The sequence below is a fragment of the Chelmon rostratus genome, chromosome 12 (assembly GCF_017976325.1).
Source record: "Chelmon rostratus isolate fCheRos1 chromosome 12, fCheRos1.pri, whole genome shotgun sequence".
NCBI lineage: Eukaryota > Metazoa > Chordata > Actinopteri > Chaetodontiformes > Chaetodontidae > Chelmon > Chelmon rostratus.
Genome location: NC_055669.1, coordinates 5,352,891 through 5,486,284, shown reverse-complemented (window position 1 = coordinate 5,486,284; position 133,394 = coordinate 5,352,891). Strand labels below are relative to the sequence as shown.

Genomic DNA, 133,394 nt, shown 5'->3' with positions numbered 1-133,394 from the left:
GAACCTTGCTCCATCCTTGCTTGTGAGTGACTGAGAAACTTTTTCGGAATCATGGTTGCATAATAAACATTTATGAACATTTGAAATACATTCATCTTCAAAAGGTTAGTTATTGTTAATATTTTTCTCTTCTTATACCAAATGCAGAATAGACGTTTTATATCCAGTTGCAAATAGTTGTCATTTGTTGTGATGTATTTTCATTAAGCATCACTTGTTCCAGAAAACTTTTTTGCACTTACTGGCTGCAGTAACGTTTGGAAGACCAAAGCCATGTTTTGATACAGTACTATACTAGCATGCAACCCAACTGTACTGGAAATATGTCTTTGACTACACCTTTGCAGAATGCAATATTAAGACATTGAGTGTTAAAAATACATACTGTGTAATGTAGAACGACATACAAATGTTATCCTGGTGTATCACTGTGAAGTAAAAGTTAATCTAAGCATAGGAGCAAGCAAAGATAATATAAATAAAATAACGGAAAAACTACAGTTTCCTGGTTGAAGTTGCACTGGGAGTGAAAGACCTTTGTCGATATTCTCTCTTGTCCGAGGCGTCTTGAAATGCCTCCCTGAATAACCTGCCTGTTTTTGGCCTTCAGAGAGTTTTGTGCCTTTCCATTATTGTATCAGCCATTTTTTGAGTTGCGCCTCTTCCAGATATTGATTTGAGCATGCTGTTCGTTCAGGTTTGTACTGGCTCACTAATGAAAGTTTCTCCTGCTCATGTGTATCCATCTCAGGGTTTCCAGGCTCTAACCATGTGGCAGAAATTGCAGTTATTCTACAGAGGGATTCTGGAAAATGGAGGTGAGCCATTATTTTCATTTTATTAGTGTGATTACTCACATATATCTCTGATGTATAGATTTATGTCAGACACTAGCACAATCTTCGCTTGACCTGTGCTTTTGTCTTGCTTTTCTCTGTCTAGACAAGAGGACTGACAATTGGCCGCTGGTCTACTCTCCCGTGCCAATCAGCTGTATCTTCCTGTGCTACCTGGTCATTATATGGGTTGGACCAAAGCTGATGGCGAACAGACAGCCAGTCAACCTTAAACCCGCCCTGATAGTTTACAACTTTGCCATGGTCTGCCTGTCTGCATACATGTTCTATGAGGTACGACTGTGCTGTATGTGTAAGGGATGTACTGCATGTAGATGGGAAGCTGGATGTTGTTTGCATGCCCGCAACCTCCAAACGCCTGTTGATCTTTAAAACCTAAATCATCCAAGCTTGAAGTTTGAGAAGCTGTGGTGCAAAAAGATATCAAGTCTGCAGAGTTCAAATCTCGCTCTGAAGCTGCTCTAATCAACATCTTTTTTAAAGAGCGATGGATAAAATGACTCTGTGTGATGTGGAAGGGGTTGCTCATAGTGACAAACCCGCTGAGAATAATAACATGACTCTGCAGTTCACCTCAGCTCTACGGAGCTTTATGGCATCTTCCAGCATATTCTTTCCTTTGCAGCCCTCAGAAACAGGAAGTGATTTCACAAATAGATATTCGCAGCCAATCTGTGTTTGACAGAATGGGATGAAAGGTCCCTGTGTTGACCGAGAGAAACCAAAGCAGAGATGAAGGCAGCTTTTGTCTTTCCAGTTCACAGCCTCTTCCTGGTTGGCCAGATACAGTCTGCTGTGCCAGCCAGTCGACTACAGTAGCAGCCCGCTGGCCATGAGGGTAAATCTTTTTTTTACTACACTGTACTTTGTGCAACAATTTCTAGCACACAGTTTTGTCTTATGCACCCAGACACACAGACTTACCTCACAAAATGTCTATGTATGCCAAAATTATAGTTTAAATAAAGCCTGTTATAGCAACAAATGATCCACAGTAGAAGTTTCTAAAATAAAAAGAATAATAACTCACTTTTCTTTTGCACAGATGGCTAGAGTGTGCTGGTGGTTCTACTTCTCCAAAGTTATAGAGCTCAGTGACACAGTGAGTATGAAAGGAGTGAAAAGAAGTTGTGAGGAGTTATGTTCATTTCTCAGAGTTGCATTTGTTATTCACAGCATTTACAGGAACCTTTTCTTTTTTACTTTTCGCACATGCTTATCTGTGCATGTGTCTCCTCACCTGCCGTGCTTCCACAAATAAAAACACGTCACTGCTAAATCTTACCGTGTGCCTGCCTTTAGATGTTTTTCATCCTGAGGAAGAAGAACAGTCAGCTGACCTTCCTCCATGTCTACCACCACGCCACCATGATCTTCAACTGGTGGGCCGGGGTGAAGTATGTGGCCGGTGGACAGTGTGAGTACACACCAGAACACACACTGTGACACATGTGCGCATGTCGACGCAGTGTGTGATACTCATCCTGTGTATCTGTCCGCAGCTTTCCTGATTGGTCTGATCAACTCCCTGGTCCATGTAGTGATGTATCTGTACTACGGCCTGGCGGCTCTGGGACCGAGCATGTCCAAATACCTGTGGTGGAAACGTTACCTCACCTCCCTGCAGCTGGTCAGTATTTGCCTGTGTGTGTGTGTGTGCGTGTGTGTGTGTGTGTGTGTGTACCTCAGTGACGTTAGTTCCCACATTCACTTAGTCTCTGTTTTCCTTTCCTTCTCCTTTCTATTTTAATTCTAGGACTTTTCACATTAGCACATTCTGGTCGCCGTCTCTATAAATGAGCCACTTCACTATGTTAATGTGGCGAAACGCATGTCGTATCACCTCTTCGGGCAATTTTAACGATCGGTTCTCGTTTATGTTTTTGCATAATTCAGTCAGATCATTTTGGGTGCTGGTCTATTTGTAGCTCCACCTGCAACATGAAGTCAGCCAACTTCCTCTGATTAGACATCTTTAAATAGAATATATCTTAGCATCCTGTGAAACGATGGTGTTGCCAGCATTGAAGTATATTGGCAAGTCCTTCCCTCCTAGGACTGTTCAGGTATTCGTCCAACAGCCTGAATTTTGAAAAAACTCTGAGTATTTAACTCTGACGAGGCTAACATGAGGCCTCCTGCTTCCTTTGTCATTGTTCTGACCAGCTGTTGGTGTAACTAGACGGATTAGCAGCACTGATGCTCCTTAACTACTGGGCCATCTGTTTTCTACCTCTAGCTTGATGAGGAGACAATGCATCCCGATGGGTTTTTTCCCTCTGTATGGTTGCAACATATATAGGTCAGTATGGTGGCCGACTGCCATTATGTAACAGTAATGGTCCTGACCTCAGACGTGACCCCCAAGCCTTCATAAACAGTTAGCTTTACAGTTTGGTGAACTGGAGCTGTGATAGTTCAGCTGATTAGGGAGATTGTCTGTGTGTATGAGGGGGCCTCTTTTGTATTTTTGAGAGGTAATTATTAAATACACTGAAAGGGGAGGTGTGTGTGGGGTGGGATGGATAGATGCTCAACGTCCATTATGCTCATTCATACACATAATCCCGTCCTTGGCCCTGAATGCTAGCGACTCTGTGAAACATATGGATACAGACCAGGTCACAGCACATGTTTGGACAATTACTTGCAGAATCACAATGCTTGTCTTTTTTCAACTGAATTAGCTCGCCACTCTGCGTCTCTGCATTCAGCTGTGGTGATTGTTAGCAACAGAATCACTCTCAGGTAGTGCTCAAAACGTGATGAGATTTATTATTCTATGTGCTACTTTAACACAAGTACTGACATAAATGCCTCTCTCTCTGTCTCTTTGGGAGAGGAGCAGCAACAGCCTGCAAGGCGAGGGCCGCGTGGCAGTTAGCACTGACGCAACAGCACGCTAACTGTCCAGCATATTAACTGCCAGCTGTCCAGCAGTGGCTCTGGAAACTATTATTAGATTACTGCAATTACATTGGGTGTGTACTTCTTTCATTATAAGGTATTTCTACAGCCAGTCTTTTGCTGGGCATCTCGCATACAAGCAAATTTGAAGGGGAAATTCTGCAATAGGAAAGAAACACAGCTTGGGTTGGTGACTGAAAGCATTGTTAGTGTTGGTTTAAAGCCATGACCATTGTCTTGTCAAGGTGTTGCAGAGGCTCCTGGAGAATCTCTCCTCTTTCTCTTGGTCTCACACTCAAAATCCATTTACTGTACTGGCACGACTGTAATTAAGTTCAGCTGCATGTTGTGCAAGATTTACGATGTAAGTATAAATATTCAGAATTTTCAAAAAGGGCCACAAGTTGGGCCGCTGTGTGAAACAGAAATAAGAACAAGCGACCTGTGTTTCCTGTGTTTTCCAGTCTCTTGTTGCTCCTGTCCCAACTTGTCTGTAACATGTTGCTGCATCTGATTCAGAATAAGCAGATATTTACAACAATCAATGAAGCTGATGAGGTCAAACACTGAATATATTGTCTTTATACTGTTTTTAATTGAGTATACTTCATAAAGGATTGGCAAATGATCACAATCTGTTTTATTTATTTTTTACACAGCGTCCCACCTTTTTAGTTGTAAACAGTTGCAAAAATGAAAATGTTGCAAATAATTCAGAAAGAGACAATATGAATATAAATATGATGATGACGATCGATCGATGACGATGATGATCAGTGTAGTTGAATAATCAAATGAACCACAGGAGAAAGAAGAAAAGAGATAAATAACCATGAAGAAGCGTTTTGGGGAGCTGAGAACTGTTTCATGTGTTGTTTGGCTGGATTTATGCTCACACATATTTTGCTGCTTCCATGGCAAGATCCGCTTTTCCCAAAGCAAATACTGACTTTTGTTTTGATCTCATCGTGTGTCGACTTCTCTGCCTTTGAGTTTGAGAATTTAGTTGTGCTGTCTTTATATCTCCTGTCTGTCTGTCTGTCTGTCTGTCAGCTCCAGTTCTTTATCGTAACCATCCACACCGCCTACAACCTGTTTGCTGACTGTGACTTCCCCGACTCCATGAACGTGGTTGTGTTGGCCTACTCTCTCAGCCTCATCGCTCTCTTCAGTAACTTCTACTACCACAGCTACCTCTCCAAGAAGAAGAGCAAGAAGACGTAGAGAGACAGAGACAGAGAAAGACATCAGGTCCACGTGATTGCTATGAAGAAAGACAGAAGAGAGATAAAAAAGCTTTGGAAACAGGAAGACAGAACAGAGAGAGCAAAGGAAAGATGACAGGGGGATATAAAAAGCCATGTCTGCTTGCTTGTTATGTTAAACATGTCGTGTTAATTATGTTATGGACTTCTTATATGTACAAATACATTAATATATACATGATAGTGCAGCACATTCATCCTTTCTTATGTACTGTGAATGATTAATTTGTGGCTTAAACACACACACACACACACGTTAAAATGTTTAGTTTATCTATGAGGGTCTTTCATTTACTACATTCAGTCATTCATTGTGTTCATTCATGCGGTATGAAGCTGCAAACACACTCAGTACACATTAACCCTTGTTTCATCACTCCCTTCCCCCAGCTGCTAATAGATGAGACTCTCTAATCACTATCCCAGTCGCTTTATTCTTCCCCTCCACCCATTGGCTGGCAGTCCAGCCAATCAACTGTTGGCTGCCATTAGCTCTGTATCCCGCTATCTCCGTCTATTCCTCCCCTTTTTTAGATCAGGTGTCCCCTCCCCAGTTTAATCCCTCTTACCAATGGGGAAACCCCAGCCCACCCCACAAACCCCCCCGGCTCCATCTGTCATGATGTATAATTGTCTGAGCCCAACGATCCCACCCGCTCCCCCTTGTGGACAGAAATGAGAGAATCATGAGGAGTGACTGAACCATATCTGCTTCCCTTGCATTATATTTCCCCTGCCGTCATCACTTATTCCCATTCTGTTCGCTATCTATTTCTCTGCTTTTATCTGCAGCAGCATATTGGTTTTGACTGTCCTCTGTTCCAAAACTCAACAGGGGGCAGACAAAATAACAGGACACCACATGAAAAAGCACTTTGAAGTGACTAAATCAAAGTTCCAGAGGCAGCTACTCAGGCGAGCCGTTTTAATACCCATCAGCACAATGTGGCCATGCCTCTCTCCAAAAAGTTCAGAGAATCACTGCTTCATGTGTGAGCCTTTCAAAGCAACGTGAAACCACTTGCAAAGAAAACAGAAGCCAAACTAGCGTCTGCAGAAAAGGGACATTTTAACGCGGAGAGGTCATCACTTGGTAAAAAGGGAAACACTGTAGCAGAGTAGGAAGAGTTGCACTCAAAAGTGACCACAGGATTAAATCACGAATGCTTTGAGACTCGAAAAGGTGCCGCAAAACTTTTTCCCAGTGGGCATTTTTAAATGTTACAGCAGGGAAAACACAGGTGTAACATTCATGTGCATCAGTCGCAGGGATGTGCATGCTTACGCAAAGGCCTGGCTTACTGAACACTTCACATGACATGAAAAAAGGCTCTATTGTGAGCTTTAAGTAGGACTGCTGTAACAAGACTGTAATTAAAAACCCATTCGCATCAAAGTAACACAGAAAAACTGTCACATGGAGCGCAGAATGACCAGCGAATCAGATGTCACGGTCTGATGCTCTTCACCTTTCCTACGCTCGGGTCAGTTTGTGTTTGGAGAAAGCCAAATGAACTCTTAACTGTAACGTGGTGGCGCATCTGGAGCAAGCTGGGACGCCGTCTTCTGTGAGTAATTATAACAGCTGATTTCTTAGATGTACAGTGTTGAAGGAACACGAGACTGTTTCAAAGCCCCCGTTGAGCAAGACGAACATCAGAGAAGCAGCATGAAGTAAATCACTTCTGAAGCTTCTGTGAGTTTTGAACTGCTGGGTCGTGGGCCACATTCGGCCCACCGAAACTTCCAATCCGGCTCGCAGAACATTCACAACACCAGAATATTACAAACCACTGGAAAAGGCCCAGTCTGCCATGAGAGTCATCATAGGCAATAAGACAAAAAATCTATATTTCTACAGGACTGGATTATTCTCCAACACCATCCCGTTAGATCAGTTTGTAATATGAATTCCACATTTCTACTCTTTACCTTGCGATTGCATGGTGCTGAAAGATAAAATATTCTGGAAAATGACCACAGTGGCGTGTTTGTGACCACTTGCAGTGCTATGAGGCAATGTTTGTGTGAGTAGGGTCCAGTATGTTTGTATCCATGCACCCACGTGATCCATGATCTTATCATTTAAAATAAGACTGGATGTTAGCAAGCATGGATTTAAACAATATCTGACTGTGCATTATTTCATTTGTTGGATTTGTTAGCCGTCAAAACGCTTCCGTCACTGGAAAGGAGTTCCAAAATGTGAACATTAGCAGTCAGACAGGTAGCCTAAATCAACGCCTAATAACTTCAGCCAGCCAGCAGAATCTGACAAACGAGTGGCCTGACTCAGCTCATCAAGCTTCACGCTCGATAATAATAACAAGTGCTGGTTATGTGTTCATTTCACCAACTGCTATTCACCATCTGCACCTGAAAAACTGCATGGCGAGTGCGCACACATGCCGCAGCACTTTGGTCTCATCGGCCTGCGATCGCCGCTACGGAGAGGGCGAGAGGAGGGGGCAAGTCTGACTATCTTGTTTTATAAAAGGTATGTGAACAGCATTTCTGTGTGTTCACCCCCCACCACAGTCCTGGTAAGGCCTCAAGCATAAACACACTGCGCTTTGGTGAGAAAATGACTGCAGATTTTGCCGACTTTCTTCATTGGTAGATGAAAAGCTCTTCTGAAGGCTGTGTGATGTCTGACACTTGGCTGACATCAGACAGTAAGCATTTTGCAGGCAGTGTGTGTGTGTGTGTGTGTGTGTGTGTGTGTGTGTACAGCACTCTATGGCCAGCACTAAAATAACACAGAGCACACTTGTGTAGCATTATAAGCCATATTTTGCTGCTGGCGAGTACTTAATCTGCTCTCCATCTCGACACAAGTGTGATAGAAGCACACACACACACATATGCAGCTGATTGCCAGAAGCCAATTTAAAGAGTGATGTCCCTCAGCCTCACTGCAGGCACAGCTCCAGGTTGATTACTGCTGAGTGCCGTGCAGCTCAGGTATGACTGACTTCCTGGCACGCGGTCGCTTTGATCAACTTACAATTTTACAACCAGACGATGGGCTTCATCTTGAGTGTTCCAGTGAGTTGCGCTTTTGAGACGATGCCAAGCTAGTTACAGGTGTCACCAAAGCATTAACGCTTTTCACTTAAATTTGACGTGATTGAAAAACGTTTGATCGGCACGCGTGTTAATTAAAGCACTTTGAACGCCACGGCTGACACAGGCATGAACAGACAAAAAAAAGAGAGAGCAGCCGTTGTGCTGAACGTGCTTTAGTCTGCGTTTCATGAATCTTGTTTGTGAATAACCTTGTGTCGGTCTCCTTGGTAACAGTGTCAGCCCGTGTTTGGGCTGCGGTCAGCTAGAGGCAGAGTGTAATTAATAATCAGGTTAGAGAGAGAGGATATTGAAGCGCTCTAAAGGCTGCTGCTGCTAACTTCCTAGCTAGTGAGAGGGGCAGGGATACACGCTCACACTCTCTCACACACACACACACACACACACATAATTGTTGATAGTGAGAGAGGTTTGAGAATAAGAGGCTGATAAGTGTGCTTGAAGGTGAGCCACTGGGTTGTTTCATACAATGAGGGTTAACAAGAGGCTGCAGCAATCTCACTTTGATGGGAGCACACTCAACCACAGACAAGCTAGTGTTAATCAGCCAACCAGACAGCTAGTAGCTCCCTGTCAAGTGTGCGTGTGTGTGTGTAATTAAGCATGAAACCCTAAGTAGTCGCCAATACAGACTCTTGGAGAAGAGACAGCCTTATCCCCCTCTCTCACTATTTTCAACCCCAAGTATAAATCACGTCAGTTACAAAACACCTATCAGTCACTTTGTCATCACCCGAGTCTGCGTGTGTGTCTGCGTGTCGGCTTGCTTCTTTGTTTTCACCAAGAGAAGCCCCATCTGTTGGTAACACCGTCCCCATTTGTGGACAATGGGATGAACCCAGTGCCACCTGTATCTGTGGTATCAAACTTATATGGGGGATGTGCCATTTATCTTGACAGGCAGATAGCTTGATTTATAGCTTTTATTGTTTGCTGTGGGCCTGGCAATCTTGGGTAAAAAGAGGTTTGTTTCAAAGGGGCTCAGGCCCACTGGGTATTATTTGATTTGATTCATATTTGCATGAACCCGAGTCTAATTTGCCCTGTTAGCCCTGATCTCTGGTACAGCTGTCACTTCTTTAGCCGCGCCAGCGGCGTGACTCTAGGGATGGCACTGTGGGTCAGTCAGTCTCAGTTTTGTCCACAAATCTATGGTTCACAGATGGTTAATCCGACTGGTTTTGTAGTGCCATCACAAGGTTGACATTTTTGGTTTTGAGTGAAATAACTCAACAGCCATTGAATGGATTGTCTAAAATGTGGTACGTTCAAAGGAGGATGGATTGTGAGTGATCAGTGATCTACACTTTTCACCATGTCTTGCTATCAACACATTGTTTTATGACTAAATAAAATTCCCATCAGCCTCAGCTATTGTTGCTAAAATGTTAACATGCTGACATTGTCGTGGACTTTTTATACTCCGGCAGCAGTGACTCATTGCATGCCGTCGCCCTCAGTAAAGGAGGCTGTTGTTGCTCTCTTTGCAAGCACAAAATGGAGGAACTAGCAAGCCATGCTGAACAGATAATCAAGATGTGACTGAGAAGCAGAGCGAGGAAGCGTTCCCGATGAAGAGTGGATGAAGACAAGGCTACGAGTGAGGCAGCGGAGGCAGTGCAAATGAACAGAGCGTTCTTTCTACTATGGTAATATCGTATATAATAATTCATATATGAGCTACGTGGGTTGCGGTCGAATCATAAACCTCTCCCTGGCGCTGGTGGTTGCTGATGTAGCTACTTCATGTACCGTAAAAAAATTTTGATTTCATTGTTTAAGAACGAAACTTTTTGCGTTGACGCCAGTCGCCAGAATAAAAGCGCTGTAAGATGTTTCTTGCATAATTACACATCTTTGGCACGACAAACTCAACATTACAAGATACATGAAAGCCTTCAAGGAATCACTAAACTGATCACTGTGCTCAAACTGTGATCCCTTTGTCTAATCACATCTATTCACATTCACAGCTGTAAAGCACATGGTTTCCTCCTGTTTTCACTCTCTAAACATTTAGCAGATATTTAAGGCTACAGCACTTGAGAGTCACAGATCTGCCACATATCAACAAATCCAGACGCAGACTTTTGACTGACTCTATTTGACAACTGTCAGGTGAAACAACACGGTTTATCTTGCCTCTAAAGTTACAGTGAACTTAATTTAGACTGATCCAGCCAATCGAAATTCTGCTGTTAAGAAATGAACGATGCTCTCAACTGTATCATGAGCTGCTACAGAGCAGACGAGGCACATCAACTTTTCTGTTTGCATGTTCACAGCAGTGAAGTTTGTAGTTTAGATTAAGATGTTTTGCACACAAAGAATAATCTGTCTTTATATAGCATGCAGTGGAAAAGACCAGTGCAGTCTATCTACAGTACAGCACAGTCAGAGCTTTGAAGGTCTCTTCCAGGCCATTTTATGGTCAGTGCAACAACTTCATGACCCCTTTTTCACTTGTGCACCAGTGTTGTCAGGTGACCTTATTCTCAGGCTTCAGTGAGACTTCGAAGGTCTCATTGACAAAGTCCAAAACATAGAAATTGTCTGGGACAGACTGGAACACAGTAGACGAGTCAATGACCTAAAAGAAGGAGAAGAATATGGAGCCCCAAAGGGTCATCAGTGGGGATTTTTTTTTTAACTACTTTTGTGGTCTCTCGCAATCAACAAAAGTAAACACAAAAGTTTTGCTAGGGAATGGAAAAAATGAAAAAAAAAAAATCCAGCATGACCCTTGGAGAAGACAAAGACTTCTGTGCAGACAAAGGGAGAGAAGCAGGTGGTGTAGCATTTGTTAGCATCAATGTGGCATGAGAGAAGTGAAAATATCAGACTTAGTTCTTCTTTCTCTTTATGTTGTGACACTTCAGCTCTGTTTGCTGACCATCAAGAGATGGGCACAGTGACAGCATGCATTGACACTGAAGTCCTGTCTGTACTGTGAAGTTTCAAGTTCTTTTGTGTGTCTTTTCAAAAACCAAGGTAATTCTTGCATTACCCTACTTCCACTATTTAAGATAAACTTGTTAAAACATGTCCAGAGTGAACCCGTCCAGGGGAATGACCGTACAGGTCGACTGGGACAAGGAGGTTATTACGTTCAATATTTACGTTCATTGTTGGGCAGCGACCTCTAGTGGTCAAAGGAGGAAGTCAGGTGATGTAGTACACACAAAGAAAATCCACGTTTGGGTGGATGCATGGGTCAAAAAAAACACAAGACTTTCACCTAGGAGACTGTGTCTCACGTGAGACACTGACCAATTAAAGCTACGTAACAGTAACGTGATCTCTTCCTAAACCCAGCCAAGTCGTTTTGTTGCCTAAACCTGAAACTGCTGATACATTTAGCGCCTTAAACTGTGATTCTCTGTCGCACTTTATTGTCTCTTGAAAGTAAAATATGTAGATCAGCTGACAATTAAAAACTAAGTATAAATATTACAACCTCTGCTCGCCGGCTTGCTCTCAAATGCATCACAAACCTCTTTGTCCTCCGTTCAGCCCAGCCTGTCACCTCCTTACATTATTGAAAGCACAAAGGTATTTCTCCACACCCCCTTTCTTCTCCTCCCTTCTCCTCTTCCCCTTTACTTTTTGCTTTGCTCTGCTTGCCTTTCATCTGCTCTGCTGATCTCGTCTCTTTACCTTCCTCCTTATCTCCCCACTCCTCTCCTCTTCATGCCTCAGCTCTCCCCCTGTCCCATGTCCCTTCACTCGTCCCAGCTGGTCTTTCCTCTTCTTTCCCCTAAACTCTCCGCTCTTTGTCCTGGCTTCACTTCTTATCCTTATCCTCCGTCTCCTCCCGTGCCTCCTTCACGCCATCCTTTCCTCTCATCTCCCTCCACCCCTTCCTTCCTCCTCCTCCCCTCCTGCCGTCACCCCTCCTCTCGCCGCCTCGGCTCACCCTGTGATGATTGCCGAGCACATTTCATTTGACATGAAGACAAAGGGCTGAGTACACATGTGGTTTCTCTGCAAGTCCTGTGTAATATGAAATATTAATGCAGGCATAATTTGGCTCCCCGGATGACGGGTGGAGGTGGAGACGGTGGGGGCTTTATAATCACCAGTGACTGCCATTTCCTTCCCCAAATGATGGTAAAGCTGTCAGGATGGATTGAGAAACAGTAAAGATAACAACAACAGAATGCTTACTGTCGGCGGCTACAGTGGCCTATTTCTGTCTCAGGGTTTAATGGTTAAATTGGCTCATGGCCGAGTTACTGAGGCATCTCTCCCCGTCAGCCTTTTCAAAGTTAAAGGTGCTATGTGCAGCATTTTTCAACCATCAACAGTCATGGTCAAATTGGTTGTGATAGACTGGCAAAATTACCATAAACAATTGGAAGCCTCTCTTGCATACCAGTGATTTTTCTAGTCCTGTGTGTTATATTTGTGCGACATTTTTACTCGCTCCCTCCTCTCTCTTTGCTCCGTCTCTTTCTCTTTACTTTCCTCAGTCATATAGGCTGCTATAAAACACTCACCTTGACTAACTGCAGCATTAAAACGCTACTTAAAACGCTTTTGTGGTAAAAATGTTGCTATTATTTACACGTTTAGCAGGCACGGAGGAACATTAGCGTTCATTTAGAGTCATATCTCTGGCGACCTCCAAAGTCCAATATTCACTCTCTTTTAACGCTGTCTCCACCGACTCCCGCGCAAAATATCTGGCTCTTCAGCCGCTAAGTGCTCCACTATGCTCACCAGCCAGTGGCTAGCTTTTCTCGTCTGTCATTGGTGCAAGAGCGTACGGTAGGTCGTAACTGAGAACAGCGTCCTGCAGCTGGAAGCGCCGTTAATAAGAGCTGTGAGAGTGAACCCAAAAGAAGTAAAGTTGTGGGCCATGCAACCAAAACAATGAGCCAAAAGACCCTGAGGGACGTTGCAGATGGTGTGGGTTTGTTATTATGTGTGCCGTCAAGTTAAAAATTAGTGATTTGTGCAGCTGTAAAGCAGGATTTTGCCATGCTGCCTTTTGTCGACTGCTGCTGAAAATATTTCACAAAAGGAGCAAAACCGACGTAGCTTCTGCTGCTCGATGAACAAGGACACTCTGCAAGCTGCTTCATATGAGACTGGCACAAAGTCAGTCAGGTGCTGGAATGTGTGCTTGTCAAACCCTTTGTATGTGCTGCGGTCCTCTCGGCGTCACCTGCAGTCGCTTCGGTCTGTCCAGCTCCATGTCGCGCTCTCGGGAATTAATTTGAAGAATTATAACGTAGCTAATCAACTGACCCATGTGTTCACCTCTCTACACCGCATAGCGCAGAACTTTTGCATCAAAGGCAAGCATGTTCACACACACACACACACACATTTTCTCATGGGAACCAGCTTTTCCTCTCACACACACACACACACACACACACGCTGAGTGGCGCCCTGCACACACACAAGGTCACAATTTGTCTTTCACATGTTCAATTCTCTCTCTCGGTATATTTTTTGTCTTTTCACACTCACTCACACAGAGCCTGCACATCTCTCTCTCTCACACACACACACACACACCCTCACATAGGCTACAGTTGCATCACTGGTGAATTACCATGCCGTTCCGCGTTATTAAACATGACACTCGGCCTAGATAATGGAGCCTTTCTTCATCTCAATTTGGAAGGCTAATCTTATTGCTTTGATTAGCAGCAGCTGCATTTGCATATCAAGGCCTCCCCTCCTTTAATTCCTCCATCGCAAATCCCCTCTTTATAGCTGTAGATAAAAGGAATCTATCTATATGTATCTTTCTTTAGAATCTTTTATTCCTCCCCCCTTCCCCTCTCTTGTTCTTCGTTAACTCCTTGTTCATTTCTTCATATTCCTGTTTTCTTGTGTTCTGTAGTCATCAGCTCGGCTTAGTCATCTTTATTTCTCTCCTTCTTCACAGGGACGGAAAGATGCCGATCATAAAATAAGAAGCGAGGCAAAAGTAAAGCATGACTTCACCGAGCTGCGATTGGACAGGCGATGGCCAGTAATCCTGGTTACTTATTGTCCAGTAGGATTCCAACTCAATGAACTAAGATCGGAAAGAAAGGGAATGTTTCAGCAAAAGTTGAAGTTACAGCCTACTATTAAAATGTAACCACGAGGTTACAGCTTTGACAATAAACTTCAGCAGCTGCACTTTGCTCACTATTCACTGCTGTGAATGGTTGGATTTGATTTAACCTTGAGACACTTAAAGCAAAAATAAAGCGACAGAATGATTGCTAGTCTTTTTAGATCAGGACACTCTGCATAAAATCAAACTCTGGTTGCAGGAAGTGCAAATATTCGATTTTTATTCCATTATTTGATCATATGGACGCTGCCAAGATAAAGCCGCTCACTAAATCTGATCACGCTTAACTTTCTACTTACTCGCCATATACTTCTCAGCACACCACTCCATAAACCACTGAGACGACTCTGACTTCACAAAGGAGATTCATGCATGTGATTTATTGGTCTGGTACGGTGTGTTGCTCTACACATGCGGCAGATCCAGTATGATCTAGATGAGGCGGCGCTCATCTTACTGTCAGACCAGCAATCACTGCAAATTAAAAGTCAGCTGCGCTCTTGGAGAAGCATTAATGCTTCCTCTTATTATGTGTAGTGTATAATATATGTCATGAGGGTTTATTTCTGCATTGCCAGCTCTATAAATTGCGTTTAAGTGCTTTCGTGTTGAAACACATGCATAAAGACAGGCAAGAGATGTGGCTATCTGATGAAAACTAACCAGATTTCCTCTAAACCGAAGCACTCAAGATTCATCTCAACAATATCTATAATATACTGTAGTTGTGAGGCCATACAACATACGTAAAAACTTCAAAGCTACAAACTGAGAAAGAGAAAATGTGAATATTATATTTTATATAGAGAGTCAAGTGTCTTTTATGAGGTGAATGCATAATCATTAGGTTAGATATTTTCATTACCAGTGAATAATATGCCAGATAAGCTGAGGCATCAAACACAATACAGTGTTTCATGGTAATTAACAAACTCTTAAAACAAAACTGTATATATATATATATATATATATATATATATATATATATATATATATATATATATATATATATATATATATATATGTGTGTGTGTGTGTGTGTGTGTGTAGATAGATAGATAGATAGATAGATAGATAGATAGATAGATAGATAGATATAGTTTTACATTGCATAATCTGAATCTGCAAACTATTAACAAAGAGACAAGTATCACAATAGCAAGAAAATAAATGCTGCATCATCAAGTGTGTTCTGAAAGGTCAAATGCAAGTGAGCTAAAGGTCAGCCTGAGCATGATGTCATGTCATGTTGTAGAACACATCCACCCAGCTGATGATGTGAAAAATATAAAGATGCTGTCTTGGGGACATACCCTCTTAAATCTGATGAGAAATGTTTTTTTTAAAACTGCATTTGTGCACTTCTGTACACTGACCTTTAGTGTCTGTGTGTTTGTGAGGGTGTGTGTGTGTGTGTGTGTGTGTGTGAGGGACAAAGAGAGACACAGTAAAAACAGAGAGAGATAGTGGGTGTCTTTTATAGGATGTTGGCCAATATGATGTTTTATGTATCTATAAAGAGCTCCAAGGCCATGCTGACTTTTCATGCTTTAGAAACACTGTCAGTGGTCTGTGAATACGGCTGTATTGTGTGAGATCGAAGTTAAGTGCAGCATCAAAAGCTTTTACCTATTCACAGTTCATCAGAATTGAAAGCCTGAGCTGCTTCATGTAGTCACCTTAATAATGGACAATTTTAGAGCCACCAATGTGTACAAGCAGCGTTATACTGTAATTCTGTGAACGCTGTGACCATGAACTTTGTTTTTCTTAAAGAGTGATTTAAGAGGTGCCTGTTTTTGTCACTAGTTGGGTGTTTTTATTCAATTCACTGCAGCACATCTACTGCCAGGACACTTTCAGTTGTCTTATGGGAATAATGTATTTTGTGGTATCAATTTATGTCAGTCATATACTTTACTAGATTTAGCTTGATCACTTTAAGGCAGACACCCTTTTTAGATTGATAGCTGGAAATCAAGCATTCATCACAATTCGCCCAAAGAAATGAAACCAATCAGTACACCTTCAATGCAGTGGCATGACCCGGCAGCTGGTTTCCTGCGTCAGTTTTTGGTCAACAAGTGAAAAGCCCAAAGCCAACAATGAAACAATCCCAGCAAGTACTGTGTGTCTTTACACCATTATCCTCTTCCTCTGTGATATTAGAGCTGCACTGTTGTCCAAAAACAGAAACACTGCAGTGAGACACACTCTTGCGCTGGCTGACATGTTCCTTTATTACCTTGAACACACACGCAGACATATTTTGACTCAACGCACCATCACAGTGCCCGAAGAGCTCGCTAGTGTGCCAAATACACACCTGCAACTAGTCCCCAACATATGTGTTTTTTAATGAAATGACATGGTCATGAGTTTTTAAGGATTAATGTCTTCAGTAGGAACCAGTTCAGGAAAGAGTAGCAGAGATTGTTGAATTTGGTCTTTTTATGCAGGATTTGATGGCAATGATAAGAATATAGAATACCACTAGCCTAATCCTTTAAACACAGCTTTATTTAGGAAAATGTAGTCAGCACAACATGCACCGTTTCACCTCACTTGTAATAATAAAACAATAGTTATTTGTATCGCCTTAGACAAATATAAAAATGATAAAAATAGAGACATAAATGACTCATGTCAGGTTTCATCATAGTTTTTTCAATGCCGTCCTCTGAGTAAACCTTGGATGAGTATATGATCATCTTTTTACAGATCCGACCATTCATAATGTAAGATAACAAACAACTTCAAATAGATTTTAAAACAAAGCTTTTTATTAGATTTTTCGGCTCAGCGGCAGTAAAAGTGGAGGGTGCGACCATAAAGCCGTTGCAGGAGAGTTCATTGACCTGGAGGTGAGCTACCAGCGTGCCCTGATCAGCAGTCAGCATTTTAGTCACTGCTCGGGAAGTCCATAAACGCCCGTTTAGGTAGGTTATTGCCCTCTCCCTCGTAGCCTATTGTAGTCATCATCTTCAGCTGTAATCGCTCTCTTGTGTCATCACATGCAGATGAGGGCGAGGTGGCGAGAGGTGCACAGTATATAAGCAGGGAACAGTCTCTGTCTCAGTACCTTGATTTTCCCTCAGCTTGCCTCAGCATCTCTGCTCTTACGCCTCCATCCACCAACACCACCAAAATGGCCTTCGCTGGAAAATGGGAACTTGAGAGCCAGGAGGGATACGATGAGTTCTGCAAGCTGCTCGGTGAGATAGACTCAATCTAAAACCCTTCACAGCCAAAACAACACGTGCATTTTACTGCGTCATCCTCGCTGATTTTCTGGTCTAATTCGGGCTTTTGTAGCTTCACACTCCTACTCTTCTCCCGCTCTAGGTATCCCTGGCGACATCATTGAGAAGGGCCGCGATTACAAGATGATCACAGAGGTCACCCAGGACGGTGGAGACTTCAGCTGGACCCAGGTCTACCCCACGAACGCCAAGGTCACCAACAAGTTCACCATCGGCAAGGAGTGCGACATGGAGACCATCGGAGGAAAGAAATTCAAGGTAGGAAGCAAAGAATCCAGAGAGCTGCAGCTGTGCAGGGCAGAAATATGAAGGTAGGATGAACGCACCCCTCCTTGGCTGATCTTAACCTGTGTGTTTTCAGGCCACTGTGCAGATGGAGGGAGGCAAGATCAGCGTGACCTTCCCCAACTACTACCACACCTCTGAGATCTGCGGAGGCAAGCTCGTTGAGGTGAGCACACTCACGTAGGCTTTTAGTGCTGGGATCCTAACGCGGTGACAGCGGTTATTATACCAAACACCCTGCAGGGATTATTAGAGTCATTAATGTTAGATTTCTGCAGGCGGGGACAGGCATTTGCTAAGGAGAAAAACAGTCTCAAACACAGAGTAGTGCAAATGAGTGTGTCTTAAGGAGCAATTCCACAGTCACATTTACCTGTTGAAGCCTGCACCTGGTGAGATAACTCTCCAAATGTTTCCTATCCGCAGTTAACGTGTGTTTCCGTTCCTGTTTCTGCTTTGGAGAAACTTCCAAGAAATTATTGGAAAATTAGGAAGGAATCACAGCATTTAAAGGAAGCTGATTTGGATTTTAAAATGTAGAATAATGTATTTTAGATTTTAAGACTAAAACAAATACAAATAGCATTTGACTGTGATTTTGTGACATTTTGTGAGTAAAGGCTGAAAACGTGTATTTCAGTATGTTTAATAGGTCTTTTACTATAGAGGTATCAGTCACAAGCTAAAATGCATATTTACCAGTGAAATAGCTTTGGGAACTATTAGAGCCACCATTTACGTTACACTGTTGTGATCAGGAAGCATCAAGGCACTGGAATAACAACTTCCTCGCCTTAATAATTCATTGTTTTTTCTGTCTCTCTCTAGACCTCCAAAGCCGGCTCTGTAGTGCTGAAGAGAACCAGCAGGAAGCTGTAAATGCTGACTGACCTTACACCTCTCACAACTACAGCACTGCAATTAATAAACTAAGAATATGATACCAACATGAACCTGTGTGTCCGTCTACGCTTTCTGGTGTGTGCGTTTGAGTGTATCGTCGTACTTTTAAGGATAATGTGTGATCTTTAGACAAGAAAACGTCAGCCACTGCTTCTTTTGAAATATAAGATTAGTTTATGCAAGAATCAGGGAAAGGCTTTTGAATAATACCGCAGCTTAAAAGGAGTCGGCGGATCCAGCTTTGCAGGGTTTGGCAGCAGAAGTAGCAGCAAAAGACTTCGATCAAAATGCTTCTAACTCTTAGAAATATGCTTAACTTAAATTAGTTAACCTCTGAGTCCTATAACGAGGGTTGCAAAGGTTAAACACATTGAGGAAAGAAAACACATCATTAAAAAACATGGATTAATACATGTTGATAATCAACAGATAAAAAACTAAGTAAAAATGCTGTGCTACACACATTTACTCCTGTGAAAAAGGGGAAAAACAACATAAGTTTAAGTGTTTTTATTAACTGATAGCTTTTATGCTGCCTGATTTTACACATACATGTCTCTGCTGAATGGCCATAAAAGACATTCAGTTACTGAAGGCCAATGAAGTCATTTCAAATGAATATAAACTATGTAAAATCAAATGATGCAGGACCTGTTCCTCAGTTTGACTGCTGCTCTGCTGCAGTGTGCTCAGTGCTGCCACAGGTGGATGGAAGCCATATTGCGGCAGTACTGTTGATTAAAATATGCATATAATATCGTACGACTATGAGACGTGCTAATTCCTGATCTTTATGTACTTTTTTTTGGCAATTACTGAGAGCACAGAGTTGATCCTGGCCACGCTGGATACTGGTTTTCCTCTTTTTATTTGTCTCTCGCCTTTCTCACTGATGTACTTGGCGTCCACCTGCCCACCGTTCCTCGTCTGTGGTCTCTTTCTCTTTTAGCGTCTGTACTCCTACCATCCTCTTCTGTCCTCTCCCCTCATGTCCTCTCTTTTCCTCCCCTTCTTGTCTCTCTCCACATCTATTTCTCCGTGGCTTCCAGCCAAGCAAATAATCAGTTAATTAACCAGCTCAGTCCCAGGATCATTGTATCAGCTCTCAGAGGAGCACTGTAAAGGCTCTCACGTCTCTAAATTTACAGCTTCATTAAGTGGACTGGAGTAAGGTACAAATCTTTTGAATAAAATTGCCAGACAAGAGCCTCAGTGCAAATGTGTGTGTGTGTGTATGTGCGTGTGTGCGCATGTGTGCTGGCCTTGACTTGAGAGCTGGTGACTCAATAGCTCCCTAATGAAAACAAAACCTCGTTTTTTGCCTCTGAGGTGGCGATTGTTTTGGTGTAATAATGAGATGTCCTCTCTTGCCGGCACCGATGCAATCAAGATCTTACAATCCTGGAAAATTAGGGTTGGAAGGCAACGAGAAAGGTGTCATTTGAGCATGTTTGTGCAGCTCAGCGCTGGTGCAATCACTCCGCAATATCACTTCCTTTGTCCTAACAGACAAACAGGCCTAATTGGCTATTTCCAAGGCTACAGTTTCTGATTGGCCATTCTGCCTCTTTCTGATTGGTCTCCATCTAGGCAACCAGAAGTGGAGAGAAAATGGCTTGTTATCATCTCCATGTTGTTTCTTTCTGTTTTTGTGAGAGTGTACCTTCAAGCACAGTTGGAGTCCATCTACAAGATGAATTTGCATTCCCCAGAAACTACTTCTGAAGTCACAGTGTGTGTCTGTAGTGGAGCTATTTTGGCAACTTTTTGTGTGTTAGTAATTTAACTTCAGTAATACTGTCAAATATTGTCAAACAAACCTTTAAAAAGCTAACCACCTCACCTGGATCGGATCCACTGAGCGTCTCTGTCTAAACAAAATACTGTCAGAATTGTGTTGGTGTTGTGTCGTCCTCTTGTGCCCAAGTTATGTTGCTATTCTGTTTGCGTGGAAGGTGCACAAATATCCAGTCTTAGTAACAATACAGCAGTGTAGAACAGCCAATTACAAGTAAAAAAAAGTGTAAATTAAAACTACATACATCAAATCAACAAAATGTAACTAATTATTTATGCTAGTGCATTGTTCAATCATCTGACAAGCACTTCAGAGCAGTGAACATACCAATGCCACGCCTGTGGTCACTGAATTAACACCCTGAATCATTATTCTACTCTTGTGCAACACAGTGTTGGTTGGTGTTTCATGACATTGCAGGAAAGTTTGTGTCACACTCTGTCACCCCCAGCCCCTTGCATTGCCGCCCCCTTCTGTCTCCACCCCCTGCTCACTTCTCCCTGGCCTTGTACTTTCCTTTACCTCCCCAAACCTGCCGCCCTCGAGCCCGCCACCGGACGCCCTTTGACTTTTTCTTCTTTCCACCTCCCACTTCCAGCCACACCCTGCAGTCACCTGACCGCTACGCCCACTGAGACACCACTTTTCTCATCAGCCCTGCACCACCAACCAGCCTTTTACCCCCTCACTGTCAGATAGCTTCTATAGCCTCTTTGTTGCCATGTGTATTTGCCTTTTCGAGCCACCTAACTGCCTACCTGTCTCTCTATAAGCTTTTGCATGTTAACTGCTGCAAAAAACCGCTGAAGTCCCCTGCTGCCTACCCACCTTGACACAACCTCACTCACTTTCACCGGGCTCTTGGCTCTGAATCGTGCTCTACAGACTCATTCACACTGAAGTTGTTCATCAAACTTATCCTAGAGCAGTTCTACTAACAGTAGGAATAAATTGCCCATCAGTGCTTTTACACAACTCCACATTACTCCACTGTCTTGACAGTTTAACCTCTGATTCATCTACTTCTTCGATGGTAGGGTCAACAATTCTGACCCACAATCCTCAGCACAGCGGAAATACATCATATCGACGGCTGCCGAGAGCGGGGTTCAAGTCTTAAATTTTATCTGTTATGTTTTCAAGGTCAGGAATGTGTTTGATTTTGAATATACTATTGATTTTCAACATAATCCAATGTTTCATCTACACATCTACACTATCACTCACGTAAACCAAAAATCTTATAATATTTGAAATTAAACAGTCTCGCTGTCGTATTTGTGTGTTGTCTCCTGGCACGTTCATTTGTCATTCAGCTCGATAAGTCCCCTGTTGATGCAGTGCTCTGAAAATTAGGAAACAGTAAATAATCATTATGAAAACAGAGAATTCAAGTTAATATAAGCTGGTGAAATAAACAAAGTAATTCACATTGATTGCCGTGGCTATGAAGGAAATCTGTGAACTTTCTTTTTCCTCATCACATTTATTGTACAATTAGATGTGATGATAAAAGTTTGGAGAGTGTAGAAGTCTTTGTTTTAGGTTCCTTGAAAGTGACAGAAAAGTGCTTGAATTTTACTCTTAAAGCCGTACGAACCCTGAGAGAGAGCACACAGATGGCAGCTCACTGACAGATAACAGAAGCCGCATTGACACAAGTCAGTGCGTTCAAGTCTAAGTGCTACATATTTTTTGTAACTTGTGTATAATTAAATATAAAATACGTTAATACACTATTAACTATAACTTTACCTCAGTATCTAGCCACAATGTAGTTTACTGAAGGTATCTCTCATACACTTCAGGAGAACTTTGACATACATGTCAAATATTCAGTGCTAGGGTCTGATAAACATACTGAGAAGCAAGACAGATAGCACTTTGAATGAGTGACACTTGAGTGTGTCTGAAATGTAATAAAAGGAGCATTTGTTGTTGTTGAGTATGCCAGCTAATTGTTGGGTACCTGTCACTGTATGAAGTTTGCAGTGGATAACAGGCTGATGGTCAAAGTGCAACCAGTCTGTGCCATGGGCTCACCAGGACCTCCCACAGTGGCATCCACGTGGAAAACGCAGAAGACAGAGCCCTGGTTTAGACATGTGGATGACACATGGGTCAAAATCAAAACCCAGGAGGTGCACGCTTCAACAGGAGCCTCCACACTGGAGTATACAGAGAACCCACACACAGATCAATACTTACCCTTTGACTCTCTGCACCCACTGGAGCAGAAATCAGTTGTCAGAACTCAGCAACACCGAGCTGAGAGTGTGCCCAGGCCCAAGTGAAGGAGCACAGACATCTGAGGGATGCACTTAAAGCGGGTGGATACCTTAACTGGACTTTTGTGATAACAGCCACAAGATCCAGGAAGAACACCAACACTGCAGGTGCTGAAGAGAAGAAGAACAAACACAACAACATTGTCATTCTGTATGTGTCTGGTGTATCTGAGAAACTCAGGAAGATTTTCAACAAGCGCTGCATCCCTGTGTTTTCAAATGCAGGACACACTAAGACTAAGACCTCACACCCAAACACGAGGAAAGCAGTCTGGTGTATGCAGTGAGGAATGCATAGACTTATGCAAGTGAAACAACCATTAAACAAACACATGGCTCAACACAAGATGGCCAGCTCCTCAGGTCAAGACTCAGCAGATTACCTACACCTGAAGGATAAGGGACACTCATCCAAGAACAACGTGCATACCTGAGACGTGCCGCCAGCCACTTAGAACTGAAGGAGCCTGTTGGATGAGAGGTTTTTGAGTTTTTACAAACAAGTCCAGTTGCCCTTGATTCAACCCTCCTTTGATAACCATGACCCGGATGACTGAAAATCTACAACTCGCCTGGGTAAAAGAAGTGGGAGAACATAAAGCAGACATACAAGGTCAGTTACAGTAGTTTTGTTCAGACCACTGATTAGCCATTTGCTATGTTTTAGTGACACGAGCTTCTCTTGGTCTCTCATTTTCAGGATCTGAAGCATCCCAGATGAGTGGTCAGCAGGAGCTGAACAGCAGGCAAAAAAGCAATGGTATGAGGAGGCCAGGAGGAGAGAGGAAGAATTTAGGTCAAGAGAGGAGAGGCAGGAAGAAGGATTTTGGCATTTCTGGATGCTCTAGTTAAAAAATAATGTCTGTTTTTGTTTTATTTAACAGTACTGGTACTTCGAAACTTGTTGTCTAATCAACTCACCTGATCTGTCATGCCCTCCACCTCTGGCTCCACCTAGCGGAGTTTCTCCCTCTCTTCTCCTTCTCCATCTTTTTCCATACAGGTGACGGCAGACAGGGAGAGTGGCTGAGTGTGGGCAGGTGCAGCAGATGATCAGTGATCATTGAGTGTCTCCAGCTGCGGCGGGGAGTGGTTCTGCCTCTGTCATTGTTTCAGCCTCCCTTAAAAGACGCCAGCAGACCACTACACGACGCCAGACCGTAAACTTACCTCGTGTCAGTAGTATTGGCTCTTAGTGTTTAATCTCAGTCACAGTCGTAGCTTTTGTAACTCCGTGTTTGTTTCTCCCACAGTTCCGACCCTCCTCGCTGCCTTGGTTTTCCTGCCTCATACCATCATCATCCTCCTGCTCATTGACTGGCTTTCCTCCACCACCGACATCCACGCCTCTGCTCCTGCCCGGCCGGCTCACCACTCTCCCCGGTCATACCACGCCTGCTGTCTGCCTACCTCCCCTCTACAGTAATCCCTCTGCTGGTTCACCCTCTCTTGCTTTGTCCATTTAATGTCCTTAGTCTTAGTCTTGTGTAGTTATTAGTACCTTCTCTGTTGTGTAATTTGAATCCTGGTTAGTTTTAGTTTCTCTCTCCCTTGTTGTAATTTCTCCCCTCCTTAAGAGGGTGACTTGCCTACATTCAGTTATTCCTGTATTTTGCTTCCCCTCCTTATGAGGGCGACCTTAGTTTACATTCAGTTCCCTTCCTGCATTTCATTGTATCCCTGTGTAAGTAAAATAAATTGTTATCTTGTGAACGTTTGGTCTGCTGAGTATTGTGTCTGCACCTGAGCCTCTGAACCTGATTCGTAACATGATCTTTTTATATGTGCTACATTATAGCTCAATCAAATACTGTACACTATGTACTGAGTGTTGAATAAGTGATGGCAGGGGTAGCTTGGTCCCCGCTGGACTTGAAATGGTCTTTCAGGCATCCACACGTTTTCCTTGTCTGACCATCTTTTCAGCTCCATGATTATCTGTCTCCCCTTTGTCTGTTCGGACATTCCCCTCTGATGCCAAGAGACAGAACATGAAACTTTGATGTCCTCCATTGTGTTCATGTTAGCATAGCTCAGCGCACAATATGTGTGCGTAGCAAGCGTATGCATTTGAGCAAGTGAGGAAGAGGTTTGCAGCAATCTGGCAGGAAATGTGCAGTATTGGTTATAGAGTGTCAGTTAATAAATCCAACAGCTTCGTTCGTTCGTTCCAGCTGCTGGAAAAGAGAAGGGGATTAGCCCCAATGCTCAGGTAACAACCCCGCCTACAGAGCACTGTCTGCAGTGGAAATGCAAACCAGATCTGGAGTTTAGGTACATGTACAGTAGGTACAGGTAAGGTATGGGTTTCAAGGGTGCTATAAGCGTTTGGAGGAAATGAAGCTTATGATGCACCTGGCCCTGGATAGCCTTTTGACGTACCTAACCTGCACGGCCTTCAGGACAGGTGCACAATAGGGCGTCATCAGACGGATGCGTGCAGTCAGACAGGGGTCACCACCATCACCCAGAATGCATTTTCCCTCTGGTGGGCATAGACAGGACTGTTTTTCAGCATGTGGGCATCATGGACAGACCCACGGAAACCAGATGGCCTGAAGCTGAATGGATCTGAATAGCAACCTATTAAGATAAGAGCAAGCATCCTCTGCATGGGGCTTAATCCATATGCCGTGCCATCAATGGCACCGACTGCCACATGAACTGTTGGAGAGCTTGTCAAGTGGGCACAGCCAGCACTCATGTCTCTGATCCAGTCTGGTTGAGGATACCAAACAATCCTCTTCAGCAGCCCAAGTACTGATGATCTTATGTGGACCATAGGGCCTTAACCATATGTGATGACCTGTGGACCTTAGTCTTGGGGATATCAAAAGTCCTTGAGACTAGTCTGCAAGAAGATGGAATGGGCATGGGCAAGCCAGTGTAGGAATACAGTCCCAGATCAGCTTCATGTGTCAGAGCATGTCTTAGTGCTGTTAAAGACTCTGCTGTCAGGCAAGGCTCAGGGCTGAGGACGGACGTCGTATCAAAATGTTCAGGTTCAGGTGACAGTGTGCTGTAGGGTGGACGTGCTATGAACATGAGAAATAAAGGGATCCAATGTTGTGCAAAAGCCTCATTTGAATTCCTGTAAAATCCGATTCTGTCTGTTAGCTGTTTTACATTGGAACAACTGTTTTATATTCCATAACTATTCTCAATCCCGCCAACACTGTTAGGGTGGTGCTGGAGCAGCTACACTTCATTTCATGCATGGTTTATTTACAGTTTGAGAGACAAAGACACCACGTCTTAGGAATGCGATGATCTGATTATATACTGTCACATATCATAAAGTTTTTGCAAAAATGTATACAGTCACACAACAGAATTGGCAAGCACAGATCGGTAACACTAAAAACAAAATGAAGCTTCACATGCAGGCAGAACATATCGACAGCAGCTGCATGAAAAAAAGAACAAAGGGAAGGAATTGTTATAATGATAAATATAACCAATGACAACAAGGACATAACTATGACAATAACAATGACAGTGGAATGCATATGTCGCTTTACTGAATATAATACATGCATGATGCGTACTGTATTACAAATACTAAAGTAACAACAGCAGAGCTCCCTGCGTTGACCTCTATCTCCGGTGAGCTCGGCAGATGGCGTTTTGTTATATCTCCATTCAGTCAACAGAAAGCTTGTGGTCTTGGTTAGACTTGTATGCACAGCCATCCACCTCAGCTTCCTCTTAAAGGCTTGTCACTACTCTGTATGAACATCGCACCACTTCCTGTTTTGGCACTGAATATAAACACAGGTCTCTTTAAGCTGCTTCAACAAAAAGCAATGCTGTTTGCTTTTGGAGAGGACAGTCTCTCTGGTGATATGAGGCGCTTCAGGCAGCCATTAAGTACAGACATTTCTTTTTAATACTAAAAGCTCACTGTCCACACAACGTTTAACAAGCTACTGGGCATTGGGGTATAAAACTGGGCAATTTTCCTGCCATTGGCCATTATGAAATTGTTTATGAGATACAGCTCAAAAGCCTTAACATTAGCTTGCATGATAATAGAGAAAGAGGATATTTCATGTATTTCTGGTCGGTCTGACTTCATGCTTGCTTTTGTGGCTGAAAATTATGTAACTCTCTGTTAATTTAAACACAAGATACTTGTGCTCAAAAAGAGGATTCATTCTCAGTGAAGAACCTTGGAGCTCTAATCTGCCTCTATACCTGCCAAAGAGCAGTGATTCCTAGCACGTCTCTGGGGGTCATCAGGTGGAAACCTCCCTTCAACAGTGTTTCGCCTACTTAGTCCCACTACACCTCGAGTAGGTTAGGCAGTGAACTCCGGCGTCCCAGAGTCACCCCCCCTAGTGCCAGTTCACACTGCGCCTACCCAATCCAAACAGCACCGCCACGTTCAACTGACCCAGAGATGCTCCAGGTAGTGGCCAGTACCGATGCTACCATTTAACTATTGCTAATGCTAATGCTAACCGCTAAGAAGAACAGAAGAAGACAATACAGTTCCGATGCTACCATTTAGCTAATGTTACGTGCTAACCGCTACCTGCTAAAAGGAACAGAAGAAGACATTAAAGCTAGATTCAAAAGATGAAAGTAGGGATTGGATACAGACCCTTGTTCGGGTAGGGGGTGGAAAATTTAGAGGGTGAAGGTGGAGGCCTAAACCACAGAGTAGATTTTACAGCCTCTTCTAACATTTCCTTCAAGAAGCAACAAACCCTACCATTTCCTTCAAAAAGCAAACAGAGCAGGAAAACAAACCCTAACATTTCCTTCAAGAAGCAAACAAAACAGGAAAACAACCAAAAAGATCAAAAAACAAGCCAACTCTGTATCTTACAACGCAAACTCACCTGAACAGGCCGCATGGTCCCAAAGAGAGACTCTAGCTGGCCACACCCCCACCTTATCTAAACTTCCTCTTCCTGGTTCTCTTCCTATTGGCAGAGCGAGAAGATGGGGCGGGGAAAGCAGAGCAGAGGAGAGGTGTCTTGTTCAGACTTTAACCTCTTCTCTTGCCGGGTTAGGCATGCACGTCCTCTGCCCCCCCCCTCCCTTACTGTCCCTATTTCACCCCCCAACTACTATTATTTCTCCTGATCCATATCCACTGACTAGACCTAGCAGCCTCATCTGACATCTCCCTCACTGTCTTCCTTAAATTTTGCCCATGCACTCCCAGCTCCCTCAACAGTGAAACAGCTGACCCTGCAACAAAACCTCTACACCCCACTTCAACCGGACAGACCCTGGTCTTCCATCCCCTCTGCTCAGATTCTGTCTTTAAATCTGCATACTTAGTCTTCTTCCTTTCATAAGCTGCCTCCACTGAATTTTCCCAAGGGACTGTTAACTCAGTAAAAAACACAGTCTTTTTACTCATGGACCATAAGACAATGTCCGGCCTCAGATTACTATAAACTATTTCCTGGGGCACAACTAGCTTTCCTCCCAAGTCGACCTGCATTTGCCAATCATCAGCCCCTACCAGGCAGCCACCTACCTGCCTTCTCCCTGACTTAGCAGCTCTATTGTTCTCCCCCTCTCGAACAAACTGCACATCTAACCTCTCCTTTCTAGAACTTCCAGAATTCACCTGCTTCCTTCTCTCTTCAATGCCTGCGGCTAAGCTTCTCAGCACCTGATTATGCCGCCATGTATACCGGCCTTGTGATAAGCTAATTCTACAACCTGACAAAATGTGCTTTAAACTTACTGTACCTGAGCAGAGTGGGCACGATTGATCGCCCTGTACCCAGAGACTTAGGTTCTGCGGGGTTGGCAACACATCGTATGTCGCCCCTATCAGAAATTTAATACGGCCTTCTTCCATATTCCACAGGTCCCTCCAACTAAGTTTCCTCTTCTCAACACCTTCCCAATTCAACCATTGTCCCTGTTTGGCTTGACCAACTGCTTTTGCCCCCCTTAACAACTCCTCCTGTCTACGCACCTGTTCCACTACAAGCTTTCTTTTCTCCTTTAGACCTGCTTTATTCCACACTGGTTTGCCTGGGCCAAGCCCCAAGCCTCCCCGGCCAAATTGAACATTTCCTACTATTTCTGCATGCCTAAGAGCTGCCTCTGCCTCCTGCACTGCTGCCCTTGGGTTCCATTTCCTCCCCCCAGAAGGATTCGGAACCACATTGCTAACAAACATGTCCTTACTCCCAGATAATAAAAGTTCTGTCCTAACCTTAGTGCATTTAAACTCCTCTGTTAGACTGGATACTGGCAGCTGAAGCATTCCTTTCCCATACAAAGCTACATTGCTTAAGCACCTGGGAGCACCCAACCATTTTCTAATATAAGAGCTAACTAGCCTTTCCATTCTCTCTGCTTAAAATAGTCGACTGTGTCTGGACCCAGTGCAGGCAAAATATCGACAGCTTTCACCCTGTAACAACATGTAACTTGACCACGGAGTTTCTGTTCATTTCACCGAATGTTTGGACACTGGCATACAGAAATCCCATCCTGTGCTGGCAGCAGTTTCCTCTGTATTCAAGTGCAACTTGTCAGCTTGAACAGACTTTATGAAATGGACACAAAGCTGCTTGTTTGTTTGTTTTTTTCCAATTTCTTAAAAAAAAGAAAACCTGATTTTCAATCTGCCGTCATTGAAGAACCTCTTTCTTCCCCCAGCTCCAATTTCAATCACAGCAGCTCAAATGACGGTGAAGAAGGCTTTGAATAAAGAGATACAAAGAGACAAAGAGGATGGTGATTCAGCACGGATGAGTGAAGGATTGAGACAATAAAAACAACTAGAAACAGCAAGGGAGAGAAAATACTCTGGGTAGGATAATGAAGGGGTGACATACCACAATGTGATTGACACATTAGGCATTAATAACCTGGAATTACCTGTAATAACCATGGTAACACTGGCAATTTGCTTAAAGTTCTCCTGTCTTGGTGAAAGGTGGTCTGTCCAACTGGATGGAGACGAAAACCAAGGAGTTGTGAGTGCACAAAGCTCAATTTAGGATTAATTGCATGCATTTTCAGCCTATAGCTCTAGTCTGTGACAAAGAACCCCTGCTTTCCTCTCACTTTGCTTCCATTGTTCAGTTTTGGCTGTTCTGTCAGAGTGAACTCCACCACAAACGGGATTATTTATGTCAGCTTTTAAAACCCATCTTTGCAACTTACCCATTTGTATACACTTTGCAAAATGGATTGTATCTGAGCAAAGCAAACATGGAAGTGCTGCATGTCATTCAGCTCATTATCCACACAATTGAGGATCAATCTTAAAAGTGAAAATACCCACTAGTACTTTTAGAACCAGTTAGTTGAAGTGTTTTTTTCTCCACCAGCAACCGGAAGGGGTGATAATAAAGAAGGTTTTCACTAAAAAACAAACGACAAGTGACAAAAAGGTGAGTTTATGTTTTATTGGACGTGTTCTGAAACCGGATTGTTTAGTTTTACAGAAGAAAAGAATTCAAGGATGGAGGCTAACTGGGTGGTTTGCCCCCACAGCTTTTCTGTAGAACCTTCCATGGGTTACCTAAAGAGCTGGTACCTTGGAAAAGCTTTCAAGGTAAAGACTTGAAAACAAGCTTATTTTCTTGTGCGACCTAGTGTTGGTTTCATAACACTGCAGGAAAGCAGACATCAGTCAACAAAGTTTGAGCAAAGTCTTTCACAAGTCAATAAGATTTTATGTGTGTTTTTGAAAGGCCCTTTTATTCTGATAAACACCTCGGCACATCGAGACATCGAGAATTTGTGAAAAGATCCATTTTGGCTGTATGGATGCAGGGCCAAAGTGGAAAAAAGAGAGGATTTTTCAGGTTTAGCCACATATCTGTGAACATGGGTCAGGACAAACCCACAATCTACGCACCCACCCTCTACACCACTGCTTTTAACCCAAGGCCTCCGCCACATATGTGAGATGATCCGACCCAGAGCTCTTTGCAGCAAGGAGCAGAGAGCCCAAGCTGTCCGGCCCCTGGACCGTGGAATAACCTCTCCCCAGTGATAGAGGAGCCCCCATAATTGATATTGCGTTGAAAAGCCCTTACTCAATTCTTTTATTTTTAGGTTTTGGAGCTCAACAGTTTCCTTATACTGTATGTGCATGTGGTATTATAACCTTTCCCTGGAAATTGGTAAAGCACTTTGTTGCAGCTTGTGTTGCTTTTAAATTGACCTTTTAAGACTTGACTTCACATGAGCAGTGACTGATTGCTGACCTGTACAGACTGAAGCCTGCCTTCCTTTAACCCAGTGTGCCTTTTGGATAAGATCCAGCCCAGTGCAACCCTGAACAGGGTAAGCATTTTAGTGGATGAATGGACAGATGGATTAAAGGCAGGTGAAACAAATGGGCCATTTCCATTTGATTTTACAATTTTCTAAAAATTTTAATGCCCCTTTCAGCCATTAAGTGCAGCAGTAATAGATGTGAGGGGTGTTTCTAGAATAAAGAACTGTATTGTCAAAATGACTGCAATTTGCTTGCATAACTGTGTCGTTCAGTCTGTCATACATTATTTCTTACAATGAGTTGTACATTCACTCAGGCTTTCAGTCCTGCAATGAGTCCTGCAGTCAGTCCGACATACAGCATAGCCCTACATTAATCTTTTGCCTTTCTGAGCTGCATTCAGTCTGTCACACAGCTCACAGAGGGGAGGTAAATGCAAGAAGTTAGAGGTAGTAGTAGGTAGTAGTACTGTTGCCTTAAACTTTCTGTGTATTTGGGTTTGTATGTGTCCACAATAAACTTTTTCTTTGAATGTGTAACAATCACAATCTTTTTAAGTATCATAATGATAAATTGATTCTTTCCATAGCAATTCATCTTTGGCCATGCCTGCAGACACCAGGGTGTGACGCACATGTACGAGAAAACAGCAAACAATTTTACTACCCTTGGTTTTATGAGAACATTTGGTTGCAGTGAGGTTGCAGTGACAGAACATTTTTGGTTTTAAGGGGGTCACTGTTGCAGAGGCGAGTCCGGATCAAACCCTGGATCTGATTTTAGCACGTCCAGCGATCTGTACACGTTACAGATTAAGATATTAATTCGTTTGCAGTTAAGATTCTGTGAGGTTTGAGTAGAAGAGTCCCTGCTGTGTGTTCACTTAAACTATTGGTCGACTTTCTTGTCAGTCAGCGAGCTTGAAAGTGATCTATTCATCCATCTATCCATCCATCCAGAGGGGCTGACTCCTCGTGCCCTGTAGCCCAGGACAGGACCTCTCTCCGGGGGACAGTAGTCAGCTTTGTTCCCCTATCATGCCTCACATTCCCCAGGCCTGCCCTGGTTCCCTTACATGCCTACTCTGTGGGCAAGCAGGCCAGCCAGCCTGCCAGACAGGGAACCAGCATCCACCCAGACAGTCAGTCAGTCATCCATCCATCCATTCATACATTTAAGCGGCTGACTTCTTGTACCCCCCTGGGCCAGAACAAGGCCTCTCTCTGGGGGACAGTAGTCCGCTTTGTTCCCCCCTCATGCCTCACATTCCCCAGACCTTCCCTCGGCCCCCCCCTCAAGGCACAGGGCACTGGGAGGAGCACAGGCCTCTCTACGCCCCCATTTCCCCTTTCTCTTTCTGATATTATCGCTCTTTTAGACCCCCACCACCACACCATCACCACCACCACATCTCTTTTTTTCTGAAGGGTTCTGAAGCCGTTATGGATGTCCTTTCTTTTTTCGCCGAGCCATAAAACTGACAGTTAACAACCTTTTCTCCCCTCTCTCAATCTCTTACATCCATCCTCTCTGTGTCACTCCCACACACTCTGTATCACTCTCCTGTCCCTCAGATCTTCTCTTTCCTGATTCAGCTTTGTTGCTTGGATCCCTATAATGAGAGTGCACGTATCCCACATTTATATACCGTATATCATACCTATAATTATACTATCTTCCCTATATTCTCTCTGACCCCTTTTCAATGGATTCACTTTCTCTAAATCAATCCAATTTGCAAGTTTTCAACCTGTGATCAGCTATTCAAACCATTCTGCAGTGCAACCTCAGCACCATCCACCAGCTCACCTCCTTTTAGCCACTTGCTCAACACAAAACACAAAAACCTGATCCAGTGCCAGTGGCTGTCTGTACCTACGGCCCACTTCTATTCAGTGAGGAGAAGGGTGGGGGCGTAGGCCATAATTAAAAATGGCGGCATTGCCGTCACACAATAGCTCTGCACAGCGAAGGCTTTTATTGCATGTATTTTTCTCAACAGGAGAATGGGCAGTCTACCCTCTGTGAGCATTTAATTGGTTTAACAGCTGGAGAGGATGAGGAGGAGGAGAGGTGAGGGAGGGGGTAAGACTCCAGTGGAGGAGAGGAAACAAAGACAAGGGAGAAAAGTGCGACTCGCCAGAATTTTAAATTTGTGGTGTCTGATGTTGATAAATTTATCAGTGGCAGACTGACTTTAGATATTGTGCATCAGAGTGGAAATTAATAATTTGCAGCCCCGTCACCTCCCATCTGCACACCGTGTTCATTAGCATGTATCCAAATGCTGATTAGGAACGTGTTGCACTTGCCTGAGCAAAAACGTGGGCTCGTTGGCAGGTAGCATTTTCCCTGCAGCATCATCACGGATATTAATATTATTTTTAAAAACACTGAGATTGAGAGGACAGAGGCAGTTCCTTTTTGTTTTGGGATTTTTAAAAACACGCAGTATCTTCCACCCACTTGTGAAGCTGTGTGTGTGTGTGTGTGTGTGTGTGTGTGTGTGTGTGTGTGTGTGTGTGTTTTGACTGGCTCTGTGTCATGTGTGTGCTTGGGTGAATGTGGATGTTGACAAGTGTCTTTGTCTGTCCTCTGCCAATAAATGAAAACTGGAGCAGAGCCTTGGGGCAAGGTGAAGCCACGACGTTCCTCTGGAGGTTTCGACTAATGGAGATCCAGTGTTGGGTTGGAGGACTGGCCCTCAGGGACACGATTGGGGATTAAAAATGTAATCCACTGCGCACATTACCACATGCAGGTTGGAAATTGCAATCTGGGGTGTAAGTGGCCTCAGTTCTGTACATCTACCATTGATTTTGCATACACCCCAATGTTGTTATTGGAGTATTCTTTCAAATTTGATTTGATTTTGCTATTCCTGTCACTGGAGAAACAGCAAGATCATATTGTTGAACTGCTGCTGTTTAAATCTAAAGATTAAGAATCATAGTCAACTTTGAGCAACTCACAGTTTAAAACTACATGATTTAAACATGTTGGACAACATGATGGATTATTCGAAAATGGCCATTTAAACACTAACTGTGGACTTGCATGATTCCAATTTGAATGATACAGAAGAGTCATGTTAACTGTTTGTTACCAAAACAGAATTACCTGGTACAACTTTTACTGTTTGGAATTCTCACATGTAAAACTCAAAATGTGAAGTTTTTATACACATGAAAGTTTTTTCCAAACAAGAGATAATTAGTCTGCACAACTTTCACATTTCCTCCCGACAGATGACACCCTGGAAGGAAACGGTTGCGTCAATGTTTAAAGCCTAATAAGTGACGGTGGAATTAATAATGTGGCACTCATTATGCTTAAAGTCTGCACATACACATGCCTTTGGTGAACTTTAGTCAGTGTGGGGTCTTACTCTCAGTTAATCTCATTTACTTTCATTTGAGTGCCAAGTGCTTTTTTACCATCCCTGGTGTGACTTAACAGAGGAGCAAACACTAAACCTCACAACGCACTTTAACAGCTCGGAACTGAATCAGAAATAGTTACAGTAAATCTTATTCAGGGCCCGAGTAAAATGACAAGCATACAACAGACAACTCAGGTAGGCGGAACTGGACTTTTCAAGGTGAATCATGCTACAGATGTCATGACCCGTGCTTGCCACGTCTGATTTATGTTTAAGGGTTTTTTTTTTTTTTGTTTTACCATGATTCGTGTTTGTCACGCCTGTTTTATTTTTAAAACATTTAAGTTTTTTATTTAAGTTTCTCCTTTTGTGTTATCATAGTCTGTTTTTGTCACGTCCTGTTTTATTTTGAAGGTTCATGTTATGTGTCTTTGTTTGCTTTACTTCCTGTGTTTTCCCGCCCTTGTGATTGTCTGATGTGTTTCACCTGTGTGTCAATAGTGTTACTGCCCTTAGTCTTTGTTGGGTCGTTGTCTGTGTCACCTTGCTGTCTATGTGAACCTCCATTGCTTTAGAAACCTTGTTTTTGCCATATGCCCATTAGTAAGTGTATTCCTTGGTTTGTCTTTGTTCATGTCTTTGCTGCATCTTTGCCATGCCAGAGTCCATGTTACTGTGTCTTTGTCTTCAGCCATGTACAGTCCTAGTAACACTTTAACAATGTGGATTTATCACTAATTTATTCAAATTTAGACTGTACTCTGTGATTGCTGCTGTTTAAAGCAACTCACAATAAGAAATACCTAAACCGCAATAAAAAAATTAAAGGATGTTAATCTTAAACCACTCTGGAGCAACACACACATCACACAAACATTTGACTTATAATCTTATAAGGACAAGGCTTTTAGCAAGCACATGCCTACGTACTCATCCAGCAGACAGGCAGCAGCATTAGCATTCATCTGGAGTCATGTTTCTGGCAACTTAACAAATGTAAGTCACTCTGCCTATAACTTTGGTTTGTCCTTCACCAACTCCTGGAGGAAATATCTGGTTCTTTAGCTGCTAAATGCTTCACTATGTTCATCAGCTAAAAGCTAACTTTATTTGTCTGTAGTTTGGTGCTGGGACAGACATCGTCCAGTAAGTTTATTAGAGCATTTTTGCTGGAAACAGCTGCCTCCTGCTGAAAACAAGGTTGATGAGAGCAGTGACACCGAACCAAAGCACTGACGTTGCAGGCCTGAGGACCAAAAGAACGAGCTGAGAGACACTTACTGTAAATGCTCCGTAAAGCTGACGAGAACTGCGGCGAGGTCATTTGACCAACTGTCTATATAAAGATGTTGGTTAGTGCATACAGTTGAAAACACAACTGTCATTACCACTGCTGAGGCTCATGATATGGAGTGTAGCTACTGTAGCTCGGGAGGTAGAGCAGTAGAGGTCGGCAGTGGATCCCCGGCCTCGGCAGCCTATATGTCGAAGTATCGTTGGGCAAGACACTGAACCCCAAACTGCTCCTATCAGTGTCTGAGTGTGTTCGTAATGAGCAGGTGGCTAAGCTACCATTGTGTGAATGTAGGCTGTAAAAGTGCTTTGAGTATTAGTACTAGAAGAGTACTAATATAAGTGCAGTCCATTTACCTGTTTATCTTAAACAATAACTACTTTTTGTATCACATAGTCTGCAGGAAGAAAATCCTAAACAGTGACCAATCTGCACTATTCACTGAAGACTAAATGTGAGCTACAGAGCTACAATAAAGGTCCGGTGCAGTTTCTTCATGGTTTCCTTCATCATTCAACAGTTTCGGAGTTTGAACATTCATCAGTCAGGCAAGTTCCAGGGGACATGCTGTATCTGCTACACGCAGCCACCTGCCACTGTGTGCAGCATTGAATACAGTTGGCCATATATTGCAACTGTCATAACGAGTGAGTTTGCAGGAAGGTAGGCAGAGATCAGTGCAAGCAGTTTATTAGCAACAGTACAAATGTTCAGAATGCAGTACAACAGAGCTGATTTGACGATCAGGCAAAGTCTGCAGTGAAGGACCAGGGTTTATTTACTGTGAGTGTTAAATGCACGATGAGCCTAGGGTGTACAGGTGGGCTGGCAGCAGGAGGGGAGCAGGTGAACCACGCCCAGTTCAGCTCAGGCACGGGGTTAGTGAACACACAAGAAACAAAAAGGGAGGGGAAACAAGAGAGACACAAGGAAAACAGGCAGGAGGACACTGCCAGTCCTGACAGCAACAATAGGAAGGTTACTGCCTAGCTGAATGAAAAGAATTGAATACCTTTGAGGGAAAGTGCTAAGACGTCATTCCTGAGGGCAGCGTTGCATAAAATAGAACGTGTTATGAGTGGGAGCTCATGGTACGAAGCTGCTGAGGTCTTTACAGAAGGTAAAGTGCTGGATCAGCATTATCCTTTCTGTTGTCTTCTTCATCTCTCTACAACTTCTGAGGCATCAACAGCCAGTGTTGCGATTTAAATAAATTGGTTATTATTTTTGGTATCTCACATTCACACTGTTTCTTCTTTTTGACATAAAGTAGTTGAGTATTCATTATTCTTTCTTTCAGTATATAGACTTTGCTTATACACAGGTGCCCTATGGATATATGTCATTTCTAATTAAGGTCCTTGATATTGACTTAAAAGTAGATTACCAAAAAACAAAAGGGTTTATGGAATCTATAATACCCCCATGTTGTGGGGGTATTATAGACTGATAGCTGTGGCATTCAGCGGAGGCCTGATGGGCAAGGTGGGGGGGGCGTATAGATGGAGGGATAGATGGTAAACATATGTGATGTGGTAAGGAGGGACTTCCCACAGCTGCACTCCAGAGACAGAAAAGCTTATTTCACACTTCATTTCATTCTAATACCTAGAACAACAGCACGGGAAAACACACACACACACACACACACACACACACACACACACACACACAAACAAACAAACGTCTCCTTAATATATTCCAAATGTGGGCAAACACACACAAGCACATGAACCTATAAACACCATAAGTTTCCATGTATGAACATGGATTTATCCACATATTTGTCTGTCACCCACACACTTAATAAGGTTTGAGGGATTAGGAAGAAGGGAACGCTAAAGGAAAAAAAAGAAAAAAGAATTTGTGATAAAATATGGAAAAACCAGAGGCATGATTGCATTCTAGCTTGCAGTCCTGTGTTCAGTTAATCTTTAAATAAAAGTATTGTTCGTGTGGGCTAACAAAAATCAATACAGCACAGCTCAAGCACTGTAAATGTATTCTTTTGAAATTCTATTAAAGATTTCTCTGAGGTATTACAATTGTGCTAGACTTTATCATTTTACCTTTCTCATTAGCTACTGTGATAGATGGTGGCAGGGAATAAAAAATTTCAGAGAATCACGAAGGGCAGAGGCGACCTGTTTGCTCCTCGATGTAGTCGCTTGCATCTCTTCAGTGGTCGTGCCTCTTCGCACCGGGTTTGAGCATGCAGTTCTCTTGGTAGTTTGAGAGCAGGCGGGTGGATGAGGCAGTTCAGGTGGAGCTGGTTAGTCCGTTGACGCACAGCGCTCACAGGCTGCAACACGTCAGATTGTCGATTGAGAGACGACCTATAGATATGACATCATCTCAAGATATGAGACAGAAACCCTGTGCTTGCTTCTATTGCTAGCAGTTCATGCATATATAATGATGTGATCATCAGTCAATACTTGTGGGTGCATGTGCTTTAGTGAACCAATCCTGTAATTGCATTGAGCGATTGAAGCTGACACCTTGCACTTTTCATGTTATCAGTCATTAATGAGAGAGGAGAGTTTTATGAGTATTTAAACCCCACCACCACCACCCTGCACACACACACAGACACACGCACACAATCCATCCCTGTCACTTTTCATTCATTCATCCTTTGTTGACAAGAGAAAGTGAAACACTTAAAACACAATTTCACAGCTGGGCCTGATTGGATATCGTTTGTTTATTAGTTGGGTTATGCAAATCACTTGGCTGTAAACAGACAGCCAAGCATAAACTCAAGTGTATGTGCAAACACACACACACAAAAACAGAAACTATTGTATAAAAAACTGGGGGGCAAGTTTTTTCCCTATTGCGATATTTAGTGAAACCATTGGCCTGATGGTGGCATGAAGGGGAAAGTCACCAACATCCTGCCTGTAATTGTGCTCCAGAGAGATGGACTGAGTGTCTGTGGGTTCATTCTTAGTCGACTGGTAAACCCCACACTGTAAAAAAATGTCTGTGAAATTTGTGAAAGTGCTGTAAAATCATGGCAAAAAAAAAAAAAAAAACATTTATAAAATACTGAACACAATTTTCAGGAAGTAAGAATATATCAAAAGAATCATACTTCTCTGTAGGACTTACAGATTACTGTAGTTTAAACCCAGAAAACCTGTAATACAAAAAGAACTATCATGGGAGGAGCCACTTGGCGAAGTTCACATTTCGCGGCTTGTGTGCGCCCGGCCTGCCGGCACATGGAGTGGTGTTACAAGGAAGGCACGGACGGTCGCCATCCGTAGCACTGGTATGCTAACAACTTACTGGCTCGAAACTTGAAACACCTGATCTTTGGCGGCAGAGAAGTATTGGCTTCTGTTTGTAACCGAGGGTGTATTTTACAGTCATAATGCTGTCTGACCAGGGTTAATTAGTCGGGTGTGTTCCATGCTTAATGCTGAACTAAATCTGTTCGTGTTCTCCATGGTGTTGTGGGGCAGCGTCAACCGAGGAGGGTAAAAAGTTTAAAAAATGAGCAGTTTTGTTAGCTTGCTAAAATGATTACCTGCAGTTTTGCAGCAAAACGCCAGAGACATTGAGGGGTTACGTGCTGCATTGCAGGCTTCATAGGAACAAACCTTATGTATGTCCAGGGAAACTAGTCCTCAGTCTTCTGCTGTCATTGCATGTGAAGATGCTTCCCAGGACTCAAAGATGCAACAACAAACAAAAGCACTGAACTGCCACAGAATTTCAATGAGACACATCTTGCATGTTTATTCGTCCTGAAATTGCCAGGGCACCCCCTTCCTCCAGCTTCAACGACACAGACAATGGTAGAAGAAAGGCAAAATGTGCAAGAGTTGGGACAGGATCGCACAGATGTTCAACTACATAGAGCCTAAAAAAGTATCATGAGGAAATGTTTTGGGTGAATTGCTCACCAGTCAAAAAGTTGAAAATCCAAGATGGCCGAAGCTAGTTGTGTACCTGGATGCTTTAGAAGTTGTCAGTACTCCTGGCTCTTCTAACCAGAAACACAAAGTTGTTGCAGCCTGTCTCTCTGTGGCAAACTGACCTGCTCATGTGCAGTCCAACACTGATCACATGCCACTTGTCTTATTGTGTGGAGGGAATGACATGAAGCTATTTGGAAGTGTGAAGGTGTTCTCAGAGCTGTTGGTGGATTTTAAAGATTTGCAGAAAAACGTAATAACTGCGGGCGGGGAACCCGTCAAAGGGGCTCTGTACTGCATTGCTGCTGATAATTTAGGTCCACACGGCATTGCTGGATATACTGAAAACTTGAGTCGAACGTTTGCAAGTACTGTGAAATGACTCAAAGTGAGTTTGAGAGTGATGATTCAAATGTGTGTGGTGCACAGCGCAGCCCTGAAAGCTGGAAAGCTTCTGCTGCTGGTGGTCTACAAACTGGACACAGTCAAGACAACAAAGGCATGAAGGTCTGTTCTCAGTGCTCTGTTTGCCAGCCTGGCCTCCCACCTTCTACTTCCCATGCCATATCTGAGGGTTTCTTGTCCTATGATGTTGCCCTGTACTTGAAGCACAGTCTTTAAGAAAAAGAAGTGGCTGTCATATTCACTGTTGAAACGGCACATCAAGCAGTTCAAGTTCAAGCACAAAGGATCTGATGCTCTGACAAAGCCACGTGCTGTCAATGCTGAGGCATTCAAGCTTTAGAATAAAAGCCATAAAGAACCGGAATGTCTGAAGGTTGCTGCCAGTATTCATTGTTAACAAAGTGCTAACTAGTTCATCTTAAAGATATTGTTGATATGATATGTGCGCAAAAAGCTTCTTTGTCACAGGTAGCCTGTCTAGACATTATAATCCAAGAATATTTGCAATCAAGAGAGAGTTTATTTCCTGAAAGTCTACTAAAAACAGCACACTATCTGGCACTAATTTTGAAATTTGCATCCTTAATCAGAGATATATCTGTGTTTACTTTCAAACTGGACTAAGAGATGTGCCAGGCATTTAAAAAACTTTAGAAACCTCTGCCTGACTTTACTGGAAAGATGTCAGATGTTTCAGGCATATGTTCCAGCTGGGCCGGGATGCAGTCAGCTTCAGCAAGTCAAAGCCAACACAACCCTTTTACCCCAACCTGAACAGTGATGCATTTAAACATGCAGTGAGTGTTTGGCTTTTCAGAACACAACACCAGTGTTTCCACACACATGCAGCACAAACGTACATCATATAAAAAGGAAATTTCCTTGTGTCAAAAAGTGTCCATGGACTTCACTTTATATATCCCGCTCCTTGGACAGCCCACTTCAAGGAAGGCACTGGAATTGGGCTTTAAGAAACCTTCACACAGAATGTGGCTCTGAAGGGGAGACGCCTCCTGATTAAAGGATAACTTTTGTTTTTTACAACCTGGACTTTATTTCTAGCATTAAATACGACCATTTAGACACCCAGACAACTTTGGTGGCATTTGGAGTCGTTTTGAAGAAATTAGCCCCAGAAGAGCGGCGCGTATATCCGTATAATGCGAGTTATCGGGGCACCCGTGCGTAGCCTCTATAAACGCATAATCTGCGGCGAAACTTGTTCATATTCCAATATTTTGTTATGATATGCTGGCGCTATTCCCCTCTGAGCCCGTGGTGGCATGTTATCAACATCCAGTGTCTCTAGACAACTACTTCTGACGTGGATGACGTCATTTTCAAGCGCCGCGCGCTGCGAGCAACCAGCCACAACACGGCTAACTCTGCGGCGGTCGGCTAGTTTAGCTGTAGTTCGCGACTGTTATTTTTCACAAAATGGATGAATATTTTTCCGACTCTGAGGTGGTGGACGATGACTTTGTTTACGATGGACGTCCTTACCGTTTTGAGCCAGAGTACACGGACGCAGAGAGAGGAACAGCTGGCCAAACAACAACAAACGGCTGCGCGTCAACGAGTAGACGGTAACTGATGGTGTTCTTGTGGACAATGTTCATCGATGTCAACAGAGGAGGAATGCCTCTGTTGCTCAGAGTGGGACTTGCGGCCAGGAGATACGCGTCTGGATGTGTCAATAAACGTCTGTATCACAACACTGGAGGATTTCCGCGCAATGATAAACTTCTGGCAAACAAAACCAAGGCAAATAAACAATCTATACATGTGTGTAAGCTACTTACTCAATCGAAAGTTGCCCATTTGGTCCTGCAGGCTTTGGCTGGGTCTTCCAGTTCACTTTAGGGACACGAAAAAACGTCTCCACCACAGCCCGCTTTATCATTGCGTGGAAATCCTCCAGTGTTGTGATACAGACGTTTATTGACATATCCTCCTCTGTTGTCATCGATGAACATTGTCCACAAGAACACCACCAGTTACCGTCTACTCGTGGACGCGCAGCCGTTTGTTGTTGTTTGGCCAGCTGTTCCTCTCTCTGCCGCCGCGTCCTCCTTTCAACGAGCTCCTCGTCCGTGCACTCTGGCTCAAAACGGTAAGGACGACCATCGTAAACAAAGTCATCGTCCACCACCTCAGAGTCGGAAAAATATTCATCCATTTTGTGAAAAATAACAGTCGCGAACTACAGCTAAACTAGCCGACCGCCGCAGAGTTAGCCGTGTTGTGGCTGGTTGCTCGCAGCACGCGGCGCTAGAAAATGACGTCATCCACGACAGAAGTAGTTGTCTAGAGACATGTTGATAACATGTCACCACGGGCTCAGAGGGGAATAGCGCCAGCATACCATAACAAAATATTGGAATATGAACAAGTTTCGCCGCAGATTATGCGTTTATAGAGGCTACGCACGGGTGCCCCAATTACTCGCATTAAACGGATATACGCGCCGCTCCTCTGGGGCTAATTTCTTCAAAACGACTCCAAATGCCACCAAAGTTGTCTGGGTGTCTAAATGGTCGTATTTAATGCTAGAAATAAAGTCCAGGTTGTGAAAAACGAAAGTTATCCTTTAACATGAATACAGTTTGTGTGAACAAGAAAAAAAGTTCCCACAGGCTCTAATAAAGTTTAAAAAGATGAGGGGAGAGCAGAGTTCGAGCTCTGAAGACGTCAAAGGGATGCTGCTGCTTCTGCTGACCTACTGTGACAAGAAGGAAGACGCCATGTTCTTCTCAGAGGAGGACACGCGCCTGACAAGGGAAGTTCAGATACATTTCTCTTTTTTTTGGATTTATGTTTTTTTTATTCCTTTTCATTCTCTCTTTTCTATTTGGACACAAATTCATGTTGCATTTATGTTTTGTGAGCTCTGACTGTCAGTAGTGACCTTAAAAAGCCTTAAACTTCTCTCCCCTCAACCTGCACATACACTGATTTCTGTGTTGATGGTAAGCAACCGAGCCGACCTTGAAAATTTGAAAACATAAATGCTGAAATAGTTTTGTGAAATGTTTCAGGAACACCAGTCATGTTTAGTTTTGTTAGAATTTTTGTTGCTGTTTAGTCTTTTTAGGACGATGCTGCCATTCTTCCAGACGGTTCATGCTGAGTGTGGATGGAAACATCGTCCACAACGTGTGATGTTTGGCAGCTGTTGCTTCAACATCCATATGCAGTTTGTGCAGAGGTGTGTCTTCTTGGACTGGCTTTATCCAACGTTTTCACTTCATTGAACTGAAAGAAATCCAAAGCAGCTGCTGCTGTGACATGGGGGTTCGGGGACTTTGACATTTTACCTTTTTACTCTTACAAGTGGCTTTGAAATAAAAGCTTGAATTTAAAAAATGATAATCGATGTTCATGCTTTGGTGTTAATGAAGCTATTTTTTTTTGTTAATGCAGGCATCTGCTTTCTTTTAGCTCATTAGCTGCTCTGTTCTTTACGCTTCAGAAGCAGGAAAAGGTTTCAGATGAAATTGTTAATTGTAAATTGTATTGCCCATGTATTTCCTAATTTGCACACCTATATCTCAGTTTGAGGGGCACGACTGATGATGTTGGTACATCTTGATTGTTTGATTGTTCATTAAAAAGTAACCCTGTAATTGTCCTTAAGACATTTTAATAAGACAGTCTTTTAGCTCTTTCTTTCCCTCTCTTTATCTCCATCTTTCCTCTTTAAATCCAAATGAGATGTTCTCAAATCTTCATATTCTCTATGCTGATGTTTCTCAAGTACATGTTACAACTATGTGTCTTGAGAAAGGACAGAGGGCATTATTCAAATGTATTTGAGGTGAATACATTTTTGGAAAGACAAATTATTTTGAGATTTTTCAAAATAATAGTAAAAAAATTCAGTATAGTAACTAGTAAGGTATCTAACTTGCTTTTCAATTTTTAAAAGCTTATTTGTGTACACTGGGTTACAGAAGCAGTTCATATTTTTCACTAACCATGAACCTTAACAGATGATGGAAATTACTTTTAGACAGTTTTATAGTTTATATTTGAGAGTGATATTAGAGAGGAGGAACATGATTTTATTTATTTATTTGCTTAAACTTTCACAATTTTGAATGAAACACAACTTGTGGGGCTGTTGATTTTTTTTTAAATACACTCACACACTACACACACAATCTGTCAAAGGGCTGAATAAGACATGAGCTACTTCAATACTTGTTTGATTGTGTGGTTTTCCACATGACAGGGGAACAAGAATTTGAGTCAAACGAGAGTGGATATTAGGGTCAAGGTGGGACATCAGGTAACTGAGTTGATGAACTCTATAACAACAAACAGATCTTTGAGCACAAAAACACAGAGACGAACTTTTGAAATATGAAATGTCTGTCATGGGAGGACCAGTGAGTGTGGGGGGAAACAGAGGGCAACTGCTGCGTTTCCATTGCCCCTAGAAATGCGCAAATCCTAAATATCGCAATTAAAAAACGGCAATGGAAACACATAAATTTCGAAAATCCTCTCAAATATCGCAAAAACATTTTTACGCTCTCATGAGGTGGTTTTTCAGACGTGTCGATATTTAGGTGTAATGGAAAAACTTTTCTGGCATTTACAAGTCACCGAGGTCAGCGGACTCCCCGTTTCGGGCCGGCCGCATGCAGTCAGATATAACGTCTTGTTAATTTTGTATTGTATGACTTATAATTGTTTAATTATTGTTTTCTGGATCTCAATAAGTAGCAGGCAAAAACACTACAGCTGTTCCAGCTGTCATGCTGGCTGATCTGTTAAAGACAATCTGACAGCTGTGATCTCGTCCTGTGCGAACTTTGCAAAATCTAATCATTCCGTTTTCATTAATAGTGAGATGAACTTTAAAGACACACGTGCGCACAGATGTGCAGCACGGTGTTTGCGATTGTGATGAGTGTGTGCACCTCGGCTATGTGGGAGACACGCGTGCACGCCATGAACTTTAATATTTACACATAATTGCTGACAGAAAACATGTTCAAAGGACACTTCAGTAATTCACAGTCCTGTATTCTGCTGCTGCTCCGCCGGCGCGAGCTGACGCTGTCAGAGCGAACCTCGCGTTATAACAAAGTGATAAATAATAGGGCATTAAAATCAGTGGTAAATCCAAGTCAACAGATAATTTCTTTATTTCATCTTCAGCCTTTGGGCATTAGAGGATACGTAATCCTACAAGGGCAGGAGCATGCGTGTGCTTTTTTAATTATAGGGCTTTGTGTTACGTTTTACCGACGCACAGCACGCACACACATCTCGCGAGACCACCGAGAATTTACGAGAATTTCGGCTGGTTCGCAAAACACTGTTCAGTGGATACACCTGCAAGTCGCATTTGAACTTTGCCGAAATTTCAGAAATATCGCTTTTATTTTGCGAACAACTGTAATGGAAACACTGTGGAAGGAGGCAAAACATCACACACTCCACACAGGATGAGCTGAATCACATGATCTCATCCAGAAGAACAAAAAAACAAACAAAAACAAAACAACACAAAAAACAAAACAACTCAAAAATTTGAAAAAAAATGGGTGGGGCTTAGAATGCTAATTTGCATATTTTGTGCCTTGATGTGTGACATCATCATGCAAGAGTCTGTCTCACCTATGAATACACACTCACTGTATGACTACAGACTCTTCAGGTATCTGCAGGTGTTTGTATGTTCAGAAATTTTGTTGGAAAGTTGGACTTTGTTTTTGTGTTTTGTAGAGAGAGAGAGACAGAGACAGAGAGAGATAGATAGATAGATAGATAGATAGATAGATAGATAGATAGATAGATAGATAGACAGATAGATAGATAGATAGATAGATAGATAGATATTTTATTCATCTCCGAGGAGAAATTTGCAGAGAGCGACATGCCGAGACATTTAAAGATGGAGGGAGGACAACGGAAGGTCGCTGATGGTTCAGGATCACCCAGGACAAAGTTCGAGGGTAGAGTCAACACCACCCGCTCCACTGGCAGCTGCAACAATGTGCAGGAGCATGTCAGTGTGAGGAAGAGGAGGACGGGTGATGATGGAGAGGTGCCCCCCAAAAGGAGGAGGTGTAGTAACCTCACCAAGCTCGCTGAACACAGTGAGGTGTCAGCGGAGGACTCAAGGATCCGGCAGGGCAAGAGGAAGGCCAGTGCTGATGCCGGAGCACCTGAAAAAAGATCAAGGTGTAGCATCGACAACAGCGACAGCACTGACCCCAGTGAGCTGTCAGTGGAGGATGGAAGGATCCGTCCTGGCAAGAGGAAGGCCAGTGCTGACAGTGACGCACCCGAGAAGAAGATGAGGTGCAGCTCTGAGTCCTTCAGCCGTCCCACTAGCACCACTGAATCCAGTGCTAAGCTGGAGAATGTCAGTTGTGATGACGACGGAGGGGACGTCAGTCAGGAGAGACTCTATGAGATGTCCTCCTTAGAAAACATTAGCAGAGGTAAGCTAATAGAGACAAAATGACTTTGTGAGCAAGTCGATTTACACGGCTTGTTATTTCATGCTTATCTCAGGAATAAAATCAGGATTACTCACAACATAAATGAGACCGCTTTGACTTTTTCAAGAAGTTAAAAATTAACCTTGTGTTTGTGTTTTTAGCTGATTTTGAGGACAAGTACCGTCAGCTCGGTCCGTTGGGCGCAGGAGGCTTCGGCTCAGTGTTCACTGGCCTCCGGAAATCAGACAATTTACTAGTAAGTTTGACTAACACAGGCTCTCACACACACAAACAAACACACACACACACACACACACACACATTATAACACTGACTGATGCTCAGGAAGTACCAACTAAATGATGTGTGTTTCTGTCTTGCAGGTGGCCATCAAGCACATTCCCAGAGGGTCTGTGAGATGTGAAAGAGTGGTAAGTAATTTAATCTGATATTGAAGAGTAACTGTTGAAATTCAAAGTAAAACCTGAATGTTAAATATTTCTTTCACTCCTCCACTTTGGATGAGCAAACACGTGCTGCTCACATATTAACCCTGTCTAAAAATGAACATGTGGAACTTTAGGTAATAACCAGTTGGTATCTATGCATTGTTTTTCTTCAGATGTGCAATGGGAAGGAATTTGACATCGTCCTCGAGGTGTTCTTCATGCTCAAAATCGCAGGTCTGCCAGGATCCACTCGAGAATCTGCTGCTGTGTCCCTGCTGGACTGGTACCTTCGGGACCAGGAGCTGATCCTGGTAATGGAGAAACCAAAGGCCTCCATGGACCTTCACAAATATGTGAAATCCTGCGGAGGATCCCTGGATGAACAGGAGGCAAAGGTAAGACAGCTGGAGGGAGAATGTTTCTGTGTTTCGTTTTGTTCAAGCACAGCTGAAAAACTGTATTTATCACAGTTTTTATTGGTGTGTTCAGATTTCACTGCACTGTAAAAAGGCCTGGTCACACAACAAAGTGTTCATCCACCGCTCCTTGAAAAAACAGGCGGTGGTAGAAATTGTGTGACGGAGGAAATACTTCGTAGTTAATGAAGTACTGTAGCTAGAAAGCTAACGGTTCACACAACAGTGAGCCAAGAACACGTGGCAGTCAGTCACAATCATGGCTGCAGTAGCTCTGTGTTCGCTAGATGCTGAACGTCAGTTGGAAAGCGTGTTAGCTCAGTTGCTAACAGGACAGAGAGTTTTTCAAAAGAGGTCACAGCTGTCAAATAACTGGTGTGGAAACCACTTTGACTCTCCACCTCTCTGTTCTCTGCTATTTAGTCCACAGCACCAACGTTCACCAAAGCTCAACTTGACCCAAAAGATCAGTGTGCATTTACTTTACCACCACTGACAAATCCATGAATTGCATCTATTCTATTGAAATGGATCCATTTTCCTTAAAAACATTGTGTTTTAAATGCTGGTGTGACTGGACCTTTGCAGGAAAACCTGAGTTCATGGATGAAAATCACATGGAGCTCATTTATTGGTATATTATTGTCATATTGAACACTGTCATGTCATCGTCATCATGTTGTTTCAGAGACTTTTCCACCCTGTGGAGAATCAGGAGAAAATACTTCCTTACAATCGCTCTAACTCTTTCTCTCTCTGGGTTTCAGATGATCCTGAGACAGCTGGTGGACGCGGCCGTGGACATGCACTCCAAGGGCGTCTTTCACCGGGACATCAAGTTACAAAATGTCCTGGTTCAGTTGGACTCGGACGTACCGAGAGTGCGAATCATCGACTTTGGCTGTAGCAGCTTCTCGACGGAGGACACTTACACTTCTATTTGTGGTATGATATCTGGCTCTCTGCTCCTCATCTCTGAAATAATGACTCATGTTTAAATTAAGCTTCATCTCATCCTTTGTCTTTCTTTTCTCTCCGTATCTCTAACCGTCTCCTTCCATTCCTCTGTTGATGTGTGCGTTAGGTACCCGTGTATACTTCCCTCCAGAGTGGTTTAATTATCAGGCCCACTGGGCCCGTCCCACCACTGTGTACCAGCTGGGGGCGCTCTTCTATTCTTTGCTGAGAGGACACAAGTTTTTCACCACCTGGACCTACCACAGCGGCCGCATTAGGATCAACCCTGAACTGTCTACAGGTAAGACACACGCAGGCGTGCACACAAATGTACTCTTCAGATTTTTGGCGTATCGTTGCAACCGCCCACTTAAACCTTTGATTTCTTCTGACTCCTGATTTCTGTCTTGATTTTCAGATGTGAAGCTCTTGCTACTTAGGTGTCTGGCCAGTGACCCGATGGAGCGAGCCACGCTGGAGGAGCTACAGATGAACTCCGCCCTCAGAGAGCTCAGCCCTCCACCCGTCCTGAGGCCTCCATCATAAATAGGACCCTCAGAGAGGCTCCTCCCGCCAGCCCTCGTCTGACAGTGCCGTGATGTACAGCATCAACAGCAAAGCTTTTCTCCTTTGGATACTGTTGAACCCCCAGCCGTCCATGTAGAGGGGATCTCTCTTCGAATTGCCTCTTCCGAGGTTTCTTCCCAATTTCCTTACAGGCTCAGGATTTTGGGAAGTTTTTCCTCGTCAGAGAGCTTGGGCTGGGTCGGGAACCAACGCTAAGGCTGGATTCAAATCAACCAGTGGCGTGCAGGAGGGGGGTGACCGCCCTCTTGGACTCGAAAACGCATGCTAAAGTGCCCCCTGGGAGCCAAAACGCGTGCTAAAGTGCCCTCTTCAGTGGCGAGGACACGCTATATGTGCCCTTTTTTTCCTTTTCGCCCCTGCCCTTCAACAAGTCTGTGCACGCCACTGAAATCAACGACACTCCACCTAATATTATACTGGACAAATAAATTGATCTTCCTTTGATCAGCTGCTTCTGGTGTGAATTTTAGGTCACATCATATAAATGTATAATGTCAATAATGGCATTGCCTTGTTTATGTCACTACTGTTATTTAATAAATTATTTCATTTTGGACTTCAAACCACAATCAAACTTTCTCATTTCTACAAACAGGCTTTGTTAGCTTGTATATTCATCTATAAATAAAACTTCTCACTTCACATCTACAGTTGGAATGATTGCAGTATTTTATTGAAAAACAAATCCTTTTATCATGAACAATCATTTTAGTTCCTCAGTTGTTTAAATGTTTCAAACGTCTCTGACTTTCTCTCAGGAAGTCAGTGAATTGCAACCTGAAACTGTTTCTCACTTATTTTGTAGCTGAGTTATTTATAATGAGTTAGTCATAATATTGTGCTAAACCGTCCCCTTTCCTTCAAATCTAATATTTTTTTTTAGTTTCCACATGAAAAAAGGGGATGCCTCTTTTTTTTCCCTTCTTCAATCAGCTTTAATTCTGTCTAATAATTGGACATTCACAAAAAAGAGACAACATACCAAATGTTAAAACTGCTTGTGGAAGATCTCACAGTCAATTAGGTTCACTGGCAACAGGTGAGTCACATGATCGGGTATAAAAAGAGCCTCCAGAGAGGCTGAGTGTTCTGAAGTAAAGATGGGGAGGGCTTCACCACTCTGTGACACACTGCGCTGGAAAATAGTGCAACAATTTAAGAATAGGTGCAAAGAATGTGTGGATTTCACTGTCTACAGTAGAAAATGTCATTAAAAGGTTCAGAGAATCTGAGGAAACCTCTGTACACAAGGGACAAGGCTGACAAGGCAGCCGCAGATACAAGCTGAAACTCTACCATGCAAAGAGGAAACTGTATATAAACCAGATCCAGGGACGCTGCCGCCTTCTCTAGTCCTGAGCTCATTTAAGATGGACTGAGGCCACGTGGGAAACTGTTCTGTGGTCTGACGAGTCAAAGTTTGGAAATCATGGATCCTCCGGGCTAAAGAGGAGGGAAACCATCCGGCTTGTTATCAGCACACAGTTCAAATGCCAGCATCCATGATGTAGAAAATGTCATTAAAAGATGAAGAAGATGAAGAAATCTCTGTCCACAAGGGACAAGGCTAAAAACCAGTATTTGGACCAATATATATATATATATATATATATATATATATATATATATATATATATATATATATATATATATATATACACATTGATTGGACAATATATATATATATATATATATTGTCCAATCAATGTACCACTTGACTGTTTTGTAAAGAATCTGCTGTAAATATTCGTGATGAGTCTAAGAGAACCATGAACATTTTAGTCGACTTTTCGTTGATTAAATCTTCTGCACTTTAGTCAAACTTGTTGGCATATTATTGTCATATTGAACACTGTCATGTAGTCAGCATTATGTAGTTTCAGAGACTTTTCCACCCTGTGGAGATTCAGGAGAAAATGCTTCCTTACAATCGCTCTTTTCTCTCTGGGTTTCAGATGATCCTGAGACAGCTGGTGGACGCGGCCGTGGACATGCACTCCAAGGGCGTCTTTCACCGGGACATCAAGTTACAAAATGTCCTGGTTCAGTTGGACTCGGACGTACCGAGAGTGCGAATCGTCGACTTTGCTTTACTTACTTTACTTGCTTTACACCTGATATATTAGCCTGGTTTCAGTCACTAATAAATCACTTGACAAACAGTCTTAGCATTTTAGTCAAACTTCTGCAAACATCTTCCATTGTCAGAATAAAAATCATGGGATGATCACAGTGATTGTAACACATTCTGAGGGGGGCATGAATGTCTGAACAAATTTTGTAGTCAATCCAAAAATCCAGTCCAAAATGTCTCCAGACTTGAAGCCACAAAGATGACCCTCGTGGTAGTGCTTTAGAATGATTGTGGGGATCATCAAAACATTAGGGTTCACCCTCTTGGGGCCATGAATATCAGTGCCAAACTTCATGGTAATCCATCCAACAGTTGATGAGATATTACAGTCTAAACAAAGTGGAGGGCCCACAGAAACTGCCAGCCCCAAGCCATCCGAACAGTGTCGCTACGATAATGTATTAGTATAAGGTTAGAACAACTCATGGTGTTATTTAAGATTGCATTTTCTTTCTGAACATACTCTTGCCCAGCATTTTTTTCTTTTGATTCCACCTTTCAACTCAAAGAAACATCCGGCCGTTCCAACCATTCCCGGCTAAAATGCTCACAGACACTCCAGTGGTGCTTTAGTGCCACACTGAATTTTCTGCTTTACTGCACGCCACTCGTTTTCTATGGTGACACTGTTGTCCAGTCCACCCACACACCCACACACACACACACACACACACACACACACACACACACACACATACACACACACACACAAAACCTTCCACTTGGGTTTGTTTAGGGTCACAGAGATACCTCCTCTGATGAAGTGCGAGCCATCTGGTTCACATTCACCACGCTGTGGACTCATGGAGTGTCTGTTCCTGCATGAGTTTGTTTAGTTGGGGGGCCGTAGAGCACGTGGCCCCACACAGGGTACCTTCACTGCATGCAGTAGTCTGGAACCTATGGATGCAATGCCCCCACCGGCAACACACACACACACACACACACACAAAGGGCACAAACCCGTTTTTTGAATGCGTGATGGTTAGCTGCGTTCAGAGGATGGTGAGGGGAGTGGCGGGTGGATGGGAGGATGATGGGTGGAGATGATAGAGTGCAGTGGAGAGAGCAGGGAGGGGAGGGTAACCGAGGGTAAGATGATAGCTCAGGGCAATGAAGATGGAAATGGTGACTGAGGTGAAGAGGAGAGTGCAGTGAGGCGGTGACACAGAGTTTAAAGCTGGATTTTCTCTTGTGCGACCTTATGACATGCTCAATAACCTCTGAAACGTGAGCTGCGTTCTACCAGCTAAAATCATTTTTTGCTCCCTGCTGCTTATGATGGCTTACTCTTTATAAAAGTCCTAAAAGTGGGTAAACTGAGAGCAGACAGCCAGTTTTTTCTGTATATGTAGTTTTGTTTGGCATAGTCTTCGGTCAGGCTCATAAGGGGCAGATAGTATAAAGGTGTAAACATTGTTTGTGGTGTGTTTTTTCAAATCCATTCATAAACCTAGAATAATCTACGAGCCCATGGAGCGAGTGTGACAAGAGAAAATAAAAATGAATAGGGAAAAAACTGCTCCTGACAGCTGTGGGTATGAACAGAGCAGGACAACCCACCCCTGGGATACTTTCAACGGTGCATTAAAAGCTGCATTAATTAATATTTTTACATGGCTGATGTAAATGAACCCACAGAGAATCATAACCAGACTCTATTACACTCCCTGAGGTGTTTTAGCATCTTTCAGCTCATTGTTTTGGTTTTCCAGCTCACATGATCCACTCTTCATGGCCTTGTTTGCAGGGGACGGCTGTTTTCAGTGAAAACACTCTCTCAACTAAATTGTAAATGGCAGACAAACACGGTTAGCAACTACCTGGTGAACACAGTGGAGCGCTGGTTGAGAGTTGGTGGAAAACTCATGAGGGAATATTGCATTTAGCAATCATCAAGAAACATGACTCAGCATAAATGTCGACGCTGCTCTGTATCTGCTGGATTTTTAAATAAGAAAGTGCCTGCTGACTCATTTGTCATAATGATTTAACAAGGTGATAATATGTTGAGCCCTGTCTCTTAGAAATGACTTTTATATAGATCTAATTAGCAACAGCCAATACGTTGTCAAGGAAACGTAATGCTGCCGAATTACCCTGTTTCCAAAAGAGTTGGGACACTGAAAAATGTAAATAGAAGCAGAATGTGATGATTTGCAAAACACTGAAACCCCATATTTTAATTGAAAATAGCACAAAGACAACACATCAAATGCTGAATCTCTGAATTGTGTGTTTTTGAAAATGTTCTCCTCATTTAGAATTTGTTAGCAGCAACATGTTTGAATAAAGTTCATGTTCAGCTCTCTGCTGCATCACCTCTTCTCTGAACAACACTCTGTAAGTGTTTGGGAGCTGAGGAGACCAGCTGCTGTCATGTACGAGTTCAGTTTCTCAACAGTTTGAGGTCTCCTTTGTTGTATTTTACATTTTACTATATACCAAACATTCTCAATGGGTGACAAGTTGGGACTGCAGGCAGGTCAGTTTCACAGCTGGACCCTTTCACTTCCGTGATTTCCGAAAATAACTTCAAACTTTGACTCGTCAGACCACAGAACAGTTTCCCACGTGGCCTCAGTCCATCTTAAATGAGCTCAGGACCAGAGAAGGCGGCGGCGTCTCTGGATCTGGTTTATATACGGTTTCCTCTTTGCATGGTAGAGTTTCAGCTTGTATCTGCGGCTGCAGCGATGAACTGTGTTCACAGACGACGGTTTGTGGAAGTGTTCCTTAGGCCATGCAGTGACATCCACTACAGAGTCCTGTCTGTTTTCACTGCAGCGCCGTCTGAGGCCTGAAGATCACAGCCATCAAATGTACCTGGCATGTCACAAACATGTTGACACTAAACGTACATTATGTTTGTGTATTTAATTTTTGTTTTGTGCCAAAGTAGACATCCTCGCAGTGCACTGTAGTTCATCTTCATTCATCTTTTTATGGTTATCTTACAGCACTGGGTTAATGTTAGGGAATGTTAGGGAAGATCGGGTCCATTTTAATACAGAGAAAATCTTTCTCTAACCTTAATCAAAGTTCTTTTGTTGACTAAACCTGACCACAGTCTGGACGCAAGATTTGGATTCTGATATCACAGTCCTGCCGGACTTCAGCAGGTAAAATACAAACTACTGTTTCATGCGCGGTACATAAAATGTTGTGTTTTATTCACTCAAACAAATGTTGACCCTGAACATAATCCAGGCAGTGATTTTGTTTGTCAGCACTGCAAATTATGAATGCAAGTTAGCGGTATAGAAATAATTTTTTGGAGACATCGCTGATATGTTAGATGCTGCATGTACAGCTTGTTCCACATCCACCAGGCAGCTGAACAGAAGTCAGGCGTTGACATGTAAAACCATTTACACACACACAAAGACACACCAAGCACATAAAACGTTACATGCACATTACCTCCAGAAAAAGCATTGCTACACCTTCAGCAATTTGAAATCTAATGTTCAGAGGCCATTTAGTCCAGCCACAAAGGCCCTGTCCCTGATTCAGACTGCATTCACACAGGGCGTAGGCAGTCTGGCCTCTCACGAGTCTGTAGCTCTGAGTCTGTGTTGTGTTGACCACATAATTGACATACTCTGCTCCGATGGGACTGTTCTTTTCTGACAGCTGCAGTATTAAAAAGTTATTCATTTCCTGTTGCAGAATTTATGTTCGGCGCCTGCGGGAATCAGAGGAAGTGTGACTGGCTCTCATCTGGTCATCGCTCACATTGCACCAGAGGACGTTTTCGTAATGTGACCTTGACTCAACCTTCCCCTGTACTGTCGCCGAGCACCTTTTAATTCCCTGTAGCTCGGCGGGTGGCGCCGGGATGCAGTGCAAGGTCCAATTCACAATGATTAGCAGCCTTTCGTTGTCCCAGATTTTGAGTCTGTCTGTGTGAACAGTCCGTCACAAATCATTATTCAAAGGGCTCAGTTTGCATTTTACCTGCTGAAGGGGAAAAAAACAACTCTTGGTGTGTGAAGTAAACGTTCCATTGATATAGATCAAATATTTTTCATTTTGGATTGTGGATTACAGTCATTTCCCCTGTGCTTTAAAATGTTATTTATGTCATTTTTGTGTGTTTATTGGCTGTAGGCATTATGGAATGTTATCTATATGGTTTTAGTAAGGCACAAGGGTACAAGGTTCATTCATGTACCAAGCGACAACACAGGGTAGTATAATGAATATTGCAGTCCCTTTATGCTACTCGATAAAAAAAAACAAAAAAAGATATAAATGGATGAATAAATATTAAGTCATAAAAATGAATCATTTTTCAAGGACTATTGGCTTAATGTTACAATCAATTCATGGAGAGGAGGTGTCGAGCATTTCGAAGAGCTTTAATACCAGGATGTTCTCTCAGCTGCTGAATGTCAAAATGTGTTTTCGACAAACACGGAGTAGTGTATTAAAGCCAGACGACAGGAAGTAAAAGGTGTGTGCAGGGCGCCACAGACTGGCGAACCTGCTCTGTTAATGAATGCTGTATGATGAGTGTGATCATTTACAGCAGGTGCATCCATGATGATGAAACACGCAGGTTCCCACACGTAAACACACAAACACTGAGGCATTTGTGCACACATGCATTTGTATACAGTACACACAGGAGCACACACACACACAGAGACACATACACACAATTTCCCTGCTTGTCAGATTTCATTTGCCAGATGACCAAACAGAGAAAATAAATTTCACAGGTCTGATTGGCTAATTGCTCTTTGTTTGAATGTGTTTGTGTGTCTGTCTTGAGAAACCCCTCGTTATCTTGTGGCAGGGTGGTTTATAGACTCACAATGCTACTTCTGCCAGTTTCAACATTATGTGATTGAAAGGGCACTCAACTGATTTTACACATGAAGTTTACTGGTCTGGAGGAGGACTGCCCTGCCTGTGAAAGCAGCTCTACGGCGTACAGGCCCACTTTACCGCAGATTTGATTTGCATTACAAACTATCTTTGCAGAGTTTGAAAGATGTGGAGTTTGAGCCATACTAGGGGCCAAAAATCAAGACATGTTGCATTGATTTTTTTTTTTTCTATTCTTCTTTCAGTACTGTTCCGAGCTTTATCTGGTTGCCAAACTTCAGGGAGAACACACTGAACAATTTTAGATCGACTGGGAACACACTTACAGGCTAATTATGAGCAATTAACCTAAATAAATTGACAGATTGTGTGCTGTCAAAGTCTGGACTAGTCAATCTGAACCCAGACCATTACTCATTGATCATAAACTGAGAGCATTTTCTAGTTCGGCATCTAGTTATCAGTTTGGATTTTCCATGTTGTTTAGGAGTCACACCACCCAACTGTCCTCTTGTACAAATGCAGGACCCCTGCCACACTTCATGTTATGAATAGGCTACAATATGTTACGAAGTCTAACGTTTTCTATTTCAAAATAAACTTACAAATGATCAATAAATTGTTGGTGATGTTGAATATACTGTGTAGCTGGAGATCATTCGCCCTGATCTTGTCCCCAGATGAATGTGGTTTTAATGTGGCTCATCGTTAACATCGATGTCATGGCGACGTTAATTGCTGTTAAGAGTGTTGAGTGTTGTTGCTGCTTAATATGGACTAACTGTCTGAGCCTCGTCCGCTTCAGTTTCATGCTGACCCAATCACAAGAGATGTGACGTTAATCAATTGATTTGTTGAGTTTGAACCCCTGCTCAAGCTGACCAATCACAGTTCGACTGGACTCCAGATTTTTGAGAAACTTTACATCTCCTCCACTGACCTTCACAGCCACAAAGGTTCCACAGTACCTTGACACAGAAGCAACACTTCAGCTTCACTTTGGTCACACACACACACACACACACACACACACACACACACACACACACACACACAACAAAGACATTAACAGGGTGACAGCTACCTTCCCTTCTTCACGTTATCTGATCTGCAATGCTAATCAGCTTTATTTGTCTCCTGTCAAAGAACTGTTTATTGCTGATTCTCTCAATGCACTTAATCCTGTTTGAACATGCAAATGAGGGAGTGAGGAACAACACACAAACACACACACACACACAGAATATAGGCATCCAAATACTAACAAACACACACAGACAGTAGGATGCATTCAAGCAAGCACCAGGTCGGCTAATGTGAGCACTGTAGCGCACACACACACACACACACACACACACCGGACGAACAATGTCTTCAACTCACACAAGCCATTTGGCTGATATGGTGGCTGATGAGACCATAAGGCTGCTGGGTGTGAAATCACATCCTACCACACACACACACACACACACACACACTCCAATCAGGGCCCAATGAGCCCATACAGAGAGAGAAATGGGAGAGAGAGGGGGGGGGGGGGGGGGGGGGGGGGTGCAGGATAGAAGACAGACTGTTTGATTTCTGTAGCTTTGAAGTAATGTCCGCAATTTCAAATGTATCTCCCTCTCATTTAATGGGAGTCTATTTTGTTGGAGTGAAAGGAACTGAGTGAAGGGCTGAAATCAGAGGTAAAGAACATGTTTGGTGTGGAATTTTATGTTCTTTCAGCTTTTACATTTAGTTCCACTTTTCCTTTTTGTCTTCACAGTGTTGCCTCCAATCAGTTGACTTATCCTGACTCTCTATCACTGGCCCTCCTCTGTTATCTCTGCTACTCTACCCATCATATTATTCGTCAGCTGAAGAGAATGAAACTACAAGCGGACAAAATGGGTTTCCTGCACAGGCTGTCTGGGCTGGGTGAGGAGCTCAGAGTTCAAAGCGAAACTGCTGCTCCGTCACTTTTTCTGTCCGTCACTCCTTTGGGCGTCCAGACGTTACTATGCACGTCCAACGGAGAGAAGACCTGGGGTCCTTACGCGATGAGACCATCAGGACATGGCAAATTAAATCATCTGATGTTATACGACAGAATTAAAGGAAGCAATTTGAAAACTCCAAAAAAGAAAATCAAGTTAGTTAAAGTCAAAAAAATTGCTCTTCAAATCTTGTCTTGTCATCAGTTGGACTCCACAAGGTCAAAGCACCTTCCCTCCCTGACTAGAACAAGGGATGTTGTAGCTCATGGTGTCAAAGACGTCTATGTATTGTGTGGTGCAGAGATATCTACTGAATTTGCGTGTTAACTGCTAACACTTCCTGTCTTGTAATAGCCAACAACTTTGTACCTCAGGAGGGGATAGTCCGACAGTCCAGCCCCATGCAGTTTCAGCTTGGTGATGCATGCAAGCAGTGGGTTTGCGACATTTAGCCTTTTTAATCTAATAAATAAACAAATTAAACTGACAAAATGTCAAGACATGAAATACTCTTACTCCTATTTTTCTTATTAAATTGAAAAATACAACTGCACACCTTCAGAATTCAAGTTTCGCTCTTTCACCAAACTACGATGAGCTTCATTGCCTTGTTAACTCATCACAAATCACACTTCATTCAAACTCAGCAGAAACAAAATAAAACTCACTGAAACTGTCTTGGTTTGTCTTTCTGCGGTGATAATAATAACCAACTCTGGTTTGGTCGAAACAAACCCGTAATCACCAAGTTGGATGTGAAAATCCCCACCTTCCTGTCGCTCCTCTTCCTCTTCACGCCTCTCTTGTCCCAGCCTGCTGTGTCTTCATCGTCCCCGGAGCCAGAGTCCTGGTCTGAGCCGCTGCAAATCACCTTGGCACTGTTTTCCCTGTCTTGAAACTGGCCTCCTTAGGTCTCTGAGACTATGCTCGGTCCAGGTGCCCGTGGTCACTGGGAGGCTGTTGAGCCTGGTTCCGCTGCCTGCGGTGTAAACACCAACAATCCCTCACTGCTCTGAGCTACCTTTTCAGCGCTGTGATGAGACAGACTGCTCCGAATCGATCCACTCTGATGTCTCATGTATTTATTGTTGTCTGATTTATTTTTCTTTTTGCACATATAGAAAACCATACTTTAACTCGCTCTCTGTGGGGGCGTTTGTATTGTGCATTGCACGTATTTTATTTAAAGTCTGTATTTTCGTATGACAGAATTAAACCAAACCAAATGTGTCCACACTTGGCACATTTCCAGCCAACATGTTGGGCCCTCCAAGGGGTAAATGAGGCCTCGGAATGGGCTAAAACTGGATTCACAGTGTGGTGTCCACATGGATCCAACAATATGGGTCCCACATGGCATTTCAGTGCAGGCTAACTATATGGCCCCCTTATGGGTTTCTTATGGCAAAGGAAAATTTAATTGGGCTAATCACCAATAGATTATCTGACACTAAGTTTAAAAAGGGCTGAAATTATCAAGCATATAATTGAATAAATTCCATTGAACTGGTGCTGAAATAGGCTAACAAATTGAATGACGTCCTGAAGTCAATCAAAATTACAATTTCTGTAAAACAACGTTCAAACGCTGGGTTTTCCATTATTTCTTTCCCTCCCTTCACGGCCCCACAGTTTGCTATTGAGCTCTTTCTCCCACTGGATGTCCCACTGGGGGCTGAGAGCCTCCACAAAGCCCTGACACCCAGAGTGAAGGAGAAAAGGGCTGCGAAAAGAGAAAAGGGGAGAGAGAAAGGCTCGGGGAAAATAGAAGGTGAGAGGTCGCAGAGGAGGAGAGCAGAAGAAGAAGAGAGGAAGCAGAGAAGAGAGCCGCAAAGAGAGCAGAGAATAGAGGAGGGAGAAAGAGTGAGGAAGAGGGATACTGAGAAAAGCAGGCAAATAGAAGGCGAAAGGGAGCGATAGCTGTGAAAGAGAGGAGGAGAAAAGAGGCAGGAGAGAGGATAATGGAAATGAGACAAAGATGCGAGGAGGAGCAGAGGGAGAGAGATAGAAGCCGTGAGGGATGCAGGGATTGGATTTGACACAAACAAGAGCATCCAGCAGAGTAGAAAGGTGGAGATGAGAAAAGGGGAAGAGACAGACTTGATGAAAAGAAATCAAGCTTTGAATAAAGAGGGAGGGAAAGAGTTGGTTGCCAGGAGGCTGCATGTGAGTGTGTATTGTAGGGGATAGAGGGTCATAAGTAGCTGCTAAAAGGCTTGTGCCACCTCTGCTGAGGACGAGCCCTACACAAAACATCTCATCAGCTGAATGTGTGTGTGTGTGTGAGTGTGAGTGTCAGTGTGCAATTTGGGGAGGAAGTATTTTCAGGCACAAACGGCGCACTGGTGAGTTCACCACGGGTTAGGTGATTGCACGCTTCCCCTCCCCCTTGACACAGTCCCACACGCTGTCCACACATACGCTGTCTGGCCAATCCGCAGCCTGTTGACACCTCAGTCTTAATCATCACCTCTGTGTCAGGCTGACAAAATGTTCTGCTCTGATCTGAGTCTGTCACACATTCGCTGCGTTTACATGCACTTAAGAAATCCGATTATTCTCAGCTTTCGGCTGTAACCTAATTTCTGACATGTTGTGTAAATTAGAAACCGGGTTTCTTTAACAAGGTTAAAGGATTAAGAAAAACCTGATTAACAGAGGTTGATTTTTGCTGGAAAAACCTGGTTATTTGCCCATATATATGCTTCTAAAGGATTTTTTTTACACATCTGCATGTACAGAGCCTGGCAGGTAGCAAAGGCAGTATGTCTGATCATTATCTACTCAAAAAAATCACCTGCACATGCAAATTATTAATAATTTGTATTTGTACCCTCGCACTATTTAATTTGTGTGCATGGCTTAAAATAGCATTAAGTTACACAGCAAGCAGTTTTTGTGGCTCGTTTGGTCAGTTAGGAAGGAGCACCAGCAGCCGGCTAGCAGCTATGTAGCAGCCTGACCCACAAATCACTAGATGTGGTGCAATTGTTAGCAAACAGCTGCCTGTTAACACATCCAGCAGACACGGAGCAACATAAGCACTTCTCTGGAGTCACTTAGATGTTTCACCTGGAAAATGCAAGTCCAATATTTGCTTTCTTTAAGCTATGTTTTGGTCTCCACCAAATCCTGAGAGAAATATCTGGCTCTTTGCTAACAGCTCTATTATTAGGGCTTTTCTGTTGGCATTTTTGACATCATGGAATCAAACCATGCCCGGCTGATTCTCCAGAGTCAGGCCAAAGGGTGCCTGACCTCCTCTAAGCAGGCTGCAGTGACGTCAGCTGAACTGCGTCATCATTCATGCTTAAATAACCTCTGCTGATGCCAGACATAGCAGACACTTCAGACTTTGGTAGATGCCAAACAACATGGTAACAGCCTGAAAATCTGTGATGAGAAATAGCTGGCTACCGACACCTGGTGTACAGTGCGATGGTAAACAGCGCTAAAGAGGCCGCTGCTTTTAAGCATCCCTGCCTTAAGTCAAGAGTCAGTTAGTAGTCAGTAAGACACAGCTTCAAGGGGCAGGCCTGTTGTAATGGACGTGTAAATCCCTGCTGCACTGGGCTGATGCGCAAAGTCAAAGTCAGTTATTTTTACATATCCTTTAAATATATTTCACAGTTTGTGCCTGTTCTGGTACATGTATGTGGGATCCTACTGCAGTGGAACTTAAAATTCCACTGTTATTAGTCTGAGGACAAAATCTTTCTAAAGGTTTACCTGTGATACCGGTCGGGCCCTGTTCCAGAGATTCAGGGAACGTGGCAGCAGTGTAACAGGAATGATTATTTGCCAAAGCACTGTGCTTGTGTCCGCGATAACAAAATCCCTGATTGTTTCACTAATCTGGTTTCTTGTGTGCATGTAAACATGCTCATTGTCTTGTCAGCATGTTGACAATCCCGAGGTCAGTTTGGCTCCAATTAGAAGCAGAAGAAGATGGATTTTACTGTGATTATAGAATGATTTATGAGCTAGGCTCACACACACCTGTAAGAAAGGTGTACTCTGATCATCGTGTATTCAGGCACCCACTAGACACTGTTTTCAGGAACACGGCAGAGTCATTAAACAGGGGCGGGGTGAGACCCTCACAAGAAGAGGCAGCAAATAATGACCAAGCTGTCAGCTGATTCTGAAAACTTTGTGTGGGGCGTTTGAATTTGTTGTCCTGTCATGTGGTTTCATGGTTACAATTATTTTGTCATGGTTTTGTCAACCCATTCAGTACTTTGCTCCTTCGCTCCAAACAAGAAGTCTATTGTGGATAAACCCTGGTAAAATTAACCATTCTGTGCTTTAGTCTTTACACCGGAGAACAGCAAACAGTAACTTTGTGGCTTAAAGTCATGGATCTTTCACTAGATATCTGTTAAATGTGGTGGCCTTGCAATCAGCTCCCAAAAATGTCAGCATTGGTTTTCTTTACTTGTTTTTTTTTTTTTTTGTATCTTTGCTTCATGTGTTCACTTTCCAAGTATGGAATACTTTCTCATGTATCACATCTGATGTGTGATTGACAGAGATGAAACCACCAGTGCACATTTCAAACCATTAGCATTGAAAGTGCTGAACGGTACATATTTACCAAAGACACACATTAAGGAGGCAGAACAGGTATTTTGCTCATATTTTTTTGAAGCAATAACAGCATAAAACTTTTTGAAGCCTTTGTCCACTTCAAGGAGATGGACAAAAGCAGTGCTGACTTCATCAGGGAGGTGTTGAAAGAAATCAATGCCAATAACACAGAGGGATGCAAGGAACCAAGGTGACGTGAAAAAGGAACCTTGATGGGAATTGCTGACAAAATTGGATGTCAGGAAAACCTGTGTATTGTTGTTTTCTCTGAAAAACTACAGACAACACAACGTTGTTCACTCATGTGCACACTTCACTTCATTTAGTGACAGCAAATCTCCACCAAAGGAGAAACAGATTTTTAAAGTTGAGGGATATAATATGACAATATTACAATATCTGACACTGGTCAATCCAACACATCCTCATACCTAAACAACCAAATGGAGAGCCCCAGCGACCAGCTCGTATGATGAAGGCGGACTTTCGCGAAGGAAGACCTTCATTCTCGTGGTGTTGATGTTGTGAAATGGTCGCAGTTTGCTTAGGTTTAGGCATCAAAACTACTTGGTTAGGTTTAGGTAAAGGTCACGGATATGTTACTGTTGTGTAAGAGATGTCATGTCAGTATGTTATGTATTTTAAAATGGGTAAGCGATGACTTTAGGTTTCACATGGGGCAGAAACAGCTGTCTCCCACACTGTCTATCCACCCCAGCTTTCTCCAAATGTGAACTTTCTTGCTCTTATTGCTATGCACCTAACTTCCTCCTTTGCTGTTGTCATAATTACTACAGCCACTAGGGGCCTAACAATACACGTAAATATGGTTCGTAACAACCGAAGTGCAAAGTCAGCCTATGCGATTGTTACTCTGGTGACTACGGGCTCGGTCAATCATGCAGCCTGCTGGTACTATGGATGACGTCCCTGACAACAGAGTCATTAAAACCTTTTGCAAAATGAGAATGAATTGGAATGGGGAGAAATACTCATCCATACAAACCCTACAATGACTAGTTGTTAAACATAGGTCCAGCCAACACAGTCTCATGGTTGTTTATGAATAGTTCACTAATAATGGGCTGGTCTGTGGGAATTATTGAGATTGTGTCATTCTATTTACGGTTAAATGGGCTGGGTCAAATCCAACTCTGTGCAGAAATTCATTAAATGATTGAAAAAAAGTGGTCGACAATCCAAAGTAGTTCATAGGACATATATATATAGGGGTTCATTGAGTTCACTCACTATTTCATCTGGCCAGGTGTAAAAACAAAGGTGTGCAGGGGGAGAGCCTGCTATCATAGCCTCCTCGGAAATAGTTGTGTGAAGCAAGTAGTTGTGTGAAGGAGTGCTTGACAAAGTTATTTCCAACCCTGCCTCCACACCCATCTACACCTGGCCTACAACTACTACATGAAGTGGACATGCTTTATGGATTCATTTTTGCAAAGTGGCCCTCCAATTCTGACACTTGAAAGGTCTGGGCCGAGTTTGAGACCCTATTCCGGATCCAAGAAGCATACTTTAAAGTGTACTGACCCCTTAAGGCATCAGACAATGGAAAATGGTTGACAGTAGAAGCCCTGGACTGGCCATCAGCACTGGGAAAAATGCTAAATGAAATGTGCAAATCAAAGAGAAAACAACATGGAGCAGCTACATTCAGAATTGTGGAGCGGCTGCTCCTCCACCTGCATTTAGTTTGCTGCAAAGTGATGTTAAATGCTGCAAAATTACAAATATGTTCACGAACAAAGGATGTGGTGTTAAAAAAAAATAGATGTTAGCGGGGCCGCCCTCAATACATCATCACACCTTCCTTTTCAGAGTTAAGTCTATGTTCCAAATAAACTAATAAACAGCATCAACACATGCTGAAGGAAGGAGCTGCGTGTACATGGAAATTATCTAGAAAACAAAGAGATGTAGAAAAAATAAAAATGGAAATAATATATATGTGTATTTGTGCGCACACAGTATGTGTATATGTATGTATATACACATGTAGGTATATGTATACAGTGTATATACAGTATATGATTTATTCCTGTAGCTGTAACTATAGAAGTGCAACTGTCTCTTGAAAACTGAAGACACTTGGATCTTTGTAACTATTTTTGAAGTTTTTTGAAGCAGTTATAAAAGTAAAAGATATTTCTGTTCCTGGCCTGGGCTGACTTTAGATTCATAACTTGAATTATTGTCCAAATGCAGCATTTCCACTGTGAATGGTGGTTAACGGTTTGGGTGAGGACACCGAATTAAGTACAGATATTATGTTGATAAGATTCAAAGTTCACTCAAATCCATTCAAATGCTTTATTTTCCACATCATCATCCTTCCATCATCAACAGTGGTCTGTTATAAGCAAAATATCACAGTGACATTTGGGTGACGTCAGCTTTGCCACAAGGTCCTTATGTTTCAATGCAATATTATGACACCGCTGTCTTTTGATGTGTCACTGGGAGAATCCACATTACAAAGCCAAGATCCACAGGAGTCCAGAGCCCACCAAGGGGTTTTACTGGAGCCTTGAATCTACATTTTCTGCGTTGCCATGAGGGATCCTTACCGTTGGCATCCTAACATACCGCGTGCAGAATTGACTTCATACAAGAGGAGAGTAATAATGGGATTGTTCACAATGTCTGGTAATTGTTTTGATGCAGGTCAAAAATCAACCCTCCTCGACCTCCATTCACAGAGCGTTAATTTAAAATCAGGTCAGCTTTTTATGACAATTTGCATGTGACCAAACAAAGTAACATGCAGACAGATCTATTCTTCCTCCTGCCTCTTATTCCGCAGCCTATATCAGTGTAAAATGAAGCAGTGGAGCTCAAAAGGACTGAACTGCAATAGAAAATAAATTGAAACAGCCGTCAATACAGAGAGGGGAAGAAAAGAGGGACAGAGGCAGGGAGGGAAAGGTAGATATTTTTGCTCTATTGTCCACCAGTGATGAACCGCTCAAGTGGAGTGTTTATGGTGAGGAAAGCATGTTGCATAGCTGTCAGCACCTTGTTTGGCAAGACGCTGGGAGACAAAAAGTGTGTGTGGATGTGATTGTGTGTCAAGGCCAACAAGTACACACACACTGTGTATTGAATGTCTTCACACTGTGGTGAAGCGATGTTTTCCTCCCTCTCTCACCAGTTACACAGAGATAGATGCTTTTCTATTTTTCTCTCTCTTCTCTTCAGGACATGACTCTTGTCCCCAGAGGAGTGTGTGTGTGTGTGTGTATGTGAATATTTGTGCATGTTTGTGTGTGTTTGTACCACTGGACTCCTTGTAATACACAGAGCAGAAGACGCCCGCTGGAGCTGTGTATGAAAACAAAGCATGCAAACATATTATTTACTAATATGAGAACATGTGTGGATATGTGTGTGGGTGGTTGGATTACTGCATGTGTGTGTGTGTGTGTGTGTGTGTGTGTGTGTGTGTGTGTGAATGGTTCATGGATATGGTGGTTATGTAAGTTTTTTAAACATGCTACCTGCATGTTTTTATATTATTTTCAGATGCTTCAAGATTTCAAGATGCTTCTTACTATGCAGCAGTTCAAGCAGCTAAATCGTCTGAATAAGAGATATTCGGGCAGTGGAGGAAACTGTTAACTGTTTAATATATTCACACTTCATAACTTCACATCCAGGAATATGAGTTCAGTGTGCATATGAGCTCAGCCATGTATTTTGCATTGATTCGGTTCTCCTTGTTTCTTCTGTGAGCTGCTCAGCACTCACACGGTGCACACTGAGCTGACTCACTGCAGCACCGGGACTTCGTTGCCTTGCTCAAGGGCAGGATAATAGCAGTGGCTGAAAGTGTGCTGAAAGAATCACATTTTCAGCCCCCCTCACCTCGATTTTGTAATCTGGTGTGCGGACCCTCACCAGTCACCTTCTCATCATAAAACCAGCCTCTCCACTTTTCTCTTTGGAGGCAGAGCAGAGAAATAGTGAGAAGGAGGAGACAGAGAGAAAACAGGATATGGGAACAAAAAAAAGAAGGGCTAATGCAGGGGGAAGAAAGAGAGCAGAGGGAGTGACTGCAAGAGCCAGAAAGAGTGATTGCCTATTGACTTGATGAGAGAGAGAGGATGCATCATTATATAATTGTAAATCCCAGAAAGATAGGGTGTAATAGGGCTGTCTCTCCTCCCACCACTGCTTTGGTAATTTATCCCTCTCTCTTTCCGTCCCTTTCTATCTCTCTCCTTCACCCTGTCACCCATCAATCTTTTTCCAATTACCTGCTCTGTCTATCCACAAATCCATCATAATCATTTCCATGGTAACGGGTTGCATCCTCCGTTGGCTTTGGCTATTGTTCAATATAACTGCACGCCAAAAAGCAGTCTTTAGAAGAGGGAAGGGGATACACAGAGAGACACAGATCTGGATATTGTCTCTGTGCTCAGCCACTAATGTCTCCCCCCACATCTCCAAAGACTTCAAAAAGAGACTTCAGAGGAGATAGTCTGCTTAATTTCAACCATGACGTCCATTCAACAGACATTTTATTAGCCATTATGTGTAGATTGGCTTTATTACAGGCTGATGAAACATTGTCTCTGCCTGTGCAATTGGCAATTATTGTGAAAACGAGATGGTAGAACTGTCCATACAGGGTCAGTGAAGACTGAAAATAATATTTATTTGTTAGCAACGAATGGGAGCCAGCGCTCTCCAAAAATCTATTAAGGTGGTTTTTTTTTAGATTTGGTTAGTTATAATTTTAAGTTAATGCGCGCAGATTTCAAGAATGCCTCAGGTCTCTCTTTCAGTCCACATAGTAACCAAATATCGCTTTTTAACTCAAAACCCACCCAGCTTTAAAGGCAAAATGATTGGTCAAAATGACATTTGCACCAAAACAATCCGCGTGCCTCCTGTCCTCATTTTGTGCACATATTTATTCAAAAGTTCATGTGAAACAATATCTTCCAAAGTTAGTCCTTTTTAGTATGATTTTTGGTATATCCCGGTTCGTATGTCTGTGCAAAAGAGAGGAACTGTGATTGGTCAGCTTGGTCTGTTTCTCCTGTAAGTTTCCACTGCAAGTGGAGACTGTTGATAGTGAACACAACATTAGCCGAGCTGAAGAAAGCCTCAGTGATCTTCTCCTCAACAACACCAGACACATATTTCAAACTAGCAATGCAATTTGTAATGCTAGCTGCAACCATCAGTGTCCGTCTTTGTCAAGTCAATTGAAGGATGCAAACTTGATTACTTTGGCTCTTAAGGATTACATGGAAATCACTACATTTTTTGTGGTTAGTTAGACAGGTCAAACCTTCCCACTGATGCTTTATGTCAAAAATAATGTAAATATGTTACTGTGCGACTGTGAAGCCCAAATGTGTGGCCTTAGGAATTGTACCATTATAATATATTTTGTGAGCAGCACACTCTGCAGTCTATTGTCTAAAATCATCTGCAGCCCTTGAGTTGGTAGAGTAGTGCAGAGTCTGTAAAAAGTTTATTGTTCAACTGCCTCCTGAATCAATCTTTGCTACAATGTTTATTTCTAGAATGTGACATGGAAACATAAAACATAATGTATGTGTAATGTGTTTAAAAAGTTGACCACTTGGATAGTTAAAAGAAAAAAAAAAACAGTGTATCTACCGTTAGAGGCAAAGCAGCACAAATGTCTGTATTTGAAAGCTACTACTGCATGTATGTATGTAGATATATGTCTTGAATTTATACAGACGCTTAGAAAGAGGTCTGTCTAAACACATCCACTATGGAAAAGATTATTGCTCATAAAGAGCAATAATTTTACTAATAACTGCTACAGATGACAGTAGCATTGTGTTCCTTTGTGTAACTACTTCTTCTTTTTTGCAGAGATAAATGAGCAGCAGGCGCCATTTTCTTGTATTAGGTTTGTGGTGGGCTCCAAGCCTTCTGTGTCCTGCTGTGGGAAATAGCCAGCCAACTGCATGCTGCACCCATTCAAATGAATGTGTATTCAATGACCTGTGGTAATTGATATGTATAGGACACATAATGGTGTGAATTCAATTAGCAAAACAGTAACTTTGTTATTCATTAGGAGGAGTTGGGGTCGTTATCTGCTCCAGTGTGAAATGTGCACATGTAAAGGCCTTTACTGTCATGTCAGAGGATAAGATAAGATAAAATAAGATAAAACTTTAGCAGCACCACTTGAGCAGGAGCGATAAAGTGTTTTTATTGGTTTTAAACTGAGTGATATTAAAATATACTTTACAGCAATAGAAAACAGAAAAAACACAAGGGGGTATTTATATGTTATTGGACTTATTGGTGATATTGATTATTTATATATTATTATAACTGTTGTTTGGTTTAAGTATATTATTTTAGAATCACCCACTTGTTTACATTGTCTCAGATGCTTGCTCTTGCATCAATGGTTTACACCCATTCATGTAAATAATAAAGCGTATTTGACTGTGAGAGAGCAGATCGGAAGCTGTAGCTGCACACTGGACTGTTTTGTTGTTGTGTTGGTTAGTGATGTGCAACACCCTCCACATCCTATCAATCTACTGCCCCCCTCCCCTTCTCTCTCCTCTCTCTCTCTCTCTCTCTCTCTGCCTGCTCAGCTGCATCAAGTCACACAGACATATAGCATAAGAGACAGGAAATTAAGAGATCTGACTTTTAAAATAAAAGACTCACTGCTACCAAAAGACTTTAATTGAACAAACTGATTGCATACTGTGAAATAACGTTGCTGCACATTTTAGACAATGTGTATCTATATACTGTTATATACTCTCTGAGATATATCAATAGTTAAGTATGAATGGGACAACAATTTGCCTTTAAACACATTTATACAAATGTCATATTGCATGTAGGGGGATATCACATTTCTCCAGCATTAGACATTAATGCAATATTCTTCTTGGCCCAACAAGATTTTGAGAAGGAAATGGCAGCTGTACTGCAGTTTCTGCAGCTGTGGGGAAGCAGGAGGATGAAGCCAGAAGGAGATGAGTCAGAGTCGGTCCACACTGTAGGAGGGTGAAGTAGCTGCACCAGTGAGAGCTTACAGGCCGCAGTAACAACTGGTAGCAGCACTAAGACCCAAAGTAGCCACAGAAGCTGAAGAGGATCAAGACGCACCTGAGTCAGACCTTGTTGTTCACATTTCAGCTTTAAAACATGATCCTGTAATTGTTTGGCATCTACAGCACTTGGAAAGAGAAAACCACAGGGAAAAGGAGCCCAACTGAGTTAAAGCTAAAAATGAATCCTAGACAATAGGGCGAGAGAGCAATTTAACAAATTAAAATTTAGAGCATAGGTCAAACATTAGGCCAAATGTTTGTGCTTTTCCTCCTTTGGGGAGAAATGACAAAGATTCAGGGAAGTGTTCATGTTCATCAGCTCTCAGGAGGTTGTAAGCTCTGGAAAGGGACAGGCATACCACTAAATTATCATTTATTCTTGTTTTACTGACTTTTTTTTTTTTTTTACATTTCCGTTGTATTCATTCAAGCATTTGTAGCTTGAGTGAATTTCCAGCATCATCACATAAGAAGTTATTATTGAATGAAGTGGTATTAGTTTGCATCTTTACATTATTCTGGCCAGAGCACAGGTAGAAAACTCTGTTTCGCCTCTCTGCTGCAGCCGATTCTGATTAGGATCCCGCACTACAAAAAGGTAGACTAGTCTTAGCCAACCATGCCACACCTATTCACTCGCTTTCATGGGTTAATTGTATTCTTCATATTTAGCGTGCACGTATGAGAAAAATCATGCAAATTGGGAGAGAGAGTGAATGGGTCAATAAAGGATTTGTAAACGTGGTCACAAGAGGTGCAATAAAAATGAAAATTGTTTATTGATTGGTCACAGTGATATTGAAATAGGATCTTGAGACTATACCTGAAAGTGTAGCACGGTTGATACTACAAATAACATAACCAACACTTGTAATTCATCAAATGTAAGATAAAACAGCAAAATGTCAACAAAATGTTCACATGCAGTGTTGTCTCCCAAGAGAGCCACTTCACATTGTTTTTGAGAAATGGGACTCTGGGCCATGACTGAAGCTTTGTGTCATTCGTATTGTGGCGAGTACCCTAATTAAAGTAAGATGTTGCTAAATCTGTGATTGATGTTTTTGTTTGTGTTGTTGAACTGTCCAGCCCCTTCTTAAATGCCGAATTTTATTTTGAAAGTTGTGAGCGGAAGTGTTGTCTGAGATCCTGTGTGATTTGACACTGACTGCTGAGTGTGTGTGTGTGAGTGTGTGTGAGAGTGTGTATGTGTGTGTACTCGGCTTCCTGCTGCTGCTCGGTGTCCGCACACCGTCCGCCTCGTCAGTGTTGATCGGCTCGCCATGGCGGAAGGACGTAGAGAACAGCCCCATCCTCTCCTCTCCTTACCACCGGCCAGCAAGCGACCCTGCCTGCGCCCCGCTCCCCGAGGTCCTGGCCCAGGGCCCGGCCACGGCAGCGGCTTGACCAGCTCCCGGTACCGCTCCCCGGAGTCCCTTCTGGACTGCGCCGCGAAGGCAGTAGCGGAAAAGTGGGCCTTCGAGAGAGTGGAGGAGCGCTTCGAGCGGATCCCTGAGCCCGTCCAGCGCCGCATCGTCTACTGGTCTTTTCCCCGCAACGAAAAGGAGATATGCATGTACTCTTCGTTTCAGTGCCGAGTCGCTGGCGAGGAGGGACCGTCGGCGGCTACCGGTGGGGCTGGGGGCGCTGGGTCCGGAGCTACTACCGCCGGTGGCGGCGGAGGATCTACCGCCGGTACGACGGCTACCGTGGGGGCAGCCGGAGTCGTGGGAACGGGAGACGGACTGCCTTTCCGCCGGGGTATCAGGCTGCTAGAGACCGGCTGTGTGGAAAACGTTTTACAAGTCGGTAAGTGGAATATCTCAGTGTAACCGAGGCGAAGCTTTTTGGCACAAACAGTGTGGACCGTCTCCAAGCGTGAGCCGCTGCCGCCGCTGCTGGAGCTGTACGGGGGATGATTGATGGAAGTTTTCCCTGCTATCGTGGAAAGTATGCAGAGCGTCTCTTTTCCTCGCGTTTATCGGCACACGCGGCTCTGCGTGTGTTGTTACTTTACTGGGCGCACAGGGGAACATTTGTTGTCACATTTCGAGCTTTTCTCGACCTCTCCGCGAAAAGGGAAGCGGAGACGAGGTCGCCTGCTAGCTTAGCCGACCAGCCGCTGTTAAAAAATTAAAGGGCTTCCTATTGTGGCTTTTCGTTGCTCCGCGCTGTACCGCGGGCGACTGCGGCTCTGCCCCGGTTCGCCTCCGCGTTGAAGCGGTGCCTTTTTAGGCGAGACAAGCCGCGTTTTAGCACTTTCTCTCAGCACTTTTCTACCCCTCCGGGACTCCTCGTCGACGGTCGGCTCTGGCTGGAGCCGTAACCCCGGCAGAGAGGCAGGGGGAGGCGGGCTGACAGACGCGGATACAAAAGGACCCAGCGTTGAGGCGTCGGGGCTTTATTTTTGTTTGCGCGAATTCCCCTTCGCAAAAGTCGTTTTTTTCCTCAACTCGCCATCGGTTGAGGGTGGCTTAGGCAAGGAACAAAGGCGGTTATTGGGTCTCTTATTATGATTAATCCAACGTTAATCCGAAAAAATCCCCCCACAGTTTTCTGTTTATTTGCTGCTGCTGGTCGGACCGGACAAAGAGCGCAGTCGCCACCAACGTGGAAAATACACGCTGCGACTGTTTGTGTTGTTTTTATTATTATTATTACTAAAGTTAACCCACAAGTAGCTGATTTATACCGTCAAACTGGCTTTCATCGGTGCGTTCGGACGCAGCCTCTCAGCCGCTCGCAACACAAAAGGCTTCCAGTTGAAATGATCGATAAGCGTCTCGCATTTCCAGCGCTGCAGAGAGGCTGTTTCCAAACAAAGGGCCATTCCGCAAAGCTCCAGCTCCACTCACACTCTCATTAGCCTCAGACCTCCGGCTCTACACGGCCACAAAATGAGCTCAGACATCAGGGAAACGGATGAGATGAAACCGATGGATAGTCAAAAAAAAGGCAGTTTTTTTATGGTTTCCGGGAGGCTTTTTCTTAGGCCATATGGTGTGAGAGCCACTGGAGCCTTGTCTGGGGTTTCATGTTGCTCCAAGGTATCTGGGGGTGGGGGGTGGCTGCTGCGTTTCTCTGTGACTGCTGGATCTAATTGCATCTTATAAATGCTCATCGATTCCACCCCGTAAGTAAATGAAATTTGAGTCTCATGAATATGAAAGTGATATTTGCTCTCGGGGAGATTTGTTGCCGTCTGGCTTGATAAGTTTTGCAAGTTTGAGTCTGAGAGAGTTGCTGTATTAAAACATGTTTGTACAATCACGCTTGCTCTGGCTTTAGTTTTGTTGATTGCCTCAAGGCTTGACATTCGTGCTGTATGCAAAGTCTGTTTAGTAAACCATAATTTGAGGGAGGGGTGTTTGAGCAAGTTTGAAGTGATGGCCTGTTTCTAACACTTCCTGTCATTACCAACCCCTCATCTTGGCTCTCCCACACAGGTGAAGCCATGTGTCCGAGTGGAAGGAGGGGATTCGTCTCCTGGGGCGTGCATGCACATTTAAAATCAGTCTAAAGTTTGCAGCACATAAGCCCAAATGTATATTTTAAAATTAAAGACGCCATATCCCATTGGGTACAAACTTCAGATGACATTCAAACGCTCAAAACAAAGCATACACCCGTAAGCAAACACTTCCAGTCTTACCTGCCTCACCGGCCAATCGGTACCTATCTCCCCGAAGGTCAGTCATAGCAGGCAGGCAGGCAGCCAGGCAGGCAGCCAGGCACATGGTTTTGTCTTTCTGTCAACAAAACAGAAGACGGCGAAATAGCTGTGTGACATCAAGATTAGATTTGGCTCTTCAGACCATGGGAACCAGTCCTGTGGAAGGTTTACTAACCGACTTAACAGGAGAACAATTGTTTTGGGGGTTTTTTTTCACGGCTGGATTTAGAGAGGTTGGGCAACTGAACGCTCATACACAATGCACTCATTAGATCAGATCGCGTTACACACCTGTAAATGACAGCCTTAAGGTTGCTTTCACCTGACATGGCACAATATAATCGGCACTTAAAATAGTGGCAGTACTTGTTTTTGAAAAAAGCGAGGTGGACTTGCCTCGTGTGCTTTGTAGTATGAACTTGCTGCGGAGCGATTAGGAATGAGACGTGGCTGCGTGCTGACACATGCATGTCGGCTGTCATGAATTGCAGTCTGGAAAACTGGTATTAAACTTTTGAGCCACATGATGTGCATGATTGTTTAGATAGGGCTTCAGACTGCAGTGCTACACCAAAACCTTATTTAGTTGAGTTTGCATGTAGTCATCACCTTCGATGTGACTTTCCACTGGCCTCCTAAAGGTTTAAAGGCCACCAATCTACCAATGTTGGGCCAATCAGGCACTCTTGTAGTAATTCCCCTCACATTTCATTCAATGAAAATATGATACAGTCACGGCGGATCAAACAACCAGACAGGGCTGGGTACCGACTGAATTGCATTGATACTAGCAAGTATGGAAAAATGCCTTGTCGTTCAGCACCAAGTTTCGATACCTAAGCAGTAAATCTGTGTGCCATGCTTGTGCTAAGTTAAAAAAATGCTGGTGATTGGCTGCTCGCTGGCTAGCCGGCGCAGCCGACCCGAATCTGCTCGTCGGCGGGTCTGTTCACCACGTTGTCCACCGGGACGGAAGTCCTGGTGCAGCCTCTGCTCGCCACCGCTGGGATGGAAAACCTGGCGCGGAGGCGGCGAACATTTCTGATGGCAAACATGGTGTTGCTACAGAGCGACAAGGAGAGAAAGGAGAGAAACACACCTGAATAAAAGTATCCCTCAGGAAGTTTTTGAACGACACGCAGCCCTGCAGTCAGGAACACTGCAAACTCAGACGCGACGAGTTCACAAGCTAAGCTATCATGAGATATGTTTTTTTTTTTGCTATTCCTCACAGCTATCACAAGGTCAGCAAGAGCTCCTGTTCCTATAAACTCATGCTCGTCCTCAGACTTGTTTTTGTCACGGTTTCTCAGTATCTGTATGCCTAGAGCCAGATTTTGAATTTGCATGAGTTTTTTTTTTTCAGGTAGTTACTAATGGGATCTGGTGCTGGGGGATCTGTGATGTGCTTCTCTGCCACGCAGGACAAATTCAGTGGCTCGGTCACGGAAAAGTTTAAGACCAGAGTGGGAGTGAGTGAGAAGAGGAGGACAACTTTTGCCTGCTGTTTCCACAGTGGGACGCAAAAGTTTAGTCAACACAAAATCTCACTTTTTTCTATCATATTTTATGTACAGGACACACTAGAACACAGGCTGGACATGATGTCTCACTTCTCGTTTGCCTCGTGTTGCGAATCTTTAGTGCCCTAACAGTTTGCGTGTATAAGAAGACCTCCAGCAAGCCGAGTAGCAATGAAATGTTTTGGAAACAGTCATTTCAGCACAAAATGATAAAGTGCGCCATTAAAGACATCTGTGTATGGATCATCAGTTCTAATATGAGTTCACTGGTGTGTCCCTGAGATGCCCTCCACCCCCGGACATTACGAGTAAAGGCCTTTGTCTGTCAGCCTCCTTTAACGGTAATACTGATGGATTGAAGAGACGTGAGCTCATCAACAACTCATCGGCCCATGTGTTCATAATAATCTACTCCTTGCTCCAAGTCATAATTAGAATAATCAAAGCTAAGCGTGCTTGTGTTTGTACCCCCCCCCCCAACACACACACGCATATGCACCCAGCAGCCCCCTTGCCAGAGCCTTATAAAGTCCTCAGAGAGCGGGAGGAAGGGATATTAGAGGAGGGAGGGAAGGGGGGTTTCTTAAGCTTTGAGTCAAGCTTTGGGATTATTGGGTCATGCTTTGTTACCCAGCTGTAGAAAAACCCCTTGTTCACAGAAAGGGGGTGTGGGGGGTGTGGGGGGTGGGAGGGATCTGTGTGTGTATGTGTGTGCACGTCCCCGTCTCTGCAGCGTTACATAAAGCTGTAATGGGTCCCTGACGCCTTTTGAAGCACCGGTGACTCTGACAAAGCGAGGCAGCGGAGTTGAACAGGATTAAACTGTATGGGACAGTCAGTCAGGGGGCTGGAAACACTGTGGGGCTTCTTAACTCCCAATATTTAAGCTCTTGAAATGTCGAAAAGCTCCTAAAACTGGTCCTTGAATTAGGTATCGAAACATCAGAACTTTTTTTGGTACAGACTGAAATGTGTCTCAGCACTGAAAGCTGTTAAGTTGCAAAGTTGGCACATCAGACGTCTGGTCAGTTTCATACCTGGCTTTGGATTTTAATCAGAAATTCTTCACATGTAGATGATTTTATTCAGGCAAACTTCTCATGCATCTGTTTTTGTTTGGTGCTGGGAAGAGCCCAACCAGATCATTTCATTTAATGTCTGCTAGGACTGTGACTAATGATGATTTCATTGTCCATCACATTTTGGATCCCATGTTAAGTCTATAAAATGAGGGGAAAAAAGCAGTTTGAAGTTCCCAAAGGTGACACCTTTGAATTGTCTGTCCAACCAATAGTTGCACCCCCCTAAAAAACAAGAAGAAAGAACAGTTTGCAATGATAAATGATAAAACAGAGAAAAGCAGCAGATCTTCCAGTTTAAGAGGCTGAAAGCACTGACTGTTGGCTTTGATATGAAAATGAAACAAGTGGCAAAGTTGTTGCCGATAAATATTCTGTGTGATTAATCATAATACCTGTGTGTACTCGGTGCTACCTGCCACGTATAACTTATTTTGAAGAATGCATCAGTGATGGTTAATGTGGGCGAGTCGGATCGCCTGTGGGGACATTAAACACACACACACATTAAAGTGTGTGAAAAAAGCAGCTATTTCCATCTGATTGTTTTTGTTTCCATCACTCACAGTCTTTTTTAGAGCGGGGCGCCTATGCAGCTCTTACTTGATCTCACTGTATTTAGTCAGTTCACGTATGGTTTTCAGTTTGCTGAATGTGTGTGTGTGTGTGTGTGTAGAGGGAGGTGTGGGTGGTTGGTCTTGCCAGTATTTCCTCAGATGTAATTTCCTGGCAGAATGGCCGCGGGGTTCCTTGTTGTGGAAAAGCTTGCGAACCTCTGGTGTAAATCCACTCTTTGGTTGCTCAAGAGCGTTGTGATAAAAGACAGAAGGAGGAGGTGAGTTCATCCTCGCTTGCCTCATCTCCCATCTTTCCTCCTGACTCGACTCTCAGGACCGAGTCCACTGACGCAGCTCAGTTTTCATCTTTCCGTCCGTGTCTCCGCCTCTATCCTGTCTTTAAGTTTCTGTTTTCGTTTCTAATTTATTTCTCTGCTCCTCGCTATCTGCAACTCCACGTCTGCTGTCTGTTTTTCATGCTCCTTTGTGTTCTTCTCACACTCTCCCTCTCTGTTTCTGTAACTTACATCAGTAAAGGATGACTCGCACTTCAATCGTATTCTGTCTGTCGGCTCCGGCTTAGTAAAAGGCTGTTAGTCAGCCGAGCTGGGATCTCAAAGTTTTTTTTCTTCACCTCTCCGTCTCCTCCGCTGTTCATGCGTGGGGCTGCTGCCGGTTGAGGAAGTGTTCGTGGTTTTGGCAGGGGGACTGGGAGAAGCTGGAAAGACTCAGTCATGACTCTGTCGATTTGACTCTCTGGGTGCATGCCTTTACGGTGTTTCCACACCTGAGGGATGTTGGCTCATGTTCTTGTGGGTAACCATGAGTAACTTAAGGGGTCAGACCCCGGTATCACTTGGCTGATGGTGTATACGTGCATATAGGTGGAGGGAACGCATGTCTATGTGCTGGAGGGTTAGCTCTTTGGTCCCGTCTGTAGGCTGGAAACTTCATGTCTTATTTTAATGTTCACTCATAATAATGTAATTTAATGTCCTAAGTAATATATCAGACATTTTTATTCAAACTGGCTGTTGCTCTTTAGCTTTATTGTATAAACAATAGATGATCTTTCAAATGGTTTGAAGTTAGACAGCAACAATTCTGATAATTGATTCAACCTTTTGAGTCGTTTATCACGCAAAATTGCAAAAAAAAAAAAAAAATAAACTATTTTCTTTGGAGTGGCTATTTTTCATATGTTTCTGGCATTTTCTAGACTAAACAGTCAGTTGATAAATTGGTACAATAATTGGTGTGTTATTCATAATGAAACTTATTGTAAGTTGCAGCGCTCATGTTATAGGCTACATATTATTTGACCTAATGTATCGTTTAGAATTTATAGCTCCACTTACAAATATTTTTACATTAACCATGGATCATATTTGTAATGTAAAAGCTGTGGCTCCAAGTGACTAACTCAGAGAATTATCTGTGAACCCCGCAGACCTGCTCAGAAGTCGTTTGTGTCCTTCAGCTCATTGTTTTGGTTTTGTGGTCCACAGCTGTACAGTTTTGGCTAACTACTCTAACTGCTCTCATCAGCATTGTTTCCCGCCTCAGCCAGCAGCCTTTTCCAGCTAAAAATCTCTTAAAACCCCACTGAACACCAGCTGCTCAACACCAAACAGCAGACAGACAGAGTTAGCAAGTAGCCGGTGAACACAGTGGAGCACTTGGCAGCTAAGATGTCAGGTATTTCCCTCAGGAGCTGGTGGAAAGCAAGAAATGATCATGAACATTATACATACGTTGTGTGTCAGGTGCGCAGACATGTCAGCCATCGACTTGGTGAAGTGAGATGTCAGCGCTGTGTTTACAGCTTGTCACACTTCAGTCACAAAAAATGTTTAGTTACTGCATCTTTAAATTTTGCATCTTGCTCCTTATTCACATGAATTTCCTACTTTTACTTTGCTGTGTTTTGCATGTCTTAGGCGTTTTCTATCATCTGTGATCCTGTTTATGCATATCAGTGTAATTTAATTCTCGCGTCTTGTTGTTTTTGAGGCAAAGCCCTTTGTAATTATGTTAAGAAAAGTGCTTATAAAAAACTGCTGTTATTATTTAAATGCTCATCATCACTTTCATACAAATAAATTTTTAACTTGTAAGTGCTTCAGCCTTCGCTGCCATAGTAATTGTAGCTTGATGCTGGATGCTTGAACATTAATTTTCAAAAGCACATCTTGTTTTTTTTCTCCTTAAGTGCTCGTCCATGTATATCTATTTATCCATGTATATTCACAGCAGAGCCCATTCTGAGCCACAACTTTAGCCACTTAGCGCACACACACGCACACACACACACACACTCAGCACTCAATCACATAGTCTGTCTTCAGCCCTTCCCAGCACACAACACAGACAGACAATATTTAATCAGCGTAATTAATTCCATGCCCGCCACACTCGAAAAGAGAAAATCGGTAAAACAAATCGTCCCCGCACTCTTATTAGCTCTCGGAGAGGCTCGTGAAAGATGAGGCCATTAGGAAGATGCTCTGTTGTTGTATTCATCAAAGGGGAGAGGCACCTGTACACCCCCATGTGTGAGAGCGCATAAGGGCTGATTATATAAACTCAGTAATCAGAGGTTGTTGTTTGAGGGCTTCCTCCACCAGACAGCGAGGCGACCATCTGTACGTTACATTTGAGACACGAAAAGCACGATGGAATGGGAAAATGCTAATCCACAGATTGTTCTTTTGTCTCAGTCGTGTTGCTCACCATTAGTGTGTCGATTCCGGCCCTCTCATCCTCACAGGCTGCAGTGACGTACACATTCACATCAGACACACAGGAAGGCTGCTCTGAAGTCAGTGGACGCAGTAAAAGCTGTTTACTTTGCACAGCACTCGTGCTGTGGTTTTCTTGTCCCGGCGTCCTCGCTCTTCTTGTCTTTAACACAGTAGCTTCATGGTTGCTGGCGTGTTTTGACGGCCTCGGAAGAGGGAGCGATTGGCTTGAGGGTTCCACAGACAGACAAACCAGTCATCAGCAAAGAGTGGGATGCAGTCAGCGTGGCCACAGGCCGTAATGTTTCACATTTCAAAAGGCTCGTGCCGGCTGCAGTTGCATTAATGCGGACGTTTGTGAGTGCGCAATAATGTGAAGACGTGCAGCAAGCCTAATAGTTTCACTTAGCTTCAGATAAAGAGCCCGCTGGATCGTCGAGCAGTGTCTGAAACCCTCCCTGTCCACACCCCTCTGACCTCGCAATCAGATTGGGGACATCTGGCACTTTTTTTTTTGTGGAGGTGAGAAAGGCGGCAGGTTCTCTTTCTTCACACGACTGTTTCCACAGCTTTTTCATTTGTGCAGCTGAGTGCTATACCATGAATGCCTCGGCGGAAAGCTCGTCCGAAAGTGTGCACTTCTGTCCCCATTTGATCAATTGTTGCGTCTGGTCCCTCTCGTCCCTGCGATGGCAGGCCCCACCCCCTTTGAGCGTGGCGATTTCACAGCTAGTTCGTATCAAGCGGGCTGCAACTCTTCCTCTGTGAACCTTTGAGTTAAATAGCAACACTTCCTCGCAAGAGAAAATGTCTCCAGGGAAAGCAGACATTCCTGCCACTCGTAGAGGAGCAAATGGAAAAGCTTTCATTAGCCGGGTCGATATTATCAGCACTGTTAAATCAAGTCATTTTTATTTATACAGCCCGATATCACAAATCACAGTTTGCCTCAGGAGCTTTCCAGTCTGTGCAGCAAACTGTGTCACTGAAGCCACTACAAGTATGAAAAACAACAATAAATGAATGGAAAACTACCCGGATTATTATTTCAAAGCCAAGAACCTCTAAAATGGAAGTATTACCCTCATACCACCCACTTCTTTCCAGTGAACCAAATCTCCCGTCCTGCTGCACCCTTCAGTATTTCCAGCTTTGCTTCCGTTTCTTCTGTGCGTGTTCGCTTCGTGTGCTCTTTGTTTAAACCTGGCCTCAGGTGTTTCAGCCACATTTTTGCTGCGATTTCCAGCGATGCCATTTCCACTCCAGACTTGTTTTCAGTAGCAGGCAAAAATGGCATTCTTTGCCTTTGGTACTGTTTGCTCAGCTCCGTCCCTCAACAACAGCCCTTTTCTTACAGTTGTGTAACCGTACAGCGTGTGTGTGGATGGAGGTTGTGTGTATCTCCACCTGTGATGAGGTTAAAAAAAACACAGCAAACACATTTTTTACTACCTCTGTCCTGTTTTCATACCTCTCCATCCTGTGCGTTAGTCTGTGTGTTTTCCTCCACCTTTAGTGCTTTTACCTTGTGGAGTGGGTGTGCAATTATCAGCCAAGATCAATGGTGGCCTTGTCCTTTTAGCTTTTGAAGCCGACAGACTGTCGTATTCCGTTATTGCGCTGTTCCACACCTGTCTTTTATTGGCTTTCTGTGTGTGTGTTTTTTTTTTTACCATGGTTGTCGTACACATTTGGCCCCTGTCCATGTCCCAGGGAGAGGCTGGACTTGAAAGAGAAGGCTGAGAGTTGCAGATTGGACTATTATGTCCTCGTTTGGTTGTAATTGCCTAACAAATGTCTGGGAGAAAGGAGAGGAATAGACAGACATGGAGGAGAAGGGGGTGTTTAAAATTCAAAACAGACCCAAATCAGACTGTGTCCATGATGAGGTTGTTAACTTCATATGCACCAGAATTCTTTGATTTTTTTTTTTTTTCATGAAACATAAGCTCATAACTCATCCCACATGATTAAGTGAGGCATTTCCATAAAAAGTAAAGCGGTGCCTGTGGCACGGAACACGGCAGGAGGGGAAATCCTGGATGATTTAAGTGGGGGAGGAAAGAAGTGACAGGTAGCATTGTTAATAAAAAACAACAAGGTAAATCTCATGGGGGTAGACCTATTTGTAGCGGCTGTGATCCTTCCTGTGTCTTTTTTTTTTTTTTTTTTGGACCCTTCACTAGTCATGTGAAAAAAATGAAGAAGTTGTCTTGAACTTGAAGAAGCTGCGGCCTCAGCACTCTCGCCTATTGAATACTTTTACTCCAGATTAAAACTTCAAACCTGTCTTCACTTCATCGACCCCAGGCCTATTTTCCTTCCTCCTTTCTTTAACTTTGTGAGGGGGAAAGCAGCATTACTCTGTTCATCTCTGTGCTGCTATTGATTACTTGATGGTTGGATAGAACTTATTCAAGCAGAACCTCTATTCGAGGTGTGTGTCTTCTATGCCCTTTTTTTATTAGCTGCAGGCAATTTTGAAGGAGCCCTGAAAGCTTAAAGGGGGAGTTCAAGATTTGACATATGGCGGTGTGACCCGAGGAGTACGTTTGCAGCTTTTCAGACAGAAATGAACAGCAGCACATGATGCCAACCAACAAACAACACGTCCGAACGGTCTAATCGGACCACAGATCCCAATACTGTTAAATCAGTGATACTGTATCAGTACAAAAGATTAATTCCCTAAATCCAACATCATTTGTCTCTTTGTTAAACATGACTTTGTATTCAAATAGTTCTGCTCATGTTAGATTAGAAGATTGATGCCGCTTTCACGAGTGTACATCAAAATAGCATAAGGTCAGCAGCCAGTTAGCTTAGCCTAGCATAAAGACTGGAAACATGGCTCTGCACAAAGCCGGCTTACCAGCAACTCTAAATTTTATGAACAAGATACAACATGTTGATAAGAGACATTTGTAGGTGCTGGTAGGTGCATTTTTTTAAAACCGTGGACAGAGCCATCTTAGCTGTTTCCAGTCTTAATGCTAAGCTAACCAGCTACTGACTGAGAGTGGTGTCAGTCTTCTCATCAAACTTTTGGTAAGACAGCAAAATGTCAACCTGTGGGTGTGTATGATATTTCTTTCTTTATATGCTAAAAGAGCAGATGCAGAGACCAAACCATAACACTGAAAAGATCTGGGATCTTCTCAGCCAGATAGATCAGATTTGACCTTTGGCGCTGTACGTGATCATCTGCCGTGGGTTTCTGGGTTAGATCTGTGTGGCTGATGGAGCCAGTTTTGGGGATACTGCGGCCGTGTACACATTACAGACACACACAGCATCAATACAATGCATAATAATTGTATGGCAACAAAATGGAAAGCAAGTGCTTTAAAGAACCTTAAAAGTAATGTGATTATATTTTTTGAACTCCACTTCTGTAGCATTCAGGACACAGCACCACAGCACTTTCCCCGTAATGCCCCCCTTTGTGTTAGCCAGTCCTGGTCGTTTCATGGTCTCAGTGCTGATGCGTTCCATCTTTCCTTTGAATGCAGCGAGTTTGGCGCTTTATTGTGTTGCCCATCTCCACTTGAAACGGCCAGTCGTAGATCACAGATATCAGGCACTGATAGTCATCACTCCTCTTTTGAATACACACACAGTTGTGTATTGCAGCGAGTGCCTGTATCCTATGTGCTTTTCCAATCTCAGCAGCACTAAGAGCCCCTCTCAACAACAGTGCTATTACTGCCAACAAGACAGACGAGGGCCCATAGGAGTCCATTGTGTGTGAGACATGCATTATAGTTGGATTAGAAACTATTTCCATACATTTGCACGCTTTGATCTGAGGAAATTGGAGTCAACAACCATGATGCATGTCTTTTTTTTTTCTTCTTTTTGCATGTGTGCGTCTTATTATTATCATCATGGCTCGCAGATGTGCTCTCTCTCTTCATATCTCTGTCACGTTCCCTTCAGATGAAAACATTTTCTGTCCGCCATATTTTAACAGTTAATATGTGATTCATCAGCGGCGACCTCTTCAAGTGATTTGATCTTTTCTGATTGTTAAGGTTTGTCTCCCCCTGGTCATCTTGTGCATTTCGTTTCTCTCTTTCTCCCCCTCCCCAAATGTGTGTGTGGGTAAGGTTTTAAAGGAAGGCACTTAATGCTAAAACTCCGAATAATTATATCACTTAGAGACCAAGTCCCCTATTATGGTGATTCACACTGTCAGTGTGCATTAGCAAATGGGCCAGGGCCTCCTGTGTGGCTGAATTATTCGGAGTGAGTTTGCTGTTTGAATATGAAATGTGACCAGCACACCACTCTTTAACCCCCCAAAGGTCCTAAAAAGTCTAAACTGCTTCCATTTTCGTTTGTGCCAGGAGTCAGTCCCATTTCACCACATCTATCTCTGTAGCTATGTTTAGATACAACTGCAAATGTTCCACAAAGCTTTGAAATATGGGAAGAATTACATTCAAATCAAACCACCTAAAAACATGACAGAAACACAGAGTATCAACTCCTGTATGACAATTCAGAGATGTTTTTGTGTCTGGCCTTTCCCCCACTGTGACTGTGACGTATCTGATGTGTAAGAGGTGGTGTTGCCGTGTTGATGGCCTCTTTCTCAATGATCAAGCAGGACAGATATGTCCTTGTTTCAGGTCTTGTTAATTGAATGCTGCGTTAATGTGAATGACCCCAGTTTGCCTTTTTCTCCCTCTCCACTCCTTTTATCTTGTCTCTTCTGTACAATATTCTGCTGAATTTTCCACAGTTTCCTTCCTTCTTTTTCTGCCGGTCCGCCCGTCTGCCTCTCTGCTTTATCTCCCTGCCTGCTAATAACAGCACTCTGTGTGGGTTTCTTTAGTGGAAGGCCTGCTATGGCCCATTAGGCCACAGCCTCACCGACAAATGAATGGTGAGACTGACTGCAGAGAGAGGAGGAGGAGGACAGGAGGCGAGGATGAAAAAGGGCAGAGGCAGGGATGGGATGGGTGGGAAAAGACAGGAAGGTGGGGGGAGAGGGACAGGGACAGAAGAGAGGGGGAAGAGGGTGTGAAGGAAGGAGGGAGGGAGAGGAAGGAGGAAGATAGGAGCTGAAAGGCAAATGTAGAAGTACATAACCAACCTGTCACCTCTGGCTCTCCCTTCCCCCTTAACACACACACACACACACACACATACACACACACACACACACACACTCACACACACTCACACTCAGCAGTCACAAAAAAAGCCAAAGGGGAGGGAGGGACCTCATTAGGCTCTCAGCAGTCCATCACACACAGGGAGAGGGAGAGAGGGCGAGAGACTACTGAGCTCTATGGAGGGGGAGGGGAATGCCCTGAGAAAAGAAGGGAGCAGAGGGAGGAATGAAATTGAATTGATAGAAGCAGTCAAGTGCAGCAACACACACACACACACACACACACACACACACACACACACACACACACACACACACACAAGGGGACACAAGACAAGAAGAGGACAGGACAAGCTCCCACCACACACACACACACACACACACAGGGTCTCTCTATGCAACATGATTAATGTGGTCAACAGCCGTGAGGATCAGTCTGGTCGAGACCTCTCACCCTTTTTACGCTCATGCCCACACACACACACACACACACACACACACACACACACACACACACAAATGTTGCCCTCCTCCTCTTAAAGTGTCTCCATGCCCTTTTCTCACCCGTCTGTTCACACACCCTCCTCACCCCTTTTCCCTCTTCGCACCCAAACAAAGATGGAGGAGACAGACACACTTTTTTTTTGTTCAACGTTCCAGTAGATATAAGCCTGACATCCACTGCATTCTGTTTTGAAGGCCCTATTATGCGTGAAATTAGAAAAAGTAAGTGGGCACGTCAGGTGTTGATTGCTTAGTTAAGTGACGATCAGCTGAGGAGGAATGTGCTTTGTCCAACAGTTGTCCTGAGATAAATTGCAGTGGAGATGAACTGGTCAAGAGCATAATGCAAAAGGATTATTTGTAAAACGGGTTCACGGAAGAATTTGTTGTCGTTTTCCTGTTTTTTTCAGGGGAACAACACTGTGCTCAGTCGCTACTACAGTAAGAACAGATACATAAGAAATAAACCAGAAAACTAGCGCAAAGACAGTAAAGTGCAAGTTGTATTAAAGTTGAGTAAAGTTTACTGAACTTGTGAACACACCCATTGACAAGCAGTTTAGCTAAGTGTGGGCAGTGCTTGTAGCAATGTGAGCACTGTTAACTGCTGATTGGGAAAAGCAGAGTTTGATCACAGACGTCTGCAGAGCAGTGGAAATACTGCAGCATGTCCTCTGACCTGCCTGCAAACAGCTTTAAATAATGACTTCACTGGCTTCTACCTCCTATCAGGGAAGGCAGATCACGAAACTTCGGCCTGGGCCTGAATAGTTTATGAAGTTGCACTTACCAGTTCGGAGAGCAATGGGAACATGACTAGTATTTCTTTTTTTTTGTTGTTGGGGGTTGTACATCTATTGGAATTTGACCTATTTTGACATGTGTTGTTATGGGGAATAAATTACTCATAGAAAGATATACTTTAGTGGACAGTCATGTTATCCAGCTGCTGGTCAGAGTGACAGCTTAAGAGTTCCAAACACAAATGTTCAGCTTAACTCATGAAACATGAGGTCTTTCATAAAAAGTACTGGAGTTTTACAATTTAAAATTATTTGTTCATTATTTGGATCCCCATTAGCTTCCACAAAGGGGTCGTTAGCCTTCCTGGGCTCCACATAAAAACAAACAACAATAAAAAAATAATGCAATTTAAAATCACACAGTATCAGTCAGAGCAGAAAATGCGATATGAGCCAAATATGAAATGACTCTGCAGATACCTACGAGGAAAACTAAAACAAAATTGTCACAAACACATGGCGCCAAAAAATAATTCCAACTGTTCCAAAGCAGCAATAACAAGACAACATCTTTTCTAAAATTAGGATTTTAGAAAAAGTAGGTGAACTGACCCACAATTGCACTCGTGTATTATTGTTGAGAGCACAGGAGTTCTTCATTGAACTTAATTGACAGAGCCCCTTGCCGAACATCAGTCCCTGCACTCTACTGTAGACTGAGCAGACACATTAGTACAGAGACAAAATCAGAGCTGTGTACAGCTGTAAATACATTTCTACAGATATATAATGAACAAATGGATCCTGGTAAAAACCCTCCTGCTAATGCAGCTGTTTGAAACATTACCTTTGTAAGATGGCCTCAAGACGCTTGAACCCAAACCACTTAAACTGTCAGTTCAGATGAGGCCAGTAAGCTGTCCATCACTGCAAGCACATAATAGGTTACTAAATGTCCACTTTAAGGCTGTGAATTATTTCCTGTTCCTTTGCTGTCTGATTCACCGTGTGTGTGTGTGTGTGTGTGTGTGACTGTGTGTGTGTCTGTGTGAGTGTGTGTGTCCAAGCGTGGGCATATATCAGTGAAAACAGGGTTTCCAGTAGTTGTCATGCTATAATAGGATTAGGTGCTTTACACCATAGGACCATTGTAGTGTGTGTGTGTGTGTGTGTGTGTTGTCCATTGGTGGATTTGTCTCTGGGGGCGTGCAGGCAGTGTGTGTGTGTGTGTTAAGTGTGTTCAGAAATGCTTGACATAGAATGCTGATTTGATTGCAGAAATCAGTTGTTATGCATATTGTTTGTTGTGTTGCATGCACTGGAAGGGAAGGCTGTTAAGTTACAGTTGTCTTTTCTTTATGCTCATTTTCTTTGACTTGTTTGTGTCTGGCTTCACTTTGTCTTGACCTTGATGGAAATGGTGTTGAATGCAGAAAAAGATCCAGCATCCCATCTGAAATTGTCCTCCCCTTTGCCTTCCCCCTCTTTAACTCTCTGTTCCTGTCTCAAACACACACACACACACACACACACACACACACACACACACACACACACACACACACACACCATGTATGTTCCATTCTTTTTTGATTTTAAAGTCTAATTTTCACCTAGTTAAATTTTGCCTCAAAAAAGGGAGCATGTGGCACGCTAAGCACTTTTTCTGCCATGGCAGCAGAAACAGAATGTGTGTGTGTATGTGTGTGTATATATATATATATATTGTGTGTGTGTGTATGCGTGTGTAAATCAGCGTTCAAAGTGTTGTGAGTTATCAGTGGGATGAAACAGCATTGCTGTAACAATAGGATTAAAGCTGCGCTTATGAAAGAAGCAATTAAATGGTATCTTATCTCATCTGCTTCTAACACCAAAAAGCACTTTCATATTTTCAAGTTTTTCCTCTTCCTCTTCTCTGGAGGCATCTGCAGATTCCCAGCAGACTGCCGATTGGTGGACGACTCGACCATCCTTTCATCCGATTGGTTGGTTGAATTTGTCAAAGGTGAATGTGCTGCACAACTTTTTACCCATTTCATTCCTTAATGTGCATTTTGCAGCATTGCTCTAATCTGGTTCTGCTGTTTGTGCTTCCTGGCGTTTGTGAAGCTGTCCAATGAGAACAATGTCAGCCATCATTACAAAGGGGCCAGTTTGCTCCTGCTGGTGTCACAGCATTCATATTCATTACTGTATGTACCGATGATGAGGTAACAAATGGGCTGATTTCAGGGCCACGTTATGCAACAAGAAACGGTCAATACTCTTCACCATGTTCACTTTTGCCTCTCCTCGCCTCCGCCTTTCCCACTTTTGCAATGAAAAAAAGTCGCTAACAGGCATATTCACGGCTATTACCTTTAATCATCTTTCATCTCTTCATTGAGAGTGGTCGGGTGGAGAAGAGGAAGGATGAGAGGAAAGCAAAGAGATGTAGCGGCGGGGGGGGGGATGGCTGTGTGATTGAAGAAGGTTTGTCAGGACAATTCTCTCTGATTGGAGTCTCTGTCTCCTCGCTCTCTTGTCGTGAGCATCAGAGCCGCTACTTAACCTTGACTTGGCCTCTTTGTCCTCTGTGCTGTCCCCTCTCCTTCCCTCCTCTCCTTCTCCTGTCCATCGATTCCCGAGTCTGACTTAAAAGAGCCGGCAGGAATGTAGCTTCCCCAGGACGGCGGTGATGAATTTGATGGTGTGAATTGGCGAGAAAGGAGGCATCACTTCAGCTGTCAACATTTTGGCCACTCTTTGCTTCTTATGATTTAAGATTTGATATGGAATAAGTTCAGGTGAGGCGGTGAATCATTTTTAATCAGTGAAACTCATCACAGGGATAATAAAGTGTGTGTTGGAGAGCGTGTTCCATCAGGCTGAATGTGATGACGGAGCTTACTGGAGAAGCTGCGTGCATCCAGCAGCTGATTGCAGTCTGTTTTCAGCACAAGCCTTTTTGCAGTTGGAGCGTCTCCCGGGGGCTGTGCAGATTGTGTTTCACTGACCCGACCTGGCTGCTCTGCAGCTGATGGGCTTTTGGTGAAAGAAGTTGCTAAATTGAATTTGAATCCAGCTGTTTTGGTCTTTGAATATGGGGCCGTTTGAGCTTCGGCACTGAGGCTGAACCAAGACAGTGAAAGTCGTGGGCCAGAAAACCAAAACGGTGAGTTGAAGAACGCTTAAGAAAAGCTCTCTGTGCAGCTGCAGAGCTTTACAGTTGGGTTCTCTCTAATACTCCCTGGGTTCAACACTGCCAGCGGCCTCTTTCACATTACTCATAGTCATTTGATCCATTGTTAATATAAAGATACCATTTAGTGCAGCTTTAATGCAGTGTGGGCATTAAAAAGAAAATGCACGTGACAAACAATAACTTTGCACCCAAATTTGCAATCATTTTGAATAGATGTATACAGTTTGGTTCATCATTTATTACAGGATCCATTACCGTGAGCAGTGGCTGTTCTGGGTGCAGCGAGCAGGCGTTCCCTTGCTTTTAGGGTCATGAGACAGAAAGCAGCAGAGGCCCCACAGTAACAGATGCCTGCTCACATTCATGACTATTCGCTGCTCCCCCTGTGGCTGCCACACAATCCAGATATCAGCTCGTACATGCAGCACACAACGTGCACTCACCAACACACACCGCCCTGTGGCTTTAATACAGTCCCGATACTGTTCCCATACACATTACACATGCAGTATTTAACTACACGCACACACACACACACGCATACACTTACTGACCCTGGCCTACATCCCTAGGGGGGTTGCCATGCTATTTAACCACTGCTTTTGTTGCAGGGGTCTATAGCCGAGCCAGGCACACCTTTTAACTTACAAAGACCATTTCAGTTGGAAGCCAGTGGTTACCGAGGCCTGGGGCCACTGTGTGTGTGTGTTTCATGGTGGGAAAACCAAAAGACTATGATCAGACCCTCCTCAATTATCCAGTTCCTGCTCTTTTCTTTTCTTTTTCTCCTCCTTCTCTCCACCTTCCTATTCAACCTAAGCTAATTCCAGTCAAACCCCTTTAGCTTTGCCTCTTGCAGTGTCCAGCTCGTCTCCCTCAGAGCTGAGGTTTTACTGTTGCCTGAAGAATTGTGTGAATCAACAAATAAAAGCAAAAGCAACCCGCTGTGGTATTTGTAATGGGGTTGCTATGCATGGCAGTTAGGAGAACCTTTGGTAGTTTGACTCGCTGTATTGAATCTCCGAGGTGAAACCGGGCTCTAGTTTTAGTGTGTTGCCAGGTGACCGATTCAGCCGGCTCAGTAGACTGCACGTAACGGTAGATGAGTGGTAAGCAGAAAGCTGAAGAATGCTTTTGATATCAAATACCACAAAGCCAAGAAAGAGTCATTTTTCCAAAAGCCAAGGAAGGCCAGGCTTGCCAGGACCGGCTCTAAACGCTGCTGGCACTCACTGAAAACCTGTTAATTTATTATTATGAGAAGCTCTATTTCCCATGGCAACAAGATCCAGAGATTGAATCTCGCATGTGATGTAAAATCTTTTGAAATCCGGAGGTGCAGCCCTCCTGAACACTCAGGTTGAAGACCAAAGGCTGACATCATCTTGTGTGAGGATCTGAGTCTAGAAGAACTCCAACTTAAAACACTGGTCTAATTTATTTTGAGTCTGATTACTTGTATATTTGATCGTTCATGCTTTTTGTGAACTCTTCTTGGGGGGGAAAAAACAAAAGTGCTCTACTAAAGAAACTATAAGTTTAATACATTTCCATGCACTTGATGCAAATACTGAAAATCTGGTTAATGTATACATTTAAAAAAAACTTTGCAAAATTGCATCTAAATAAAAGTCACCCAGATTGCTAAACTACATGTAATAGTCATGAATATTTTCTTTCTTCCTTTTGGCTTCTTTCTGTCTTTGTAGTCCCGTCTGTCTCTCTCTGCTCCCTGCAGCATTGTGTCATGGCTGTCTGCTAACTTAAGGGGGAGTTCCCCCATTCGTCTGTCTCTTCTCCCTCAGGTCCTCGCACTGAAAGGAACTCTTCTTTTGTCATAAATAGTGTGTGTGTATGTGTGTGTATGTGTGTGTGTGTGTGCGTGCGTGGATGGGTTGCTGTGACATTTCTATTGAGCTCAAAGCAAAGAGAGGGAGTGTTTAGGACACTAGAAGATCTCAGTGTCTGAATCTGTCACTCCTCCACACACCACACACTCCATGAACCTGCCTCACCCCCGAGCTTGAAAACTTAGAGCTTCTCTTTGTGCTACTTCTTGCTGGTCCATCATTGTATGGTATTTCATTCCTAGCTAATGATCACTGCACTGACTTCCTATCATAGAAACACAGTCAATGGGCTTTTTGCTATAAAAAATACGACATAAGATATTTGAGCTGCGAACAGGGCTAGGTTTGCACCCATGCACACACACACACACACACACACACAAACAAACAACCCTGAGAATGTATTCTCGGCACTGATCGGACGTTTGTTCCCTGTGGGTTTAAAGTGAGACCTGACTGGTTTTGTGTCAAAGGAAAGGTATTTTCATTCAGACAGGGGCAAGAGAAGGTCTGGAGTGTTGTGGTGAAAACAGCCATGCACAAACACTCACTGAAGCCTGGCCAGTCAATGCGTGTCTGAGTCTTCTTAGTTAACAGTTGACAGGCCTGAAAGGAAAGATGTTTGCACCTCTTGGTTCATCACTAGAATACTTTGGTATATATGTGTGTGTCAGTCTATTAGCGTGTGTGTAGAACTGTGTGCAGTTTAGTTTTCAGTTATGTTGCTTTTAAGTGTATCTGTCTAAATGTGTGGGGGTCTCATACAGTCTTTAAATGACGGTACCAACAAAAGGCCCATAGTGTTGGTGTGTGTTGCCACAAAGTACTGGTGAGTAAAGAAAATATGTAGCAGGAATACCAGTTTGAAGGGTTTTCAGACACAGCGACACCACTCTGGTTTGAAATGCACAGAGGAAGGACTTAATAACAATAAAAATTGTGGTGGCAATAGTTGCGCACGTAGCACAATGCTACAAGTCATGTGCTAAGAGGCAGTCTGCCTGGTACTTGCGCTTCCATGTATTTTATTGCTTAATGACTTTGCACTGTAGTATGGCAGCAGTTGAGTCTGCATCAACCTTTTGCGGATGACACTGTATTTTCTTACTGTGACTACGATAACACCGCTGCAATCTCACTGAATCTGTTAAGGAGTTTTTTTTTTCCCCACTGTGCTAGTGTTGGTCAAAACACAACCTAAGCAGAAGCCGACACAGGTTGCATTAGGCCTGTCAATCAGTTAATCTGAGTAAAGTAGCCAGTCCCTCGATCCAGCTGTCTTATTTTCAATAAAATGATAAAACTCTGATGAAATGCACAGAATCCATATAAAGAAGTCCTTGCTCTCTTCTACCATAATTTCCACTGGGAGTCTGAAACTTTAATGGCCCCTGAGGGAAAGTAGGTCTTATCACAGATTTATCCGACGCATCACCATACATACATAACATCTAGCACTTCGTTTAGGCCGTTACCCGGGGAGACCTATTATGGCGTTTCTAGTTTGTCACTTTAAAATAAAGTGTTGCATTTTTCAGTTTTTAAAAGTCCCAGCATTTCCACGGCCTTATTTCCTTTTGAAATGAGGAGAGGAAAGTGTATATTTCGAGAATCCTCCCAGTGTTTTCTGCTAATTTAGGCGAGAGCAGGCAGTGCCTGTGAGCTCGCTGGCCGCCATGCAGGGCTGTCGCCGAGCACTCTGCACTGTCTTTCCAAGCTCTATTCATTAATTCATTTCTTATTGGGACAGAGATAACAGGATTAGTGCTCCAAGCATCCAGGAGTCAGCAGGGAGGGAGGGGGACCCTTTAACCCTCTTCCCTCCTGCAGACAATGGCTGTGTGTGCGCGTGTGTGTGAGTGTGTGACTGTGATTGTGTGGGTGTGTGTTTGTGTCCTTGCCAGATGGGACCAGTGCTTCTTCCAACTAAGAAAATCAGCAACACACACACACATAGAAACACACACACACGCCACATTCTCAAGCTCTCATCCTCCTTCTGGTTTGTGTCCAATCATCCACTTCTCTCTATTGTCGACTGGCTTCCAGCAGGGCCGTGTTGACAAAGCCCAATATCAGTGTTTTTGACCAAATACTCTCCTTAATATTGATTACTGTTGATACTGTAAAGATATTTTGTGGATAGATGATATTTTAGATGCAGAAATTAATTTACTTCTCGTGGATATGATGTATCATAGTTGATTTCGTTTTACTAGAACAGTCAAGTAGCTCAGAAATCAGTCTTTGTAATGTGGTCTTTACGGCCAGGAACTAGGCCAGAACATCTGAAATCTGGGCTTACATCTTGATATCAGCGTTGTTTGGTAGTTATGTATCATTAAGCTTGAGCTTCCAGTAACAGGTTCCTGTAACAACATTAAACAATGTACGTCATGTAATTACTTTCAGTATTCACATTTCAGCGCATGGTGCTCGCTGAAAATAGAGTTGCAAAGTGGTTGACGGTTGGACGGAAACTCTCGTGGTTAAATCATCAGTACAAAGATGAGCAACTGCGTAAGAACATACGTGTTTCTTTAGTAACAAAAGTGTCAAAGTCTTTGCATAAAAACACGAGAAGAGAAGTTAATTATGACTCCCGAGATGCATTGTGTTGAGAATAATCAAGTCACCAACGGCTATTCTCAAAAGAAAGCATTTGACTGGAAATTTACAGCAACGGCTCCTTCCACAACCTAACTTTATCACCCAAATGCATTGCAAGTACCAATTTAAAGGCATCGTAGTGAATTCCTTCCTAGGGTTGGTCTGATATTGATGCCATAATGTTGTTGTCCCATGATCATTCATATGGGAAGCAGTTGTAGAAAATGAATGGATGACTGGAGGCTGAAGCTGCTTTCACACAAACTACAGACATACAGCAGCGGCGCTAAAAAAAACTGAGTTATCAATGAAACTAATCCTAATGTCTCAGCACCTTTTCAGAAATGCTGTGTAAGAGCAGGTCGTTACAGCGCTGCTCTGTCTCCCGTTTTGATCTTCGGCTCGCTCTCCATCGCTCCTCTTTTACAGCAGCGCCTCCTCCCCTTCTTACTCGCCCTCCTCCTCCTCCTCCTCCCTCTCACCCTCCCTCTGCTGAGACAGAGTCTATTGCCTCCTCTCACTGTTACTGTGGAGAAACCGGCAGCATGCGTCCCAGGAATGCATACATACACACATTCCTACGCGCACACACACACACACACACACACACACACACACACTCTCGCTCTCAACCACCCGGTGCCCTGCCAGCTTTGCGGGTCATTGTATTTGGCACGTGGCCACTATTTCTCCTACGTTGCGCATACACACACACACACACACACTCGCCCCTTGCCTGACTCCTGCTTTGGCAGACAGCTCCTGCTGAGTAAGGAGGCCCTCGCTCTCTTTCTTTCTTCCTCACTTGCTCTCTCTTTTTGTACCTCCTCTTTCTTTTTCAGACCAGCCTTCTCTCCTTCTGTACTCACTTTATGTCCACACTGTGGTCTCATTTCATCCCTTCCCACACATTTAACACGTCCTCAACCTGCAGAGGAGTAAGTAAACCAAAGGCACTCCCGTTTCCCTGACGCCAGCGCCCGTCCTATCAAATCCTTCAAAAGGTTTTACTGTCAGCCGTATTGCAGCATCGCTAAGCCGCACTGCATGCTTTTGAACTGACACGTTGTAACTGGATGTGAAGATTTAACTTTGGCCATTAGTCATGTCTTTTTTCTCCTGCTGGCAGTAATGTCTCAACAGCTAAGAATTAGAGGTGGGGCATCGGGGATTCACGCAGCTACATTTAGCCTTAAGGTATAGACAATGTTTGACAATGGTGGGTAGTGTATGGCCAGGCTTGCCCAATCCCCCTCAAAGTGACTCATATTCATTACAGATGCTGGTTGCTGCAAAAACAAGAAAATAACTTAACACGAACTAGGGTGAAACCTTGAATAGACAGTGACTGCTTATGCATAGATTTAGCAACACTTTGGTTAATGTGTCACTGCTCTGACCATTGTTCGAACTCATGCACACCAAGCATGCTGGCTGTTGATTATGGGATATGTACATTGACTGACGTCTGAGGCTTTGGGACAAGCGTTAAGCTGTTTGCTTACTGTAAACCATGCAATGACTACTGCTCCGTAAGCCGTATAGATAATAACAGTATTTAGAGCCTAGTAAAAAAAAAAAAAAAAAAAAACGTGGCAGGCTGTGTGTTCTTTACAGCCACGCTGTCCTGTCTGAGATGACTGCATTTACACTCTGAGAGGTTGGTCCTGGTCTGAGAAATACGGTCAAACTCCCTCCAGCTCATTCTTTAGCACATTTAGAGTGAAGGAGGACGAATATTTTAGGGGCTAATTAATGCTTTTTGCTTAGCACTCCATGCTTAGAGGTGATTTTTCTATTGAGAGGATGCTAACAAAGCCAATTGATAGCATACAGATGCTACCTCCCTACCATCCCTTATCAGTCCCCGGACTGGACATCTGTAAGTCTGATGATTGAGGCCAGTTTTTTCCAGTAAACACATCAGTATACCTGCAAATCTGGTGTTTGTTTGCTGAGATGTTTGTTTGTGTTTTCTGTGATGGATGACCACAGATGCTGCAGGTAAAGCCTCTTAATCAAACTGTTTCTGAACACTCAGCCAAACTTGGTTGTGTAATACTTAACACCTGATAGTGGTTTTGGTCTTATTTCTAGCATCACTTACTGCTTCCTTCACAGAGATTTAGACTAGAGATCAGTGGTGTTTGCACTGGTCTGTGTGCTCTTCCACACCAAGCCATAAACATCTGCAACTGCACAAAATGCAGCTGGTACCACTGCTGAGAGTCTGCAGTAGCACTGATTGTCCGTGGCTCCTCGCTGGTGATTGGCTTGTGAGCTGTGTGGTCAACAGTTTTAATCAGCAGCTGATCACACAACAATGTTCTTTTGTTTAGGAACAATGTCTTTGATAGTGCTTTATCTGCTTCTCAGTGGGTGGCAGTTCCAGGAAATATGTAAAACAAACATTGTACATGTACAGTGTGCTGATTAAGCCGCGGCAACCGTGTCTCACTGATCCTTTCCCGGGGACTGCCATACTGTCACAATATATGCAGCCTGCATTTCAAAATAAAGATACTGTTACGGACTGACTGCACAGTGTGCACGTGGCCACGGTGGAGTTACTGAGACCACACTGAACCCTGAACGCTGACACACAGCCCGGAGTCAGGAAGCTGTAAGAAATGATAATAGCAAGTGAAAGTGACGTGGGTCCTCATAGTTACACACTCATTAGTAAATCCATTTTCACAGGGAGCACATGAGACAAGGATTTGTCAGGAGATGGATTGCGATAATAGAAAGTGTTTGCATTATTGAGTGGCGTTCATCCTTCATTAAGCTAGAACTTGTCCGGCCTTGACTCGCAAGTTCGCGTTAGTTTTCTGAGCCCGTAAACACTTACTACCCGGCACTGCACTTGAGGTAAAAGCCTGTCCCAAATATTCGTCCAGCTCGCTCCTCAGCCGCCAGCTGAGTCTCGTTCAAGTTCCTCTGTGTTTCTTTTCCCACTCTAGTCTCCAAGATGAAAAGAGGATCCTGTTGTGTTTCTGTGGTGTAGCCTGGCACTGCCTCTTTTCACTGGGATCTCATGAACAGAACTTGTTTTCAGTGTCTAGCCTCTCTAGAGCTACACTTTTCTTTATACATACCTGAGAAGAGAGGGGAAAAAAGTGTGTGTGTGTGTGTGTACATCTGTGTGTCTTTACCTCTGCATGTGTATGTGTGTGTTTCATTGTCATACCAAGGACAAGCAGGCTTGTCCCGTGCCAAGTGGTGCCAAGCCAGCTGGCTGTCGCTCATGCTTTTGTTTTGTGCTGTGCTCTGTATTCAGCCCACGACACACATTGTTGTGAAGAGCCTTTCGCTCGCTCTCCCTCCCTCTTCCCCTTTTGTGTGTGTGTGTATGTGTGTGTGTTTGTCTTTATGGCGCTGACCTTGATGTGGGGAGAAAACTAGGAACGTGAGTGGGCCAATAGAGAGCATTAGAGAGAATTAGAAATTAAATGCTGCTACATGTAATTACCCACTTTATATTCACTGATGTTTGACTTTGGACATACAGTGACCCTGGTTTTCGTCTGTTGTTGCACCAAAGAGGTGAAGGGGCGCAGCTTGGCCTCGTGCTGAGAAACCTGTTCATGACCACTGTTGCCTCACATCTCACGTTGGGCTCTGCACTTACTGCTGTGTCGCAATTGAGAAAGAAGCCCCTCAAAATGCTCAGTTAACATGCATCCACAATTTTCTGCATTTTTCCAGTTTTTCTGTATTGGGGAAATCGTAGACGCCTGGTGAGGTAAGGGCGACTTGCAGGGCTGGTTGGTAAGCTGCTGTTGCTGGTGAGTTGACAGCCAACTCGCTGGCCAGCGGGGAACGAGCTGGCGCCCGTCAGTCACAAGAGCTCTCTGAGCTAACTGCTAACTGAGAGCAAGCTGCTAACAGAACAAGTTTAAAAACTGTACCCTTTAAACGCTGGTGTGACCAGCCCATGAGGCCGCCAGGCTTGAGAAAGTCAGGAGTGAGTATCAATTTTTGTTGCGTGTGACAGAGGTAGTTTATGATCACGTGTCCTTTGTGAACCTTTGTGTGTGACAGACAGGTAGATCCTCGTCGTTATGTAAGTGTCATATTTTCTGAAAGGCTTTGGCAGCCCTGTTTCAACACTCGTGCCAGAGACACAGACCGACTTGACTGACTTGAAGTCAGTGGCCGATGGTGTCTCAAAAGAAGTTGATTGGCTGGTTCTCCCCCCTGTGGTGACCCATCAGAGGATATTTTTTAAGTGTCTATTCATGAATATTCACAAACAGAGTCCGACCCCTCATCCCCCCTCGCCCCTCCCCGCCTCCCGCTGCCTTGTGTGTCCAAAGCTGTTTTAAAATCTACATAATTTGGGTTGAAGTGCCTTTCAAATGGCCTTCCCTGTTCTGACACTTTCCGGAAACAAGGGAGGGACACACTTATTAATCAGGCTCTCATTGTGTGTGGGATAGTGTGTGTGTGTGTGTGTGTGTGTGTCAGAGACAGACCAGCAGAGATGTGTGGCTGCAGAGGAAAACCCACAGTGGTGAGGAGACAGGAATAGAGAGAATTTAGAAGAAGAGAAAGAAGAGAGAGAGAGAGATGAGGAGTCATGCTGCATTCACATTGTGGTTTACAAAAGCTAAACCAGTTGGCATGGCGAGATGCTGATCAACCGCAACAGCAGCCATGGCGGTTTTGAAGAACAAGATGTTCAGCTATTTAATTCACATCCATGCAATTAAAGGCATTCTCAGTCATGTCTAACTGCTGCCAGAGAGACAGTTTGAGTGCTTTATCTTCACTGGATTAGACAGTAAGGAGAACAGGATACTTTGTGCCATAGAATTCATCCCATCACATCTTCTATCACATGTCCTGTCTGACAACCAACCTTGCCAGAGTTAAGCATCGTTCTCCAGTTGAAAACCATTAACATTGCCACATACTCAACACTGGCACAATGTGAATGTGCACCATCTGGCATTAAATGAGTCTTCTCTGTGCTCATTGGGATGGACTCGCTCTTTCCTTGCCAAAAAGAAGAATCTTGAGCATATGACTCCCTGTCATGATGTTTCCTTTGTCGTCCCGTTCTTCTGGTCCCCGTCGCTCCTTCACTGTCAAATTTGTTCTTTTGCTGATCGGGTCCTAACCGTGCCAAAATTGTATTCACGTCGGGTTTTGATCCTTTTGTTGCGACCCAATCAATAGAAACGCGTTAACGCCAGAGACGAACAAAAAAAAAGGTCTGGATGGACGTCAGCCAACGTTTCCGCTGGAAGCCTCCACAGGATCTGAATACACCCTCATCAGACTCCATTCACCGACAGTAGTGACTTAAATGAGGTGCGTTGAAGTCAAATAGACATAATGTCCAATCAAATCAAACTTTATTATCATGCCTTTTGTGTAATCAAGCGCGTATTAACAACATGGAGACCAATGGGTCAGCCACTTCATGTTGGGGCATAAAGGTTCTCTTTCTGGGATTTCCCTCCAGTAATTAGAATACCTGAATAGTCTTTGTTCAATTCAAAAAGTGGAGCCGCCATGATCTGCGTACTCCAGAAGTGAACAACTGAATATCATCACGCAGCTATCAAAATAAAAGCCCCGTGTTCAGCACGTGAAGGCAAAAGGCCAAGGTCTGCTCGAAACAAACTAATTCATGAGACGCCTCGTTCCATTATGTCTGAAAAGTGCCACACCAAAGGCACAAAGGCAATTTCGCTGAAAGAAATCACTGAAGTGTAAAAGAATGCTGGTCTAGGTTGCTTTTCTTTAAGTGACGTTTCACAATAGCAGTTTTCAGTGCCAGGGGGAGAAAAACCAGGAAGTAGGGAGTGACTGACGAATACGGGCCCTTCACTCTTTTGACAACTGAACACTTTCAAACAGGAGGCTTCAGATTCTGTCAACAACTGCAAAGAGGTTCATCCTAGTTTGAAGCTAAGAGAAACTTGTTTGGATGTAATTTTCTTAAGTTTGCTTGGTTCTGTAATATTATAGTATAAACCCGCATGAGCTGATCCCATGATGGACCACTTTCATGTTACACATTTTTGCCATTGCTAGTATGAAAATGTTGATTTGTGAGCTTTAATTGTCCTGTTACAAAGGTTTAATTAAAAAAAGTCATTTCAGAGAAGCACGAATGGGATAATCATTTGGTAGAGCTCTGCATTTGGATGAAAATCCCAGCACACCAGCAGCGCACATATACTGTATATACAGTGCACTCACACACATACCCACACACATCCATACTGTAGCCCCAGGGTTGTTGTTACTAGCCCTTCATTGTCCATACAGAGGGGATTGGAAGGCTTACTGTTGGTTCAACCTCAAGCCGTCCATGCACTGTGTGAATCCAGCCTATTGTGATGGGATGTGACGTGTGTGCAAGTGTGTGTGTGTGTTCGGTGCTGTGCCGAGCCAGGCCAACGAGTGCAGCCCAGTCCCTGCTATCTGTCCTATATTACCAACTCAGTAATTAAATAAATAAATGGCTGAAATCCTCATCATGAGTAAAAATACATCCAGAAAAAAGTTTTTTTTCAAAGTGCATTAAAGTTGAGAGGGAGAGCGAGAAAAAGAGCAATTGAATGACTGAATAGAGAAAGTGAGAGAATGGTCTGTCTGGTATTGTGTGTCCCCTCGTGTGTGTCGTAAAGGTGTCTCTCCCCCTCTCTCACCCCAGCCGTGTGTGTGTGTGAGAGAGAGAGAGAGAGAGAGAGAGAGAGAGAGAGACTGACTGAATGAATGTCTAGCGATTGGAAACCTTTTCTTTTGTAATCTCAAGTCTGTGCCAGAGAGCATTGTGGAGCATTGTTTACCAGCCTCCCCCTCCTTTGTTCTGTGTGCATGTGTGTGTGTGTGTGTGTGTGCGTGCGTGTGCGTGTGCGTGTGCGTGTGCGTGTGCGTGTGCGTGTGTGTGTGACAGTTGACATTATCAGATGATTGCTCCCACAAATTGTCTTGGACTTGTGTGTGTGTGTGTGTGTGTGTGTGTTCGTGCACACACACGCGTGTCTGTGTGTGGTTATGTACATGACAGCTGACATTATTGGATCATCATTTGTGTGTTTGTGTGTGTGTGTGTGAGAGAGAGAGAGTGTGTGAGTGTGTGTGTGTGTGTGTGTGACAGTTGACATTATTGGATGACTGTGTGTGTATGTGTGTGTACACTTGATTATTTTTCCATTCAGACGTGGCCTGTGGTTTGACAGCAAGATGCTCTTAATGTGTTTAAACCAAAATGGCAGTTTGGCCTGTAAGAGTTGACCCTGGTGTGGCACGTCTTCATACAACACATCGACGGAACTAAACAAACTCTGTCTGTCTCTGTCATCGCTCATTTCTCCCCATTTCTCCTCCAGGTGGCTGTCATGAAAACATCATATTTCTGCTTAACTATTCACCAGAATCCACCTCTGAATGGATTAGAAGTGAGAAAAAGGCAGAACCATGCCCAATTCAACAACCACCTCTCTAATCGCTTCAATCCCATCTCCCACCGGCAGGAAAAGTCTGGACAAACTCATGCTGTGCAGCCAAACTTTATTAAAACTCAACTTAAGCTTCAACTGCATTTTAAAATGTAGTTGAGATCCCCGAGTTCACAAATATTCCAAATCTGCCAAGCCAAACTTTGGGACTCGGCAGGGGTGTCGATGGTGTGCGCATGTCGCTACAGGTAGCAGAAAATGAAATGAGAAAATTACATCCCATCCAGAAGTGCAGTTTGAGTAACACATCTATAAGTTTGAAGTGTCATCAGAAGCTAGAAGGATTCTACAGCTCTTAAAAGTGATCATGTTTCATCCCCCATAAAACAGTGAAGCACACCATTCATGTTCCAAAGTGATTTGTCAGAAATGTGGCCTTGGACGTGTCTGACTGGTCAGCTCAGTGCACGCCGGATGATGTCTCATGGAGCTGTGCAACTGGTTTGAACGCGGCCGTGCACTAAGTCGGGCTTGCGGTGCAGTCTGGCTGCAGTGACAGGTGCTCTCATGAGAGATAAATAAATGAACCTCCACTGGAGAATAAAGCTAAAGATTGATCCCAGCTTCAGATGGCAGAGTCGTCCGGTATAATGCTATAGTGGCTTTGTGAATGTAGCTAGCATCATTCTCGGCCTGTTTGAGTTTGTTGAACTTTCCCCCTTTCACTCTGTTTTACTGCACTTTGCAGGCGGGTTCACTTAATGGCACTGAGTCTCCGCTCTCGTCTTTTGTCTTCTCATCTCATGTTCTAGGTTTCTCATGCGTGGTTCGCCTGTGCAAGGATACCACACCCCCTCCATCCATCCATCCATCTATCCTCCCCCTCTGGTAGCTGCTCTCCTCCCTCTCCCATGGCTTCCTCCACAAGGCCTCCTGGCTGCTGCCTGCCTGCCAGCCGCCTCTCACCCATTGTGGGCTAACAATGGCAGGCGAGGCCCCAGCCTCGAGGCCTACAGCCTGGGCCTTAGAGGGGGTGTTGTGGGTGGGCGGGGCTTGCAGGGGAGGGGTGTGCTTGGTACTTACCCCTGAAAGGCTGACTCTGTGGGGGCAGCCAGAAGGGTGGCGGGAGGGGGCAAGAAAAAGCAGGTCACGCCCAGATTAAAATTCAATGTATGTCCCATGTAATGACTGTCTGCCTACGTCAGCAAGCTGGCCTTGGTACATGGTGTGTGTGTGTGTGTGTGTGTGTGTGTGTGTGTGTGTGTGTGTGTGTGTGTGTGTGTGTGTGTGAGGAGGCGGGCGAGGGGTGATCGGAGTGGGGATTTTCAGGGTGCCGTGCCGGTTTGTCAGTTAACATGGCGAGTGAGAGGAAGGGGTGGAAACTAAAGCTAGAAATTGGAGAGACAGGAATAAAGACACAATGGGGGGAGTGAGGAGAAATGTGTGTGTGGATAGGAAGAAGGAGGAGGTAGTAATCAGACTGTCTGGCCCTCTTCATTGCTTTGCTTCAGCTGTTTTGAGCTCAGCACACCTTCAGGGGGTGTATGCATGTGTGTGTGTCTGTGTGTTGGGGGGGGCTTCTTAATGGGGCAGCAGTAGCGTCATAATGCATGCAAGACAAAGCTGATTTGGTGATGCATGCTTCCTTTGTGTTGGTGTTGCATTTTGGGGGGGGGGGTCTCTATAATACACACACATGCACATACACACAATCCAATCCCCCTCTGTTTTGGGCCCCATCCCCATATGGTGGCTTGGCTTGATGAGAGCTTGATGAAGTCAACCAAAAGTCCCCCACCCCTCTGTGTGTGTGTGTGTGTGTGTGTGTGTGTGTGTGTGTGTGTGTGTGTGTGTGTGTGTGTGTGTGTGTGTGTGTGTGTGTGTGTGTGTGTTTCTGTGCAAATCTGTGATTGCTTTTCAGCTAATGGATAAATGAGAGTTTCACCCTTGCAGAGCTATTGTGCGTGCATGTGTGAGAGAGCGAGGGGCATGTGTGGATCGTCAGCTTGTATATTGGCTTGCAAGCTGTTTTCATTATATTTCATTATTCATGTTTCATGCATGATTGTGCAAGGAGAGCAGTGATCAGCTCCGTAGGGGTGGAGGCTAATCAGGGGGTGGAAAGGTTTCTAAACTCAGACATGCAGACGGTCCAACAAAACCACAAATGTCACGACCTTTCCAGTAGACGAAATATTTCCCAGAAAGAATTGAAGAAAATTTCTATGGAAGTGGAACCAAAGCATCACACAAAACCTACAGGCAGTATTTATTTTCAGATTTGCAGGAACCTACAGTGCCAGCAGGGATTGAACTGAGTCCACGTCTGAAATTTCTGCTTCTTTTGTTTAATTCGAACCCCGGTGAGACTAGCTGTTACTATGGTAAATGGGGCAGCCAGATTAACCGGGAAGCCGCGTTTATTTTCATTTCCCTGGGTGTGCTGAGAATCCAAACAGTGATTCACCTTTAACAAATCTTAACATCTAAAATTAACTCAGTTAACTCAGAGTTCATTGTCTGTCTGAGTTGGAAGTCAGAAAGTATTTTTGCTGCTTTCTTTGGCAGAATAAAGCTGAAGCACACCAGCTGACATCATGAGATATTGTTGACATGCTGTACTGAGGCCACTTTGAACCACTGCAGAAACATCAGAAAGTTGCTTAATTATTCATATTGAGTATTTTTTGCTAATTTTGTGTGCTCGTGCAGCCTGTCTGCCTTCAGAGGCTCCGCGATAGTGTGTCATCTGCTTGACAAGCCGAAGTCAGTTTTCACTTATTCGAAAATGTCCCTGAAGTTACTTTTATTCATTCTTCAGACGTTGATTCGGCCCTTTCATCAGATATGTGCTTTTAGCTGTACAGTAAACAAAAACTTTGATTAATAAAGCTCGATTTCATTCCAAATGTTCGGCTTTGTGCTCGACTGTGTTTGTGCGCAAACTACAAATGCCCGGCTTTGTGCCTCTGTCGTCCGTGCGAGTACACAAATGGCGTCGGAGCGAGCTTTTGCTTTCCTTTATGTTTTTGTTGCTACCTCGCCATTCCTTGTGTTGTGTCCGCCAACTCAGAATGGAGCCATTTTGTCTCCTTCAGTTCCTGAAATGAAATATAAGCCTCTTAAATGCATACTTATCTTGCCCTGCAGACTGCGCTTGAAGAACAGACATGCACATGCCTGCACGCACGCACACACACACACACACTAACTAAAGAGGCATTGTGATGCCAGCCCTTGTTGTTCTTAAGACGGCGGCTGCATGCATGTGGCAGATGGTTGTTCCTTTGCTTCGCATGCCGCCATATTAAACAAAAACCATGGCTAAGGCCACGGCTGGTTTAGGAAAAGGGCAAAGTGCGAGAGAGACAGAGAAAGACGAGACAAAGGAGCAGCAGAGGGAGAGACGCAGACAACGGGCCTGGCATACGTAAACACAAGCAGGAAATCCATGTGTGGAAATGTGCATGTGTGTGTGCATAACCACATTAGCGTTGCATGCATTGCTTACACAGATGCATATGGACAGGCACACACACATTCTGCTAAATTAACACACAAAGATAAGCAGAATGCATTCCAGATGAACGGTTTGCTGCAGGGAAGGATCTGTACATGTATCAGATATCATGATGTGTGTATGTGTGTTTGTGTGTGTTTTCATGTGTATGCGTGGTTATGCTAACAAAAAAAAATGCTATTGCATGTGTAAATGCGTGTGCATGTCTTCGGTGAGATGATGTATTGGTAATTGGTGGTTAAATCCAGCGTATTGACCTTTTACAGCTGTCGGCTCCTTTCATATGCTCACATGTTGGTGTGTGCCTTGTTAGTGTGTCGGTGCCCGTGTCGTATTATGGCTTTGTCTTCTTCAGCGAGGAGGGAAGGTAGTGAGACACTGACATTTGGGGGTAATTTTAGGTTTGTCTTCTGCACTTGTCCCAGTTTTAGTCCCAGTTAGGCTTCCAGCTCAGACAGCAACACTTAAATTAATCTCCATAAAAGCTTTACAAAAAATATATAATTAAAAAAAAGTGCATTAAATGGTAAACGAGAAATCACATACAGCTGCCAGCAAATGTTCGAGATGATGATCATACAAAGTCCTGCAGCTTTTAGCTTAATTGTACGGTTTTAGCCAAAAATTATGCCTTTGCTAACATCAAATGTGCGTTAACTGCTATGGCAACCAATTCCCACGACATGTTTCAGTCAGCTGTAGACGTAGAGGCAGAGAGAAAGGAGACAACGCATCCCAAACTATCAGACGTCCATGTAAAGACCGTAGAACAGCATAGATTCACATCAACATTCACCCGCTCTAGAACTCTTCAGATGCTACGGTGTGGTTCGATCGTACCGCGCTGTGTTGTGTCTGCATTTTCCGCATTAGCTGCGAGGAAACGACAAATGCAAACAACACGACACCATTTGATTCCATAGCTTCAGTCAGTGTGTTCACACACACAGATACAAAGAGGAAGGCTGTTTCTTGCCTCTCACTCATTTTGCAGCCTTCAGGCATATTTGCACTCTGGTTTGCGCTAAGCGTCTTATTTACATATCCATGTTTGATTGGGCGTTAGGACACCTTTGTGCATTCGTTTTCGGCGGGAGTTAACACAAGTGCGATTGTTTCGTATGAGGTGTGACCCCACCTCAGGTACACCGTAGGGCTTTTGCATAAAGTCAAACCTTTCTCCACTAACTATCGGCGCGCCTGTTGCTGCTTTGCCATCTCTGCAACACAAGTGCCTGTGTGTGTGTAGCCGGTTGCTTCATATTTGGATTCACTGTTGCATTGTCTTTGTCTTCACCACAGTAAACAAACAAGAGGGGAAAAGTCAAAGCTGGTCCAAGTTGTCTAGCAGACAATTAATGTAGGCTTTATCACCTGCAGGGGATTGACATGGGTCTCTCTCCGAGTGTTTGCAGCTTGATAAATTGCTTCTGCGTGTCTCTTTGTAAGTGTGGCCAGACAAGGCTGCAGCACAATAATGCCTCTGCACTGCAAACAACGGGCCGGAACAAAAAACACGGCCTTCTTATCTCTAATTTAGCCTTGGGTGAAAAGGGTTTACACACAGTGGAGAAAGGACAGCGTCTGTGCATGACACACACATACCAAGGCCCTTTAACTCGGCTTCACTTCAACCCGGCTTCAGCTTTGTGTTCCGTATAATGCGTTTCTCATTTTCGCGAGCGAGCATTTCTGCTCTCAGCGCTCTCAGATTTTTGGTCCTGTATTCTCCGGCAAAGCTGAAAAGCAGCATTTATGGCTTTTCTCCTCACCAAATAACCTTCATTCTAGTGTCGCACATGCTCACAATGGCATGAATCCACCAAGTGACTCTCTATTAACAGCAGAATGTATGCACGTCTTGAATTGGACCACTTTGGCTTTCAGGTTGTATAGCTTGCTTTCAGATTAGACAGATGAAGTTCTTGATTGAATTTCAGACGGCATCAAGCAACGGGTGCCATCCCTTCCTCCTTCCATCCCTCGCTGCTATTCAGAGGCTGCAGCTTTTATCTCGAGTGCGATGCCTGTGTGTGTGTGTATGTGCGTCAAAAACAGGACATACCAGCCCTTATATGTTCTTCCTCATTCTAATCATTTTGATTGGTCTCTGTCCATCTCTTGATCTCTCTTTGGTGAGAATTTTGCTGAACACTATCTTTATGTTAGAGTAATCTTCACTTCTTTTGCCACCACTAAATTTCTTCTCTCCGCTTCTTCCTTTTTTCCTTTTTTTTGTTGCCCTCTCTTCAATCGGGTTGGGAACTGGGGGCCAACACGTCAGCCCTTTACTGATTTCCACCCGTGTCAGCTCTGTCAGATCTGCAGTTTTCCCCTTTCTCCTTGTTTTTACAGTGACACATCAGCTGAAAGGGACTTGATTAAAACCTTTCTCTCCCATCTTTTTCTCTTTCTTCCCCTTTCTTCCCCCCTCTCCCTGTCCTCTCCTCCCCCGTCGCAAGAGAATGGAGCAAATCAGGGAATCAATTCAGTGTAATCATGACAAATGAGTCCCGGCGGTTAGCAAGGATTTTTTTGTGCGTGTGTGTGTTTGGGATGGGGCTGCTGGGAAATCACAAATGAATCAATCAGCTGTTATCGCATCAGCAAACACTGCAGGAGGGAGGGATGGAAGGATGGATGGATGAATGATGGATGGATGAATAGATGGATAGGCAGAGGGGAGGAGAAGATTCAGTGTACTGGGTGTGTGTGTGTGCGTGTGCACGTCTGTTGTGCAGAGATAGATGGCTGATTGAATGCAGGGCCATGTGGGTGTCTGCGTGTGTGAATGAGAGCGGGCAGGGGGGTGCTGTGTAAACCTTGGAGCTGTCAGAACAGATGGGAGATGGGAAGGGCCGCAGGCTGCGAGGGATGTGTTGGCTGCTGGAGGAGGATGGATCCTGCACTGGGCTACTTTTGGAAAGGGGCAGTGAGATTAACGCAGAAAAAAATTGGTGATATGATTATTTTTTTCCTACTGGCTGTGTTTCTGCTGAAGATGCAGATTCCTGATCAAAGTAAATAGTAATGTGTCATTGACGTAGACAGAGTGAGGAGGTGTTCAGAGACAGTTTCTGGGTAACTGGGGAGGATGAGCCAGTGCATTTGACGAGGAAAGTGTCCGAAATTCCATCTGAACTACTAGTACTTAGTACGAGATTTAGGATGAAACCAGTAGTTTGTGAAGTGCATATTATTTCTAAAAATCCAACACATATGCTGTATCCCATAGTGCAATGTCAGTATTGACAACAACATTGCAGACAGCAACCAAGGCAGGTCTGGTGTCACATCAATAATGCTTCAGTGAGTGTAATTATAATGTGTCACTTTGCTAGGCTCTCTCTATATATATGTGTGTGTGTGTGTGTGTTTATAAATAGATATAGATAGGTAAATCAGCACAGCACAGGCTAATTACTGCCAGCGAGTGTAACTGGCCATTCCCTGTCTTGCTTAATAGACTGAATTTGAGAGATTTTACAACAGAAAAAGCACCTCTCGTCTCTGTTGCAGCCCCACTTCATGAGACTAACAATACTACATGGAGTCAGCCTGCCGTTGTAGGTTTAAGGTTGTGTCGACACACCCCCACTGTAGTGTTTGTGTTGTACAGGTCGAGGAGGTGAGTGTTTGTAGCTGGAGCTGGAAGCGGCAAATGGACCTCAATCATCAAAACTCCAAATCATCTTTAAGGGGAAGAAAAAAAAGGTTCTAGACCTTGTGGTAGACCAACAACTTGCATAGGCACTGTGCTGGTTTTTCCTGTAATTTGCCTCTCATTCCTGTTGCTTTACCAAACAGAGGATGTGGTGATGCTGTGGGGGCACCAGAATGAAGGAGTGGCTTTTGGCAAAGTGTGTGTAGTGTGGGTGCAGCTCTGTGGGGAAGGTGGATGAATGGAATCAAAGATAGTCTCTTCTTCAACTTTAAAATCCACCTTAAGCAGCGTTTTGTCTGTCTGTCTGCGAGGCTTGTGATGAGGCTTTGAATAAGACTATGGTTTACACGTGTGTGTGTGTGTGTGTGTGTGTGTGTGTGTGTGTGTGTGTGTGTGTGTGTGTGTGTGTGTACATGCACATTTTGGCTCACTGCCTGGCTCCATCTCCCCAGCTGATTAGGGGTTAATGGCCTATGAGCGTGGGGAGCTATCTGCCTCCTGATTGGCTGACTGGCCTCTGTGTGGGCGGAGTTGCCATCGAGTGACAGATGGTGTACAACAAGGAGGGAGGGAGGGCAGTGTGTGTGTATATATATATATTTATATTTATGTTTGTCAGAGTGAGGGGGGGTCTGAATGGCGGTCTCTCAGTCGTCGTTTGTCATCTTTTTATTGTTTCGTCAGACTTTTTGTGGTTTTCTCACACGCTTCGTTAGCTACTGTGCAGCAGGATTTTACCTGCTTACACATGCATCCCTAAATAGACATTGTACATTGTCAAGCCCTATCCACGTGCATTAATTTATATTTTGATCCAGATTAAAAACAAATCCACACGCAAAATCTGAATTCTGGTGTTTGACAGGAGAGGTGGGGAAACCGCTGTGGTTCGTTTTTTTTCCCTCTCTCACTGAACAGAATCAGAATGAGGATTATAGTTTGAATGCACACGGCTCTCTGTGTAGCTCTAAAAGATGTGCAGCACACACAACCAAGGTGTTGTTGTTAATAACCACAAATGACACACACATACACACTTTCTTCCACATAAAAGATGTCAGCGGCAGATGGTGTATGTCTGTGTGTGTGTAAGTTTTTCAGGGCAAGCACGCATACCTCATCAGAACAGACAAAAAGACATGATCCACACATATACACACACACAAGGCCATGTGATTTTCCCCCAGGATTAGGCCAGATCGTTGCATTTGGCAACACTCCCAGTTTACACACATCACACCCCTGATTCACCTTTGTTAGTAATTCATCGGTTTTGCCGAACAAGTCCAATAGCCTGGTATAGAAGAGCACAAAGAGTGTGTGTGTGCGTGTGTGTGTGTGTGTGTGTGAGACAAACAGAGAGAGATTGTTGATATCTACTGTGAATATCACTGACTAGTTTGTGTTGTTCCATCACTGTGGCATTAAGAACAAAAGCAGACAGGCTCTGAAAAGGTCGTTTTGTGTGTGTGTGTGTGTGTGTGTGTGTGTGTGTGTGTGTGTGCATGTGCGTGCGCTTGCGGACTGTCTGATGCAGTGTCTCTATCAAGTGTCATTGCATCCCCATCTGCTGAAGACACACTGTCTCCCTCAGTTGAACGAGCAGCCAATCACAAGAAACTCGAAAGGTGTTGCTATACATAACATCCTGCAATGCCCGGCCTCATGAGCCAGACATCAAGTCTCACCTGATCTGTTAGGAAAGGCTTGGCTCCAGCGTGAACGCCAAAAACGGCTAACTTGCAGATAATGAAACCCGGCTATGCCGTGGGTATTATGTGTGAAACTGGGAACAGATAGAGGGGAGGGGTGCCAGCCAGACGGACTGTGAACTGTGTCTGAGCCATTTTAGACTTGATTGAAAGTGAAAAGAGCAGCGGTGTCACCATCACATTCATCCCTGTGGCCTGAGCAACAATAGGCACTGGCCTAACAGACACAGGCGGAGAGAGAGAGAGGGGGGGGCAGGTCCAAAGCCAAGACAGAGAGAGAAAGCAGCACACCCAGCTGTGGGAGAGCCTGTCTACCTAATATCATCTGCCATCCAAACTTCTGCACTCATCTGAAATGCTAAACTGAATTCTGGAGACAACTGACTGATGACTGACAGGACATTATTTAGACAGCTTGGAGGGAAGATAGCTCTCAAATGCTCCCCCGATGCTTTTAAGAAATGCACTCCCACCCGATTTTTGCCTGATCTTTTGCTCACCGCTGCGATGATTTCAGCACCGGAAGATCAAATTTTGACTCCCTTACACTAAGCTGCGGTTAGTGCAAATTGGCTCTACAGGTATATCCATTAAAGAGACGGGGGGAAGGAATGGAAAGCCTTTTTTCTGACATTTATGATATTACCATGAGCTGTGAGAGATTGGTTTGACAGGCGGACTCAGTGGGAGGGAGAGATTTCAACAATTTGGAGGACTTTTTATGTCTCTCATTGGCAGATGCATCAGCCTCTCTCTCCCGCTGCAGTCTGTTATCTCTCGGTGTCTCTCTCATCCTTCCTGTCACAGTCAGATGGCCCGTTTGGCTCGCTGGAAAGTTTGTGTTGTTCAGTCGCGTCCTGTTGGTTATTGGTCTCGTCTCTGAGGTGGTCGGTAGTTACGGCGATGCGTGGACATGTCGTCAAGCCTCCCAGCTCGGTGTGTGCTGGTTGGCATGAAGCCAGCCAGGTCAGCGTGTAGATATGTGGGTCAGTGGATCACTGGGCGGTATACCTGCTGCTTCGATGGTCGCTGGGTCAGTTGGAATGCGGGTATGTTCGTTTGTTGGTGGGTAGTTCAGATGGTTTGGCCACGCGCCGACCAAAAATAGCACTGCTACAACAAGCGGAGGGGCCTGCCTTGACGTGTGTGTGTGTGTATTGCTGCAGGCTCCAGTCAGAAAATGAATCATTTCCAGTAAATCCATGACACCAAGACATTGCACAACAGCACAATTCCCTGGAAAGTTATCATAGGTTGAATGCACTAACACAAGCAGTGTGATGTTATTACAGGCAGTTTCAAGGGACAGAGTAGAATCAGCACAATGCTGCACTGGTCATGCTACAGCTGGAATGTGCACGGATTTGTTGACATTGTGTGCGTTTGAGTTGGACTTGGATGACCCTGAGCATCCTTCTTTTTTTCTCTGTGTCGGGAACCCCGCTGCAGCAATGCATGAAGGGAGGCCTTATTTATCACCGCGCAAGCTGTGTTTGCTTACCAGAAATGTGTAAGTGCACATTCTTGGCAGAAAACTTTATAACATTTATGACAACTTAGCCAGTGTCTGTTGATCTTTAAGACAGAGGCAGGCTGTCCACACCAGTCCACATTGAATACAATATTCATCCTCATAATTCAGTGTGTTCACTATCATTCATGTCACCTCACATGAAGATGAGCTTCACACAGTGGGGAGAAGAGAGCACTGGTACAATTTGATTTGTAAGTGTCTGAATGATCGTCTGGAAAGATAAAGTGGGATGAGTGCATTTCCTACTTCACCCAACCTGCAATCCATGCATCATACTGTCTGTTCTTATCTTTACCTGCAGCAGCACAACCAACACACACATTTTGTGTCTGTTTTTTGTAAAGACGGTGCTTTTTTTCTGTCTGAGTTGTTGTGTCTGAAGGTCCGTGTTTTGATAGTTGCACATAGACAATCTGGGTGGTTGGCTGAGAATCTCAACCGTGTGCAGCTCTCACACTGCTGGGAAGTGGTGAGCCAGCAAGTTCTTACTTCTGAATGTACTGCGGTCAGTAATCGGTTACTGTGACAACGGCGTGCATCAGTCCTTTTCAACCGGTCATCAATGTCCCTTATTCTCCTGTAGCTGTTCTTCTTTCTTTGTCATAGTGAAAGCAGTTTGCAGTTGATTTGGTCACAGCGTGTGTGTGTGTATTTATGCGCGCGTGTGTGCGCATGCTCACAACGTTCGGTTTGGAAAAGCCTATTGTGGGATTTTGCCAGGGAGATGGCTTAACACACGCTTATTAGGCTTCTCTACCATGCTGGCCCATACCCCAGAATTTAAGTGTTCATGTCTGTGAGTGTGTGTGTGTGTGTGTGTGTGTGTGTGTGCGCGCGTGTGTTTGCTAGTTTGTCAGAGATTTAGAGCCCCTGCCCAAAATAGCCATATCATTGCTTTCCAGTTAGCTTGTTCATCCTCCCTTTATGTCTTTCTCTCTCTCCTGTCTTTCTAGCTGTGAAAGCAGCAGTAGGGTTGCTATGGTTTGGTGAGATACAGTAATCCAATGTGTACACACACACACACACACACACACACACACACACACACACACACACACACACACCTCATAAATAATTGACCTGTCACAGTGAGACGACAGGACAGACCAGATACACTCTCCCCTCCCTTATTCTCTGTTCTCCTATCACATTTCTCCTCCTATCTCGTCCCCTTTATCCTCTGCTTCCTCCCTTGCCATTCTTTTACTCAGCTTCTTGTTCCACCTTTACCTTTCCCTCTCTTCAGTTCTTTCCTCGTCACATTATTTCTTCCAGTACGCAGGCTTTAACAGAATCCCCGCAGTTTGTGGCATTGGAATGAAAGGGCTTAATTTGTTCTGTAGTTATTTAATTAATTCAAATTAAATTAATTTAAGAAAAGTTTAAGTGAATTACATTTATGGAGCTCTGTATGCACAATTAACCGGGAAAAACAAAAGTAAAAATAATAGCAGAAACATAAATGATAAAAACAGGACTGCACTGCGTTACTAACGTGACAGTCAAAAGTAAGATTAGAATCAAAGATAACTCCCGAGGTCTGATGGAGGGTGCCAGGTTATCAAACTTGTCACATTTTGATGAGTTTAACACAAATAGGATTATTTCTAAATGATTTTTCATTAAGCTTGAGGAAGTCTTTAGACATCCAACATTTGATGTCAGTCAGACGGTTCTTAAAGGACATCAGACTGCTGCTGGTTCCCGACTTGACAGATCCGTGTGGGGCCCTAGAATAGAGCCTTGAGGTGCTCGACAGTTGACTCCTTTTTTTCTGCTGTTCATCAAATTTATATTTAGATCCAGAGCTTGATGTCGCTTGGCGTTAGACGTCATTTTTGACATCATGTTCGCTGGAGTATTTCTAAAGCTTTAGCTCAACGGTTAGCTCAGTGTGTGTGGGCCCTAAAGATTAGCTATGCAAAGCCGAGTTAAAGTTCATCTCTACAGGCACCTACCTTTACTACCCTGGGGGCTGAGTGTGTGTGTGTGTGTGTGTGTGTGTGTGTGTGTGTGTGTGTGTGTGTGTGTGTGTGTGTGTGTGTGTGTGTGTGTGTGTGTGGGCAGGAAATGATCACACCCTAGCAACCCCCTTCTCACTGCACACACACAAATGCGTGGAGACATAAGGAGAGAGAGAGGGGTAGAGAGAGTATCAGATGGCATCGTGCCCTGTTGGAGACGTCTCATTAAGATGTGTGTGTTTTGTACTGACGGTTCACCCCATAAATTCGTAGCGGCTCAGATTACCACAGATGCTCCTTCTCACCTTCTCTTATGCTTCTTTCCTCCCTGGCCGTCCACACACAAGATCCAGGTAGCAGTTACAACAAAGGAAACAGGAAATATGATGATGTAGAACAACTTAAAAAACACAACATTAATGATCTTTTCTTCTCTTGTCAATATTATTGCCCCAGAAAAGTCTTCAAGCAGGGAAAAGATGTGCAGATCATGGTAGCTGTATCTCTGTTAGCTTTTTCTATCAGGGTGAATGATGAAGCTCACTCCTCTTCCCCTTGTTCCTCGTGTCTCTGCAGGGTTTCACCTCAGTGGCACAGTAACCGAACCCGCCACTTCATCAGAGCCAGAGGTCACCCACAAGGTGGCCATCAGCTTCGACCGATGCAAGATCACCTCCGTCACCTGTGGCTGCGGCAACAGAGACATTTTCTATTGCGCCCACGTGGTGGCGCTCTCTCTTTACCGGATTCGCAAACCCGAACAGGTAATAAGCACAGCGTGCATCTGCTGCATGTCTTGGAAAAGCCTCGCACATGTCATACACATAATGAGTGTGATACAAGTTCCTAAAACACGAGGTACATAACAAAATCCTATGCATGTGTGTGTATAATAGGCACCTCTTCAAGGAAGCTGCCTCCACCTGAACAAGTCAACTTAAAAAATAAAAAGTATGTACTTGACATGTGATACACCAACATTTCTGCATGTGTGTGTCTGATACAGGTGAAGTTGCGGTTGCCCATCTCAGAGACATTGTTCCAGATGAACAGAGACCAGCTGCAGAAGCTGGTCCAGTATCTGATCACAGCCCACCACACTGAGGTGCTGCCCACCGCTCAGAAACTGGCTGACGAGATCCTCTCCTCCAACTCTGAGATCAACCAGGTCCATGGTGAGAGAGCCACCTTTTACATCATATTTGATTTCAGAATGATGTGATTTGAAAGCGCGTGCGATTGGGTGATTTCCGGAGTAACTTTCATGTCTCACCTGTCCATCAAATCCGTCTAGAACCCATTTTTAACGTCATAAATGCATGGCAGTCAACAGGGACGCTATTGTTGGAAAGTCTGCTCGGTTGAGGTGCTGTCCATCCCTCCGCAGTGATATCTTCACAGCAACAGGCCAGACTTAAAAGCCTTCGACTTAAAACATGCTGCATGCTAGCCTACAGGCTGTCATACGTCAGAACCCTGATTACTCCGACAAAGCAGCGAGGCGGGCTTCAAATGGTTTGTTTGATTTCTTAGTTCCTGCTCTCCAGTGACTGCCTCCTTCCAGTGGCAGGAGTATTTTGAAGAAAGCCAAAAAAAGAAGAAGAGTTGAATGGTGAAACGGACGAGAAGGAGAAGGTAGGCAGAGATGTGTGGAAAGGAAAGGGACACTGAGAGGAAGAGACAGGAGAAATGGCACTTGGGGAAATGGGAGAGAGGAGACGGAAAGGAGAGATGAAAGGACCGGAGAAAAGTACTGAGATGAAAAAGAAGAGGGGAACCACAACAGACCGGCATCGGAGGAATGACAAACTAGACACATCCTTTCACCAAACAAAACTCTTTATCTGTTTCTCTATTTCATCCTCCTCGCTAAATGTTGACATTCCCTAGCTCTCCTGTCCAGGAAGCCCCGCGCTGTGTTTCCTGTCTGTTTGACAAGGGGGATCATGGGGGTTGAAGTTCAGTCGATCCAGGAGCCAGGCTTTCTTTGATGGAGGAATGTTGCTGTTTGCTGCTGCGTACTCCCAGCCAGTTGGAAACACATCTCTGGGCTTTCCTCAGCTCGCTTCCTGCTAGATCAAAGCAGCTTCCTCCATCTGAGCGTATCTACATTTCCCCGTAGTATTGCTCAGACACACACCCAGAAGGAACAGGAGAAAAATAAAGTTGGCCTAACATTCCCGCAGTGCACCATTAGCCTAAATGGAGCAGCTTTTGTTAGTGTCACGTCGGTGCGCTATAAGTTAAATGCAGAACAAATAGACGTGAGCGCGGTGAGCATCAGTGTAACACTGCAGCAGAGATTCAGCTTAGTTTTTGGGATGGGCTTGCTCCCGATCTATACGGTCTGAGCTGGAATGACATGTCAGGATGGGGCTAAGGGAACAGTGTTTTTGCAAGTGAGGCTGATGAAAAGTAAACGCCATTTCCCATGGCCGCCGTCTGATGATTTATTTATTTTTCTTCAAGTGTAAATGGGGAACAGGAAGCGACATACAGACATTGCTGTGTTTACACCACCTCTGATGTGGAGAGAGGGACGTTGATGTTCAATTGAAACTGTGCTTCTAGGTTCTGTTTCGGTCAGTTTTTCATGTGTGTTTTCAGTCTGCGTACGTTTCTATCAGAGTGTGTCATGTCATGTGTGTGTGGTTGTGTGTATTCCCAGGTGCTCCGGACCCGACCGCAGGCGCCAGCATTGACGATGACAACTGCTGGCACCTGGACGAGGATCAAGTCAGGGAGCAGGTCAAACAGTTTCTGTCACAGGGAGGGTACTACGGCTCTGGGAAGCAACTCAACTCCATGTTCGCTAAGGTATCCCTCACCACTTCCTGTTTCTGCTACATTATAGTGATTAATATTATTATTATTATCATCATCAAGACACCAATAAGTGAGATAAGTGTTTATTTGTCATCCCTGTGTAAATGTTTAGCTCATCTGAACACACCAGTGACCAATTAGGAACTAGACTATGTTACTTTGTTTCTATAATAAGCTCGAAACACCTACATTTCCCATAATGCAACTCAAGTGTGTCTTTCGTTCGACCATTCCCAGCCAGATAAATTCAAACCCAAAATGTGTGACATGCTTCTTTGAAATGATCAAGTCTTCATTAGTATCAGCTTTGTCCCAGTATATTTACATTTAGTCAGAATCCCTTCCTGCTTCTTTCCTCCAGCGCTTCACATTGAACCCTCTGCTTCTTCTATACTGTCAAAGAATAAAAGGATTCACAGAAACTGAAACACTCAACTTCTTGTCTCCAGGGTGGTTTCCCACTGGGAAAATGGCACAAAGAATCAGGGAGCCTGCGGGTCCCGAGTCATCTTAAGATTTCTTGAACTGTATTATTCAAACTCAAGGCTTTAACAGGTCTTGAATGTGGTGAGATATAGCTTTGTAAATCCTCAAAGTAAGAGAAGAGGATTATTAAATGCACTTTTCCTTGTGCTCTTTATCTGAGCGAAACAAGCCCACTTAAAACAGACCTATATTCTGACAAGCCCGAGCTCTCGATTTCAGTGCCAAACTGTGTTTTTATGTCACTTTAAAAGGCAACCAGAAGGTTTTATAGCATCTTAAATGTAACTTTTCAACCTGACACCTGATGACGTGTCAAGAAATCGTTCTCCGTCTTTTCAGTTCATTCTGATTTCAAAGGAGATTTTCATGTCGTGTGGATTTTACCTACATGCTTCTGTCATCCAGAAGTATTAAAGCAATAGTTCTACATGTTGGGAAAAATACTCTTTTCACCTTTCGTCCCGGCAGCTGAGAAGATTGATCTAACTCTCATATAGTTTTGTTCAATATCAAGCTGGAGCCAGGAGGTGGTTGACTCAGCTTAGCTTAAAAACTGGAAACCGGTGGAAACAGCAGTGTGAATAAGTTAATCTCTAGAGGTTAACAGCCACTTAAAGGTTTTTTTTTTTCTCTCCTGATTTCTAATGAGCGAGGATGCACATCAACACCAGATGGAAGAAGGTCAAAGTGTTATTGATCCCATAGAGTGACTAAGCCTGTACTCACTTCCGGGTCTTTCCAGGTGAGGGAGATGCTACGAATGCGAGACTCCAACGGCGCCCGAATGCTGACGCTCATCACAGAGCAGTTTATGGCAGACCCCCGGCTGTCGCTATGGAGACAGCAGGGCACGGGCATGACGGACAAGTGCCGGCAGCTCTGGGATGAGTTAGGTAAGGACAGTCCGAGAAATTAAACTTATTTGTTTAGCAGTTTTTCAAGCTGGCCAATCAGCTTGATAGTCAGTCCATCAGTCACTGCAGGTCAGACAGCCAGCCCGACCGAAGCACCCAGTCTGTCATTAACTCAGACAAATCGGCAGTCACCTTGTCGGGTAAATGTTCATCCAGTCAGTAAGCTATTAGGTCATCTAGTCAGTAGCTTGTCCTCCTTCTCGGCCCTGTCTTCTCCCCACCCCTCACTCCCAATACAGAGCGAATGATAAAGGCTGCCGATCAATACGGCTGCTCAGCTTCTCTGCAATCAATCTTGGCATTTAGGAGGTCAATGAGAACACTTCCTGGGTGAGCAAGGGAGATCATGACACAGACACGGACAGAAATAACAGCCAGACAGTCAGGGGTTTGCTCCTGATCATTTTGTCTCAGAGACGCTGACCCAGCTCCAGCTCTTTGTATGTAGACCAGGTGAGTTAGGTGCAGTGAGGTTTGTGGAGCTGCCTGTCGTCTCTACCAGTATTATTTAGATTCATGTCATATAACAACTCTTTGGGACTTGGTGAAAGCTGATGCACAATATTTCATCAGCTAATTTTAGTCTTTGTGGAGGCAGTGTTGCAGTTAATAGTCATGACTGTGGAAGCATTTAGTGAAACATTTTCTTGCCTAGGTGTAACGGCATGGTTGTGATAGTTTGCAGTGCGGTTTTAGAAACAAAAGGCAGCACATTCTTCACCTTTTCAGACGTTAAAAACATGACTCAATGCATGTCTTAACGGATGTTGCCTTTGTTTTTCTGCTGTATTAGTTTTTGGTAGGGTTTAGGAGTCGGTTTAGGAACAGCAGTAGGTGAATTGTTCAGTCCATGAAATCAGAAAATAGTAAATGCTGATCAAAAGTCCTCAAAGCCCAAGGTGCATCTTGAATTTGCTCAATCAACAGTACAAAAAATCAAAGCATCACAATGAACAAATCAGTGAGTCCACTAATCACTGTTTTTTTCCTTTTATTAAAGCTGCTTTCCTGCTTTTAAAGTTTTTTGCTGTAATATGGTCATTGAATGGATTGTATGATGTGCAAACTGTACAAATTCATCAATAGTTATTATTAACTGTACATGTATGGAAGGTTCAGAGCATGTAATGAAAAAGATGTTACCAAGAGTGAACCTTTATTCCCTTTATTTAAGGAATCGTAGTTTCCCTTGTTGGAGCAAAGGACTTGTGGAATTGCAATATTTTTCTTTTATAGACAATGATTCATAAAAGTCCTGAGTTGCTGAGGCTGGAGGAAAAGAAAGGAAAGCACTGAATAGTTTCTTTTAAGAGAATCAAACCAGCTCTCATCATGGCAGACGCTGTCCAGGTCAAACTCTCTTAAACAGCGCTCCCCATCCTCTGCTTCCTTTGCATCCTGACCTCTGACCGCCACCCTTTCCCCAGGTGCGTTGTGGGTGTGCGTGGTGTTAAACCCCCACTGTAAGAGCGAGGAGAAGAGCAGCTGGCTGAAGCAGCTGAAGAAATGGGGCGACATGGATGTCTGCCCGCTGGAGGACGGCAACTATGGCAGCGAGCTTCCGAACATCACCAACGCCCTGCCGCAGAGCAACCTGGCACAGGGTCAGCACAAACACACGCAGATATACACGCTGCGTAATCAAGATGTGAACACACACTTTCACAGGTGAGGTGGGACAGCAGGACACTATTAGTGACCGCATGTGTGTGTGTGTTGTTTTTCTCAGACTCTCTGTCCAGGCCGAGGAGGACGGTGTTCAGCCGGGCAGTGGAGGCCTGCGACCTCCACTGGCAGGACAGCCACCTCCAGAGGATCATCAGCAGCGACCACTACATGTCTCCATCCTACCAGAGAGAGGGGGAGAGCCTGCTGTTCAACCCACAGGGCCTGCCGCTCTGGCTAGGTGAACACACACACACACAGCTCCACAAAGTTATAATAGGATTATTTTACTCTCCAAAAGTCAACTTTGTTCAGTTATGTGTGAGAACACTTAAATGTCACTGAAACTGAAATGGTCGTCCAGTACTCATCTCCAGGAAAAAGTATTTACCTGTTGTATCAAAGCACACATCTATTATGTCAGGTTATATGTTTGTTTAAGCTACACTGAGCAACACACACACACTTTCTGCATAACAGTATAGAGGAGTTTTGTGCATTTTCAGGAGGAACAACAGTGTCTGTGGCTCTTCCATAATTCCACCGAAAGCCAACCTAAAACACACACACACACACACACACACACACACACACACACACACACACACACACACTCCACCAGTAATTCTGCTGATATTGAGGCCAGTATCTGCAGTAAGCAGCTTCCAGCTAAGATCTGTCAGATTCTGCAACTTAAGCCAGCTATCAGACACACGCTGGCGTTCTGCTGAGACTGCACTGTGTGTGTGTGTGTGTGTGTCTGTGTGTGATGCTGTCCTGACTCCACCGTCTCTCCCTGTCGACCACACAGACCACGTCCCGACGGCATGCGCCCGTGTCGACGCCCTGCGTTCCCACGGCTACTCCAGGGAAGCACTGCGATTGGCTGTTGCTATCATCAACACACTCCGCCTCCAACAGCAGAGACAGATGGACATCTACAAACACCAAAAGAAAGGTAAAACACACACACGCACATTTATAGAGAGTTGCTTGTTTGCTCTGGACCGGGCTTATTAACATTGGTCTCTCTTCTCCACTTTCCTGTCTCAGAGCTTCTCCAGAGGGGCGTGACCTCCACCACCAACCTGGAAGGCTGGGTGGGCCATCCCTTAGACCCGATTGGCTGTCTGTTCACCACGCTAACGGAAACCTGCCGTGTGGACGACGACAACACCATGGACACCGGAGGTACCAAATCAAAGACGTGGTTCTGTTTCTCGTTTTTAAAAACTCTGTCACAGCCTGACAAAAACACTTTGCTCTGTCCAGGCTCAAGAATTGAGTCAATAAAATGTTCAGTATCTCTTTAATCGATTAATTTTTTATTTTATTTTTTTTACATTTAAATAAGGAGCATTTTGATGCTGCTCTTCACCATGGTGACATGGTGAGCAAAGCTGAGAATAAGCTTCACTGCAAACCTCTCCTGCATTATGAGCAGCCATTAGTGAAGATTGCTGGTCAGAGCCGCAGCAACCAAACACTATTCATTTATTACAGACACAGGAAAAAAGAAAAGGAGCTAGCAAGACTGCAAAAATATTATTCAGGTAGTACTTTATTGGTAAACTAATACATAGTGCTGAAATCATTAGTCATGCAATGTAACAAATGGCCAACAATTCAGATAATCAATTATTTGTTTCAGTCATACTACTCAGACTACGAGCCTTTAAGCATGCTAGCAGCTCTGTGAGGCTGCATTGAGGCACAGCAGCACTTTGAGCTAAATGCTAATCTCGTGCTAACATGCTTACAATGACATTCTTGAATTTAGCACGTCTAGTGTTTACCATGCTTGCATGCTAACATTTGCTAATTAGCGCGACATGCGAAGTACAGCTGATGCTGAGGGGAATGTCGGTTTGCAGGTATTTGCCAAAAGTGGCAAACATTTGCTTGTTCTGGCTCCTCAAATGTGAGGATTTGCTGCTTTTCTCTGTTTTGTTGTTTGAGTTTTGGACTGTTAGTCAGAGGAAACACCTTTTGAATTCATCATTTTGGACTTGTGATGGAAAATGAAATTTGCATTGCTCACATTTTCAGACAGTTTAATCAATTATTCGAGAAAATAGTGTAATGAAAAAACATTTAGTTGCAGCCAATGCATATTTTGAGATCAAAATCACTTTGCAACATTGCCACTGATGCTCTAAGCTAACCTACTGTCTGCTAAACCTACAATGTAAGCGAAAGCATGTACTTCATCAAAATCCTTACTCATCCAAGAGCCTCCTCCCAGTCTTCTCCCACAATACATTACGCAAAGAGCCTATTGGCCAAACGCAGGGTCTGATTCCTGGCACACTTCACCAGCTGATGCAGCGTGTCCTGAGCAGAGGTGATCGGGCACACCAGCAGTGACTCATCAGACAACAGACTTCATGTTCTGCTATCAGCGCCGAGTGCAATTGTGCTGCAGACAGCCATAAACTAGCAGCGCATGAATGGATCAGGCTGGAACACCCTGCTCATTTAGACCACACTCCCTTTGTTTGTGTGTGTGTGTATGTGTGTGTGCGTGCGTGCGTGCATGCAGCATGTATAGAATCCATTACCATTAGCATTTCTCACCCTGCCCTGGGCTCTTTTTCACCAGTGGCCATTGCAGCAGAGCAGAATAGAGGTTGGGTTTTCCCATTGTCACCAGGCTACAGGGAACTATTGTCAATTCAAACAATGCTGACCAGTGGCACACTCATTTGTGTGTGTGTGCGTGGGGGTGTGTCAGCTATAGAGTGAAGGATTGTCTTATGTTGTTTTGGGAATTTGAGGAGAGTGGTATGACTATTTTGTGTGTGTGTGTGTGTGTGGGGCCTGGTCACCATGTTTCATTTCCCTCTGCAAGACAGCTGGGAACATCTGTTAAAAGGGGGGGCTGACTCAGACTATGCGTCAGCCAGTCAAAATGCAGTTTTCTCTCAGATCTTTTCAAATCAACCAATCACTCAGCAGCCCATGGATAAAAAACTAAAATGAGTTAGCACTGGGGTTAAGTCTGTGAAATCGGTTTCCACTTTTTCCTAGTTTTTTTTTCCACACACACTCACACACACTCACACACACACTCACACACACACTCACACACACACTCACACACACTCACACACATTCACACACACTTACACACATATCCATGGAATAAACAGGATTGAGGGGATCTGTTGCTCAGAGGGGATTTAAGCAGAATGATGGGGTGGGGAGCAAGAGAGAACAAATGGGCACCAATCAACAGCTGAGACTCTCACGGCATCTGTTCTCAATTATAGCCGTCGAGCATTTGGTGTAGGTTTAGCGGCCATCTTAGATTAGCGATCACCATCGACCGTGAATGCAGTATTTATCTGACGTTATGCACTGACATGGTTTTTTCAAGTGTGTCTTAATACATTGCTCACATACCTTTATTTACATTGGAACCATTTCTATGACCATACTGGCCCTAATCACGCGACTACTCAGCTACACTGTAAGAAGTAGAGGGAGTTTTTTTATTACAAAATTTCCTCTTAGTGTATCTACAGACAGTGTTGTCTTGCTAAGCAGTGGCGGAAGGATACGCCCTGGCAGTTGCATACGTTGACTCCCAGGATGTAGATCCCTACTTGATTTGATCTCGCTTGAACGTAATTCTCACATTAGCTTCAGATTGGGCAGTTATGTGCAAAACTAGATTACTTTTTATGTAACTGGGGCGGGTCAAAATTGTTTTGGGTGGGTTGTGATAATGTGTGCTGTTTTCTTACTATTCGGGGTGGCTTCCTGCAACAAAGAGTTAGGCCCAATGACTCAGCACCTCCTCTCATAGTAAGACTGAGATCGGCAGGTCACTGAGGTCAGTAGTCTCAGCTAAACACAACGACTGATAACTGATGACCCTTAAAAACAAATGTCATCTCACTTTGTTAAACTGGACTGTTTTTCCTATTCAGATGTATTACTCAGTCAGAGCACAAGTCTGCCATCTGTTCATACAAGTGAAACTGTTTCTAATGATAATATAATAAGTTTTCCTATAGCGACTGTGCTTTTGGGTTCACCTAACTTACACTAACAGAGGACTGGACGCTGCTGCGATTGAATCTTTTCTTTTTGCATTCAACAGGGAGTCTCCTTCCCAGCACCAATAAGGACAAAAAAAAACTTTGATCATATAATTGGAAAAAAATAAGAAAAATGACTTTTGTGGTGATTGGGTGGGTTCGGTTGGGCTATCTTGGGTCAGTTGAATCTGGCAACGCTGCTGCAGTCAGGATAGTAAGGGATTGATTCATGCCCATCATAGACAGGAGGAATGATTAGTGGCCAAAAACACTGAACATGCGGGGGTGCGAGTGTTGTATTAGACAGACTTTTAAAAATAAACTTGGCTGGTAGATCTTACGCTGTTTTTCCTCACTTTACATAAAACCAGCGGACATGGCATTAATGAATTACGTGGCTGAAGCAGAATTAACCTGCCACACAGCGCACAAAACACTCACTTTTCTTTCTTTTCAGAAGGTGACCCCAGGCCTCCAGTCTACCACCATGTTCCAGTGTGGGGCAGTCCTGATGGAGGGGAGTCTTACCTGACTTTGGCCTTAGAGGTGGCTCTGATGGGCATGGGCCAGCAGAGGATAATGCCTGAGGGCTTATACGCTCAGGATAAGGTATGGTAGTCCTGAAATACACACTTCACATGTTGTATTTAATAGGAATATTATATACATTAAAACATCATCTATAAAGTTCTCAGATGTTAAAGTAATTTTACCCCCTTATCTGGAATACAGTAATGCTCGGCTGCTTGCAGTGGGTAACTAAAACTGCATTATGGTTTGCTGCATATTTAAACAAGCGGTGTGAATTTGCCTGGTGCAGACAATGTCGCCATGATAGAAAATCACTATAATTAAGTGTCTGTGTGAAGTAATTGCCATGCAAAAAAGAGAGAAAAGGTCACAGCATTTTGTTTCCTGAAAAACAAGCAGAAAATCACGGCGCTTAGGTTCACTTTGAATTAGAATAAATCCAAGGAAGATTTCTTTGTGTGAATGGTAATCTGCTTTAGAGCGCTTAGCACGGCTGCCATAGACCTCTCTTAATGTCGTGGGAATCATCTCAAATATTAAAGTCTTAGGCAAGTTTGTGTAGCACTTTTTAACAGCAAGGCAATTCAGCGTGCTTTACATAAGACATAACGGCATTAAGAAAAGATACAGTAGGAACACGGGGCGATATACAAAGACACACATGAGCGGGATTTAAAAGGAAGTGCAGTTTTTAAGTAAGAGTTATATTTAAAACCAATCAGATTTCCAGAAGCACTTCTAAATGGTGAAATGGCGTCTTGTGTACTGTAACCGTAGATACACACAGATGCAAAGGTGTGAGGTATTAAGGCTCCCTGCTGGTTCTGTAATGCCTCAAGCTCAAAATCCCCTCTTAAAAAGCTCTTCAAACTTCAAAGTGCCAGCTCACTTTCTCTTATTAAAGAGTTAGAAATCATGGATCTCGACTTATTATTATTATTAACTTATACTGTTGAACGAATTCTAACATGATCTCATCGATGTAGAATTAGTCCTCGTGCACTGGAATACCACATTTCCTCTCATTTTCACTGATACTAAACGCTCTCGCTGTGAATATGTTCAAGGTGTGTCGTAACGAGGAGCAGATTGTCGCGAAACTTCAGGAACTGGAGCTGGATGATCTCCTGGTTCAGACTCTTCGGAAACAGGCCATTCAGCTACTAGAAGGTAGGACGATGACGTCTTCTGAGGACGCTTTTTCACTCCGTGTTGAAGCGTCCAGGAGACATTCACTTTCTCCCAGATTCTAAGTTTGAGTTTTGCAAGCCAGATATTGATTGCTGTTGTTTTTTCCATCGCACATCAATCACATTTTATTCATGATTATTATATATCCTACTACTATACTACTATCCTACTTTGAACTGCAGTGTTAATTAACCTGAGTCAGCGTTACATGTTATGGTCCGTCTAGCTTTCACATTGTTGCAAAGAAAAATAAACGTCACATTATTTTGTCTCTCCCTCGGTCCAGCTGGTCCGTTCAGCGGTCTCGGTGAGGTCATCCACAGGGAGAGTGTTCCCATGCACACCTTTGCCAAGTACCTCTTCTCTGCCTTGCTGCCACATGATGCAGACCTGGCGTATAAGGTGGCTCTCCGCGCCATGAGGTCAGTTTATCTGTCTGTTGAAATTAAAACTGAATTAGCAGTGAAAGTAGTATGATCTAATGTGATGTGTTAAAATGCCACACACACACACACACACACACACACGCACACAGCTGACTTTTAGAATATATGTTAGCATAGAAGTTGTTGTTTGTGTGATGAAGTTCCTCCTGGCTTTAATTTGAAGAGGTGTGTTTGATGAAGACTGAAGACATGTTGAAAAAGAGCAAGACTAAAGTTGTGTGTTTGCGTCAGGCTGCCGGTGCTGGAGTCCTCCGCAGGCTCCGGGGACGTGGGCCACCCTCATCATGGCATCTCCATCGTTCCCAGCAGATACCCGCGCTGGTTCACGCTGGGCCACCTGGAGTCACAGCAGTGTGAGCTGGCCTCCACCATGCTCACTGCAGCTAAAGGTACCATTAGCACATCCACGTACCCATAGCTGTAATCCCAGCAGAGAGATGCCCTCACATGTTTGTCTTAATGGTGCACGCTTGTTCATAAAGTTTGATTTTGCCCTGCAGGTGACATGCTGAGGTTGCGGACGGTGCTGGAGGCCATCCAGAAAAACATCCACTCCTCTTCTTTAATCTTCAAACTGGCCCAGGACGCCTTTAAGATAGCTACACCCGCAGACAGCCCGCCTGATATAACGCTGCTCAACGTGGCACTGGAGCTAGGACTACAGGTACTGTGTGTGTGAGTGTGAGTGTGTGAGAGAGAGAGACAGCGAGTGAAGTATGAGGGCGAGTCAGTCATCTCCATAAAGCATTCCACCACAAAAGAAATCAGAGCACTGGTCACCAGTCAAAACATGCAACAGTTTCCTCGAGCTTGTAATTTCTGCAGGCCTCCACAGCCTCACTACAAATTAACAGAGAAAACATCACACAGCGTCTAACTGTTGCTGATGAGAAGAAACCACATAATTAAACCTTCTGGGTTCCACACTAAACACAGAAAAAAAGTCTTCAGATGATCAAGGCTGCAGTGTCGCTGTGGCTTCAACCAACTCTTTCTCCTGGTATTTAGAGTCTCGGCGGAATTCCTGTCAGCAAAACTGCTACAGAAGTGCTCCGAATGGAGGAGTCTCAATTAGTCATCTGTGTAATTATAAACATATTTTGGATGCATCTGTCATCACCGGAGACGTGTGGTGGTACACCAGCTGCTAAATGATGAAAAGCAAACATTTCATGTTCGCATGTGCTACTATGTTTTTGTCAATGTTATACAAAAAAGAAAATGACTTAATGTGCTGAGTGCGCCGTGCTTTTATCAGGAAACATCATGTTCCTCCTGTGTGTTCTGCAGGTGATGAGGATGACTCTGTCCACACTGAACTGGAGGAGGAGAGAGATGGTTCGCTGGCTGGTCACATGCGCCACTGAAGTCGGTAGGTGATGCCTTTTCACGCGCGCCAGTAAAACAGGATTCATGGTCTAATTATGCCCTCCATAGTGACTCAGGATCTCCTCTTTGGTCTGCTGTGATGCATTTTAATTCTGCTTGAAGGCTGACTTTGACTTTGAGATACAGATGGGTGGCAAATTAAATGAAAAACCGGAAAGCGTCACCGGACCACCACGAGCCTCCAGAGCAGCTCCAGTGCTCCGTGTTACAGATTCTTCAAGCCCCTGAACTCTGCTGGAGGGATAAACACCGTTTTCCCACACGCTATTCCCTCATTTGATGTTTTGATGATAGTGCTGCAGAGCGCCGTCTTAACGCGTTGCTCTAAAAGCATACGTCATCCTACATTTCTGTGACTGCTCTTATGGAAGCATCTGCTATTGTTATCGTTCTCCACTCGTTTGTGCAGGTTTTTCCTTTGAGTTTGGTAATTTTCCGTCTGATGCATACCTGGTGACGTCTGGGGGCATAGTTTAGATTAATTACAGTTTCCAAATCAGAAGTTTCAGGTAGGAAAGAGGTGAAATGTGTTTGTGTGGAGGCTTTCAACGGCAGAGCCTCATATTACCTCATAAGTAAGCAGCACAGAGCCAGCACAGAAATGAAGGTGGGTGTGAGAGTAGACCTGGTTCTGGACCTGGTGAAAAAGCAACCAAGCAGCAGCTTTCTGGACAAGCTGTGGATGGCACAGACATGAGCTGTCATATAAAGCTACAGCAGCAGCGTTAGCCTGATGAAGGAAATGCACAGATAATATTAAGTGGAGACACACAAGGCCTGTGTGTTCCTTAACTGGATGAAACAGGAACAAGTCAGTAACTTGTTATGCTGATCAAAGCTCAGAGTCTGATCCAGAATGACATTCTGGGAAAGGAACAGATTCTGTTTGATAATGATAATAATAGAGAAGTTAAGTTTCGGCTGCATTAAGCTGCAGAATGTCGTTGAGGTCACTCAGAAGGACTTTCAATGCTACTGAAGTCTGTCAAACTAAAGGTTCACATTTCAGAACAACATGCAGTTTGGTCATTTTTTTTCTTCTCCTCCCTCGGATAAATGTAATCGTAAGAGCTCCCAGTGAAATCTCCTCTTTCCCTCTCCTCCTCAGGTCTGCGGGCGCTGGTGAGCATCTTACAGAGCTGGTACACTCTCTTCACACCGACCGAGGCCACGAGCATCGTGGCGGCCACGGTCATGTCCCACAACACCATCCTGCGCCTCAGCCTCGACTACCCCCAGCGCGAGGAGCTGGCCAGCTGTGCCAGGACCCTTGCCCTGCAGTGCGCCATGAAGGACCCCCAGAACTGCGCCCTGTCCGCGCTGACGCTCTGCGAGAAGGACCACATCGCCTTCGAGACGGCCTACCAGATCGTGATCGACGCGGCGTCCACGGGTATGACTTACTCCCAGCTGTTTACCATCGCACGGTACATGGAACACAGAGGATACCCGCTGCGCTCCTTCAAGTTGGCCTCCCTCGCCATGACCCACCTTAACCTGGCGTACAACCAGGACACACACCCAGCTATTAACGACGTGCTCTGGGCCTGCGCACTCAGCCACTCGCTGGGTAAAAACGAGCTCGCGGCCATCATCCCCCTGGTGGTGAAGAGCGTGCACTGCGCCACGGTGTTGTCTGACATCCTGCGGCGGTGCACCATGACGGCGCCGGGTCTCGCCGGCATTCCCGGGAGAAGGAACTCTGGGAAGCTGATGTCAACGGACAAGGCGCCGCTGCGGCAGCTCCTGGACGCCACAATCTCGGCGTACATCAACACCACGCACTCTCGACTGACGCACATCAGTCCGCGGCACTACGGAGAGTTCATAGAGTTCCTGAGCAAAGCGCGGGATACTTTCCTGCTGGCACAGGACGGCCACATTCAGTTCGCCCAGTTCATAGACAACCTGAAACAGATCTACAAGGGCAAGAAGAAACTGATGATGCTGGTCAGGGAGCGCTTCGGCTGACCTTACCCCTCCCTCGCTGGGACCCTCTTCTTGGGAAGTAGTTCAACTTATTTGTTTCTATTTTTTGGATTCCCTGTATTTTTACGTCTTATGTTGAGCCATTTGTTGACTAAGTCTTAAGTTTTTGTCCTGTTTTGTTGTTTTGTTTCTTGAATGTGAACCAGGAAGTGTTCGCAGTGCATTGCTCTACTTCATTGAGACTGCAAAAAGGGGGAAACGGCTTGAAATGTCAAAGAAACAACAGCAAAAACATGCATTTTTCTCTGCTAGTATGAAAAAGTCAAACGATTGTGATAGAAAAACACATACAAAAAGCAACTTTTGTTTTTCAGTGGCACACGACGATTTAAAAACCAAAAGCTTTTGTTGGATGGGGTACTTACTTTGAGCCAGAGGACACTTAAGCTGCGGGTAACGAGCAGAAGAGGAAGTGGTTTTCAAAGTGGAAGGAACATGTCATTCCAAAAGGAGAAAAAAAAACCCACTGAGGTCGAAAACACACATAGTGTTACTGTCATACCTCGACTGTATTATTTGTCAGCTTTAACTTCTCTATCAGAAATGGCCTCAGGGCATCTTAGAGGGCGGAACACAAGAGCTGCACGTGTGGTCTCTCTGTAGAAGAAGTCAGTACCAACAGGTTGAAAACTTGACTAAAGCCACTCCAGACTAGCTCCGACCCTCCACACCTGCTGGCCAGTGCTCGTCCTTCAGAATATCCTCAGAGGAAGACCCATGTTGCTTCAGAGTGCATGTTTTCAGATCCACAAGCCTGAGAGTGACATTATTCAGGCTGTTCTTGCTAAGGTAGAGTAGTTGAGGCTCCACGTGCACATATACTATATACAGTCTATCTCGTTTGTCCTCCTATAAGCTTATTAACAGCGACAATACACAACTGTGATGAATGGAGTGGTCATCTCCAGAGATCCCACTGCACTGCTGTACAGCTATTTGTGGCCAAAACCATTTAAATCTATCAGACTCCAGTGGTCACCTTTCACTCGCTAGATCAAGATTTCGTCAATAAGCAATATAAGTCAAGTCTGGGCTTCATTTTTGTCACCGAGCAGCATTAATCTCACCTTCTTGTATTCTGTTGGGAAGCTTTGGAGCATATTGGCATAGCTGAAGTCCCTTTTCCATCTCAAGAACCGTCGCCAGAACTCAGGAACTTGTTGTCTCTTTGCGTCCCAGAACTTTTTCATGAACCCAGAGAATTAACAAGTTTAAGAGCATGAATCAGATTCGAATGCTTCTTCTGTCAGTCAAAGTTACTACCCCTAAGCCCTGGCAGACTAGATAGTACTTCTTACCATTGCTACGAGGTCTTGGGGCGAGCTGTGCATTGCTTGCCGTTGCTGATTAGTCAAACAAGCACTATTTAGTATAATATCCACAATTATCTAACATCACAATAGCAGCAAGAGGTAATAAGTGCTTAACAATCTAGGGCTGATAACAAGGTAGAGCCTCTCCATTCTGTATCCTATCGGATGAAGAGTTTTAGGTATGTCTGGCATTGAAAAATTCTGTGTTTTAATTCATAGTCAAGCCAGGCTTGTAACACCGCTGATCCCTGCTGCTCAATGTACCGCATTGATGAAGTCCGGCTGCGCTCCTCATCCTGTCCAACCTCAGCAGGTACAGACCAGGTTAGCAGCGAGCAGGTGAACTTAGCTGCTAAAGAGTCAGTCATCTGCCAGATGTGTAAACTAACCACCTGTATGTCGATGTTGTGTTCTTAGCTTGTTGCACCGCCCCCAAGTTTCCAAACAGCTGCTTTACTGAGTCGTTCCTCCAGTTCCTCCACGGTCTTGTGATGGAAAAGGGTCCCTAGTTACGAGAGCGACTTACCTGTGAATGCTACCGGTCGTGATCGTCGTGGACTGTGAAGACGAGCGGCCTTGTCTTTGCTCGAAGCGTTGCACATACACAGCGCAAACAAACAAAATCCAGTATGTTTTATGACTTGACGACTTAATCGTACATTTTGGAGACCACATGCCTTGGCGCAGGAATTCATTGCTCGCGCTCCCCTGTCTCACCCAGTGGCAAAGTGTTGTTGTTAACGGCAGTATACAGTACAGCAAGAGCCCGAATCTTTACTGGACGGACTGAACGTCATCGTACAAGCACTTCACACAAATACCTCTTCAGTACGTTCCTGCCTGCTTCAGCATTTATTTATTGATTGTTCGGTAACTTTGTATGACTGAGGAGGAATCGCAGACACACAAACACACAAACAGAACACAGCGAATGAGTCAGCCTGTCGATGGCAGGACAATGAAAGGAAAGGGTTTTTGAATGGGGGAGCATTTTCTTGTCTGCTTTTACATTCCACGAGAGCTACCTTCACCCACTACCCGGGTAGTCAGTCGCAACTCTGGGCCTTTTTGATCTGAAGAAACGCAGAAAGAAGAATGAAAAAAAAGAGAAAAAAAAAGGAAAACTGAGCAAAGGAAAGAAAAGAGAGGCTAAACTCAGTTCTCAGGGACATCACTTAAAGAAACAAAACAAAAAGTAGTAGCATTAAGCATTTAAGATATTGTAAATATTAAAGTGTCAATTCAGAAAATTGTAAAGTTATAATTATTTATGATAAGTATGTTCTGTGTTTTTTTTCTTTATGTTTTTTGGAGGAGGTGTACTTGAACTGTTTTGGACGGGGAATTTGACAGCGTTTTTTGTAAGAGATAAGACTTCAAGGCATTTCTCAGGTGCTCCTGTGTACATTTCTTTCTGTTTGTTTTTGCTATAATAACTATTATTATTTGTATTTTTTTTTTTTATTATTATTTGCAAAGAAAAAAAAATCTGTGTTCCAAAAGGAAGCATGTCATTCGGAGTTGAGGGGAATGAGGAAGGCATTCATTTGTAAACAGATACGTACTAAACCTTGACTATGCAGAACCACTTCGATGGTCTTGTCTCCTCTTAAAGACGCCCCTGAAAAAGTGTGAAAGAGACACAGTGGACTGAACCACTATCAAGGGGGGGGGAGGGGGGGGACAAGACCTAGCATGCTTGTATTTGGACAGTGTGCCGTAGCCAGCCTGAATACGCTGCAACATTTAGAGGAGAAAAAAAAATGAAAATGGTGGGAAATGCCTTTCTGACCGATCAATGTACAAAGTTTATTTTTGCTTTACTTCTTTGTTGGTTTTATTTAATCAGGACTCAAGCCTTTAGTGTCTTCTCAGAGGCGTCGAGTCGTGTGGCAGCGCCGCAGCGAGACAGAACAATACACAAATGTCAGAGAGTCTGAAACAGCAATTGTACGAACAAAGGAGACTGTGGATGACCTTGTGTTCGATCCACATTGTGACTTGTTTTTTTTTATTTTTTTTATTTTTATTGCGTTTTCAACTCCCCTCAGCCTACACGGCTGGCTGAGTTCACTTCTTCTGTCTCACAGCTTCTTTTCCTAATCAGTTGTTCATTGCCTCGCTCACATGGGCAGGGTTTTGGTTTGAAGCGACGCAGCGATGTGTCAGTGAGCAGCTTTCAGCGCAGCCACTTCCTCTGTCGTCCTACCTTACAGCGCTCGAGACATCGGTGCACTGCAGCGGCCTCGTGTCTGCACAAAGTCAGCGTTTGACCAAAACTAGATTTTCATCCGTTGTCGCTGCAAGGTTTCCACAGAATGGGGATGACGAGAGGTGGGATTCATTTCTTGGCCGCTACGTGAGCTTGATAAGGCTGTTTTCCTAAGTCACAGATGAAAGGGGGATATTATTTTACGCTCTCTTAGCTTGGAAGCTCCAGCCAGCTGCCTTTATGTGATGCATTCACTGACAGCATTACAACAAAGAAGTTCCTCCCTCAAACGTGATCTCTGTTTTTCAGTCTGTGTTAACTGTATCAGCCAGTTCCTGAGGTTTTCTTATGTTCCCCTTTCTTTCTTTCTTTCTTTCTTTCTTTCATAGGCGAGTACTATTTGCTGGTAGAGATCTAGTTCACCTTCTGTTTCCCAGTTTGTTTTGTTTTGGATTCTCTCTAACTTAAGGGAAAAAAGTGTTTGTTGCCTCTTTGTGCTACTGATTATGAAAAGGTATTTCCAGTATTTGTTGCCACAGAAGTATGATAGCTTATCATCAACACTTGTTTTTTTTTTATTTGTAATTTTTTTGTGCAACTTCTTGAGCTACTGTCTATAAAGCGAGAATTTATTACTATTTATGTAACGCTACTACCATTTTATATTGATTTGTGTTGGAATCTCAGTGCTTTTCTATGAATAAAGTGTGAAACACGTTACAAGGACTTCTTATTTATATTTGTGTTGAACCAACTTTAGAGATGATTTGGCAGATTTTTGGTACCTCTGCTGCCTCATTTGAGTGACAAGTTAACGTCCGATGCATTTTACAGTCGGCTTACCTTTGTCTAGTTTTTCCATCTGTGGTGTGAAATCCAAAATGCTTCATCGCATTACTTCTCCAGTGGTCATGGTTCAGCACAGCTCGCCGGTTGACTCGTTTCGCACAAGCGACGACAATAACAATGGGCTTATTTACTGACTCAGGCAGGCAGGACGCTTAAAGAATGCTCCCCGCTGCAGTACAAGGCACGGCCTGCTGCCTGTAAATTATCATTGAAGATGGAATATTTTAATTTTCACCATTTCCAAACCATAACTCAAGGCTGGAATAATTAGCGACAGCCCTGCTACATTTGCGTGACAGCTGGAGCGCCTTTTTAAGTGCTGTCGCATGCAGGATTTTTAAATGTAATGTAGTATTTTTGCACTTGCGTGCTAGTTCATCCGTCACGGCCTCCAGAGAGCATATGTGAACGTTCAACTGAAATGATCTATGTAAATAGTTTTTCCCTGATATAAAATTCACTACAAAGCTTGTGTGATATATGATAATGTACAGCACACGTGCAGAAATATCCATCTTTATGTCACAGGCATGTGGCCCACTTGTGCATTCAAAGGCATTTCTGCATATCCATTTCACATTTTTATCTTTTATGTGGCATATTGATAAGTGTGTCAGTGTGCACTGTACCTGTTGAGCAGATGTATATACTGTATGTGTTAGAGCTTTGATG

General features: G+C 43.8%; 3 protein-coding genes across 3 annotated transcripts; all 3 read left to right on the top strand.

Annotated features, from left to right (window-relative positions):
• Positions 1–17,346: 17,346 nt before the first annotated feature.
• LOC121615446 (gastrotropin-like) lies at positions 17,347–18,625 on the top strand. Its single transcript, XM_041949800.1, has 4 exons — positions 17,347–17,413; positions 17,544–17,719; positions 17,823–17,912; positions 18,575–18,625. The coding sequence occupies exons 1-4, from the start codon at positions 17,347–17,349 to the stop codon at positions 18,623–18,625; spliced, it is 384 nt and encodes a 127-aa protein (XP_041805734.1).
• A 27,225-nt stretch (positions 18,626–45,850) lies between these two features.
• LOC121614815 (serine/threonine-protein kinase pim-1-like) lies at positions 45,851–48,789 on the top strand. The gene is made up of 7 exons (XM_041948901.1): positions 45,851–46,421; positions 46,583–46,677; positions 46,805–46,852; positions 47,044–47,265; positions 48,054–48,231; positions 48,371–48,544; positions 48,662–48,789. Exons 1-7 carry the CDS (start codon positions 45,851–45,853, stop codon positions 48,787–48,789), a joined length of 1,416 nt encoding a protein of 471 aa, XP_041804835.1.
• Positions 48,790–70,699: 21,910 nt separating this feature from the next.
• Positions 70,700–132,584, top strand: zswim5 (zinc finger, SWIM-type containing 5). Its single transcript, XM_041949458.1, has 16 exons — positions 70,700–71,270; positions 113,442–113,629; positions 113,872–114,040; positions 115,534–115,682; positions 116,920–117,070; positions 118,519–118,695; positions 118,821–118,997; positions 119,568–119,714; positions 119,810–119,947; positions 123,260–123,411; positions 124,401–124,503; positions 124,811–124,946; positions 125,202–125,359; positions 125,471–125,634; positions 126,261–126,342; positions 127,468–132,584. Exons 1-16 carry the CDS (start codon positions 70,745–70,747, stop codon positions 128,328–128,330), a joined length of 3,480 nt encoding a protein of 1,159 aa, XP_041805392.1. The 5' UTR covers positions 70,700–70,744; the 3' UTR covers positions 128,331–132,584.
• The last annotated feature ends 810 nt before the right edge of the window (positions 132,585–133,394 follow it).

Bases quoted from the DNA above. Each gene is read 5' to 3' on its own strand.
- LOC121614815 (XM_041948901.1), top strand. From the start codon at position 45,851: ATGCCGAGACATTTAAAGATGGAGGGAGGACAACGGAAGGTCGCTGAT. The intron at 46,678-46,804 runs GTAAGTTTGACT...TCTGTCTTGCAG, and splicing joins GGAAATCAGACAATTTACTA to GTGGCCATCAAGCACATTCC. The intron at 48,232-48,370 runs GTATGATATCTG...TGTGTGCGTTAG, and splicing joins CACTTACACTTCTATTTGTG to GTACCCGTGTATACTTCCCT.
- LOC121615446 (XM_041949800.1), top strand. From the start codon at position 17,347: ATGGCCTTCGCTGGAAAATGGGAACTTGAGAGCCAGGAGGGATACGAT. The intron at 17,414-17,543 runs GTGAGATAGACT...CTCCCGCTCTAG, and splicing joins TGAGTTCTGCAAGCTGCTCG to GTATCCCTGGCGACATCATT. The intron at 17,720-17,822 runs GTAGGAAGCAAA...GTGTGTTTTCAG, and splicing joins TCGGAGGAAAGAAATTCAAG to GCCACTGTGCAGATGGAGGG.
- zswim5 (XM_041949458.1), top strand. From the start codon at position 70,745: ATGGCGGAAGGACGTAGAGAACAGCCCCATCCTCTCCTCTCCTTACCA. The intron at 115,683-116,919 runs GTATCCCTCACC...GGGTCTTTCCAG, and splicing joins TCAACTCCATGTTCGCTAAG to GTGAGGGAGATGCTACGAAT. The intron at 118,998-119,567 runs GTGAACACACAC...TCGACCACACAG, and splicing joins GGGCCTGCCGCTCTGGCTAG to ACCACGTCCCGACGGCATGC.